This window comes from Thalassophryne amazonica, chromosome 15 (genome assembly GCF_902500255.1).
Source record: "Thalassophryne amazonica chromosome 15, fThaAma1.1, whole genome shotgun sequence".
Taxonomy (NCBI): Eukaryota; Metazoa; Chordata; class Actinopteri; order Batrachoidiformes; family Batrachoididae; genus Thalassophryne; species Thalassophryne amazonica.
The window spans coordinates 62,549,291-62,693,469 of record NC_047117.1 but is presented as its reverse complement, the minus strand read 5'-3'; the positions used below and the strand labels follow the sequence as shown (position 1 = coordinate 62,693,469).

Genomic DNA, 144,179 nt, shown 5'->3' with positions numbered 1-144,179 from the left:
GGTTTAAAATCCTGCAGGGCAGCAAGGTCCCCTGCTCAAGCCAGCACATGTCCAGGCCCGTTTGAAGTTCACCAGTGACCGTCCGGATGATCCAGAGGAGCCATGGGAGAAGGTCATGTGGTCAGATAAAACCAGAATAGACCTTTTTGGAATAAACTCCACTTACCATGTTTAGAGGATGAGAACAACCCCAAGAAAACCATCCCAACCGTGAAGCATGGGGGTGTAAACATCATACTCTGGGGGTGCTCTTCTGCAAAGGGGACAGGACGACTGCACCGTATTGAAGGGAGGATGGATGGGGTCATGTATTGCGAGATTTTGGCAAACAACCTCCTTCCCTCAGTAAGAGCATTGAAGATGGGTCATGGCTGGGTCTTCCAGCATGGCTATGACCCCAAACACACAGCCAGGGCAACTAAGGAGGGGCTCCGTAAGAAGCATTTCAAGGTCCTGGAGTGGCCTAGCCAGTCTCCAGACCTGAACTCAAACTGAAAATCTTTGGAGGGAGCTGACACTCCAAACCTGAAACATTTGGAGAAAATCTGTATGGAGGAGTGGACCAAAATCCCTGCTGCAGTGTGTGCAAGCCTGGTGAAAAACTACAGGAAACGTGTGACCTCTGTAATTGCAAACAAAGGCTACTGTACCAAATATTAACATTGATTTTCACAGGTGTTCAAATACTTATTTGCAGCAGTAACATACAAATAAATTATTTAAAAAATCATATATTGTGATTTCCGGATTTTTTTTTTTTTTTAGATTATGTCTCTCACAGTGGACATGCACCTAAGATGAAAATTTCAGACCCCTCCATGATTTCTAAGTGGGAGAACTTGCAAAATTGCAGGGTGTTCAAATACTTATTTTCCTCACTGTATCTGAGCACTAAGACTCAAGAAGGGGACCAGGTTCCATCTGTGTAAATCTGTTTTAATGCTGAAAGAGAGTGGTTCATAGTTTGCCTGGAAGAGCCCTGAGAGGTCCCCAGTCAGATGTATCCCTAAATATTTAATATTTGCATGATACCAATTTTATACTGTCACCACAATAAAGCTTTTGTACTGTTGGAACTCCATTCTAGAATAGAGTTTCAACAGTACAAAGGCTTTATTGTTACTGTCTGTAATTGATTTCTTCATCAGCTTTCACTTTTTGGTAGTGGATAACAATAATTTGTTTTATCCTGATGCAGATATTGTGTTTATTCACAAAATAGTTGTAATAAATTTTTCATGAGCAAATTCAGCAAACTTTGACCATTTAGCTTCCACTAAATTTAGGACAGCTAAATTTAAAGCCTTGGTCCCACCAAATAATAAAGCCATCAGTAATGAGCCACGTATGGATTTGTCAGTGATTATTCAAATAATGAGCCACGTATAAAGCCTGGGTCCCACCAAATAAAGAAGGACGAATAATGAGCATGTTTTTTTTTGCTACGAGAGGGTTTCTTCAACTATCGTGGGAGAATTGTGGCTCTTAGAGGCATTACCTTCAGTTAACGAGGCTCCTCTCTGAGCGTGGCACTAATTTCAAGATGTTCAAAATTTAGCAACAACAGCGTGGAGCAGTTTGTGTACGAGTTACTACGATGATTTAAAGGCATGTGCATGGTGCTTACAACTGGGCACAGTGATCAGTAGATGAGCTGTAATCACGTGCGCACAAGTGATAAATTATTTAACGGGGTCATACTGTATACATTTTCAGCAGACTAATATAGGTCACATTATGGTTTATTAACATAATACATATCATGTACAAAAACCCCTACAGCTTTTTTGTTTTTAACTTTAAATAGAGAGAACCTGCAGCTCACAATGCCCCTTCACTCTTTATAAATGTTTCTGTGTGAATGTGGTGTGTCACACAAAGTGCAAACCAGCTCAGATGCCTCACAGAGCAAGCAGAAGTACAGATATGGGTGCTAGTGGTATGTACCATAGAAGTCACAGACGTCTTAATTATTTAACTTTGATCATTTACACTGTCTGCTTGGCGACAGTGGAGTCAGTGCTCATTTCGAATCTTGAGAGCAGACGTGATCAAGAATGAATGCTTCGAATGTACTATCATGCCAATTCCAGCCCTGAAGAATTTGGGGTAACGTCCCTCATTGTGGTTCTCTGCGTTGGAGTCCATTGCCAAATCATTCCAAATAACGGAAATGTATCAGACATAATTATTACATTCTAGTTGTCTCGCAAGTGTTAGCCCCGTCCGACCGCCTCCGTGTGTTGAGCTCAGGGGCTGTCAGACACGTTCGTAGCTGAACCATGTTCATGGACGTGCATTGGAAACAGAACTCATTCAGCTGACTAAGACAGCCACGTCAGCTGCACGCGAGCTGATTTAGGTCTTCAGCTGAAACACGTTTTCTGTTTAACACATTTACTCACAGATGCTCATTATAAATAGAATCACCTCTGTTTCCACTCGCAGCCATGCTGCTGCCAACACTCCTGAAGCTCCAAGAAGCGCCATGAAGCTCCACAAAGCAAGTGGAATGAATGTTGCAGAACCACTTAGCCACTGGTGTTATGTGTAATATTTTATTTCAAAGGCGATTCAGCATCTTTTGTGCTCTATTCATATTTTAATCATGTGACAGTAATTTCACAGCTCACCAGCACAAAAAATTGAATGTATTCGACCTGGTGCATTATTAAAATGGATATTCAGGGCCATATATATTACCATTATAAAATTTTTGACACATTAAAGGACAAGTGCACTTTTTTACAACCTTTCGTCAAAGTACAACATTCCAGGCAGCTTGTACGCTTGCTTCCTAAAGAGAAGTTCAAGAGCACCTCTGCCACATTGTCCACATACATATGAAGTTTGCATTCACCATAAAACTTGCGCCAAATCAACGTAGATCCTCATGGACCCCCCAAGTAATTGCAATTTAATGACCCAATTATCTTGTTCATGTGCTGTGTTAGTCTGCTGGCATCCAAATGCAAGTTTTCAGTAATTCATTGAATATGCCATTATTTTGAAGCATTTTAGTTTGAAAAATCTAAGATAAAATACACCTCAATCACACATTCTGCAGTTTGAATTGCAATATAATTCTAAATTCATTTGTGTATCCTAATGATTTCATTAATTTAAATTAATCTTCAAGTCTGCCATATGAGTGCAAAATCAATATGAACACCGCAAAGTCCAAATCTGATTATGACACGTTTTCTTTGGTCCATCTCCGTCATGGAAACCTCCACTTGATAAATATGTAATGAACCCTTCATTTATTCATTTTTAAAGTCATTTTCATGTTGAACCACTTCTTCTTTCCTTCAGTGGCGTTGCACTTCTTGTGTGACATTGTATTAATAACTTTGTCCCTTTCCCTGGCTCTTGCAGTTCCCTTCATTCCACTGTATGTTGTTAATAATTACAGCGTTTCTATTGTGGATCTCTGATGGCAGGAGTTCAGTTTAAGAAGCTATAAAGTTTTTCTTACGGCGCAGGGCGTTTGGCCTTATATGGTATTATTGTTACTGTGTAACTTAACAATCTTCATTATTGTGCGCTGATTTAAGCACAGCTGGTATTTATCACATTTATGTAAGTAAGTAAAATGCTGCCGATCTGCTCTGTGTAAGCCTGATCCCGTCAGATCTCAGAAGCTAAGCAGTGCGAGACCTGGCTAGTACTTGGATGAGAGACCTCTTTGGAACACCAGTGGCTGTGTGTGTTTCTCCAGGTAACACTGGAGTTGCGTCAGGAAGGGCATCCAGCGTAAAACTTGTGCCAAATATCAATGCGGATCTGGCTGTATCCGCTGTGGCAACCCCGAACACAAAAACGGGAGCAGCTGAATGGACAACAACAACATGTAAGTAAGTAAAATCTGTTTATATAGCCCTTATCACAGATAAAACTCACAAAGTGCTTCACAAAAAAAAAACAGTAAAAATAAAATCATAACACAAATTATATAAAGCACAGAAAACAGCATAAAAAAAACACATCTAGCTAAAAGCTTGTCTGTGCAAAAGTGTGTTCAGCTACTTTTTAAGAGAATCAGTGGAGTCTATGCAGCGTTAAAACAGAGGAAGAGCATTCCAGAGTCTTGGTGCGATTGCTTGAAATGACTGATCCCCACAAGATTTAAAACCACTGTTTGGGATGATCAGCAACCTCTGACCTGATGACCTGGTGCATTTTTCAGAACTCACAAGTGTTTGCCGAATCTCAAGTGGCACATTCATAAAAGACCCTCATAAGAAAAAAGTAAGAAAAATTTAAGACAAGATTAAAATTCATGGGCATAAGGCCCATTGCTTGCAATCAAGCATCCAAGTGTTTTATTTGCTGTGGTGATACAAAAAGGGATGTTGGTCAGCAAAAGAGATGCTGGATCCACTCGCTCAATGTATCAATAGGCCAAACACTATCGGAACACAAAGAACAAGCACAAACTGCCCCTCTCCCAAAGAGCGCTGACAGTAGATGGTCAGGCTGAAGCGCTCTCGCACAGAAGGCATGTTTGTGTCAGGCTCATGGAGCACTCGCCACCCAACTCTCCACAACTTGCTCCAAACATATCAGACACTGCCAGGGTGTCGGGAGAGCTTTGGTCATGTTCAAAACACTCAGCACTCACCTGACGTGCGGTCGCTTCTGACATGCCACTAACACATTGTGCACATTTGTGTGAAAGGCTGCAAATCACCAGATTGTTCAAAACCTCCAAATCAATGATAAAATGGGGAAAAAAGTAGGTAAAACACTAGCCAGGAAGCATCAGACGACACCTGGGTTTTACACACCGGGAACCAGAAGCAGACTCAAGATGCTGCAAGGCAAGTGTTATAGAAAAACGGTTTATTATAATAAACGGACTGCTCCGGACCGGCTGCAGGTGGGAGACATGGAACACGGAGAGATCATGGCAGGCGCAAGCGAACCATCACCAGATTGATGATATGTCCACCATGAATGGTTCCAGGAGCCGTGGAATGCAGCAGAATGTAATGTACGAGGTCTATTAGAAAAACCGACCCTTTTATTTTTTTTTAAACTTTATTGATCTGAGTCACGTGAGATTGCATCAGCCAACCTTGATCCTTAGTGCGCATGCGTGAGTTTTTTCCCGCCTGTCGGCTGCGTCATTCGCCTGTGAGCAGCCTTTGTGTGGGGAGTGGTCCTGTGCGCTCGGCGGATTTTCTTGGAAGGAAAATGGCGGAACGATTGGAGCAGCTACTGCATCAAATTTTGCCAGAAACTTGGCGACAGCCAAGTGGAAACCATCAGAAAAATAAAGACGGCTTCGGGGATGACGCTATGGGCACCACACAGATTAAGGAGTGGTACAACCGGTTTAAAGACGGACGCGTAACGGTGGAGAGCGCGCCGCGCTCCGGCCGACCATCGACGTGCCGAAATGACGAGATCATTTCCAAAGTGAACGCTGTGGTGATGCGGGACCGTCGAGTGACCATCCAAGAAATTGCGGACGAAGTGGACATCAGTACTTTTTCGGCACATTCAATTCTTACAGAAGATTTGGGCATGAAGAGAGTGGCTGCGAAGTTCGTGCCGAGGTTGCTGACGGCGGAGCAAAAGCACCTCCATGTGGAAGTCTCACAGGACATGCTGGACTCCAATCACACTGATCCCAGCTTTATGGACAGTATTATCACCGGCGATGAGTCCTGGGTGTATGGGTACGACCCGGAAACAAAATTCCAGTCGTCACAGTGGAAGCATTCCACGTCGCCACGACCGAAGAAGGCGCGCCAAGTGCGCAGCAACGTGAAGGTAATGCTGACTGTTTTTTTTTACTCCTGCGGTGTGGTACACCACGAGTACGCACCACAGGGTCAAACAGTAATGAAGGAGTATTACAGGGATGTCCTCCGTCGCCTCCGTGAAGCTGTACGGCGCAAGAGACCGGAGTTGTGGGCCACAGGAAATTGGCGCCTCCACCACGACAACGCGCCAGCTCATTCCTCCAACTTGATTCGGACTTATTTGTCTAAAAACCAAACTCCTGTGGTTCCACAGGCTCCATACTCTCCTGACATGGCCCCTTGTGACTTCTGGCTGTTCCCAAAAATTAAAAGACCATTAAAAGGAACACGTTTTGAGACGAGGGAGGACATCATGGCTGCAACGACGGCGGAGCTGCGCGCCATCCCGCAAGAGGCGTTTTGGAATGCTTCCAACAGTGGCGACACCGCTGGGAGAAGTGTGTGGAGTCCCAAGGAGTGTACTTCGAGGGTGATTAGGTTTCCAACCCTCCAGGTAAGCCAGTTATTTTTCCCGGCCAAAGGTCGGATACTTTTATAATAGACCTCGTAAACTGGGGTCCATGGTCCAAGACCACGTCCAATGAGATGCAATGCAGACAGAAGACATGGTGGACCAGTAGGACAGCAGTTTCATGAGCCGTAGGGAGCTTGGCGAGGGGGACAAAATGGGCAGTCTTGTAGAATCATTCTACGATGGTGAGGATGACAGTCTGGCCATGGGAGGCTGGAAGACCCGTAACAAAGTCCAGACATATGCATAACCAGGGATGATGCGGGATGGGAAGTGGACGGCCATAACCAGTGGTGGGTTGATGTGATGATTTTCCTCTTGAACAAACAGAAGAGGATAACACAAAGGCCCTGCAGTCCGCAGCCATGGAAGGCCACCAAAAAATTTAGCTATGTCCTGTGTATGGTTTATTCCAGGGTGACAGGTGAGTTTGGTAGAGTGGCAGAATTGGAGCACCTAACAGATGACGGGTGGTGGAATGAATAGATGATCCGGGGGTCCCCCACCTGGGTCCGGGTGTTGCCTCTGTGTGTCGCAGTTTTTCAACCTCTCAGTTAAGGGTTCCTATGATGACTGAGAAGGGGAGGATGTTTTCTGCAGTACCTGAGTCTGAGTCCAGGGTGAACTGTCGAGATAAGGTGTCTGGTTTGGTGTTTTGATCCGGGTCTGTAGGTGACAACAAAATTAAACTACCAAAAAATAGGGGCCATCTGGCTTGTTGGGGATTGAGTCTCTTGGCACTTTGGATGTAGGCGATATTTTATGATCAGTCCAGACAATGAACGGATGTTTGGACCCCTCCAAACAGTGTCTCCACTTCTCCAGGGCATCCTTAATAGCTAGGGCACCAGACTGTGGCTGCCCACTGCTCCTTGTGGTTGGATTGTGTCTAACTGTAATTAGGATGGGGTAAATGCAGAGGACAAATTTTGTTTATGACCGTAAATATGTACAATGACAATAAAGGCTCTATTCTAGTAGTTCGCGGTTACCAAAATTGTAGTTAACCTCAGCTGGAGACAGGTGACGAGAAAAGAATTCACAAGGAGATAATCTGTTGTTGGACCCCCTCTGAGAAAGTACAGCCCAACTTCGCTATCAGAGGCATTGACTCCACCATGAACTGGCAGCTAGGATCCAACTGAATGAGGACTGGTGCGGAGGTGAACCGGTGTTTAAAGTGGGTGAAGGCCTGGTCAGCTGTGTATGTCCAGCTGAATGGGGTTTTCAGAGACGCAAGAGTGGTAAGTGGCTGACGGTCAGCAATTGGCGCAGCTAGAAGAGAAGGTAACGGCTATGTGTTCGGGACTCAGTCAGTTGGCCAAACGCCAGGACGAACTGGTGGGCATGAGCAGAGAACGCCATCATCCACACTGCCTGAACCCTCCTCCCGTCGGGAGCCAGGAACCACCGGGATTGGAACACCTCCCATGGCGGACAGTTCTTTTTGCACTCAGCCTTCCCGATTGGAACATTCTTCCTGAGAGTCTGGTGATGTTCGGCCATTCATTACGCAATGTGAACTTCATTTTGAAAGGCCTTCCCGTCAGATCGATCAAAAATCGCCTTTATGATTTCATATTTGTCGGGTCGAGGGAGCGCATGGGCCTCCATGGAATGGAGCAGCAGGGCCACGTCCTGTGAGACGCTTGATCGTTAAAAAGGTGTTTAAACACAGCTCTCCTGGGAGTGACGCAGCGAGGTCTCTGATTCGGCTGAGGCAGGGCTCGTGGACAGTGTGTGATTATACAATCAACTTCCGTGTTCTCGCAGCACAGAGCGACTGGAATACGGGAGTGCTCACTGACATGTTTTTCCAAGGACTCTCTGACAAGATCAAGGATCAGATGATCGCCGTAGATTTACCTAATGACTGAGACTCTCAGCGCTTTATCCATCAAGATTGACAAGCACTGTTTTTCCTTCTCGCCTTCTTCAATCTACTCCTCCTGGCAGCGGGGCACCTAGAGATGAGGGTGACGAACCCATGCAGCTGGGACACACACGTCTTTCCATCGATGAACGTCAGCGGTGTCAGCTGGAGTGCTTATGTTTTACTGCAGTGATCAGGGTCACGTGATCACCCAGCTGTTAGCTCAGGAATGGCAAGCTCCAGTCCAAGTAGCATCACAGGGTGAGTCTTAACCACATGACTCTAAATCCCTCCCACAAGACTGTCAAAGCTAAGGTCACCACAGAGAATACTTTTTTGGCTGTACCTTTTTGTAGACTCTAGATCTAACTTGGTGCATCCCTCTCTTGTCAGGGAACTACATTGTCTTCATCGTCCTCTGGAGGTCAATGCTGTAGACAGCAGTTCTCGGGGGGAAAATTACACGCCTAACAGAATCTGTGAGATTAACCTTCTCTAACCAACACACTGAGACCATCAGCTTTCGTATTTTTGAGAACATGACACACCAGGTTATTTTAGGACAACCCTAGTTACACCAACACAATCCCAATTTTGATTGGGTCAGCAGACAAATAAGCTGTCTGCTGACCCAATCAAAATTCACACACAGCACCTGCTTTCTGAAAAAAAATGTATTTGAGAAATGCTTACCATCTGGTTAGAATTAGGGAAGGCAATGAGTGGAAAACGGTGTTTAACATGTCTTCAGTTCATTATGATATTTGGTCACGCCCTTCGGGTTAACAAATACACCTGCAGTATGCCGGGGCCTGGTTAACAATGTTCTACATGATATGTTAAATAAGTTTATTTTTGTCTACCTAGATGACATCCCTATTTTCTCTCCTGAAACCCACATTCAGCAGAATGGTTCTGTAGCGATTGCTGAAAAATGACCTGTATGTCAAGGCTGAAAAGTGTGAATTCCACAAACCTTCAGTATCTTTTCTGGGGTTTGTGTTGGCTGAGGGGAAGATCAGCACCCTGACACCCTCATGGGATGATTAAAACCCTTACAGAGTTCAGTGCATAACACTTCATACATTTCTAGGATCAGGGACTTGGCATTCCATAGAGCAGTAATCTATGTCAGCACCCTGGAGCAAGCTTGTAAGGTAGGAGACTTTACTGTTATCTGCACTAAATCTGGAGGGTCTCTGAGAAAAAAAAAACACAGTAGAGCACTGAAGTGGGTCAGTTTCCAGGTTGCAAACTAATGAATCATGTGACTGGTGTGTTGGTGGTCGTTAACTGCAGCGGAGTCAAGATGTTGGTCGGGGTTGGGTCGGTACTAGATGTAGGAATCATATTTATGAGTCGTTTGGAGAGTGCGGTGAACTGTTGCACAGAGTTGCAATACCTGAGCTAGATGTTGGTTGCTATCACGGAGTTCCTGAATCTGTTGTTGTTGTGTTGACCAAGAAAGCTGCCCTGAGAGGAGAGCATGTGGTGGATCGGGGCTGCCCGAGCTAAGTCCATGTTGGCCAGATAATTCTGTTGTCGTGGCACCAGGAACTAGAAGCAGACTCAAGATACTGCAAGGCAGTTGTTAAAGAAAAACATTTATGAAAATACTACTGGACAACCAAATAGTACCACTGCAAATGATGGAGACCAGGAGGCTGAGACACTGGAGGACAGGCTACAGGTGCAGGAAGACCAGGCCGGCCAGTGGAACTGGTGGTGGCTGTGGACTGCACAAAAACAAAAACACAATTATAATTCACTCCAAAGTCTAGAAAAAATGACAGGTCAAGTATTCCTTCAAAAAGACACAGATTGTAATTAGCGGACAGTATTACCACTCCATGAAATGGAATTGTCTGGCAGCATCCTTCTGTTTAGCCGAAGCTTAAGTAGGTGCCGCTAATTTGATGCAGGTGTGCCACAGGTGCTGGTGCTGATCAACTCCAATGGCAGGGAAAGACATGGAGTGAAAAAAAACAAACAAAACAGGAGCCAGACCAGTTCCCCAGACCACAAATCATTAAACACCACTGAACATGCTCACGCAACGCTCACACAGGGCACACTCTCCACCAATGCTGACAAGTATAGCACGCCAGTGTTTCCCACTAACATGCCACAACACACACATTGTGAGAGCGGTTTATGGAATGAAATGCAGCACAATGTTTGCTTCTTGGATTGCAGGATCCATCCAACATACCTATGTGATTTAAAGATGCTAAAAAAAACTTAGTGTCACGAAGCATCTCACACCAAAACATTCAACTACCCCTTGGCCACTCCCCTACATCAAGGAGAAGCATCTTGAAAGGCTCTCCATCTGTAAAGTCAAACCTTTGATTTTATAAAAGGCTCTCCATCTGTAAAGTCAAACTTTTGATTTTAATCTAATTAAAATCTCTCAATTTTTAGCCTCTGAACATGATGTCTTTGGAAGGGGTGGAGGTGGGGAGATTCTGGAAAGCTCTTACTGTGCACCACCTTCAATACACAGTGTTGAGTTGGCCAGTCACTTTAAAAATGTGAGAAGGGGCAACAGTTTCACAGGGCAAGACTCACGTACATGCACAGCCGATGCAGCAAGGAAAACAAAGAATAGAAAAACTCTGATTACAACCAGGGTTGGGTAGGATTACTTTGAAATGTAATCCAAAAGTAATCAGATTATAAGTAATCCAAATGTATGTACATACATACATGTAATCCACATGTATTCTTTCAAAGTAATCCTCCCCAACCCTGATTACAGCACACACAGATGGAGTGCTACATTGTCTGTGTCAGATGCCATTACGCCACTACATCTCTACACAGGAAACAGCTTTTGGCTACAGTTTTAAATTACATTTATAGCACCACTGAATTATCTTCCACAAGTCACACACGCAGCAGCATGTAGGCAGACAGGCAGAGTCATAAACAGGCAGGGTCGGTGAGTAGCAGGCAATCTGCAACACAGAGCGAGACTGCTCAGAGTGAGGCAAAAAAACGAACACACAGGCAGCGAGTGTGAGAGAGTGTGCAGGTTAAATAGTGATACTGATGAGAGGAACCAGGTGTGAACTGTGCAATCCTAGGAGTGGAGAGCAGCCCAGGTGTGAGTCGTCATGGTAACACTGAAAGCAGGAAGAGCCTGCTGAGAAAGTGGTGAAAGCATCTTCTGAAACAAAACGACGAGAAGCGAGACAAACTAACAAAACAAAATAATGTTCGGCAGACATGAAGTAGACATTAATTCACGGCTTCTTTCTCTCTCCTTTCTGAGTGTCCACAGCTGCCACTCACAGCTGAGACTGAGGTGCAAAAATGAGGAAAAACACCCCGTTCCCACTTTATTACACCTGCGTGTAGTAGCACATTCAAAGGTATTACTTTTGGTCCTGTGCGTCCACTTGTGCAAAAAATTAAATAAATAAAAATAAAATCTTTTTGACCCCATTTGGATGCTGATTGATACCTTGCTTTGCTAGTGATGCAGGTGAGAATGTATTGACATTGTGGTTGTGGTATTACATCATCGTTTCCTGTTTTTGATCAATTGAAACGTGTCCTCAAACCATAACTTGTTCTGCGTTATTGTTTGTCTTCTTCAGACTTCATTCAATCAACTCGTGGCACAGCACAACCGAAAGCGTGTTTGCAGATCTGAATGAGATTTCATCATCCCGACTCCCGAGGGCTTTACAGTTGTCAAAGTATCAAAATCTGACAAAAGCTAATTATTGGCTGTTCTTATTTATAGCACAGCCAGCAGAAACATCACAGTACCACACCAAGAAAGGTCCTTCCAGATATTCGTGCAACAGACCTCAAGGTCAAGGTTCATTTATTGTTATTCCAGCATGTAAGCAATGAAATTCCGTACTCAAAGCCCTGTGAAGGCACGAAAGTAAAGATTGGCCTTGAATGAGTTACACGTAGAAGAACTTGACTTCAAAGCGTAGAATAAAGCCTCACTGCCAAATTTAAAAAGGAACTGCTGCAAAATCTCTCTACAACTTCAGGGTTGTGTTCTTATCATTGTTTTTAAATTTTGTTTTTGAAGAGAACAAACAGTGTCAAATTAAAACATTAGATTTTCAATTTTTTTCAGAACATAACAGAATGTACAAAACTGTGAACAGCATCTCTGCACAAAACAGACAAATGAATAGAAAGAAAATATATAAAAAGGAGGGAATTTTTTTAAGTGCGAAATTACAAACATATTACATTGAGTATAGGAATAAAACAAATGGGAGTTAAACTGAACTCTGAGATGTGAATGACTTGAAGTATTCAATGAAAGGATTCCAATTATGAAAAACTAAACAGAACGACCTTCAATAGTTAAAGAAATCTTTTCTACACAAACAAATAACATAAGATCCTTAAATCATAAAGAAATAGGTGGAGCATTGGGTGACTTCCAGAGGAGTAGGATACAACATCTTGCCAAAAGAGAAGTAAAAGAAAGTATTTCATACTGCAAGGAAGGTATTTTGAAGGGAAGAAATGGAACCCAAAATATAGAAATGAGAGGGTCCAATTGTATCTGAGTGCCTAAAACCTTAGATAAAATCAAAAAGAAATCACTACAGAACTTAGAAAGTCTTGGACAAAAGAGTTACATGGCTCAAACTGCAAGGAGAGGCATGACATACGACGTCTATTAGAAAAGTATCCGACCTTATTATTTTTTTCAAAAACCATATGGATTTGAATCACGTGTGATTACATCAGACATGCTTGAACCCTCGTGGGCATGCGAGAGTTTTTTCACGCCTGTCGGTTACGTCATTCGCCTGTGGGCAGTCTTTGAGTGAGGAGTCGCCCACCCTCTCGTCAATTTTTTCATTGTTTAGGAATGGCTCAGACTGCTGCTTTGTTTGATCAAAATTTTTTCAAAACTGTAAGGCACAACTGAGTGGACACCATTCGATAAATTCAGCTGGTTTTCGGTAAAAATTTAATGGCTGATGAGAGATTTTGGTCTGGTAGTGTCGCTTTAAGGACGGCCCACGGCGCCTGACGGCGATCTGCGCTTCAAGGTGGCAGCGTCTTGCCGTTTCAAGTTGAAAACTTCCACATTTCAGGCTCTGTTGACCCAGGAAGTTGTCAGAGAACAGAGAACTTTCAGAAGAAGTCGGCATGAGGAGTTTATTCGGACATTCCATTGTTAACGTACTTTTGTAATGAATGAACGTGCGGGCAGAGTCGCATGTCGGGCCGGACCTGACCGCGGGGGGGTCGCGACAGGAAAAACACCTCCGTTGGAAACCTTAACGGGCAAGTTGGAACATGCCCAAGCTGTTAAACAATTTCTCAGTTACTCACTTGTTGAAAGCCATCAAAAGCCGCCTGAATTTTACAAATGGTTTTCAACACGGAGGTGTTTTTCCTGTCGCGGCGCACACAGATTTGCCGAGTCGTCACGGAAATGACTCGGCGAATTTGCGCGCATGTCTTTCATTAAAAAATGTCCTTAAACAGTGGAATGTCCGCATAAAGTCCTCATGCCGGCCTCTTCTGAATCTTGTCTGTTCTCTCACGACGTCCTGGGTGAATTAAGCCTTAAATTAGGATGTTTTCAGGTCGAAACAGGCCAACGATGGCGCCTGGAAACGCTGCGCGACGTCCCGCTCCGTGGGAAGATGGAGCAGTTCTGTGTGTTCACCCAGCTCTCTATGACCAAAAGAAAAAAATAACACCACACTGGGGTGGCCATTTTAATTATATACACCCACAACTGTATGGATCACTCCCCCACCCTCCAAAAAAACACAACACAAAACACATCCATAGACCAACTACTGTTGGGAAAGTGTCGTGACACAGACCCACAACAGGGGGCGTAAATGAACGGACAATGAAAGAGTCAAATATGAACACTTTTACTGTTGTGAATGAGCACAACCAAGTACAGCAGATTACAGAATGTCAGATAATAGTCAATCAACAAAGGGGACGTGTGGGCAGGCTCGAGGATAGAAGACGTCTGTCCTGAGAAGAACCGGAACCACACAATTTCCTCCGCCACCGAACCAGGAGAATACTGGAGCCGCCAAGTCCCGAATCCCCAGGTGGCCACCGTCTCCGAGCGTTGGATCTGGTACTGCTGGCGAGGAGCAGAAACAATCAGAGGTGGGTGTGTACACCCAGTAACAACGCTGGTGGAGATCCCACCTCCACCTCCTATCCAGAAAACAGGTAAGTGCAGCAGTTGAGAGTACTTATCACAGAATAGCGTGGGGAGCGAAGACGTCAGCTCTCCACGTCTCTCACACTCAGCCTCCGGCTGCGAGCACTCACGGAACTGACTGCAAACACTGTGTAACAAACACTTGTCGGAAAAGACAAAAGCAACGGCTGAGAGTTTTACCTTTACTGGTAGATGATATCTCGGCAACAAGGTGGAGATGACGTCCGGTATTTATGGTGTGGACTGATGAAGTGTAGATGGGTGACAGCTGTCCTGAGATAATGAGTGACAGGTGTCACCCCGGCTGTGTCCTTGGCGGCAGCGCCCTCTGGTGCCTGAAGCCCGCACTTCAGGCAGGGCGTCCTCTGGTGGTGGGCCAGCAGTACCTCCTCTTCTGGCGGCCCACACAACAGGACCCTCCCTCAACGGGCGCCTCCGCCCGACCAGGTTTGTCCGGGTGGCGGCGGTAGAAATCGGCCAGAAGGGCCGGGTCCAGGATGAAGCTCCTTTTTACCCAGGAGCGTTCTTCGGGTCCATACCCCTCCCAGTCCACCAGATACTGGAACCCCCGGCCCATCCGGCGGACGTCCAGGAGCCGGCGCACGGTCCAAGCCGGCTCCCCGTCAATGATGCAGGCAGGAGGCGGCGCCGGACCGGGAGCACAGAGGGGTGAGGTGTGGTACGGTTTCAGTCTGGAGACGTGGAAAACGGGGTGGATCCGCAGCGAAGTCGGGAGTTGGAGCTTCGCTGTGGCAGGACTGAGGATCTTGAGGATCTTGAATGGTCCTATGTATCGGTCCTTTAACTTGGGTGAGTCCACTTGGAGGGGGATGTCGTTTGTGGATAGCCACACCTCCTGCTTGGGCTGGTATGCAGGGGCCGGGGACCGCCGGCGGTCTGCATGGGCCTTAGCCTTCGTCCGGGCCTTCAACAAGGCAGAACGGGCGGTGCGCCACACCCGACGGCACCTCTGCAGGTGGGCCTGGACCGAGGGCACACTGACCTCCCCCTCTACTACTGGAAACAATGGGGGCTGCTACCCCAGACATACCTCAAACGGGGAGAGGCCTGTGGCAGAAGACACCTGGCTGTTATGGGCATACTCGATCCAGGCCAGATGGTGACTCCAGGCCGTCGGATGCGTGGATGTCACACAGCAAAGGGTCTGTTCCAGCTCTTGGTTGGCCCGTTCTACCTGTCCGTTCGTCTGTGGGTGGTACCCGGACGAGAGGCTCCCGGTGGCCCCCAGTTCTCTGCAGAAACTCCTCCAGACTTGAGAGGAAAACTTTGGACCACGATCTGAGACAATGTCTGTTGGTATCCCATGCAGACGGACGACGTGGTGGACCAGGAGGTCAGCGGTCTCCTGGGCTGTAGGGAGCTTCGGGAGGGCCACGAAGTGGGCCGCCTTGGAGAACCGGTTGACTATCGTGAGGATGGTGGTGTTGCCCTGAGACGGCGGGAGGCCCGTGACGAAATCCAGGCCGATGTGGGACCAGGGGCGATGAGGCACAGGCAGTGGCTGGAGAAGCCCTTGGGTCTTCTTATGGTCAGCCTTTCCCCTGGCACAGGTGGTGCAGGCCTGGATGTACTCCCGGACGTCGGCCTCCATAGACGCCCACCAGAAGCGCTGCCGGACCACTGCCACGGTCCTTCGCACCCCTGGATGGCAGGAGAGCTTGGACCCGTGACAGAAGTCCAAAACCGCAGCTCTGGCTTCTGGTGGGACGTAGAGTCTGTTCCTCGGCCCGGTTCCGGGGTCCGGGCTCCGTTCCAGGGCCTCCTGGATGGTCTTCTCCACGTCCCAGGTGAGGGTTGCCACGATAGTGGACTCTGGAATGATGGGCTCCGGTGGATCCGACAGCTCTGTTTTGACTTCATCTTCGTGCACCCGGGACAAGGCATCCGATCTCTGGTTTTTGGTCCTGGGGCGATAGGTGATCCGGAAGTCAAAACGGCCGAAGAACAGTGACCAGCAGGCTTGCCTGGGGTTCAGCCGCTTGGCGGTCCTGATATAGTCCAGGTTTCGATGGTCAGTGAAAACCGTGAATGGCACAGACGCTCCCTCCAACAGGTGTCTCCACTCCTCAAGAGCCTCTTTCACCGCAAGGAGTTCTCGATTGCCGACGTCATAGTTCCGTTCGGCCGGGGTCAACTTGCGGGAAAAATAGGCACACGGGTGAAGAACCTTATCGGTCTCTCCGCTCTGGGAAAGCACGGCTCCTATCCCTGAGTCCGAGGCATCCACTTCAACCACGAACTGGCGACTAGGGTCGGGCTGCACCAGAACTGGTGCAGTCGAGAACCGTCATTTCAACTCCTTGAACGCGGCTTCACACCGATCCGACCAGGTGAAGGGGACTTTTGGAGAGGTCAGGGCTGTCAGGGGGCTAACTACCTGACTGTAGCCCTTAATGAACCTCCTGTAGAAATTTGCAAAGCCGAGGAACTGTTGCAGCTTCCTGCGGCTTGTTAGTTGGGACCAATCTCTCACCGCCGCAACCTTGGCCGGATCAGGGGCGACGGAGTTGGAGGAGATGATAAACCCCAGGAAGGACAAAGAGGTGCGGTGGAACTCGCACTTCTCGCCCTTCACAAATAGTCGGTTCTCCAACAACCGCTGCAGGACCTGACGTACATGCTGGACATGAGTCTCAGGGTCCGGAGAAAAGATGAGTATATCGTCCAGATATACGAAGACGAATCGGTGCAGGAAGTCCCGTAAGACGTCATTTACCAAAGCTTGGAACGTCGCGGGGGCGTTAGTGAGGCCGAACGGCATGACCAGGTACTCGAAGTGACCTAATGGGGTGTTAAATGCCGTCTTCCACTCGTCTCCCTTCCGGACCCGGACCAGGTGCTACGCATTCCTAAGATCCAACTTTGTAAAAATTTTGGCTCCATGCAGGGGGGTGAACACGGAATCTAACAATGGCAACGGGTATCGGTGGCGAACCGTAATCTCATTCAGCCCCCTGTGATCAATGCATAGACGGAGTCCGCCATCTTTCTTGCCCACAAAAAAGAAACCTGCACCCATCGGGGAGGTGGAATTCCGGATCAGCCCAGCAGCTAATGAGTCCCGGATGTAGGTCTCCATTGATTCGCGCTCAGGTCGTGAGAGGTTGTACAGCCTGCTGGACGGGAACTCCACGCCTGGAATCAAATCAATGGCACAATCGTACGGACGGTGCGGGGGAAGGGTGAGTGCCAGATCCTTGCTGAAGACGTCAGCAAGATCGTGGTACTCAACTGGCACCGCTGTCAGATTGGGAGGGACTTTGACCTCCTCCTTAGCATGTAAACCGGGAGGAACCGAGGATCCTAAACACACCCGATGGCAGGTTTCGCTCCACTGGACCACCACCCCAGACGGCCAATCAATCCGGGGATTGTGCTTCAACATTCACGGGAAGCCCAAAATCACGCGGGAGGTAGAAAGAGTCACAAAAAACTCGATCTCCTCCCGATGATTTCCAGACACCACCAGAGTTACTGGTTGTGTCTTGTGCGTGATTAAAGGGAGAAGGGTGCCATCTAGTGCCCGCACCAGCAATGGTGAAGGGAGCGCCACCAGAGGGAGCCCTACCTCCCTAGCCCATCTGCTGTCTAGCAGATTCCCTTCTGACCCCGTGTCCACCAATGCTGGGGCTTGAAGGGTTAAATCCCCGCTCAGGATTGTAACTGGGAGTCGTGTGGCAATACGTGTGTGTCCCACGTGAATGTTATGACCCCCCCTTAGCCCAGTCTCTAAGGGCGAGTGTTGTTGTTTTGGCCGTTTGGGGCAGTTTTTCTGTATGTGCTCTTTTGAGCTGCAGAGAAAACACTCCCCGCGGACCAGCCTCCTCATTCTGTCATCTGTTCTCGTTTTGGCCCTGTGCGTTTCCTTAGCAACGTCAGCAGGGGGAGCTGTGACCCCACGGAACGTTGAGGCCGTGGAGCGTGGGGAGGGCGGAATCCGTTCGGAACCGGAAGGGAGAGGGACGGCGCGTGCCCGGCCACGTCCTTCGTCTCGCTCCCGACGGCGTTCCTCTAAGCGATTGTCTAACCGTATGAGATCAATAAGCCCATCTACATCTCGCGGTTTGTCCTTAGCTACCAGGTGCTCCTTCAGGACCGACGACAGTCTGTTTACGAAGGCGGCGCGGAGCGCAGCGTTATTCCAGCCGGACCTCGCAGCCGCGATGCGGAAGTCGACTGCATAAGCGGCTGTGCTCCGGCACCCCTGTCTCATTGACAGCAGCACTGTTGAAGCGGTCTCTCCTCTATTAGGGTGATCAAAAACCATTTTGAATTCCCTCACAAACCCAGCATACGTGAGAAGGAGCCGTGAATTTTGCTCCCAAAGCGCCGTAGCGCTTACCACGAAGCAAGTTAATGACATAAGCCACCTTACTGGCGTCAGACGCGTACATTACGGGACGTTGTGCAAAGACGAGCGAACACTGCATAAGAAAGTCTGCGCACATCTCCACACAACCCCCGTACGGCTCTGGGGGGCTTATGTATGCTTCAGGGGAAGGTGGGGGGGGTCGTTGAACGACCAGTGGAACGTCTATATTCTGCACTGGGTCGGCAGGAGGAGGAGCTGCAGCAGCGCCCTGAGCGCGCGCTTCCACCTGAGCGGTGAGAGCCTCCATCCTGCGATTGAGGATGACGTTTTGCTCAGTCACCTGATCCAACCGAGCAGTAAAGGCGGTGAGGATTTGCTGCAACCCCCCAATCACGCCTCCTGCAGACGCCTGTGCACCCTGCTCTCCCATTGGCTGTCCAACAGATGGGTGACGCCCCTCGGGATCCATGACTTGGCCGAGATATCCTGTTGGGAAAGTGTCGTGACACGGACCCACAACAGGGGGCGTAAATGAACGGACAATGAAAGAGTCAAATATGAACACTTTTACTGTTGTGAATGAGCACAACCAAGTACAGCAGATTACAGAATGTCAGATAATAGTCAATCAACAAAGGGGACGTGTGGGCAGGCTCGAGGATAGAAGACGTCTGTCCTGAGAAGAACCGGAACCACACGATTTCCTCCGCCACCGAACCAGGAGAATACTGGAGCCGCCAAGTCCCGAATCCCCAGGTGGCCACCGTCTCCGAGCGTTGGATCTGGTACTGCTGGCGAGGAGCAGAAACAATCAGAGGTGGGTGTGTGTACACCCAGTAACAACGCTGGTGGAGATCCCACCTCCACCTCCTATCCAGAAAACAGGTACGTGCAGCAGTTGAGAGTACTTATCACAGAATAGCGTGGGGAGCGAAGACGTCAGCTCTCCACGTCTCTCACACTCAGCCTCCGGCTGCGAGCAGTCACGGAACTGACTGCAAACACTGTGTAACAAACACTTGTCAGAAAAGACAAAAGCAACGGCTGAGAGTTTTACCTTTACTGGTAGATGATATCTCAGCAACGAGGTGGAGATGACGTCCGGTATTTATGGTGTGGACTGATGAAGTGTAGATGGGTGACAGCTGTCCTGAGATGAGTGACAGCTGTCACCCCGGCTGTGTCCTTGGCGGCAGCGCCCTCTGGTGCCTGAAGCCCGCACTTCAGGCAGGGCGCCCTCTGGTGGTGGGCCAGCAGTACCTCCTCTTCTGGCGGCCCACACAACAACTACAACTGAACAGAAGGCTGACAAGAGTCTGCACAAAGTTGACACCTGCAAGATGAATGAAAAGATACTGAAGGCTGCAGGGTTCACCCAGCTCTCTGTGACCACAATGAGGTGGCCACTTTAAATATATACACCCGCTGCCACAACTGTGTGGATCACTCCCCCCCCAAAAAAACAACAACAAAAAAAAAACTTTCCAACTGATCCAACTTTTAACTTTGTGTTGTTGTATTGTCTGCAAAATCGCTCTGTGTGCTCGTGTTCTGTGTAAATGCTCGTCTTGAGTGCAAGTTATTGCGTCAGCGTGCACATCTGATCCAGTGTAACAAGATGTTAAATCTATCATAAACATACTTTTACAACTGCTTATAAAGAAGGAATGAACATGCAACTGTTTTTACCAAGCTATTAAACCTTACAAATAATTACCTTTTAGGCTGTTCAAAATATGTTCTCCACCTCAGCGCATGACAGAGAGAGGAAAAAAGCTGCAAATGAAATGGTCCTTTGTGATTCCAGAAAAGATTAACAGGTGTTTTCAACATCCAAACTGACAGAAAATGATTAATCCGCTACAAAATAATATACAGTGTTCGGTGCACAAAGCAGGTGGGATTGTAGTGCGCAAGAGGGCTGAGCCAAAATAGCCTGTCCTGACCACGTAGCCACCAATGGGCTTTGAACTGCCTCGTCCATCACTACAAACATGCCTCTAAAATCCTTGTTTGTCCTCGTAGTAACTCGTACACAAACTGCCCCACACTGTAACTCATACACACTCCGCCTCCCCAGAACACCCCCTCCTACTTTTTTATGAATTTTTCTTTTTTGCCTACAATATGGCCAAATTATCGTATTGCAATATTGTCATATTAATATGATATACAATATGACTATGATTTCACACAAAGTGCAGCAACAGTGAAAATTAAACATTCTTAAACAAAACAGTAATAATACCGCACTCATTTTGCACTCATCATAAGTTTAGGATACATGCCCTCCAAAAGTATTGGAACACTTGGTATTTCACACACATTATGTTAGATTAAAAAAAGAAAATAAGATTATAAAATCACACCTTCACTGTGCCTTTTGATGAATCATTACGATGACCACTCCAAGATGGTGCCCGCATTTCTTGCCTCTCAGAAACCAATGCGGCATCTGCTCCTCTTTATGGTTCATGTTCATCTACCGTCGATTTGTGGCTTTTTACGACAACGGTTTGTGGCTTTTTCCACTACTGCGGAGATTTTTTTGTGCCATTTCCATTTTTTGTTTTTTTTTGTGCCATTTCCGGCGCTCCGCGGTGCTCGGCTTGTATAATTCACTCTATTTGGACTGGGATCAAATGCTGTCCCAGCAGTCAGTTTTACTCATCAAAAATTTCCTGTGCATTCTCATCGCTCCCCCATCTTTTTGTTGTGAAATACTGCTGAATTTATGTGGAAATGATTTAGGCCGTGAGCCAGTAGGGTTGGTCGGTACCAGTTCAGCCGGAAAATCACCGTTATTATTTTCTGTTAGTGGGTTGTCTCAGAAGGAAAAAAAAGTTGGCTGGACTTGCGGGACTCACAGCTTAAGGCTGTGGCGGCCATTTTAGTCGGCCATTACTGAAAAAGCTGTTTTTTGTCATGGGATGAAAAGTAACAAATGTAGGGGCATAAATGATGTGTCTATACCCATGTTTTCCATGGTCAGAGAACCCAATGGCAATGCCTAGAACTGATTTAGGTGGTCATTTGGGTAGTAAAGTGGCCATTTTGGGTCGGCCATTAGCCGAAATCATATTTTACCATCTACCATCAAAACTATTGGACATAGGATAATGAATGATGTGTCTAGACCTATGTTTTGAGGGGCAAAGAATACAATAAAGGTATTACAAAAGGTATTACAATAAAGGTAGTACTAAAATGGTATGTGGTGGTGTTTTAATGTAATTCACATAGTTTTCCCTTGCAAAATACCTATATGGCAGCAACATGTAAGTACATGTATATGGGGTCTAACCATATGCATGTAATATTAACACCTATGCCATGGGGCCTAATATGTAGAAGCAAGACAGTCAATATTGAATGTGACAAACTTCAATATTGACTAACAGTTGGCGGTTTAGCAATATACATGGTTTGAGTTGGATAAATGCTTGCAAAACTATTATAAGCATGAGTTTTCCTAGAATTGTGTAATTGCTGTTGTAAAAAAGGTATATTGTATGATGCATGATGTTATTTAAGTTCAAATGTATTTCATCTATACACACAGTGATCCATATAATGCAAAATATGTATTTTATCTTCCTTACAGGTGCATGGAGAATAGATATGGATGAAAATAGTGGTGGTAGTGCTTCTAGTGCATGTACTAACACACAATCTGCTGACGGACCAGGTCCTTCAAAGCGTGTGAAACGAACTACAACCTGTATAATCCATACTACAGATGATCAGTCAGAGTTAATTTCAGTAAAGGACATGGAATCATGGTAGCGTCTACTTCATGCAGCTGAAGTTAGAAATCATACACCTATCCTGGAAGTGGCTAAAAGCCTTGCTGAAGGTGAAGTTCCAGATGAATGCATATCTTATCACAAGAAATGTCGCAACAACTTTGTCCACCTGAAATCTCTGAAGAAAATTGAGAGGGAGAGGTCTAAAGAATGTGATGATGATGATGTTAGTGATGATGAACAAGGGGGACAACGTGTATCACAGAGACGGTCTAGCTCCATTTATGATCAAACATCTAGAGTGTATGGGTCAGTTTGCATCTTCTGCATGAACAACTGACTGACTAATAGTGAAAAATATTTCTTTAATTATACAATATGTATAATTACATGCATTTATGTTGCAGAAGTCCAATTTAGTTCAGTTGTTGCCTTTTGATAGTGATATATACGTATTATGTACTGATAGTAATATGTGTTATGTACTAATTAGTTATTCACCTGGAATAATGTGCTTTTGTATTGATTTAAGCTTTATGATAGTGGGTTGTGGTGGGAACACAATTAGAATTCTATTGGGTTTATATCAAAAATATTGTATATGAACATGGAAATGTCAATGTTATGTGCTCTTTGCAATAACTTTGAAAGATATATGACTCGAGATTACTCTGTAATGGGTGGTAACTTAATACTTCAAAGTAGAAATAACAGTCACCATTTGCCAAATTTAGGCATATTTTCCAGTAAAATATTTGATTCATAAACTATTGACTCTATTTATTATTAATAATGATAAATAGAGCCATTCTACTGGTATGAGGACATATTCCAAAAGAATAAGTCATTATTGTTATGGTCAGGTTTGTTGTGTGGGCCACCAGAAGAGGAGGTACTGCTGGCCCATCACCAGAGGGCGCCCTGCCTGAAGTGCGGGCTTCAGGCATGAGAGGGCGCTGCCGCCACGGACACAGCCGGGGGTGACAGCTGTCACTCATCATCTCTTGACAGCTGTCACCCATCTAAACTACATCATCTCACTCCATAAAGACCGGACATCATCTCCACTTCGTTGCCGAGATATCATCTACCTGTGAAGGTAATATTCTCTCTCTAAGCTCTCCTGTCATCCGGGGGTGCGAAGGACCGTGGCAGTGGTCCGGCAGCGCTTTTGGTGGGCGTCCCTGGAGGCCGATGTCCGGGATATATCCAGGCCTGCACCACCTGTGCCAGGGGCAAGGCAGACCATCAGAAGGCACAGGGACTTCTTCAGCCACTTCTGTGCCTCATCGCCCCTGGTCCCACATCGGTCTGGATTTTGTCATGGGCCTCCCGCCGTCCCAGGGCATGACGACCATCTTCACAATAGTGGACCGGTTCTCCAAGGTGGCCCACTTCGTGGCCCTCCCGAAGCTCCCCACGGCCCAGGAGACTGCAGACCTCCTGGTCCACCACGTCCGTCTGCATGGGATACCTACCGACATCGTCTCTGATCGTGGTCCCCAGTCTCCTCACACGTCTGGAGAGCTTCTGCCAGGAAACTGGGGGCCACTGTGAGCCTCTCGTCGGGTATCAACCCGCAGACCAATGGACAGGCAGAACGGCCAATCAGGAATTGGAGCCAGCCCTGCGCTGTGTGACGTCCGTACACCCGACGGCCCTGGAACGTGAACATCTGGCCTGGATCGAGTATGCGCATAACGCCAGGTGTCCTCTGCCACCGGCCTCCTCCCCATGTGAGGTGTGTTTGTGGTATCAGCCCCATTGTTCCCGTGGTGGAGGGACAGCTGTCACTCATCATCTCTTGACAGCTGTCGCCCATCTACACTACATCATCTCACTCCATAAAGACCGGACGTCATCTCCACCTCGTTGCTGAGATATCATCTACCTGTGAAGGTAATATTCTCTGCTGTATCTAAAACTGTCATAGTCTGAACCTCTTTTTGCGAGCCGTTTTCCTGTGGTGTTCCTTATCTGCTGATTGGCGTTTGGTGGTGAACAGCGACGGCTTCGCTTCACACCAGCACCAGTATAAGTGGTGTAACAGGAGCTGCACAAGTGTGTGATTAGAGGTGGAGGTGACTTTCCACCTTCTGACTGTTTTTGTTACTGGGTGTGCACACACCCACATCTCACTGTTTGTGCTCCTCGCCAGCAGTACCAGATCCGACAGTCGGGGACGGTGATCACCTGGGAATTCGGGACTTGGCGGCTCCAGTATTCACCAGGTTCTGTGGCGGTGGAAATCGTGTGGTCCCGGCTCTTCTCAGGACAGACGTCTTCTATCCTCGACCCTGCCCACACGTCACCTTGGTGTATTGACTGCTATCAGATTCTGTGATTGTCTGTATCATTGTTGTGCACATTCACAACATTAAATTGTTACCTCTTGGCTCATCTATTGACCGTTCATTTGCGCCCCCTGTTGTGGGTCCGTGTCACTACACTTTCCCCAACAAGGTTCTTATGAACACCATTTCTGAATATGGGGTACCTATGGAAAATGGCATTTTTTTGGTAGAAAGCTGTGAGTCTCAAAAGTCCGCCAGGCAAAAATGTAAACTAGGGATATTGTCCTAAACAAAAATGCATATTAGAATTTGCCATACCCAGGTGGTACCGATAGCTGAAATTTTGAGGTTCAGAATCACAGTCTAATTGTTGTCCGTAGGCTTCAGATATCTGTCGCTGAGATATAGTGAGGAAAATAAGTATTTGAACACCCTGTGATTTGCAGGTTCTCCCACTTAGAAATCATGGAGGGGTCTGAAAATTTTCCTCCTAGGTGCATGTCCACTGTGAGAGACATAATCTAAAAAAAAAAAATCAAGAAATCACAATGTATGATTTTTTAAAATAATTTATTTGTATGTTACTGCTGCAAATAAGTATTTGAAACACTGTGAAAATCAATGTTATATTTGCACACGTAGCCTTTGTTTGCAATTACAGAGGTCAAACGTTTCCTGTAGTTTTTTCACCAGGTTTGCACACACTGCATCAGGGATTTGGTCCACTCCTCCATACAGATCTTCTCCAATCTTTCAGGTTTGGAGTTTCAGCTCCCTCCAAAGATTTTCTATTGAGTTCAGGTCTGGAGGACTGGCAGGCCACTCCAGGACGTTGAAATGCTTCTTACGGAGCCCCTCCTTAGTTGCCTGGCTGTGTGTTTGGGGTCATTGTCATGCTGGAAGACCCAGCCATGACCATCTTCAATGCTCTTACTGAGGGGAGGAGATTATTTGCCAAATCTCGAAATACATGACCCCATCCATCCTCCCTTCAATACGGTGCAGTCGTCCTGTCTCCCGTTTGCAGAAGAGCATCCCCAGAGTAGATGTTTCCACCCCATGCTTCACGGTTGGGATGGTTTTCTTGGGGTTGTTTCATTCCTCTAAACATGGTAAGTGGCGTTGATTCCAAAAAGCTCTATTCTGATTCATCTGACCAGATGACCTTCGCCCATGCCTCCTCTGGATCATCCAGATGGTCACTGTGTGAACTTCAAACGGCCTGGACATGTGCTGGCTTGAGCAGGGGGACCTTGCTGCCCTGCAGGATTTTAACCATGACAGCATCATGTGTTATTAATGTAATCTTTGTGACTGTGGTCCCAGCTCTCTTCAGGTCATTGACCAGGTCCTTCTGTGTAGTTCTGAGCTTTACAGCACTGAGAGGATGTAAACAGCTACTAAAACGCTACAGTAAACTGATAAAGCAAATAATGAAGTTGCGATTTAATTGGTAAAAGTTTTACGACTACTGTGCAGGTATTGTTGGACACAGTATGAACACAACAGGTCCATCTATTGTCTCTTGCTTATTATCTTGTGTTTCTCTTCTTGGCTTTGAAATTAACAATCAAGTGCATGTTGTAACAAAATGAGCACAACCCCAGACCTCAGAGCAGAGAACAGCAACAGAACTAAAAACTTAAAAGTTATAAGGGCCGCCCAAATTTCACTGAACTGACAACATTTAGTTTCAACTGAAATCCAAGTATTATAATGTAAGTTTATTTTTGAAACATCTTGTAAAATTATAGCTAATTTTAATGAAGAGAACATATTTATTTGAGGGAATTCCATAATGATTATTTTCTTTTTTTTAATGGTGGATAGGAAACTTTAAAAAGTCCATAGGTGTGCGTGCAGGTGTGAATGTTTCTTTGTCTATGTACAAACAAACTGGCGTCAGACTGTGATGCCTCATGCTTCACGCCCTATGACTGCTGGGATCGGATCCAGTCCTCGCGACCCTTATTTGGCGTAAGCGGTTGAAGAGGTGTGAGTGAGTGGTAATGTCATATTATGAATCCCCTATTTAACGGCTAATACATAAAATTTTATGGTGCTAAAGATAATGCCTCCTGGCAGTACCACACAGATGGGTTAACTGTTGAAATGGGTGATGGGTCAGAATACTTCAGGATATCAGTCTGTGTTACAGTGTCCATGAGGAAATAAGCAATCAGACAAACACGTAAATTAGACAGAAGGTCAAACCACAGGAGGTAATCATACAGGGCAGGAAGTTCAAAAGATGACAAGTTGAACTCCAGGAACACAGGATGGCAGCGTGTGTCAGTAAATTAGGGAATAACAAAGTCAAAGTCAGCTTTATTGTCAATTCTTCAAATGTACCAGACATAGAAAGCAATCGAAATTACGTTTCCCACCATCCCACTGTGACATATTCCTGACAGTAAGGTAGTCAACAAGACAGACATAACTAGCATTCAAGTAAACAATAAATAAGAGGTGATGAAGACACACACAAAAAGTTTTTTTTTTTTGCAATGAAGAACTACAAGCACACTGTTCACTGTGATAAGTGGCAGGGAAAATTAAAATGGTGCAGAGACAGTCAAGGCAAATAGTGACAGCTGAGGTATTTCTGTTGACTTAAGTGTGCAAGTGGCAAAGTCGTGTAAGTACAGTCAGATAATAGCAGCAGAAGTGTTTACTGTTTTTAACAGTGCCGAAGTGGCTAATAGTGCAAGACAGTCATTGTGTGGGTCAGAGGGTTTAAAAGTCCAGGATGTTATGTAACTGGAGGTAGAGAGGGGAATGAGCTTCACTGCTCAGCTTTCACATCCAAGCAGCGTGGAAACAACATGGCATCTCCAGCTGCCACTACCAGTATCGCCAACCGAAAGGTCCCCCCTGATGATGCGGTTCATGACACGATTCATGGATTAACACCTCGATTCTGTTTCAAACTGCACTCCAGTCATCATCTATCTCAGTGACAGATATCTGAAGCTTTTGTACAACAATTTCCACATAAATTCAGCATTATTCATCATAAAAGGCCGCGGAAGCGATCAGAGTGCGACGGCTAACGGGCTGCTAGCTGATTCGTTCACCACGTGTCTACATTCAGTGTGTCATGGAATTCACCGAGTTTCTGCTTAAAACGGCCTGGTTTCTGCTTAAAACTGACTTTAGAATGATTCAGAGGTTTTACCTTTATCATCTGATGGTTAATAATCCCATTAATTCATTTGATTGCTTTGGGTGAAGAGACTCCGTCTCAGACGTGCTGCTGTGGTGCAAAATGACGCATGCGCTGATGCAAAAGGCGGACTGATTTTTGTCTGCGACACTGGCTTGCTGGCTAGAGAAGTGGAAATTGAATGCTTTTTCCACCTTTCATCTGTAAATAATTAAAAATCTATCCCAATTACAGCAGTGAGGTGGATTAAGGTTGTCGATTGCTGTAAATCCTGGCAAAATGGAGGGAAGTCCTTCTATGATGTCCTGGAACACCCCGACCTCAGGTTTCATCCAGCATGTTATCATCAATTCACGATATAAATTAGATCTTCGAGGCACATTAGTGGAATATTTTGTGATATTTTAGGGCTCATTGTTGACAAAGTACTTGAAAGGCCCTGTTTACCTGTTTAAAGGATTCTTCCTTTACATGTACATGGATGCTTGCGGTCACTGTACAGAGCAGAGAACATACATACATGTACACTTAGTATGTTTTTAATTGAATACAATTGTAGCCAGTAATTAAATGTGATCCTCTTCACTCCTCAGGCTGAAAAGAGCCAAAGATCAAGATGCTGCTCCACTGAATGAACCACCAGGCAAAAATCCGTACAAGTGGATAACCACCGGTGTGTTTGTTTCAGGTCATGAATTACATGTATTCCCTAAGTTTGTCTTGATAAGAGGAGGTGATGGTCGAGTGGTTAAGCGTTGGGCTTCAGACCAGAGGATCCTCAGTTCAAAACTCAGCAAGACTGGAAAATCACTAAGGTCCTTAATCCCAGAGTTGCTCCCAGTGTGTAGTGAGCGCCTTGCGTGGCAGCACCCTGACATCGATGTATGAGTGTGACCGTGTGAATGGATGAATGTGAGGCATAACTGTAAAGTGCTTTGAGCTTCTAATGCACATGGAAAAGCGTTATATAAATTCAGTCCATTTACCGTTTATAAGAGTTAGGCCCAGTGCCGACACTGAGCCTGCTGTTAACATCAAATATTTTTGAAGCTTAGGTGTAAAATCAAAACACTCTGCAAGCTTTTATTTCTAACGTCTGCAAGTCGCGCCAAGAAAACTTTTCATTTTCAACAAAATTAGCTTAATGTGTTAATGTTTGTATCCTTGTACATGAATGAACATAAAAGGCAAAATTATTTTGCATTCACCAATTTCTCAACATTATGACGTCTCTCTGTATTTTTCCAAGGATTCTGACATTGAAAGTTATCCTTTTTTAGTTTGCAGGTTTTCCTAAATTCAAAGTAAATTATTGTTCTTCCACAGCACAAGAGAACATGTTACAGTCTTTGAGGTGATTCAGTTGATGAGCTCCATCTAATCATTATTGTTCTCATCACAATTCATTTAAATTCCCTTTTGGAAGATCACTTTGTAAGGAGTGATGGAAGCTGGCAGGGAAGCAACAGATGGACAACATGCATGGAGACAACTTATTTTAAATTATGTGCTCTACATCTGTCCTATAGACAAGAAAAGCATGGAAAGCTTGATGATGATTATTATTATTGCTTTGCGTGCTTGCTATAACAGCAGAAAAGGAAAACAGGAATTTAGAAATTAATGTGAATTGCAGTAACATTTATGATATGTAATATACTTTTGGGGGGGGGGGGTATTCTTCATCTATCAACATGTAAAAAGTTGATATTTAAAAAAAATAAAAGTTATAAGTCTTAATCTACAGTCTACACAAGTAACCTGCATGAAAAATACATAGATCCAGATAATCAAGAATAATTTACAACATGTAAAATGGATCAACACAATTCTTGTCCTTGTTTGAGTCAAACATATATGTAATTGTTATCTGATCCAGATCACCTTCAAAATTCAGTGGAGTCTTTCATGTCCTAATCTCAATCTGTGGTGTAAATTAGCTGAGAATCTATGATGAAGTTTTTAATCCTTCAAAGCCTATATGAAGTGAAATCTTGATCCAGAATCTAGATTCAGATCCAGATGACCTCCAAAATTTCATGGAGTCTTCCATGGCCTAATATGTATCCATGGTTAAAATTTGGTGAGACTCTGTGAAGTAGTTTTGACGTAATCCTTTGAAGCATATAAAGTGAAACTTGATTCAGAATCCGGATCTCAATCCAGATCACCTCAAAATTTATGGAGTCTTCCGTGGCCGAATATGTATTTGTGGTGAAAATGTCATCAAAATCCGTGCATTAGTTTTGATTAATCCTGCTAACAGTAATCCCTTCAAAGCCTATATGAAGTGAAACTTGATCCAGAATCTAAATCCAGATCACCTCCAAAATTCAATGGGTTCTTCCATGGCCTAATATCTCTCTATTGTGAAATTTCGTCAAAATCTGTGCAGTAGTTTTTAACGTAATCCTGCTAACTGTCAGACAGACAGACAAATAAATAAACACCGATGTTTTGGTTTTTTTACATCCTTGGCAGACGTAAAAACAAGTCAGACATGAACATAAAATTAAAAACAGCATCGGAAAAAACACACATATTGAAAGCTAAAAAGCCTTATTCATCCCTCAATGGGGAAATTTCAGTGTCACATCGCAGCATAGAACAGTAGGAATAGAAGGGCATGCAATAAAACAGACAAGTATCTCTTAAAAAACAAGAACTAAAAAAAGCACTGAGTGCCGGGTAACGCTAAGGCTACCATATATAAAAATGAAATGCAGTTTTTGGCCTTCTATTATCATTTAAATCATATATATTTGGTATCATTGGAAAGGTATTTGAATAAGCTTTTGGATGCTGGTATACAAATTATGATGACATCACTGATGACGTCATCAGAGGTCAAAAGGTCATCAATTTCATGGCAAAGTGAAAATCTGGCAGTGCCTGAAAGGAAAAAGGGTTAATCTACAATTTGCACAAAGTAAACAATTAAAAGGGAAGGTGAACAATTAGAGAACATCACTAGAAAGGTTTTGATACCAATAAATGGTGTATACACACACTGAAACATGGATTTAACCCCATATGTCCCACCAACGTTTTTCCCAATTTCAGGCAAAACATGAAAATAGGTGCATATTTTTGTGTTACAGTAATTTGAATTTTATCACACATAATGGTTCAAAAATCATGTTCACATGGAACTTTTGAATACTGGCCAAGTAGCACCATCTACTGATTTAGTCGCAGCCAAAGAGAAGGGACTGGAAGCATTGAAACGCGCAGAGGACAATAATTTATCATCTATTGAACCAATCTCTCTGAAATAATTTGCAGAGAAAGCCAAGGGCACGACAACAACATTGAAATTGAAGAAACTTCATGAAGATAAACGATCAGTTGCAAGATCTCTGTGCTTTGCTAGCAATTTGGACGAGGATCAAAAAGTTGAGTCCTTTTCACATGAATGGACGAGCTACCCGAGCTCATTATTTGACCAAGCTGACACCCACCCAAGTGGTCATTCGATGTGCAAGGGCAACAAAGCAGACTTCACTGGTGCCCTCAAGGAGTCCATGGGCAAAGATTGGCTGGAGCTGGATGACCTGCCTTCTCTGGAACTGGATGAGAATAGCAATACATGCATGATAGTGGACATGATGGCATTCGTCCAACATCATCAGGCCATGGTTGCACTGACTTTGCCCAGCTCCAGAGAGATATCTTGAGAAGATTTCGTATCTGAACCAAGAGGATGCAACATTGTTTCATGTGGTTGGAGATCGGTATGATGTAAGTCCCAAGCAGAGCTTGAAACATGAGAAAGATGTCAATGAGAAAAAGAGCACCCGCTCCTTGAAGACTTCATCCCTCATCCATCATTACCCATTCCAAAGTGGAAGGACTACATAGCTAAGTGTGAAAACAAGGAAAATCTCTTGAATTTCTTGTTCCAAGCATGGTGTGGGGAAACAAGTCTGATTCCAGAGGGTTGTGAGATTGTCATCGGTGGGTTTACTGAAAAGACAGTCATGCTTACTAGGCACCAGGTCCAAACTGTTCCAGCACTCTCCAATGGAAATCATGAGGAGGCCGACACTTTTATTTTTGCTCATGCAGCATATGCAGTTAAGAATCAATGTGCCAAACGAACTGTCATTGAGGCAAATAACACTGGCATCTGTTGTGAAAGTGTCGTGACACGGACCCACAACAGGGGGCGTTAATGAACGGACAATGGATAAGCCAAAAGTAACAATTTAATGTTGTGAATCGCACAACGACGTACAGACAATAACAATATGGTGACTGTCAATCATACACCAGGTGACGTGTGGGCAGGCTCGACGATAGAAGACGCCTGGCGAGAGAAGAGCCGGATCCCACACAGCTTCCACCACCAACGGAGCTGAAGAACACCGGAGCCGCCAAGCCCTGCGCCCCAGGTGGCCGCTGTCTTCAGCAGTCAGACCCGGTATTGCTGTCAGAGAACAGAGACAGTCCTGATGAGTGTGAGTTCGCAGTAATCCCACAGTCTGTATATAATTAGGAGGGAGAACTTCCACCTCCAGCAACAATTTCACCTGTGCAGCTCCTGTTGGTCTCTTTCCTGGATGGAGTGAGAGGCGAAGAACGTCGTCCTCTCACTGTCCGCCAATCCAGCCTCCGACAGAGCCCGCAGGAACACGGCTGCACACAGAACAATGTTTTGGACAACAATAATTACAGCAGAGAAGGTTACCTGAATGGTAGCTGATTTCTCGGCGGGAGGTGGAGTTGCAGTCCGGCCTTTATGGTGGTGGTGATGAGTAGTGGATGAGTGACAGCTGGTACGGATGATGAGTGACAGCTGTCACTCCTGGTCGCTCCAACGCCCTCTCGTGCTTGAAGCCCTCACTTCAAGCAGGGCGCCATCTTGTGGTGGTGGGCCAGCAGTACCTCCTCTTCAGCGGCCCACACAACAGCATCATTGTGATGGCTATCTACCACCATGACCGCTTGCCGGGATTGCTGGAGCTCTGGGTGCACAAGCACACGGTTTCTGCTGTGTTATATCTGCCCTGCCATATGATATCAACATATCTGAAAACAGCACATCCGAACACTCCAAATATCACTGGCGCGTTACCTGCCACATACATCACAACTGGTTGTGATACTGTGAGTTATCCCTTCAGAATTGGTAAAAAGCAAATGCTGAATGTACTAAAATGTCTTGACTGTTTAGGGCTTTGGAAGATGACTTGGAAACCAAGCCTGTCATGGATTCTGCTCGAGCGCACTTCTGCTCTTTGTATGGAAGCAAAGGATTCAAAGGCACCCTCAATGAGCTAAGGTGCCACCTTTTTCTGAACAGGAAAGGTGACATCCATTCACTGCCAGCAACAGAAGATGCATTCAAGTTTCATGTGCTGAGAGCCCTTCATCAGCTAGCAATCTGTAAAAGTGCATTGGAAGTGAGACCTCTCCTACCAGACCCAACAAAATTTGGGAGAAAAGTTGAAAAAGGTGCATTGTTTGCTGTAAGAATGTCCAAAGATCCAAACCAAAGCACATTGCCAGAACATCCTGAAAATGCCAAAAAGGTCACTGCCGAATAAGATGCCCGTGTCGTGCAGCTGATGTAAAGTGCACTATTGCCTGTTGTTGCCTTGGTAGCCCAGAAGTTTGTGATCTTGCAACATCTCAAACCTAAATCACTGCAGAAAGAATAGAAGTATGTTTCATTGATTGCGTGAAATTCACGAAAAAAAAATGGACTTCATGAGGGAACAACTATGAGCCTGAAGGGGTTAATGTAATGGGGTTAACGTGCCATCTACTTCTGTAGATGGTAAATTGGGTTAATGATGGGTTCCACCACTGAATAAACCAACCAGAACATGAAATCCACTGGTTTCTGTGAAGCTTATGCAACAGAAGGTCACATCAAAGAAACATTAGTATATGTTTGTACCAATTTTCATGTTTTGGCCTGAAATGAAAAAAAAAAAATGCTGCTTAAAGAGATGGGGTTAATTTCATGTTATTGATGTTTATACAACATTTATTGGTATCAAAACCTTTCTAGTGATGTTCTCTAATTGTTCTGACATAGTTGTATGTGGCATTAATCATAGGGATCAAATAGTCTTTTATTTCCTTGTACCACTCCGATGGGAAACGTTCGGGCCCCGGTGGCTTATTGGGTTTTAAATGTAATATTGCCTTTTTAAAAAATCTGTTCATATTTTTAATATAATTTTTTTTATATGTAATTATTAGCATTTTAGCTCAATAGCTTCCAGGTCATGTGATCAATTGACTCAAAATCAGTGTGAAATCATTGTACTCCACTGGCCGCATGAGATACACCTCTTGTTTTTACATTTTAAATCTATTCATATTTTTTATTCATTTTTATATGTTAATATTAGCATTTTAACTCAATAACTTCCAGGTCATGTGATCAATTGACTCAAAATCCATGTGGAATCACAGTACTCCACTGGCTGCATGAAATACACCTCTTGTTTTTACATTTTAAATCTGTTCATATTTTTTTTATTAATTTTTATATGTAAATATTAGCATTTTAAATTAGCAATTTTAAACTTCGCAATTTTAGCCTTTTAGAATACTGTTGGAGAAGTACAGAGAAGGCCAGAAAGAGTTACATTCTATTGTTTGAGGAAGTCTGGAGTGGCAGAGAAGTATTGTAGCGACCCTTCAAATATGTTCAGGTTGAAAATGTTATGAGATGTTCTGTGTTACTGACTGTTTGTAAATGCATTGTTGTTTGTGGGGTAAAAGACAGGTATGTGACTGGACCACATGGGGAGGGGGCCAGGCTAGAGAGCAGGAGTATAATGTGTTGGTGTGTACGTGCAGATTTGCCACCGTGTGTTCAGCCTGTGTAGTAGCAGCTCGTTCAGAGACACCTGTATTGGCGTGGTTGCGGCTGACAGTAACCATTAAGTTTCCATAAAGAGACAGTTGTTCACGTCTATCTCGTCCATCCTTTCGTCACGTCCAGCAGGACGCGACACTGGTGTCAGAAGTAAAAGACCGGAGTTTCTGTTGTTTATCTCTGTTAGCTGCTCGTAGCCTGGACCGGCAGGATGGCCAAACAGCGGGGCAAGACCGACCACCGATGTGTGAAGGAGGAGGTGATGGACAGTGATTATGGAGGCGCTTCATGGTATATGATGGACTCTGGCCCTGCTTCTGAGCACGTTGCTTGCTTAAAACAGACCGCTAGGAAGCTAGCTGCTGATGCTGGGTTCGGATCGGTTGTGGGGGACCGCGCCGGCGCCAAATCTCCAGCCGGTGACGTGCGGCCGAATGTAAACAAAGATGGCGGCGCCCTTCTACTCGAAGTGAAAACAACGAAATACTCCGGTAAGGCGGACTGGGAGGCTTTCCATGCCCAATTTGAACTGTTAGCACGGGCTGCGGGCTGGTCTGAGGACATTAAAGCACTTCAACTTGCTCTTTGCCTTACCGAAGAGGCCCTAACGTGCTTGCTGCTGCTAAGCCCACCTGAGAGGGACAATTATGGAGCTTTAGTGGGGGCCCTGAAGAGGCGTTTTGGACAGTGTAACCAACCCGGTGTCCTGCGTTCAGAGCAGGCAAGCAAGCAGAGACTGAATGGGGAGCCACTACGTGCTCTAGCCAATGACATTGAAACCTTAACTAGAAGGGCATATTCCCACATGTCTGCTGATGTGCAAAGTGAAATAGCCAGAGACCAGTTTATCCGAGCAATCACTCCCAGAGAGCTACGCATGCAGACACAGCTGGCACATCCCCACACTCTGCAGGAGGCGCTGGAGCTGGCCCTAGAGAGAGAGGCCGTGGGAGCAGCTGCAGAGAACATCCACGTCGGAGCTGGCCCTGTTGTGAGGAGTGTGATGCAGGAGACCCCAGGCCAAGAGAAACCGGCATAAGCTGCTGAGTTAACTGAACTGATTCGTGCGGTGTCGCTGCAGCCACCTCGCGGCGGTGCTCGTCCTCACTCCTGCCGGGGCCCCCCTGTGTGCTGGTTGTGCGGTCAGGCTGGCCATGTCAGCGTGCGGTGCCCCAGGCAAGTGGTGGGGCAGGGAAACGATCCGGGGTCTGTGTAAATGGGACAACACAGGCCCTTGCTCCTGTGTCCCACTTGCCCCTGGTGAACGGAGCCCAACCGAAGGGTTGGGGGAGCGGGGCTCCTCTTCCCCCAGAAGCAGATGACGTCACAGAGTCTGCACGCGTGGTGGGCTGGACGCACGCGGGAATTTTTGCCATGTTCCCATTGCTCTGGCGGGTGCTCCATGTGTGGCGCTTGTCGACACGGGCTCCACTGCTACTTTGATGCACCCTGATCTAGTTCCAGTTGAAACTTGTTTGGAATCTACTGTAGTAAAACTCCGGACAGTGAATGGTGAGCTGGCCCCTATGCTTGGTAGATGGATGGTCACTATTTGGGTGGGGAATATGTCTGTGAACTTTGAGGTGTGGGTTGCAGCTGTCCAAGATCCATGCATATTAGGACTGGACTTTCTCCGGGCTGCTCGCTGTGTGTTGGATCTGGGAAAGAACACACTGACTTTTCCCGAGGGCCCCACAGTTGAAATGGTGCACCCAACACAGACCCCATGCCCTCACCCAGCAACCTCGAGAGCTGCAGAGGCTTTTGACTCCCCTTTTCATGTTACTTCCCCAACTACCTTGCCCACCGCACCCCAGTCCCCAACCCATGTAATTCCCCCTGCCCTTGTCCAGCAACCTGTGGGGGGAGGGGTAGACACACTGGCAGCAGTGAGGGAGATATGGGGGCAGAACAGAGAGAACTTGGAACCCCAACAGCAGGAGGAGCTGTGGGAGTTACTGTGCAAGTTTAAAGACATTTTTGCACTGACAGAGGATGAAGTGGGCCTGACACACCTGGTGCAGCACGAAATTGACACTGGGGACCCACGGCCAATCATAACGTGCCCTCGCCGCCTCCCTCTCGCCCATCAGGCGGCTGCAGATAGTGCAATTGACGAAATGCTTAAGACTGGGATTATTGAGCCCTCTGACAGCCCCTGGGTCTCAGGGGTTGTGATGGTGAACAAGAAAAAGAGCCAAAAAAATGCGATTTTGTGCGGCCTATAGGCCTTTAAATAGCGTCACAAAAAAAGACTCGTGCCTGCTGCCTCGCATTGACGAGTCTCTGGACTTGGTGTCCGGCTCGTCCTGGTTTTCGTCATTGGACTTATGCAGCGGGTACTGGCAGGTGCCTCTTAGCCCTGACGCTAAACCAAAGAATGCTTTCTGTACCGGTAGAGGGCTGTGGCAGTTTCATGTCCTCTGCTTCGGACTGTGCAACGCTCCAGCCACATTTGAACGGCTGATGGAAAAGGTGCTGGCCGAAATCCCACGACAGGAATGTCTTATATACTTGGATGACATACTTGTCCACGGGAGCTCCTTCAAGGCCGTTTTAATGTCCCTGTGCCGGGTTTTACAAAAGATAGCAGCTGCAGGTCTAAAACTCCACCCTGACAAGTGCTGCTTTATGAGAAAAGAACTGAAGTTTTTGGAGCATAAGATTCGAGGAGAGGACATAAGCACCATGGAGGAGAAAGTGCAAGTTGTAAAGAACTGGCCGGCCCCCTCTAATCTGCGAGAGCTAAAGAGCTTCATTGGACTGGCATCCTACTACAGGCGGTTTGTGTGTGGCTTTTCTTGTATAGCTGCGCTCCTGTTTCACCTGCAGTGTAAGGACAATGACTTTGCCTGGACACCAGAGTGCGAGCAGGCCTTCAGCTGCTTGAAGAAGGACTTAACGGAATCTCCCATTCTCACCCCTCCAGACCCCAACCGGCCATTCGTTTTGGACACAGACGCCAGCGATGTGGGAATGGGAGCAGTGCTAAGCCAAGTGGGGCAAGAGGGAGAGAAAGTGGTGGCTTACTTTAGTAAGACTTTCAATAAAGCTGAAAAGCGCTACTGTGTCACACGCAGAGAGCTTCTTGCCATTGTGAGAGCTATAGGCCACTTCAAGTACTACCTCTGCGGCCTGCCCTTCACTGTGTGAACTGATCATGCAGCCCTCCAGTGGTTAATGTCCTTCAAAGAGCCGGAGGGGCAAATCGCACACTGGCTGGAAGAACTGGCCCCGTATGTCTTCCAGGTGGAGCACAGAGCGGGAACTCGTCATGCCAATGCAGACGCCATGTCCAGGCATCCCTGTGCACCTGATGGCTGTCGTCACTGTGAAAAGAGAAAGGCCCGGGAAACTGAGCTCTGCTTTGAGGAGGAGCAGGGCCCCACACAGCACAGTGATGTGCTGCTCTGCAGAGGGACACAGGTGGTTGACCCCCTGGAGTGGAGAGCACAACAAGAACAGGATCTGGACTTACAACCAGTGTTGCAGGGGGTGGAGTCAGGACAAAAACCACAGTGGGGTGAAATTGCAGGTTGTTCTCTCGCTACTAAAGGACTGTTTGAAAAGTTTGGGGCTCTCCGGGTGAAGGACGGGGTGCTCCAGAGGGCCTGGAAAGAGCCAGCCACTGGGGAGGACAGGTGGCAGGTAGTAGTCCCAAGGGCACTAAGAGAGTCAGTGCTAAAGGCCTGTCATGGATCTGCTGGAGCAGGTCACTTTGGAGTCTCAAAAACTGTTCGCCGTCTCCGGCAGAGTTTCTACTGGGGCCAGCTCAAGAGGGATGTTGAGGACTTTTGCCGCTGGTGTGACCTTTGTACTGCTCACAAGGGTCCCCCAGACCAGTCCCATGCCCAGCTCCAACAGCTGGCAGTAGGTGCCCCTATGGAAAGAGTTGCAGTGGACATAATGGGCCCATTTCCCCGTACTGACAAGGGTAACCGCTATGTCCTAGTTGCTATGGACTACTTTACTAAATGGCCGGAGGCCTACGCCATACCAGATCAAGAGGCCGGGACTGTTGCAGATGCCCTGGTCAAGGGCATGTTTTCCAGGTTTGGTGCAGCAGAGGTCATCCATAGTGACCAAGGGCGAAACTTTGAGTCTGGTGTTTTCTCTGCTATGTGTGAGCGACTAGGCATGCAAAAGACTAGGACTACCCCACTACATCCTCAGAGTGACGACCTAGTCGAGCGATTTAACAGGACACTTGCAAAACAGCTCGCCATACTCAATGCCGAGCACCAGCGTGACTGGGACATGCACCTCCCACTTGTCCTCATGGCATACAGATCTGCTGTGCAGGACTCCACCCTATGCACACCTGCCCTTCTCGTGTTAGGGCGAGAGCTGCGGATACCAGCAGAAATTGTTTTCGGCAAACCCCCGGACACACCAGCTGTTCCCCCAGGACCAGAATACGCAAGGAGGCTCCAGGACCGAATGGAGTAGTAGCCCATGCTTTTGCTCGTGACCAGCCACAGAAAGCGGGCATAAGGCAGAAGAGAAACTATGACATTAGGGCCAAAGGAAAGGATTTCAGGGCTGGGGACCTGGTGTGAGTGTTCAGCCCAAAAAGAAAGAAGGGACGATGCCCTAAGTTGGACTGTCATTGGGTGGAGCCTTGTGAAGTATTAGAAAAACAGTGAGGTGGCGTATAGAGTTCAGTTGTCCCCTAGGGGTAGACGGGTGGCCCTTCACAGGGACAGGTTGGCCCCGTACAGAGGTGATGCACGCTCCCAACACCGCCCTGCTCCCTCAAGCCCTTCCCAAAGGAGCCGGGATGGCACACCCCCAGATTCACCCACTGTTTCCCCTCCCAACTACCCGCAACCTTCCCCAACCCCACACTCACCCCCGCCCAGCAGCAGGTTCAGCCCTTTATGTTCAATGCCACTAGGCCCCAGAGACAGATAAAGCCCCCTAGTCACCTCAGAGACTTCCTATGTGATCCCTCGGGGCGAGGGACTTAGTGGGGGGGGGGCAGTGTAGCGACCCTTCAAATATGTTCAGGTTGAAAATGTTATGAGAGGTTCTTATTGACTGTTTGTAAATGCATTGTTGTGTGTGGGGTAAAAGACAGGTATGTGATTGGACCACATGGGGAGGGGGCCGGGCTAGAGAGCAGGAGTATAATGTGTTGGTGTGTACGTGCAGATTTGCCACCGTGTGTTCAGCCTGTGTAGTAGCAGCTCGTTCAGGCGTGGTTGCGGCCGACAGTAACCATTAAGTTTCCATAAAGAGACGGTTGTTCACGTCTATCTCGTCCATCCTTTCGTCACGTCCAGCAGGAGGCGACAGTGCAGGACATATACAAGAATAGTGTGACAGCGGTGAGATGCGCAGTAGGAATCCGGTTGTTAAGTGTGACGTAACGCATCATGTGATTTCAACTTCCGTCTCCAAACGAGAAAGGCGCGCTGTCATTAACATTGAGATCTTTTTTTTTTCCAAAACTTTATTTCAACAAATGCAATAACAAACAGTAAACGAACAAAAACAAGGTCACAATAACGTTCTCAGTATTATCATGAGAAATAGAAAGAGATAAAAAAAACAAAAAAAACATGCAGATACCAGCCAGGGCAGCCATGGCTTTCCACCGGGGGGCGTGCCTGTTCTGAAACCTGCGCTATATGTTCCCAACCAGGGTCGCCTTGGTCTGTTCAGAGTACAGGTTGGAGGTGTTTTTTTTTTTTCTTAACTAATTAAGAAGAAATTGAATTACAACATCTCGTAGAGGAGACAAATTTTCAAACAAAAACAGACAAAAATAAAAACAAACAAACAAGAACAAATTCAAAAGGGGCATTACCCAGTGACAGATAAGGAGCAAGGAGCAAGGTAATTTCCTAAAAGTAACATAGAGTTTATAACCTTGTGGATTTTACACGCCAGCTTAGATTTCACTTTTTGGAGAGACAAGAAAAATAATTTAAAGTCATTAACAAAACCTACAAAGGAGGGGTTATTGTTTCTCCATTTACAACAGTGAATATAATATTTAACCATGAGTATGACAATATTTACCACATCAGAAATAGAAGACCTTAGATTGTCCATATAAAAAAGAATGTGAGAGATGACAAAAGGTAACATATCAGTTATTTTCACAGATAACCACTCATTGATATCCAGCTAAAACTTCCTAGATACAGGGCATAAATAAAACATATGTTCTAAGGTTTCCTCAGCTACATTACAGAAGGCACAAGGCTCTACTTCAAACCCAAATCTTCTTTTAAGGAAATCAGCAACTGGATAGATTTTATTTATTATTTTTAAGTGAGTTTCTTTTACCTTAGGTGAAACAGGCCACTTCACAAATTTTGTGTGAGCCTTTTCCGTAACTGACAAAGACACTTCATCAGTTATTCTGAACAAGGCTCTGTTGAAGTTATGGAATAGCTCTACTTTAAAGGCTACACTAACAAATCTGTTATCACATTTCTGAATGTTTATGTGAATTTCATCTATAATTAACTGAGGTAAATGAGATCTAGCATTAGAATTCTTCTTCATATTTTGTATCAATCTAATCAAAGGCAGCCTTGCAGATTTTGTTATATTCATACTGAGAACATTTTAACATATTTAGATGAAAAGACACTATGATTCAAAATTTCACCATCCCCATCCATTTTATCAGTAACAAACCAAATGTCTCTCTCATACCAATCCTTCTTAAAAAGTAATTTTCTATTGATGTTAATAACTCTGTTATTCCATAAGGTTGCTCCGTGAGGCAAAAAATTATGGGTAAATATCATTTTCCAAAAGTGAAGAATCTGTTTATGAAATTTTGAAAGTTTCAAAGGAATCTTAGTGATATCAAAATCACATTTTAAAAGAAAATCAAATCCTCCAACTTTATTGAACAGTGATCTAGGTATGTGGAACCACATAGAATCAGACTGGGCCAAAAGGTTTTAATCCATTTAACCTTCAGAGTCCCAACCATTGTTTCAAAATCTGGAGCTCCGATACCACCTTCTTTTATACTCTTTAATAAGCTGTGATCTTTTAATGTAATGTGTTTTATTCTTCCACAGAAACTGAAAAATAATAGAGTTGTTTTTTTAATATTGTTGGGAGAAATATAAAGTGAATGACAAGGGTAGATCAAATTTGAAATGCCATCTGCTTTGGAAAGAATCACTCTGCCAAAAATGGTTAGGTCTCTGGATAACCATTGGCTAAATTTTCTTTTCATATCTGATATTCGGACAGCGATATTGGTGTCCTCTTCTGAGTATGTTTTTGGACATTGTTAGTCCAAGGTATTTAACTTCAGATTCGACTCTAATTGAAGCAATAGAAGAATCTGTGCATGTATGTAAAGGAAGCAATTCACACTTTTTAGTATTAAGGAGTAGCCCTGATGCATTAGAAAAAATATTAATTATGCTTAAAGCTTTTTCAACCATACATTTATCTTTGAGGAAGATGGCTGTATCATCAGCAAACTGGCTAATTTTGAATTCTTTGTCAAATCTTTGTCATCGTAATACCAATTAATTCCTGACTATTATTAATGAGCAGTGCTAATAGTTGAGTAGTCAAAATAAATAATTTAGGAGAGATAGGGCATCCTTGTCGGATGCCCCGCAACACCTTAAACGTAGGACTCATTCCTGGATTCAGGGCAACAGAACTGTATATATCAGTATAGAACATCTGTACTATATTGCAGAAACTTTCTCCAAAACCTAGGAAATTAAGTGCTTTTAATAGGAAGGAATGCTCAACTGTATCAAAAGCCTTGTAAAAGTCAAGGAATAGTATAAGACTCTCATTGAATATAAATTCATTGAAGTCCAACATATCTAATATTAGTCTTGTGTGGTTATGGATATTCCTGCCTTTAATGAATGCTGATTGGGATTCATCAATTAGAGTCATTAAGCCCTCATTTAGTCGATTCGCATAGACATGTGCCAACAACTTGTAATCGTTACATAGAAGTGTTATTGGTCGTCAATTGTCTAACAGGAGTGAATCTTTATTAGGTTTTGGAATTAATGTTATGAGACCATGTTTCATAGTGGCAGACAAGTTTCTGATATACATTCTTTAAAGGCTTTATGCAATAATACTCTAATTTCGCTCCAAAAGAACAAATAAAACTCAGTAGTTAGCCCATCAACTTCTGGCGACTTTCCTTTTGCCATGTTTGTTATTGCCCTATCTAATTCTTCGATTTTAAGATCATTTTCCATGTTGTTATTAAAGTCATCGTCCATCTTTTTTTTTAATCGGCCAATTTTCTCTAAAAGTAAAGAGCAACCTGACTCTGAGAACTGAGAGTTATACAAGTTGCTATAAAACATACTTATTTCCTCATCAATATTCATTTGATTATCACTCACTTTACCATTATATTCAATTTTTGAATTTTCTTTTTGACTTGTCAACGGGCTCTTGAACGTACAAAAGCAGCCTTGGCTTTTTCCAGATAAAGAGTATCAAGTTGTTCAAATTAGTTTTTTCATCTTCAGCTAAATTTGATTTGCTGCACAACTGATTAATGTTCTTTATAATATCTTGTTGTTTTATTTTTTTAAGCTTACATATCTGTTTACTGGTATTAATTGCCATCTTCTTTACCTGAAATTTAAACCATTCCCATTTGCTTAGATTTGACATATCCAAGCCCTCAATTTCTTCAAGTAGTTGTTTAACTTTAGAACAGAAAGGAACATTTTGTAGTAACACAAATTTCCAGATATAGTTTGGCACAGGCTCATATCCATACAAGAACAGAGATAAAGCTACAACACAATGATTCGTTAAAGGAGAAGCAGAAATTTCACATTTAGACACACGTTAATCAAATTGTCTGAGATTAGCCAATAATCTAATCTAGAGCACTGACCATTATTTGCGGCATTAAACCAAGTATACTACTGCGTACTGGGATTCTGCATTCTCCAATAATCTGTCAACTCTAAATTTGTGACTAATTGTAGAATAGTTACATCATAATTGTGACAATTTGTTTTAGTAGCATACGATCTAACCAGAGATCCGGGACTGTATTAAAATCCCCTCCAATAATAACTTTATCAGTTGTTAATGTGTCTTCCATCCTTCCACCCTATTACTCAACGATGAATAAAACAATTTATTCTGTACTTTTCTGTTAAACCCGTAGACACACAGTAAGATGTAGTTTACTCCATTAATTTCAGCAACCACCATTACCCAATGGCCCATATCATCACTTTTATAGTCAATTACATTACCAGGAAATCTGTTCAACAAAATCATCACGCCTGCTGATTGTCATGTACCATGACTAAGAAAAAGACTGTCCCCCCATTGACTTTTCCAAAATGTTGAGTCATCTTTGACTGAATGAGTCTATTGAAGAAAAACACAATTAACCTTTTGCTCCTTACAAAAAAGAATAATAGCCTTTCGCTTTACATTGTCCCTTAGCCCCCTAGTGTTTAAGGAAATAAATAATAGCATTGAACGATTAATTTTGAAGGAAAACACAAGGTTTAGCTGATGTGCAGGAATGAGTAACTAAATTAGTCTTTATAAAAAATTACCTCATATGTGCGCTATAACCCTCAAAAACTTTAGGGCAGCATGCTAAACAATCAACCTCACATTAGACCTTAGAGCCGTTAACTTGCCTAAGTTGAGTCTATTCTTTGGTTATCAATCATCGCATATCCCTCCTTCAAGAAAGCTTGTTTCCCCTTTCTTCTTGCTTCTTCCACCAGCGGCCACAGCTTGCTACGAGCCTCACGATCCTCTTTTGAGAAATCTTCTTTAAACCGTATTTCTAGTTCCTTGCACACTTTGGCATCCTTCGATCTCCTCCATACATCATCTCGCATGGTTCTCATGGCAAACTGGATGATGACTGATCTTGCTATGTTGTTAGACGTAGCAGCATTCCCTTTTTTACCCATGCGATGCACTGTATGCACCACATCCCACAATCGTTCGACAGAAATAGGTACCACTCTCGTTAGAATGCCAATGTCTTCTCCATCTTTCTCTGGCAGACCAGTCAACCTCAGGTTCCATCTTCTCTTGTATCGGGCTTGCTCCTCCAATGCACGCCTCATGGATTGGTTTTGTTTCTGCAAAGCATGTATTTCATTTTGCACTTTGATAATTTCCCTTTTGTTTTCTTTAGCTGCAGCTGTGCTGTCTTCGATGCGTTTTTCAAAACATTTTAAAAGTTCAGTTTGTTCTTCCATCTTTTTAGTCAAGGCTTGGACAGCATGAAGAATCGCTGCTCCGGTGCTTTCTTCTAATTCATTTTGCTTCCTTTGTTTGGGAGGGGATGTGGGCTTTTACTTGGTGTGTGGCTGAGGTTGACTTTCTGTTGTTTCGAAGATTGATCCACTTCTATTTCTTCGATATCACAGTCATCACACGCCTCGTGTAGCCCTGCCAGAACATAGTTATGGTCACTCATGCTAGCAGTAATCTTAGCAGATCTCTCCAACGATAATAATAGAGTTTCAAAGTAAAATTCAAGGCTTGGAGCTTATCGGCAGTCAGCTTAAGAGTTCCGTTTTTACTTCAGTCTTTGTATTTAAGGAGTTACAGCATGACGATGTCACATTTCAAGGACTATATAAACTTTTACTAAGAGAGCCTGCAAAAAGTCTGCCACTCACTCCGCCATCTTAGCTCCTCCCCCTAACATTGAGAACTGCACTGAGACGATCTGATCAGGCTGCACTTACACCGTTGTACACGGACAACAGCATTAACATCGCAACATAAAACTTTTTGTATATTGTGCCTTAAACTCTCCTGGATACATTAACTGGGTTTTTAGACGTTGGTACTGCGTTGTTTTATGTAAAAATGTCAGACGCTCAGGTTGTTTCTCCGTTATTTTCAATGGGAGTTGCTGCGAGCTGCGATCGCTTCCTGTTCATGTCGTTCGGGGAGAAAGTGAAGTTTGCACTTTAACATCCTGTTTATTGTAATAAATAATTTTTTATTAACAAGACATGTATATTTTACGTGTGCATAATAAAATATGTAAAGTAAAAGAAAAAAAATTATTAAGTGTTCCGACCATAGAGCCAGACAAATGCGTTAATGGAGGTGGAGGCGGAGAAGAGAGGGACGGAGGTTTGCGCACAATGTAAACACAAACTAAACTTAAAGTGTAAATCTTTAAAAGGATCATACAGACGTAATTTTAATTGTAAACTTGGAGGTCTTTGGATCCGGAAACAGATTTATCACGTGATGCGTTACGTCAGGGCTTAACAACCGGATGACAGACTCATTCAAGGTGGAGGTGGGATTACACCAAGGATCAGCTCTGAGTCCTTTCTTGTTTGCAGTGGTGATGGACAGGTTGACGGATGAGATCAGACAGGAGTCCCCATGGACTATGATGTTTGCAGATGACATTGTGATTTGTAGTGAGAGTAGAGAGCAAGTTGAGTCTAGTCTGGAGAGGTGGAGATATGCTTTGGAGAGAAGCTGAATGAAAGTCAGTAGAAGCAAGACTGAGTACATGTGTGTGAATGGGAGGGAGCCCAGTGGAATAGTGCAGTTACAAGGAGTAGAAGTGGTGAAAGTAGATGAATTTAAATATTTGGGGTCAACTGTTCAAAGTAATGGAGAGTGTGGTAAAGAGGTGAAGAAGAGAGTGCAGGCAGGGTGGAGTGGGTGGAGAAAGGTGGCAGGAGTAATTTGTAACAGAAGAATATCAGTAAGAGTGAAGGGGAAATTTTACAAGACAGTAGTGAGACCAGCTATGTTGTATGGTTTAGAGACAGTGGCTAACAAAAAGACAGGAGGCAGAGCTGGAGGTGGCAGAGCTGAGATGTTGAGATTCTCTTTGGGAGTGACAAGAATGGACAAGATTAGGAATGAACATATCAGAGGAACAGCTCAGGTGGGACGGTTTGGAGACAAAGTCAGAGAGGCGAGATTGAGATGGTTTGGACATGTGCAGAGGAGGGACCCAGGGTATATAGGGAGAAGGATGCTGAGGATGGAGCCACCAGGCAGGAGGAGAAGAGGGAGACCAAAGAGGAGGTTTATGGATGTGCTGAGGGAGGACATGCAGGTGGTTGGTGTGACAGAGGAAGATACAGAGGACAGGGTGAGATGGAAACGATTGATCTGCTGTGGCGACCCCTAACGGGAACAGCCGAAGAAAAGAAGAAATATTAGCATTTTAGCTCAATAGCTTCCAGGTGATATGATCAATTGACTCAACATCAGTGCGGAATCATTGTGCTTCACTGGCTGCATGAGACACCTCTTGTTTTTACATTTTAAATCTATTCATATTTTTTATAATTTTTATATGTAAATATTATCATTTTAGCTCAATAGCTTCCAGGTCATGTGATCAATTGACTCAAAATCCATGTGGAATCACCATGGGCGCAATTTGGTGGGGGATAGGGGGACCTGTCCCCAGCCACCTTTTCAACCGGGGGGGCAGAATATGGTATGTTCCCCCCCCACCTTCTGACATATATGTGTGTACTTGAAACATGCTATGCCAGTCTTATGTGCAAACCATGTCAGTCTTATGTGCAAAACCATGTCAGAATAGTATCTTTGTTTCTGCAAGTTTGTATTTTTAGCAGCATTGTCTTGTTTACAACACCTGTTTCTTGTTTGTCACATTCGGAATTTTCTGGGATTGCATTTGCCCAGGTTTGAAACCAAAAATAGTTGCCTCTAGGGATTACTGTCTACACATAAGTATCAATGGACCATATGCTAATTTACTAAATTCTGAAAGTTAGAAAAGGAAATCAGAAAAGCTATCTGGGACCTCAGAAAGCCCATCTGCAATTATTGCTTGATCTCCAAAAGCAAAATTATGTTCAGTATGAGTGTTGTCATGAGTGCCACTTCGAAAATTAAATTCATGATAAGTAATTTATCCTAAACTTATGATCTGTTGTTTTTTCAAACTTATGCAAAAACAAATCTTGAGAAAAAAAATACAGTATGCGATAGTTAATAATTATTAAGAGCCTGTTCTTTCATATTTATGAATACATTTTACCACATTGCAGTTGTTTTTTTTAAGGAAAACTCAACTTATCATTCTTTTTGAGTTCTACACATGTGGTGATACCTTATTTACACCAGGATGTTAATAAAATCAGTGCTGGCTATTCTCAGAATAAAGTACTTATATCCACAGTTTCAAATTGCATAAGTCAAATGGTGTCCAATTTATGGTCTTCTCAAAACATTAAAATTACTGTTCTGGATGCTGAGAATGCATCTGAGCTCATCTAGAAACCGATGGCTTCTGGGGGCCTAAAGCGGCATATGGGCTTCGGCCCTGCGGGCCTCGCACTTTGTCCCCCCCCCCCCAATTTCTAGTTCTAAATTGCGCCCTTGGGAATCACAATACTCCACTGGCTGCATGAGATACACCTCTTGTTTTTACATTTTGAATCTGTTCATATTTTTAATTAATTTTTAGATGTAAATATTAACATTTTAGCTCAAGAGCTTGCAGGTCATGTGATCAATTGACTCAAAAATCAGTGTGGAATCGTGCTCCACTGGCTGCATGAGATACACCTCTTTGTTTTACATTTTGAATCTGTTCATATTTTTAATTAATTTTTATATGTAAATATTAGCATTTTAGCTCAATAGCTTCCAGGTCATGTGATCAGTTGACTCTTAATCAGTGTGGAATCACAGTACTCCACTGGCTGCATGAGATACAACTCTTGTTTTTACATTTTGAATCTGTTGATATTTTTAATGAATTTGTATATCTATATATTTGCATTTTAGCACAATAGCTTCCAGGTCATGTGATCAACTGACTCACAAATCAGTGTGGAATCATTGTGCTCCACTGGCTGCATGAGATACACCTCTTGTTTTTACATTTTGAAACTGTTCATATTTTTAATTAATTTTTAGATGTAAATATTAACATTTTAGCTCAAGAGCTTGCAGGTCATGTGATCAATTGACTCAAAAATCAGTGTGGAATCATTGTGCTCCACTGGCTGCATGAGATACACCTCTTTTTTTACATTTTGAATCTGTTCATATTTTTAATTAATTTTTATATGTAAATATTAGCAATTTAGCTCAATAGCTTCCAGGTCATGTGATCAGTTGACTCTTAATCAGTGTGGAATCATTGTGCTCCACTGGCTGCATGAGATACACCTCTTGTTTTTACATTTTGAATCTGTTCATATTTTTAATTAATTTTTAGATGTAAATATTAGCATTTAAGCTCAATTGCTTCCAGGTCATGTGATCAATTGACTCAGAATCAGTGTGGAATCATTGTGCTCCACTGTCCGCATGAGACACACCTCTTGTTTTTACATTTTACACCTACATATTTTTTAATAAATTTTTATATGTAAATATTAGCAATTTACCTCAATAGCGTCCAGGTCATGTGATCAGTTGACTGAAAATCAGTGTGGAATCATTGTGCTCCACTGGCTGCATGAGATACACCTCTTGTTTTTATATTTTGAATCTGTTCATATTTTTAATTTTTATATGTAAATATTAGCATTTTAGCTCAATAGCTTCCAGGTCATGTGATCAGTTGACTCAAAATCAGTGTGAAATCATTGTGCTCAACAGGCTGCATGAGATACACCTCTTGTTTTTACATTTTAAATCTTTTTATAATTTTTTTATATGTAAATCTTAGCATTTTAGCTCAATAGCTTCCAGGTCATGTGATCAATTGACACAAAATCAGCACGGAATCATTGTGCGCCACTGGCTGCATGAGATACACCTCTTGTTTTTATATTTTAAATCTATTCATATTTTTAATTAATTTTTATATGTAAATATTAGTATTTTTGCTCAGTAGCTTCCAGGTCATGTGATCAACTGACTCAAAAATCAGTGTCTCTTGTGGGTGGAGCTGACGAAGCTGAGCTTTGTATGGAGAAAATCGTTCAGTTTGGGGAACTACTTTGACTTGATTGATTACATCATAATACAAATTATGTTTAAAGTTAAAAATAAATCTTTTTACCACAATATGTCCTGTTTATGACCTGTTTAAAATGAGGGAGTCCAGTTATAATTTGCGAGGTGCATTATTATTTGTGAAATCAAAGATTCAAACTACTGTAAAAAGTCATTGTGTTTCTGTGAAGGGTGTTAACATTTGGAATGTGTCCTGATAACATCAAATTATGTGGTGTGCACATGTAACCTGTAACGTGTGTAACACTTTATCTGAACAGGGAACATGGAAAATATACATGAAAAGTTTAAAATGACAAAATAAGATGTAACAATCAGTTTAACCACATAACTGTCTTAAATCTGAATGCAAAAATAAACATATTTTACTTGCAAATACTCGAAGTGAAAACTTCGTCTATTTTCCATACATGCTATATTGTTAGCAACTGCTAGCTTGTTAGCCAAACCACCGATTGCAACATGAACTTCATGTCGCTGAAAACCAGAATGAGACTGGATGTAAAATGTGGCTCAGTCCTTGACTTAAATCAAGTTTGAGACAATGATCCAGATCTGAAGTTAATACAAAGTATTTTATTCAGATTAATAATAAAATAAACAGAAGTAGCAGCAGAGAGGTGATCCAGGTCTGCTGCTACTGTGACATTAAAACCTTCTTCACTGATTCAACCTGGTCTTTTGAAAAGGTCAGACCACAGCTGCTGCTTGGGGATCTGCCTCTCCTGTGGGACACTCGGTTCCTTCCTGAACATCTGCCTCTCTTGTGGGACTCTCATCTCCTTCTTGTAGGTCTGCCTCTCCTGTGGGACTCTCACATCCTTTGGTTTCGGGATGGAGGAGATGCAGACCCCAGACTGTGGCTGAGGACCTCTGGAGTCATGCTCTGGTCTCTTAAAAAGATCAGACCACACCTTCTGCTGGTGGTCTGGTTTGCTGGCAGGCTGATGAGGTCTCTTCTCGTCCTTGTGAACTTGCACCTCTACATGCTGCTGAACTTCAGCTGCCTTCTTCTCTATCACCTCTTCTTTTTGAGAGGGACCCACCACTGTTTTAGGCTGTGGAATGGGGTCCCTTTTTACGAAGTCTGAGGCCAGGAAGTGGACTGGTCTCCCTAAAGGGACATGAGGAGTCTCTGTCTCAAAGTCCTCGTCACCTCGGCGGAGAGCATCAAAGACCATATCGGCCTCTTGAATGCTCTGCCAGTTCAGGCCTCCCATTCCACCTCCATTCTTCTTCTTCTTCTTTCGTCTCCTGTTCTTACTGCTGGTTGCTGGTTGCTGGGTCCACACATCATCCAGCCGAAATTGCGGTTCAGGCTCCACTTCTCCTTTTGCCTCCAGGAAAGTCCGATGGAGCCTCAGAGTTTGTCTCTGAGCTTTACCGAGCCGTTCCTCCCCGACGTACTCTAGATGCACAGCCATCTGCAGATAAAACAAAGAAACAAGTTAAAGGATTAACCAAATATAATCAAACGATTTGAGCTCAGGCTGTGTTGGTGGTTATTATACAAAGTTAAAGTCAGGTCCAAAATATTTGTACCTTTGAAATGTAAAAAAAATGTTAAAACTGAAAATTATTTTTTGTTTTTTAGCTTAAGGAAATATTTAAAATGTGGCCATCTGCTTACCTCTAAATGTGTGGCTGTTGATTTCCTCACAAAAAACTGGAGTTTGTCGGATATTTAAGAAGTTCTCCCAAAAGCTGCAGTGTGATGAAGGCCATACTGAACAACTGATCTGCTTTGCTTTCGTGAGTTTTTAGCGCTTTGTGACTTTTTTTTGCTGATACATATTTGCTTTGTGGCTCATTTGCATTTCTTTGTGACTCATCAGCGCGTGTGACGGGGGGGTGGGGGGAAGGGAAAAAAAACTGACGGAAGCACACGTCACTCGTATAGTTCATTGCGATTGGCTGAAATACTTCGCTCAACGTGAAATGCATGATGGGAAATGTAGTTTACCTAGCTTTTTTTTATTTTCTGTTATTTTGTTTTAAGCCTCGTTACCTCACAGTTGTTGGTCGCCACAAGAGACGAACATCAGTGTTACTGGAGTTTTATAAACGGTTCTTAACAAGATCCAGTTGTCTCATATCTATTTATATAACAAGCTAGCTGGCGAGTTAACTGTGTAACTGTGTCCCTCCAAGCTAACTCGCTGTTAATTTCTCTGTGTAAATCAGTATTATTTTAGTTTTTTTGGTCCATATGATTTTAAAATGGTAACAATGTAAGTGGAAATACATAGAGTCAACACTATTTTATTTTTTCAGCTAACGCTAACATAAGTCAATCAGCTAAGGAAAGAGGAACTCGACCCTTTTGTTTAAAATGTGATCTTTAGTCCAAAAGACTAGCTTGTTTTCTAGTCCAACTCTCAGTGCTAAATTTGCTAAATATGTTGTCTACACTTCTATAGGGATACAGTTTCTATTTATTTCAATTTATTAAGATCTTATTGTTCTGTTCGTTTTACTTACTTATTTTATTGGTATCCCAGTGTAAATGATATATATATATAATTAACTATACATTTATTCAGGTTTCATTATTTAACAGGTTTCTTCCTGTTAAAAGGAAGTTTTTCCTTCCCACTGTCGCCAAGTGCTTGCTCATAGGGGGTCGTTTGACCGTTGGGGTTTTTCTGTAATTATTGTATGGCTTTTGGGGTGCGGTTGGGCAGGGTTTGGTGGCCAAGTGGTTAATGCGCTTGGTTTCAGTTCAGAAGGTTCCGGGTTCAACTCCCACCCCTGCCACATTTCTCTATGTAATGTGGAGTTGCGTCAGGAGTGGGGCATCCGGCGTAAAACTTGTGCCAATTCAACATGCAGATCCACCTTGGATTTGCTGTGGCGACCCCAAGTGCAAACAAGGGAGCAGCCGAAGGGACTTACTATTGTATGGCTTTTGCCTCACAATATAAAGCGCCTTGGGGCAACTGTTTGTTGTGATTTGGCACTATATAAATAAAATTGATTTGATTTGATTTATTGCTACTTGCATGAATTAATGAGATTCTGGTGTCACACTTGCGTTGTGTACATGTTCAATTGAGCTCCTCAATGTTGTCAGCTGTTAGCCTCACAAGGACAGCAATGGAAATAAGCGTTTATGCTTTACTGTGTCCTCCATGTATCATTGATATAGTCCCCTTTCTGTGTTTATATTTATTTTACAAAATGAACTCAATCGGTCAACATGAAGGTGCTGGGCACTTGTGCACAGAGTACAGTAATAAACAACATATCTGGCCTGGTATTCAGTAGGGATGGAACGATAGTCTTAATAGTCGACTACGACTAACATCCGACTAATCGACTTTTCTTTATTAGTCGACTCGTCGAAAGTCATTTATTAAGTTTGTTTAACCCTTGAAAGAACCTGCTGGAGCTGCCATCACTGCATTCATTCAGTGAAGAAAATGTGTGAACCTTGGCGGGTGAATTAGTCAGCTCAAACGGGTAGTCTATGCCTCGTAAATTAATGCAGTTGTCTTCATGCTAATGCTGCTTTGTGTATTTGTGATTTTGTGCTTATATTTGTTAAAATAAATGTCACACTTGAGTTTCACCATGAAGATTTAAAATTGGCTTAATTCATTCAATGTCAAATTTAGTCGCAGACTAGTCGACTAGTCGATGACTAATACTACCCAAAGTCAATGAATAATTTTCATGAGTCATCCCAACCCTAGTGTTCAGTAAGTGACAGACCAACCACCTGTAAACTGAATGATAGCTGTTCCTAATAATCAGTAATCCTTGTAGCATCCACAAATCACCCACCAGGTGGCAGACTCGTATGGGATATGCCTAGGGAAAAACAAAGCTGCATTTTCAAATTATTGCACCAAAGCTCACCACAAAGTAATTAGTTCATCCTCATGATTTGATCTTTTAGCCTCGTGACCTACAGGATGGTCGTGTTTATTGTCTGGCTGTGCTGGACTGATGAACCTGTCCACTCGTCTACAATTAATCACAATATTGTTTTGGAGAAGCATTTCGACTCAACTTCATATTAGGGGCTCTTAAAGGCCGGACAATAAGCATTTATATCAAATAGCAAGGTTTGTGAAACTTTAATTACAAATAAAATGTTGGCTTTTAAGTAAGATGTAAAGCAGATTTTACCTATAAACAGAAAACAAAGATCGACTTGCTTTGGTGAAGAAGTGACAGAGCAGAACATCTAGTGGAAGGAATCTGAAGGAGAACCAGAACAGAGGCCGTGTTCGACATTAAGTTTACGTTTTGGAAGCTGAAGGTCTAAAAGCATCTACAATTAATATAGTGTTTTATTTAAAGTGTTAAAACCAACAGTATTAAGATAATAGGGGACCAGAGTGTCGTTTGAAGCCCCAGTGATATTGCGAGATTGGACCACTTACAGGGACCACCATTTAACAGATACACAGCATAACTTCACATGGATAAATAGTGTACTGTTTTCTTTTCTGCTGCAATCACCGAAGCAATTGCAAAAACATTTTTTTTCAGTTCCCAGTGGAGAAGAAAAGACGAAGCGAGTGGGAGATGTGTCGTTAAGTGTTAGCCTACACAGCTAACCAGAGTAGCTCCGTTCTCTCACCTGCAAAACCGCCTTGACACGTTTGAGCTCCGGATCATAAACAAACTGCAACATATGTCCACTTTCCTACCGTATTGTTGCTTTTTCTTTGCATTTTCACTTTGTTTGTGTGTAATTTGCCCAAAAACCCATTGAAAATGCTGTGGTTGGTCCCCGGGAAGTAGAGAAATTACATCATATGCTTCATATTTACCCCTTTATCCCTTTTACCCCAAACGAGACTGCGGTCTCCGATTCATATTAGTTTGTCTATCTATATGTGGTCCTGTGATAGACTAGCGTCCTGTCCACCACAGGTATAGAAAATGAATGAATGAGTGGTCCACATATATTTATCCTGATCTGATACCCAACATATCAAAAGTGGGATAAATATCTTTCAGTTTATGTGCAAAATTAGGGAAATTTTCAACACCTGAGTGTAGAAATTTACTGACTCCTAGTGGATTTACGAATATAAACATGCCAGATTGTTAGATTTACTGTTTATCGTAAAATATTCTCATATTAAATGGTGCCCTAGATGAACTGAAATATCAGAAAATACAGATCAAAACACATATGTTGTGGAGTTTAATCCCCCTTTTTTTTTTTTTTTGAGTAATGCATCATTAAAGATTTATTTCTTCAAATAAATATTAAGAAATACACAGGTGTGGAAATCTATGGTATCATACAATAAGAATTAAATGCAGTAATGTGCAGTAATTCACCCCTATTTTACATCCTGTTAAAGTTAAGTTTAATTTTGCTAAAAACCAAAGTGAAGCTTAAACCTGTGGAGCTTTTAGAATCTGTGAGGAAAACAGCGGCAGTGTGGATTTTGTGATGTCAACTCATGGATATCACCACATTGGTGAACTAATTTGCCTTTTTTATTTCTGATTGTTATGAACAGTGATGTGTTGAAACAGTTATGTAATTTTGAGATCTGTTGTACAGTACAATATGTTGAAAAGTGTTCCTCATATTTATGTTTTTATATGTTGGTGTGGTGGGGATAACTAGAGCAGCACTCAGGGGAGTGATCTGACCTTTTTTCTTTTTTTTATAACTGTATCTTTATTTGGAACGAACATGAAAAAAGTCAACAAGCCATCATTACAAAAGAAAAACATGGCCTTCCATTTTCGTGTGTTTTGAGTCCAGAAAATAAGTGACACCATCCTCCAGGGTATATGAGTCCACTAAATGTACATTCACAGATCACAAATCAAACTTTGCCCATCCCTTATGATGCCCACCACCCTCTAGTAACCCAGACTTCATCAAACCAAAAAGGGCGGCACCTGCAGAAACACAACTGTCCTCCACCAGCCCACACCACCAATTTGTCTGGATAAACCCGAGCCATATGGGCTCACAATTCACTTTGAGGGAGCTCTGGTCCAGCTTAGTGATAGATGGAACATGTTACACACAACTATGTACATAAACCGATGGGGGTAATGGGGGGGCTCCCCTGCCGCTGCTGTTATAGAGATAATTATCAGTCCATCAAAAATTAAATCAGTAGGTTACAGAGCAATATCACCAGTGAGATCAGATAAAGTCTGCTCTCATGGGGGCTATAAATGAAATCCAATTATTCAAAATGTTATAAAATTTGTCCTTTTGGATCCTTATTTGATAGGTAAATTTTTTCCATCCTAAATATCTCCAGAGTGATTCCAATCCAGTCATCGAGGGTAGGCTGGACTGGACTTAACCGTCTTCTTGTAATTGGTTTCTTCCTAGCCATCAAGAGTATTTGTAACAACTTCATCTCTCTCCTTCATTCTGAAAAATGAACATGACAATACAGAAAATCAAACTCCAAGGTATTTGAGTGTTAAAAACTGTGCTTAATGAGGCCTGGATAGCCCCAGAAGATGTTCGTGGTTTGCGATGGTCAAGCCACATTACCTCCACATGATGTCGTTGCATCTTTATACTTCTCTTGATACAGCATCGTGAAATGTCCTATTATATTCTTCCACATGATCCTCTCCAGTCCATGGAGTTGGATGGTTGCCCCTGGAAGGACCAGATTTTGCCCCAAGTCTCTTCAGAAATCTCAATCCCTGATTCACTTTCTCAATTTACCTTTTAATATGTAGAGTGTTGTTTATTATTTGGAGTGGAAAGAACGAGCACAGGTTTGAGATGGCCTTAGAAAGGGTCACGGTCAGACATTTTCAGAGTGAGGTAGAATTCTGATTCAGCATCAGAGAAATCATTCAGTTTACATTTGTGACTGTATAAGAACATATCTGCATGTTTCTGTGGAATTCATTTTGTGCCAGATCATGTTTATCCCTCAAGGCCTCAAAAGCTGCACACAGTGTTTCTCTGAGTAAGTGACAGGAATGTTGTGAAACCACACACTGTTCTTGATTTAAAAGCTGGAATCATGTCTATTGGGAATAAATCCATCAGAACACTCTCAACATTCTATGTATCATTCAGGTGTTAATCACCTTCTGCCAAACTTGAACTGTGTGGATTCCCCAGCTTTTCCAATTGGCAAATTAAACCCTTATCCGCTTTTAACCGCTTGGATGGGAACTTGAGTTGACAGGATGGACTCTATCTCCTTCCATTTAGCTATATATGTTTTCATTACAACAGTGTAGAAGGAGGATTAGTTGTGCTGCATAATAGTAGTTCCTTAGGCAACAGAGGCCCAACCCTTTCTTTCCCTTGGTGAGTTGAAGGGTGCCAGATTTAATCCATTGTTTTCAGCCCTGACAAATAAGTCTGGAGATCCATTGTTTATCGCTCACTTCTATAGGCAAATTCCTAAAAACATAAAGCAGACAGGGTAGCATATTCATTTAACTGCACTTACAGTGAGGAAAATAAGTATTGAACACCCTGCGATTTTGCAAGTTCTCCCACTTAGAAATCATGGAGGGGTCCTGAAATGTTCATATTAGGTGCATGTCCACTGTGAGAGACATAATCTAAAAAAAAAAAACGGAAATCACAATGTATGATTTTTTAAATAATTTATTTGTATGTTACTGCTGCAAATAAGTATTTGATATCCCCTACCAACCAGCAAGAATTCTGGCTCTCACGGACCTGTTAGTTTTTCTTTAAGAAGCCCTCTTATTCTGCACTCTTTACCTGTATTAATTGCACCTGTTTGAACTTGTAACCTGTATAAAAGACATCTGTTCACACACTCAGTCATCACACTCCAACCTGTCCACCATAGCCAAGACCAAAGAGCTATCTAAGGATTCCAGGGACAAAATTGTAGACCTGCACAAGGCTGGGATGGACTACAGGACAACAGGCAAGCAGCTTGGTAGAAGACACCTGTTAGATTAGTTTATTAGAAAGTGGAAGAAACAACAGATGACTGTCAATCTCCCTCGGTCTGGGATTCCCATGCAAATCTCACTTTGTGGGGTAAGGATGATTCTGAGAAAGCTCAGAACTACACAGGACGACCTGGTCAATGACCTGAAGAGAGCTGGGACCACAGTCACAAAGATTACATTAATAACACATGATGCTGTCATGGTTTAAAATCCTGCAGGGCAGCAAGGTCCCCCCTGCTCAAGCCAGCACATGTCCAGGCCCGTTTGAAGTTCACCAGTGACCGTCCGGATGATCCAGAGGAGCCATGGGAGAAGGTCATGTGGTCAGATAAAACCAGATAGACCTTTTTGGAATAAACTCCACTTACCATGTTTAGAGGATGAGAAACAACCCAAGAAAACCATCCCAACCGTGAAGCATGGGGGTGTAAACATCATACTCTGGGGGTGCTCTTCTGCAAAGGGGACAGGACGACTGCACCGTATTGAAGGGAGGATGGATGGGGTCATGTATTGCGAGATTTTGGCAAACAACCTCCTTCCCTCAGTAAGAGCATTGAAGATGGGTCATGGCTGGGTCTTCCAGCATGGCTATGACCCCAAACACACAGCCAGGGCAACTAAGGAGGGGCTCCGTAAGAAGCATTTCAAGGTCCTGGAGTGGCCTAGCCAGTCTCCAGACCTGAACTCAAACTGAAAATCTTTGGAGGGAGCTGACACTCCAAACCTGAAACATTTGGAGAAAATCTGTATGGAGGAGTGGACCAAAATCCCTGCTGCAGTGTGTGCAAGCCTGGTGAAAAACTACAGGAAACGTGTGACCTCTGTAATTGCAAACAAAGGCTACTGTACCAAATATTAACATTGATTTTCACAGGTGTTCAAATACTTATTTGCAGCAGTAACATACAATAAATTATTTAAAAAATCATATATTGTGATTTCCGGATTTTTTTTTTTTTTTAGATTATGTCCTCGCACAGTGGACATGCACCTAAGATGAAACTTTCAGACCCCTCCATGATTTCTAAGTGGGAGAACTTGCAAAATTGCAGGGTGTTCAAATACTTATTTTCCTCACTGTATCTGAGCACTAAGACTCAAGAAAGGGGACCAGGTTCCATCTGTGTAAATCTGTTTTAATGCTGAAAGAGAGTGGTTCATAGTTTGCCTGGAAGAGCCCTGAGAGGTCCCCAGTCAGATGTATCCCTAAATATTTAATATTTGCATGATACCAATTTTATACTGTCACACAATAAAGCTTTTGTACTGTTGGAACTCCATTCTAGAATAGAGTTCAACAGTACAAAGGCTTATGTTACTGTCTGTAATTGATTTCTTCATCAGCTTTCACTTTTTGGTAGTGGATAACAATAATTTGTTTTATCCTGAGCAGATATTGTGTTTATTCACAAAATAGTTGTAATAAATTTTTCATGAGCAAATTCAGCAAACTTTGACCATTTAGCTTCCACTAATTTAGGACAGCTAAATTTAAAGCCTTGGTCCCACCAAATAATAAAGCCATCAGTAATGAGCCACGTATGGATTTGTCAGTGATTATTCAAATAATGAGCCACGTATAAAGCCTGGGTCCCACCAAATAAAGAAGGACGAATAATGAGCATGTTTTTTTTTTGCTACGAGAGGGTTTCTTCAACTATCGTGGGAGAATTGTGGCTCTTAGAGGCATTACCTTCAGTTAACGAGGCTCCTCTCTGAGCGTGGCACTAATTTCAAGATGTTCAAAATTTAGCAACACAGCGTGGAGCAGTTTGTGTACGAGTTACTACGATGATTTAAAGGCATGTGCATGGTGCTTACAACTGGGCACAGTGATCAGTAGATGAGCTGTAATCACGTGCGCACAAGTGATAAATTATTTAACGGGGTCATACTGTATACATTTGCAGCAGACTAATATAGGTCACATTATGGTTTATTAACATAATACATATCATGTACAAAAACCCCTACCGCTTTTTTGTTTTTAACTTTAAATAGAGAGAACCTGCAGCTCACAATGCCCCTTCCACTCTTTATAAATGTTTCTGTGTGAATGTGGTGTGTCACACAAAGTGCAAACCAGCTCAGATGCCTCACAGAGCAAGCAGAAGTACAGATATGGGGTGCTAGTGGTATGTACCATAGAAGTCACAGACGTCGTAATTATTTAACTTTGATCATTTACACTGTCTGCTTGGCGACAGTGGAGTCAGTGCTCATTTCGAATCTTGAGAGCAGACGTGATCAAGAATGAATGCTTCGAATGTACTATCATGCCAATTCCAGCCCTGAAGAATTTGGGGTAAGTCCCTCATTGTGGTTCTCTGCGTTGGAGTCCATTGCCAAATCATTCCAAATAACGGAAATGTATCAGACATAATTATTACATTCTAGTTGTCTCGCAAGTGTTAGCCCCGTCCGACCGCCTCCGTGTGTTGAGCTCAGGGGCTGTCAGACACGTTCGTAGCTGAACCATGTTCATGGACGTGCATTGGAAACAGAAACTCATTCAGCTGACTAAGACAGCCACGTCAGCTGCAACAGCGAGCTGATTTAGGTCTTCAGCTGAAACACGTTTTCTGTTTAACACATTTACTCACAGATGCTCATTATAAATAGAATCACCTCTGTTTCCACTCGCAGCCATGCTGCTGCCAACACTCCTGAAGCTCCAAGAAGCGCCATGAAGCTCCACAAAGCAAGTGGAATGAATGTTGCAGAACCACTTAGCCACTGGTGTTATGTGTAATATTTTATTTCAAAGGCGATTCAGCATCTTTTGTGCTCTATTCATATTTTAATCATGTGACAGTAATTTCACAGCTCACCAGCACAAAAAATTGAATGTATTCGACCTGGTGCATTATTAAAATGGATATTCAGGGCCATATATATTACCATTATAAAATTTTTGACACATTAAAGGACAAGTGCACTTTTTTACAACCTTTCGTCAAAGTACAACATTCCAGGCAGCTTGTACGCTTGCTTCCTAAAGAGAAGTTCAAGAGCACCTCTGCCACATTGTCCACATACATATGAAGTTTGCATTCACCATAAAACTTGCGCCAAATCAACGTAGATCCTCATGGACCCCCCAAGTAATTGCAATTTAATGACCCAATTATCTTGTTCATGTGCTGTGTTAGTCTGCTGGCATCCAAATGCAAGTTTCAGTAATTCATTGAATATGCCATTATTTGAGCATTTTTAGTTTGAAAAATCTAAGATAAAATACACCTCAATCACACATTCTGCAGTTTGAATGCAATATAATTCTAAATTCATTTGTGATCCTAATGATTTCATTAATTTAAATTAATCTTCAAGTCTGCCATATGAGTGCAAAATCAATATGAACACCGCAAAGTCCCAAATCTGATTATGACACGTTTTCTTTGGTCCATCTCCGTCATGGAAACCTCCACTTGATAATATGTAATGAACCCTTCATTTATTCATTTTAAAGTCATTTTCATGTTGAACCACTTCTTCTTTCCTTCAGTGGCGTTGCACTTCTTGTGTGACATTGTATTATAACTTTGTCCCTTTCCCTGGCTCTTGCAGTTCCCTTCATTCCACTGTATGTTGTTAATAATTACAGCGTTTCTATTGTGGATCTCTGATGGCAGGAGTTCAGTTTAAGAAGCTATAAAGTTTTTCTTACGGCGCAGGGCGTTTGGCCTTATATGGTATTATTGTTACTGTGTAACTTAACAATCTTCATTATTGTGCGCTGATTTAAGCACAAGCTGGTATTTATCACATTTATGTAAGTAAGTAAATGCTGCCGATCTGCTCTGTGTAAGCCTGATCCCGTCAGATCTCAGAAGCTAGCAGTGCGAGACCTGGCTAGTACCTTGATGAGAGACCTCTTTGGAACACCAGTGGCTGTGTGTGTTTCTCCAGGTAACCACTGGAGTTGCGTCAGGAAGGGCATCCAGCGTAAAACTTGTGCCAATATCAATGCGGATCTGGCTGTATCCGCTGTGGCACCCCGAACACAAAACGGGAGCAGCTGAATGGACAACAACAACATGTAAGTAAGTAAAATCTGTTTATATAGCCTTATCACAGATAAAACTCACAAAGTGCTTCACAAAAAAAAAACAGTAAAAATAAAATCATAACACAAATTATATAAAGCACAGAAAACAGCATAAAAAAAACACATCTAGCTAAAGCTTGTCTGTGCAAAAGTGTGTTCAGCTACTTTTTAAGAGAATCAGTGGAGTCTATGCAGCGTTAAAACAGAGGAAGAGCATTCCAGAGTCTTGGTGCGATTGCTTGAAATGACTGATCCCCACAAGATTTAAAACCACTGTTGGGATGATCAGCAACCTCTGACCTGATGACCTGGTGCATTTTTCAGAACTCACAGTGTTTGCCGAATCTCAAGTGGCACATTCATAAAAGACCCTCATAAGAAAAAAGTAAGAAAAATTTAAGACAAGATTAAAATTCATGGGCATAAGGCCCATTGCTTGCAATCAAGCATCCAAGTGTTTTATTTGCTGTGGTGATACAAAAAGGATGTTGGTCAGCAAAAGAGATGCTGGATCCACTCGCTCAATGTATCATAGGCCAAACACTATCGGAACACAAAGAACAAGCACAAAACTGCCCCTCTCCCAAAGAGCGCTGACAGTAGATGGTCAGGCTGAAGCGCTCTCGCACAGAAGGCATGTTTGTGTCAGGCTCATGGAGCACTCGCCACCCAACTCTCCACAACTTGCTCCAAACATATCAGACACTGCCAGGGTGTCGGGAGAGCTTTGGTCATGTTCAAAACACTCAGCACTCACCTGACGTGCGGTCGCTTCTGACATGCCACTAACACATTGTGCACATTTGTGTGAAAGGCTGCAAATCACCAGATTGTTCAAAACCTCCAAATCAATGATAAAATGGGGAAAAAAGTAGGTAAAACACTAGCCAGGAAGCATCAGACGACACCTGGGTTTTACACACCGGGAACCAGAAGCAGACTCAAGATGCTGCAAGGCAAGTGTTATAGAAAAACGGTTTATTATAATAAACGGACTGCTCCGGACCGGCTGCAGGTGGGAGACATGGAACACGGAGAGATCATGGCAGGCGCAAGCGAACCATCACCAGATTGATGATATGTCCACCATGAATGGTTCCAGGAGCCGTGGAATGCAGCAGAATGTAATGTACGAGGTCTATTAGATAATAAACCGACCCTTTTATTTTTTTTTAAACTTTATTGATCTGAGTCACGTGAGATTGCATCAGCCAACCTTGATCCTTAGTGCGCATGCGTGAGTTTTTTCCCGCCTGTCGGCTGCGTCATTCGCCTGTGAGCAGCCTTTGTGTGGGGAGTGGTCCTGTGCGCTCGGCGGATTTTTCTTGGAAGGAAAATGGCGGAACGATTGGAGCAGCGCTACTGCATCAAATTTTGCCAGAAACTTGGCGACAGCCAAGTGGAAACCATCAGAAAATAAAGACGGCTTTCGGGGATGACGCTATGGCACCACACAGATTAAGGAGTGGTACAACCGGTTTTAAGACGGACGCGTAACGGTGGAGAGCGCGCCGCGCTCCGGCCGACCATCGACGTGCCGAAATGACGAGATCATTTCCAAAGTGAACGCTGTGGTGATGCGGGACCGTCGAGTGACCATCCAAGAAATTGCGGACGAAGTGGACATCAGTACTTTTTCGGCACATTCAATTCTTACAGAAGAGTTTGGGCATGAAGAGAGTGGCTGCGAAGTTCGTGCCGAGGTTGCTGACGGCGGAGCAAAAGCACCTCCATGTGGAAGTCTCACAGGACATGCTGGACTCCAATCACACTGATCCAGCTTTATGGACAGTATTATCACCGGCGATGAGTCCTGGGTGTATGGTACGACCCGGAAACAAAATTCCGTCGTCACAGTGGAAGCATTCCACGTCGCCACGACCGAAGAAGGCGCGCCAAGTGCGCAGCACGTGAAGGTAATGCTGACTGTTTTTTTTTACTCCTGCGGTGTGGTACACCACGAGTACGCACCACAGGGTCAAACAGTAATGAAGGAGTATTACAGGGATGTCCTCCGTCGCCTCCGTGAAGCTGTACGGCGCAAGAGACCGGAGTTGTGGGCCACAGGAAATTGGCGCCTCCACCACGACAACGCGCCAGCTCATTCCTCCAACTTGATTCGGACTTATTTGTCTAAAAACCAAACTCCTGTGGTTCCACAGGCTCCATACTCTCCTGACATGGCCCCTGTGACTTCTGGCTGTTCCCAAAATTAAAAGACCATTAAAAGGAACACGTTTTGAGACGAGGGAGGACATCATGGCTGCAACGACGGCGGAGCTGCGCGCCATCCCGAAAGAGGCGTTTTTGGAATGCTTCCAACAGTGGCGACACCGCTGGGAGAAGTGTGTGGAGTCCCAAGGAGTGTACTTCGAGGGTGATTAGGTTTCCACCCTCCAGGTAAGCCAGTTATTTTCCCGGCCAAAGGTCGGATACTTTTATAATAGACCTCGTAAACTGGGGTCCATGGTCCAAGACCACGTCCAATGAGATGCAATGCAGACAGAAGACATGGTGGACCAGTAGGACAGCAGTTTCATGAGCCGTAGGGAGCTTGGCGAGGGGGACAAAATGGGCAGTCTTGTAGAATCATTCTACGATGGTGAGGATGACAGTCTGGCCATGGGAGGCTGGAAGACCCGTAACAAAGTCCAGACATATGCATAACCAGGGATGATGCGGGATGGGAAGTGGACGGCCATAACCAGTGGTGGGTTGATGTGATGATTTTCCTCTTGAACAAACAGAAGAGGATAACACAAAGGCCCTGCAGTCCGCAGCCATGGAAGGCCACCAAAAAATTTAGCTATGTCCTGTGTATGGTTTATTCCAGGGTGACAGGTGAGTTTGGTAGAGTGGCAGAATTGGAGCACCTAACAGATGACGGGTGGTGGAATGAATAGATGATCCGGGGGTCCCCCACCTGGGTCCGGGTGTTGCCTCTGTGTGTCGCAGTTTTTCAACCTCTCAGTTAAGGGTTCCTATGATGACTGAGAAGGGGAGGATGTTTTCTGCAGTACCTGAGTCTGAGTCCAGGGTGAACTGTCGAGATAAGGTGTCTGGTTTGGTGTTTTTGATCCGGGTCTGTAGGTGACAACAAAATTAAACTACCAAAAAATAGGGGCCATCTGGCTTGTTGGGGATTGAGTCTCTTGGCACTTTGGATGTAGGCGATATTTTTATGATCAGTCCAGACAATGAACGGATGTTTGGACCCCTCCAAACAGTGTCTCCACTTCTCCAGGGCATCCTTAATAGCTAGGGCACCAGACTGTGGCTGCCCACTGCTCCTTGTGGTTGGATTGTGTCTAACTGTAATTAGGATGGGGTAAATGCAGAGGACAAATTTTGTTTTATGACCGTAAATATGTACAATGACAATAAAGGCTCTATTCTAGTAGTTCGCGGTTACCAAAATTGTAGTTAACCTCAGCTGGAGACAGGTGACGAGAAAAGAATTCACAAGGAGATAATCTGTTGTTGGACCCCCTCTGAGAAAGTACAGCCCAACTTCGCTATCAGAGGCATTGACCTCCACCATGAACTGGCAGCTAGGATCCAACTGAATGAGGACTGGTGCGGAGGTGAACCGGTGTTTAAAGTGGGTGAAGGCCTGGTCAGCTGTGTATGTCCAGCTGAATGGGGTTTTCAGAGACGCAAGAGTGGTAAGTGGCTGACGGTCAGCAATTGGCGCAGCTAGAAGAGAAGGTAACGGCTATGTGTTCGGGACTCAGTCAGTTGGCCAAACGCCAGGACGAACTGGTGGGCATGAGCAGAGAACGCCATCATCCACACTGCCTGAACCCTCCTCCCGTCGGGAGCCAGGAACCACCGGGATTGGAACACCTCCCATGGCGGACAGTTCTTTTTGCACTCAGCCTTCCCGATTGGAACATTCTTCCTGAGAGTCTGGTGATGTTCGGCCATTCATTACGCAATGTGAACTTCATTTTGAAAGGCCTTCCCGTCAGATCGATCAAAAATCGCCTTTATGATTTCATATTTGTCGGGTCGAGGGAGCGCATGGGCCTCCATGGAATGGAGCAGCAGGGCCACGTCCTGTGAGACGCTTGATCGTTAAAACAGGTGTTTAAACACAGCTCTCCTGGGAGTGACGCAGCGAGGTCTCTGATTCGGCTGAGGCAGGGCTCGTGGACAGTGTGTGATTATACAATCAACTTCCGTGTTCTCGCAGCACAGAGCGACTGGAATACGGGAGTGCTCACTGACATGTTTTTCCAAGGACTCTCTGACAAGATCAAGGATCAGATGATCGCCGTAGATTTACCTAATGACTGAGACTCTCAGCGCTTTATCCATCAAGATTGACAAGCACTGTTTTTCCTTCTCGCCTTCTTCAATCTACTCCTCCTGGCAGCGGGGCACCTAGAGATGAGGGTGACGAACCCATGCAGCTGGGACACACACGTCTTTCCATCGATGAACGTCAGCGGTGTCAGCTGGAGTGCTTATGTTTTTACTGCAGTGATCAGGGTCACGTGATCACCCAGCTGTTAGCTCAGGAATGGCAAGCTCCAGTCCAAGTAGCATCACAGGGTGAGTCTTAACCACATGACTCTAAATCCCTCCCACAAGACTGTCAAAGCTAAGGTCACCACAGAGAATACTTTTTTGGCTGTACCTGTTTTTGTAGACTCTAGATCTAACTTGGTGCATCCCTCTCTTGTCAGGGAACTACATTGTCTTCATCGTCCTCTGGAGGTCAATGCTGTAGACAGCAGTTCTCGGGGGGAAAATTACACGCCTAACAGAATCTGTGAGATTAACCTTCTCTAACCAACACACTGAGACCATCAGCTTTCGTATTTTTGAGAACATGACACACCAGGTTATTTTAGGACAACCCTAGTTACACCAACACAATCCCAATTTTGATTGGGTCAGCAGACAAATAAGCTGTCTGCTGACCCAATCAAAATTCACACACAGCACCTGCTTTCTGAAAAAAAATGTATTTGAGAAATGCTTACCATCTGGTTAGAATTAGGGAAGGCAATGAGTGGAAAACGGTGTTTAACATGTCTTCAGTTCATTATGAATATTTGGTCACGCCCTTCGGGTTAACAAATACACCTGCAGTATGCCGGGGCCTGGTTAACAATGTTCTACATGATATGTTAAATAAGTTTATTTTTGTCTACCTAGATGACATCCCTATTTTCTCTCCTGAAACCCACATTCAGCAGAATGGTTCTGTAGCGATTGCTGAAAAATGACCTGTATGTCAAGGCTGAAAAGTGTGAATTCCACAAACCTTCAGTATCTTTTCTGGGGTTTGTGTTGGCTGAGGGGAAGATCAGCACCCTGACACCCTCATGGGATGATTAAAACCCTTACAGAGTTCAGTGCATAACACTTCATACATTTCTAGGATCAGGGACTTGGCATTCCATAGAGCAGTAATCTATGTCAGCACCTCCCCTGGAGCAAGCTTGTAAGGTAGGAGACTTTACTGTTATCTGCACTAAATCTGGAGGGTCTCTGAGAAAAAAAAAAACACAGTAGAGCACTGAAGTGGGTCAGTTTCCAGGTTGCAAACTAATGAATCATGTGACTGGTGTGTTGGTGGTCGTTAACTGCAGCGGAGTCAAGATGTTGGTCGGGGTTGGGTCGGTACTAGATGTAGGAATCATATTTATGAGTCGTTTGGAGAGTGCGGTGAACTGTTGCACAGAGTTGCAATACCTGAGCTAGATGTTGGTTGCTATCACGGAGTTCCTGAATCTGTTGTTGTTGTGTTGACCAAGAAAGCTGCCCTGAGAGGAGAGCATGTGGTGGATCGGGCTGCCCGAGCTAAGTCCATGTGGCCAGATAATTCTGTTGTCGTGGCACCAGGAACTAGAAGCAGACTCAAGATACTGCAAGGCAGTTGTTAAAGAAAAACATTTATGAAAATACTACTGGACAACCAAATAGTACCACTGCAAATGATGGAGACCAGGAGGCTGAGACACTGGAGGACAGGCTACAGGTGCAGGAAGACCAGGCCGGCCAGTGGAACTGGTGGTGGCTGTGGACTGCACAAAAACAAAAACACAATTATAATTCACTCCAAAGTCTAGAAAAAATGACAGGTCAAGTATTCCTTCAAAAAGACACAGATTGTAATTAGCGGACAGTATTACCACTCCATGAAATGGAATTGTCTGGCAGCATCCTTCTGTTTAGCCGAAGCTTAAGTAGGTGCCGCTAATTTGATGCAGGTGTGCCACAGGTGCTGGTGCTGATCAACTCCAATGGCAGGGAAAGACATGGAGTGAAAAAAAACAAACAAAACAGGAGCCAGACCAGTTCCCCAGACCACAAAATCATTAAACACCACTGAACATGCTCACGCAACGCTCACACAGGGCACACTCTCCACCAATGCTGACAAGTATAGCACGCCAGTGTTTCCCACTAACATGCCACACACACACACCTTGTGAGAGCGGTTTATGGAATGAAATGCAGCACAATGTTTGCTTCTTGGATTGCAGGATCCATCCAACATACCTATGTGATTTAAAGATGCTAAAAAAAACTTAGTGTCACGAAGCATCTCACACCAAAAACATTCAACTACCCCTTGGCCACTCCCCCTACATCAAGGAGAAGCATCTTGAAAGGCTCTCCATCTGTAAAGTCAAACCTTTGATTTTATAAAAGGCTCTCCATCTGTAAAGTCAAACTTTTGATTTTAATCTAATTAAAATCTCTCAATTTTTAGCCTCTGAACATGATGTCTTTGGAAGGGGTGGAGGTGGGGAGATTCTGGAAAGCTCTTACTGTGCACCACCTTCAATACACAGTGTTGAGTTGGCCAGTCACTTTAAAAATGTGAGAAGGGGCAACAGTTTCACAGGGCAAGACTCACGTACATGCACAGCCGATGCAGCAAGGAAAACAAAGAATAGAAAAACTCTGATTACAACCAGGGTTGGGTAGGATTACTTTGAAATGTAATCCAAAAGTAATCAGATTATAAGTAATCCAAATGTATGTACATACATACATGTAATCCACATGTATTCTTTCAAAGTAATCCTCCCCAACCCTGATTACAGCACACACAGATGGAGTGCTACATTGTCTGTGTCAGATGCCATTACGCCACTACATCTCTACACAGGAAACAGCTTTTGGCTACAGTTTTAAATTACATTTATAGCACCACTGAATTATCTTCCACAAGTCACACACGCAGCAGCATGTAGGCAGACAGGCAGAGTCATAAACAGGCAGGGGTCGGTGAGTAGCAGGCAATCTGCAACACAGAGCGAGACTGCTCAGAGTGAGGCAAAAACAACGAACACACAGGCAGCGAGTGTGAGAGAGTGTGCAGGTTAAATAGTGATACTGATGAGAGGAACCAGGTGTGAACTGTGCAATCCTAGGAGTGGAGAGCAGCCCAGGTGTGAGTCGTCATGGTAACACTGAAAGCAGGAAGAGCCTGCTGAGAAAGTGGTGAAAGCATCTTCTGAAACAAAACGACGAGAAGCGAGACAAACTAACAAAACAAAATAATGTTCGGCAGACATGAAGTAGACATTAATTCACGGCTTCTTTCTCTCTCCTTTCTGAGTGTCCACAGCTGCCACTCACAGCTGAGACTGAGGTGCAAAAATGAGGAAAAACACCCCGTTCCCACTTTATTACACCTGCGTGTAGTAGCACATTCAAAGGTATTACTTTTGGTCCTGTGCGTCCACTTGTGCAAAAAATTAAATAAATAAAAATAAAATCTTTTTGACCCCATTTGGATGCTGATTGATACCTTGCTTTGCTAGTGATGCAGGTGAGAATGTATTGACATTGTGGTTGTGGTATTACATCATCGTTTCCTGTTTTTGATCAATTGAAACGTGTCCTCAAACCATAACTTGTTCTGCGTTATTGTTTGTCTTCTTCAGACTTCATTCAATCAACTCGTGGCACAGCACAACCGAAAGCGTGTTTGCAGATCTGAATGAGATTTCATCATCCCGACTCCCGAGGGCTTTACAGTTGTCAAAGTATCAAAATCTGACAAAAGCTAATTATTGGCTGTTCTTATTTATAGCACAGCCAGCAGAAACATCACAGTACCACACCAAGAAAGGTCCTTCCAGATATTCGTGCAACAGACCTCAAGGTCAAGGTTCATTTATTGTTATTCCAGCATGTAAGCAATGAAATTCCGTACTCAAAGCCCTGTGAAGGCACGAAAGTAAAGATTGGCCTTGAATGAGTTACACGTAGAAGAACTTGACTTCAAAGCGTAGAATAAAGCCTCACTGCCAAATTTAAAAAGGAACTGCTGCAAAATCTCTCTACAACTTCAGGGTTGTGTTCTTATCATTGTTTTTAAATTTTGTTTTTGAAGAGAACAAACAGTGTCAAATTAAAACATTAGATTTTCAATTTTTTTCAGAACATAACAGAATGTACAAAACTGTGAACAGCATCTCTGCACAAAACAGACAAATGAATAGAAAGAAAATATATAAAAAGGAGGGAATTTTTTTAAGTGCGAAATTACAAACATATTACATTGAGTATAGGAATAAACAAATGGGAGTTAAACTGAACTCTGAGATGTGAATGACTTGAAGTATTCAATGAAAGGATTCCAATTATGAAAAACTAAACAGAACGACCTTCAATAGTTAAAGAAATCTTTTCTACACAAACAAATAACATAAGATCCTTAATCATAAAGAAATAGGTGGAGCATTGGGTGACTTCCAGAGGAGTAGGATACAACATCTTGCCAAAGAGAAGTAAAAGAAAGTATTTCATACTGCAAGGAAGGTATTTTGAAGGGAAGAAATGGAACCCAAAATATAGAAATGAGAGGGTCCAATTGTATCTGAGTGCCTAAACCTTAGATAAAATCAAAAAGAAATCACTACAGAACTTAGAAAGTCTTGGACAAAGAGTTACATGGCTCAAACTGCAAGGAGAGGCATGACATACGACGTCTATTAGAAAAGTATCCGACCTTATTATTTTTTTTCAAAAACCATATGGATTTGAATCACGTGTGATTACATCAGACATGCTTGAACCCTCGTGGGCATGCGAGAGTTTTTTCACGCCTGTCGGTTACGTCATTCGCCTGTGGGCAGTCTTTGAGTGAGGAGTCGCCCACCCTCTCGTCAATTTTTTCATTGTTTAGGAATGGCTCAGACTGCTGCTTTGTTTGATCAAAATTTTTTCAAAACTGTAAGGCACAACTGAGTGGACACCATTCGATAAATTCAGCTGGTTTTCGGTAAAAATTTTAATGGCTGATGAGAGATTTTGGTCTGGTAGTGTCGCTTTAAGGACGGCCCACGGCGCCTGACGGCGATCTGCGCTTCAAGGTGGCAGCGTCTTGCCGTTTCAAGTTGAAAACTTCCACATTTCAGGCTCTGTTGACCCAGGAAGTTGTCAGAGAACAGAGAACTTTCAGAAGAAGTCGGCATGAGGAGTTTATTCGGACATTCCATTGTTAACGTACTTTTGTAATGAATGAACGTGCGGGCAGAGTCGCATGTCGGGCCGGACCTGACCGCGGGGGGTCGCGACAGGAAAAACACCTCCGTTGGAAACCTTAACGGGCAAGTTGGAACATGCCCAAGCTGTTAAACAATTTCTCAGTTACTCACTTGTTGAAAGCCATCAAAAGCCGCCTGAATTTTACAAATGGTTTTCAACACGGAGGTGTTTTTCCTGTCGCGGCGCACACAGATTTGCCGAGTCGTCACGGAAATGACTCGGCGAATTTGCGCGCATGTCTTTCATTAAAAAATGTCCTTAAACAGTGGAATGTCCGCATAAAGTCCTCATGCCGGCCTCTTCTGAATCTTGTCTGTTCTCTCACGACGTCCTGGGTGAATTAAGCCTTAAATTAGGATGTTTTCAGGTCGAAACAGGCCAACGATGGCGCCTGGAAACGCTGCGCGACGTCCCGCTCCGTGGGAAGTCCTTACAGCGACAGAAACACCCCATAATCTCTCATCAGCCATTAAACTTTTCACCGAAAACCAGCTTAATTTCTCGAATAGTGTCCACTCGGATATTCCTCACAGGTCCAGAAAAAATGTTGATAAAGCAACGCGCGCCGTCTCGAGCAGCGTGTGAAACAAAGGAATTCAGCCGAGAGGGCTGAACCAAATCTCACTCAAGGCCTGCCCTCAGGGAAATGACGTCACCGACACGCGTGAAAAAACTCACGCATGCGCACGAGGGTTCAAGCATGATTAGTGTAATCGCACGTCATTTAAATCCATATAGTTTTTTTTTTTAATAAAAAGGTAGGATACTTTTCTGATAGACCTCGTACTATTATCATTTTTATATACAACACAGAAAGCTTTCTTTTGTGGCAATTAAAGCAATTCTAAACTGACATTTTTTGGAGATTTTGTGCAAAAAGAGGATTTCAGTGCTCAGAATAAGTTGATATCTGATTGTAAGTCTCTGAAGCTGGATTTTTTTTTTCTTTAATATTTATTTCATTCATTTAAAAGAAAAACAGAAAAGCAAAAAACAAAAGCACCACAATACCAGAATGAAAAGGAGCAGAAAGAAGAACAAGTCTTATGATTTCTGCCCCTTTTAACAATACAATCTTTCAATATACAGCATCATAGTCAACATTATTTAACAGATTGCATTTCTTTAACTTGTCACATACCACTGACCCATTTCATAATTATGACCATTAATTAATAGATTACATCACTGACAGGTTACATTTAAACTTAAGACACTCCAAACATTATTAACAGTTTACTTTTTTTTTTTTTTTTACTTTCTTGCAGCCCACTGACTTACTTCATAGTTTCATACTTACTTAATACATCTAATTTAATATGTTTTTTAAATAATTTAAGCGACCTTAATTCTTTAATTTCTTTATTAAGATTGTTCCATAATTTGACACCATTTACTGCAATACTCCTTTCCTTTACTTTGGTTCTAAATCTTGTTTTTTTAAAGACTTCTATTCCTTTCAATTTATAACTACTTACTCTTTTTTCAAACATATTTTGAATGTTTGTTGGTAAAGTATTTTTATTAACTTGGTACATCGTTTGTAATATTTTCAAATCGACTAAATCATGAAATTTAAGTATCCTATACTTAATAAACAATGGATTAGATGGATCTCTAAAACCACTGTTACTAATCACTTTTAAAGCTCTTTTCTGCAAATAAATAAAGGTTGTATATAGGTTGTATATGTTGATCCCCAGATTTCTACACAGTAAGTTAAATATGGGACAATCAATGAATTGTACAATGTTAATAAACCATAACTATTTAATGAATATTTTACTTTATGCAAAACAGCAATGGCTTTCGCTATTTTTCCTTTTATGTAATTTATGTGTGACTTCCATGTAAGATCTTCATCAATCATGACTCCTAAAAATTTCATTTCTTTTACCCTTTGTATATCCATTCCATCTATTTGTAATGACACATTATTTTTTTTCGCTCTATCATTAAACAATATGAAATTTGTCTTATTAATATTTAGTGACAATCTGTTTATATCAAACCAATGTTTAACTTTTTCCAACTCTGTATTTATCACTTGTGCTACTTCCTGTATATCTGATCCAGAGTAAAACAGCGTTGTATCATCAGCAAATAAAATGCTGCCAAGCACATTGGATACATTCACAAAATCATTGATATACAAAATAAACAGTTTGGGTCCAAGTACCGATCCTTGTGGTACTCCATAAATAATGTTACACAATTCTGATTTGGTATTATTTATCTGAACAAACTGTTTTCTATTTTCTAAGTAGCTTTTTACCCACTGATGTGCAACACCTCTTATTCCATATTGTTGTAACTTGTGGAGCAATCTTGAGTGGTCTATAACATCAAAAGCCTTTTTCAGGTCAATAAAAATACTTACAAAATAATCCTTATTATCTATTGTTGATATTTTCTCTATTAGTTCCATAATTTCATTTCTTGGGTCAAGACTTTGAGGAAATGTAATCCCACAAAAACTTGAAACACCCTCAGTTAGAACAGAAGCAGAACAATAAATTCATAACAAAAGTCATTTATAGCTTCAGGAATCAGCAACATCCTACAAGAACCCAAAGGGATATGGAATATGGATTTAACTTCTAATCCACCAAACTCATTTGGACAGAATGGATGTAAAATGAACCAAAAGCTCAACCAAATTTAAATTCCTTGATTCATCTGTTATGCTCCTTGGAGTTAATTTAAAACAGACGACTTAAAGCCATATGAGTGTAAATTTGTCTTGTGTCTGGTGTTTGGCCTTTGAGACTTTGAGACACCTGGGAAAAGATTGTGAAGTGATGAGGTCATTGGGCAGAGGAGTTTGGGGATGCTGTTATCATTGCAGAATGAAGGTCCAAGTCTGAGGGTCCTGGTGCTTCCTGTACAGGTGTGAGAATTGAACACTAACCACTGATGTACATCGATGACTGGATCCCTTTGGTACTACGTCTTTTTGTCAAACAAATGGCCTTATGATAACATGTCCTTTTACTTTGGTGAGTTACATGGCAACATTTGCTGTTTTTCGAGTGATTGTGTTAACAAAGTGGACAGGACCACATACCGAGGCTTTTCCACAGCCTAGGAATTAGAAAGTGATGAAGCACAAAGAGGAAAGCAGAGTTTAGGTTTTTGTTCTCTCAGTCCTGGGATGAGCAGATGGTGGCTCTGGCTGGCACTTTGGCGGCACAGGAAAAATCCACAGGAAGGCGAAAACACAAGAGCCATTTTCACCATCTCCATCTTCTCTCAATCCCTCCTTCTCGCTCCCTCTCTGTGCCCCCTCTGTGAGATCAGATGAGCTGTACCTGGCAGCTTCTTAGTGTGAAACAGTTAATCACAGATTCATATGAAATAACTGATGTAAAGGGTGGACAGCGGCAACCACACTGACTCACAGCTGATAGCTTTAATTATGCTAAACTGAGAAACAAATTACAAGCTGTCCAAAATCAACCCTGAAGGAACTGAATCATAGTAGTTATTTTTCTCCTGCGAGACACTGCTGATAACTCATACATAACAAAGAATATCTGACAAATCAAAAACACATTGCCATATCTTCTTGAACAGAAATTTGGGACAAAAGAAGAGCCCATGCCTTGGATTTTCCAAAGCTTAGGAACATACCGGTCTGCCACCTGCTGGACATGTCTGGGCTTGTCGCAGGGAAGAATCTTATTAATTCAATTTCAATTTAATGATAGCCGCAAATCACACACAAGTCACCCCAAGGCACTTTACACACGAGTCAGCACTAAACCTTCCCCAGTATGAGCAAGCACTCTGGGCACTACATTTTTTGTCTTACAGGAAAAAACCTCAAGCAGACCAGACTCAGTGGGTTGATCATGCGTTATAGAAATTAGGTGTAGGAGTGACTAAATTTGATCTGTAGCTTCAAATAAACTTGTCTGTCAGTTTCTTTTGTTTTCAAAGCCTAAGTCTGGTGGCCACTACTGCCTGATGAAGTTCCCAAATGTGAAAATGTGGATGTTTAGTAGGGTTGGGGAAACCAGCGGCTCAGGTGCTTTTTCTGGTGAGGACAGATTTACCAACCACGTCTTTCTGGATGATAACTATTAGATGTCTTTGGTACCAGATTTATTTTGAGGATCCTTTTGTACCACTGGAATGACTTTGTGTCAACTGAGCGGTTACTTAGGGAGACTGAAATGGAGAATATCAGTTGGATTGTGAGGGAACATCAATAACAGTTTTTCCATGTGGTGCATTTTCTGGGCATGATCTCAGTGTTTTGGACACAAGCAGTTGGAGAAGGCCAAGGACATGCAAAAATGTCACCTGTTGATGGTTACTTCTGAGAGGTGGAGACGGATCAGTTGTCTCTCTGGGTGGTTGTCATCCACAACCCAGGGCAGTTCTGTAGTGTGGTGGATTCAGCAACACGTGGCACCAGCACATGCTCCCAGACATCACCTGATCCCTGATGCAGGGGAGGGGTGTTTAAAAAAGAGAGGAAAGCAAGAAAAATGTTATGAACCTCTAAATGGATATTTTTATTTATTTTTTGACCGCGGGCAGAATCGGACACTCAAAATAAGTTCAAGTTGTTCTTCTGTGCTTCCTCCTACAGCACTGCAGCCTCCCCCACAGTCCCAGGATGTGACAATGTTAGTGCATGAAGGAGGAGAGCAAACTGAGTCAGCTACATGAGCATTTGAAAAATGACTTTTTCTTGTCCCTTTCATGAAAGCTCCAAGCAGGAAGCGAAGCTCTGAGCACTGCCAGAACCTGGAAAACAGAACTGTGATGTTGATGCAGAAGATCTAAGGCTTAACATAAAGGCTGCACTTAGCGCATTTTTCATCAGCTCAGATGCTTGATTGTATAAACAACCATCCCATTTTGTGCACAGCACTGCAATCTGCTTTCAGTGTAAAGATGGTCACCCATTGCAATATTTTCACACCCAATTGCATACCTAATCGGGGCCTGAAAACAGATGTAGTCTGTGGTAAAAGTAGCGTTGCAGAATTGGGAGTTTTATGCATGTTTAAAAAAGTTGTGACGACGAAACACATTGTGAGCAACAAAAACATGAATAACCAAATGTAATTTTTGCAGATGGCGTAATGTATGTATTTAACTGTAATTTTATACAGTTTTATTTAATAAGTGCATCTTGAAATAAATCATTTCTAGTTAAATTTGGATTTGGCTGCTCACTTATTTTAATGCCAGGCTACAGTGTAATATTCATTGCACTGGGGTTGAAATGACTGAACTGGGCTGCAAGTGCTACGGTTAGTGTGTGTGTCTCTGGGTGTGGGTGTGTGTGTGTGCAGTGATGCATTTAGAGACTCACTGTTCGCTGACTTCTTTAAATCTCCTCTAGAAATACAACAGGTAAAATAAGTATTTAACACATCACCATTTTTCAGTAAATATCAGGGATGGCACCACGTCATGATGGAAAAAGCTAGAATGGCCCAAAGGGCCATGATGCCACCAACAGTGTCATGCGGGGAAGGTGCAGAGGGGGCTGCCTTTTTCCCTGTGATTCCATTTTATTACACATAACTTAATTTCTGTACTTATTTGTTTTGGTTTCTTTGCATGTGTGGATTACTTTGGTCCTTACTGACATTTGATGTAAATTTCATGTCAGTAGGACCTTTAGAAATATATTTACTGAGAAAAATGGTGACATGTTCAACACTTATTTAACCACTGTATAACATACAGTGATAATCCCATGAAAGGCATGCAGCACTCTTCAGCAGAAGACAGTTTTCAGATGTTAACAGATGTGTTTTAGCTTTGTTTAAAAGTATGGAGCATATTTAGCACATAGACTGCACACAGCACCATTGTCAGCTTTCACAGAAGTTCTTGTGTGATGGTGCTGCATTCAATATCACTTGTACACTGCACTAACTTGCTATATACTGACATGATACACAAATTTAGAGTGTTACTGAATTACATCCAGCCTGATCTCATTTTTGTAATCAGGAAGGCAACTGGGGCCAAAAATCTGCAGAGAGACCGGCACAAGTGAGGGAAAATAAAAGACAAACGGAAGCAAACAGCTTTCAACATGCTGTATCTTTATTATCATTGTTATTATCATTTATACAATCACTGTTTTGGGTAGGGGAACCTCCATGTCAGTATGGCTCCATCGATGCTTGTTGTGACCACAGTATGGTGGTGGATCTTGACACCGGTGATGGCACCACCGGGAGCGATCCCGACATGTGTTACCTCACCACGCATGTAATCCCACACCTTCACCAGCCCGTCACCTCCCCCTGGTGTGGAAAGCAAAAAAAAAAGTTTTAAATTTAAAGAAAATCCCTTGGTTTTGGCCAACAATATAATTCCATTCATTTTGAGTTTTTTCCCACAGAGACCATTAAAAAAAAATCAGCAGCTTCGCCATCATTCATTTATACGTATTCTATAAGCGCTTATTCCAGTTAAGAGTCAAGGGGAAGCTGGAGCCTATTGCAACAGTCATTGAGCGAGTGGAAGGTTACAGCGTGGACAGGCCACATATAGACAAACACATTCACTCACACCTACATCAAAATTGAAGTTTCAAGTCACCTAACCTGCATGTCTTTGGATGTGGGAGAAAGCCGGAGCAGCTAGAGAGAAACCCACGCACGCACAGGACAAGCAAACTCCACACACAAAGGCTGGAGTCAAAATATAAGCTTGAGTGTTGCCGCTTGGTTTGCCTGGAGTGCCTGCATACTGAGAGTTCAATGTTCCAGGGTTTCGATTGATAGGTGCCATATTGTGTCCAACTCCAGAGCCATTGTGTATTTATCACATTGTAAATCACACACATCTCAACACAGCAGGTTGTTGGATTAATGGTTTCACTGTCCAAAAAGTTTTAAAATAACAGGATGTCGTGGATCAAAACACAATCTGAAAAAGGATATAAAATGCACAGATTTCCTGCAGAATTGTAAAGAAAAAAAATTGGGAAAATAAAGCAAGGTCCAGCTCACATGTTGCCGTCAGGCAAATTCATGTTCAAGTGTATATGTTTTATGATTCAGATTTTTATGTTGTAATTACTGAATTTTGAATTTATTTATTTCACTATAAACAGCTACTTAAGCTCTCTTTATTTACCATCTTTATGTGGGGTATTTATTCTTTATTTATTTGTTAGGATCTATATATGATTGATTGAATGTGTGGGACTGATTAAATCAGGACTGAATGTGTGGAAGATGTTTTTTGTTGTTGTTTGTTTGTTTTAACTTGTGGTACATCATAGGAGTAGCACTCGAAATTTTGCTGTACGGTTTTTAACGAATGACAATAAAGGCATTCGGATTCTGATTTACAGTACAGATTAAAAAGAAACACAATAACATAAAATGAGCAAGTTTAAAAAACAATAAAACTAAAATAAATAAAATGTTTGTATATTAAACAGTGAAACAGTAAAAGGTTATCAAAAGAATGTGACATACTTATTTCCTTACGGAAATAAAAACAACAGGTTAATTTAATTATACAGCCCGTAACAATAATAAATAAAATTAAAAAACAAGGAACGCCCCCCCCGCCCAATTAAAGATTTATCTCATCGGTGAAAGCCCTGAATTATGTATATTTTAAATAGCACCAAAGAAAATTACCAGCAAGCATCATTATTCTGGAAGTCAGTAATGGTTTCAGTGCATCAGTAGAAAGGTGAGACACAATGAGTCAGACTTGTTAATTACTTATTTTATAGAATTAATGTGTTTTAATAACGGTCATGGAATTATATCAAATGTGTGTGTGTTAAGTGGCGGAGGTTTGCACTAAAATGCTCCTAAAACCTTTAAATGATAATTAAACACAGTCACGGACCTCTGAAACATGCCCCCCCCAACAACTTAAAAGTCAAATTATGCAAGTGAGTTTTCATATGTGTTTTCCATATCTAAATAAACCCTACTGGGTGACAATAAGACAAATATGACTCTGGAGCTGCCATTTTAGAGATCTAAAATGAAATGGGCATCTTTTAGTGGTAGTCCATTTGTTTTGTACAAAACACCTGAATTAATCTCCACTTGAAGACACTACACCAGAATTTTTTTCCCATGCTTATAATATGCTTGTTTATATGTTGTGCTACAATTGTGTGACGTTTCAATGAAATCCAGCAAACGTACATTATTTTAGAATTATTAATGGGAATCAGGGGGGCACAATAACTGTGGTTAGCACTATTACCTCACAAGAGAACACTGCCCACCTGGTCCTTTATGTGTGGAGTTTGTATATTCTGTTTGTGTTTGTGTGGGTTCCCCTCCGGGTGTTCCGGTGTCCTCCCACTTCCAAAGACATTGTTATGTGTCGGACGCGGTCGGACCACCGACCCAGCGTTTGACAGGACCCAGCATGAAATAAGCAGAGCACGGTTCAAAAGATAACAGAATTTAATAATCATAATGAGTGCAGTGATAAACAACCAAAAATGTCCGCGGTCTGGTGAGGTGAAAACACGGCGCGCTCTCAGCAGCGCAAACGGTCCGGAGCCACAGCAGTTCGGACCCAGGGACCCCGCCGACACCCCCCAGGTACCCGCGACAAACCGAGTCTGTGAAGAAAGAAAACATGAGGTGAGTCCAACACGCTCCACCCAGAGAGACACAGCTCAAAGGTGCACACAATCAGCAAACACTTCCTGGCTTAAATATATATCAGCTTCTCACCCTGCAGGCACGGAACAACTCAGTTCAAATCTCCACTGCAGCAGAAGCTGATTAGACAATTAGCATAACGTGACAGCTCAATACAACAAGGTGTGAGGGACACCAAATCCACTGTCATTACTTCATAAAAATCACCAAAACCAAATTACCTCAGGAAGTGTGCTGAAAAGCGTGAGACCTCACCCAATCCTCCTTCACAGACTGTGGCGTCAAACCTGGAGCGGTCTCTGCGTCCGTAATGGTGAGATTGTTCTCCTGACGTCGATCTCACACGTCTGCTCACAAGGTCGAGTCTCTGGCAATCACACACTGTGCATTCAAGGTTTAAATGCAGCAATCGCTGATCAAGACAGAATACACCACAGCTGTGAGCCCTGATGACCTGCACGTGAAAACAAGCCTCAGGTGTTCAGGGTGAGGTCCTAATGCTCAGCCACTCAGTCCTGAATGCATACCACCTGGTGGGAGAAACAGAAAACAAAAACAAAGCCAGCCAAACACCCCAGCCCACAACAGACATGCAGGTATAGGTGTGCGTACGTGTGTGAATGAGTTTGTTTGTCTATCTCTATGTGACCCTGTGATAGAGTGGCATCCCATCCAGGGTGTACCCTCATGTCTCATGAAAGAAATGGGTTCTTCATCTTTTAACAACAAATATTCCAATTATATTTTGAAGAAACTGATTCATAACCTTTCAGTAACTGCTTAATAACACAGGACGCAAACCTTTGTGTTGGAGACAATATAATATCTTTTAGAATTTTTAAAAGGAGATTGTACAGACGTGTAATTGTTCAGACCTGTCACAAAGTGTTGGCCATCCTGTGTGATGTCCATGCTGTAGATTGTTTCAGACAGTGAACCCTGCAGCACTCTGATGATCGAGCCATCGAGCACATCCCAGTAGGTAATCTGAGGGCGGACAGATACACAATTAAAAAACAACAACAACAACAAAAAAGAAAAGAAAACAAAAGAAAACTCAAATGTAGTTGGAGCTGATACATATCGCAAATATTTTTTCACTTGTGTTCAAGTACGTTTCAAGCATCCAGTGAAGAAACAGCAAAGTTATTCAAAGACACCATTAACACTTGAGGCCAAGCATAAAGCAAATACTTCCACAAACCCCAACAGTACTGTTTATCCATTCTAAACTGTTCCACTGGGGTGTTGATCACAAGTGAAATGGAAATCAACAGAGATATTAAAGATATATCAATGTAAAATGATGCTGGATGCACATCCACTTTAAAAAATAATCAACACTTTGTTGATCAAAGGCCTACCCATCCACCAGTTGAATCAGTTAAATCCATTCATGACATCTGGAGATATAGTTCCAACAAGGAAAAAGACAATAAATAAATAAACAAGAGCAATCAGAGATTTCTGACATCTGCCAATCCGGATCACTTCCAACACTGAGTGGAGTCTTCCATGCCCCAATATCTATCTACTTTGTCAGGCGATGGTGAGTGCCAGCCTGCACCTCACTTTCAGATATGAGAGTGATTGGGGCATGTTTATTTAAGATATAATGGGAAAAAAAAATACATTCAATGGAGTTTTGAATGTTAAATTTAAATGGCGACAAAATCTGTAATCTGAATCAGATCTGGATCAAACTTTGTCAGCTGATAAAGATTACCATCCTACATAATGGTCTCAAATATGAAAGAAACTTGATCTTTTTTGACAGAGTTATGATTTTTTGAAAATTCATTCAATGTTAAAGATAGGGATTTTTTTTTTCAATTTTCCAGGATTTTTCCTGACTCTGACCTTGAGAATTGAAACAGTTCTTGCTTATCAGGATATGAATCTTCAGTAAAAATTTCATAATGTATGTAAAATTGTGGGCTCCAGGCTGTTCACAGACAGACAAACAAACAGGCGAAAACACCAGGTAATTGACACCTTTTACAGGAAGTTCCATGAATGGGAAAGAAAAAAAATATAAAAACAAACAAACAAACAAAAAACATTAGAGCAACTGAAAAAAGTCACATGACTACTGTTGGTCTCCTTTCAGCTTTTGTATATTTATCAAGCGCTCCTCTACTACACAGAGCTCTGTGATCTGGATTACACCAAAGGAACATCTGACAATAAGGTTCTTAAGCTTATACACTATCAAACGTTTGAAATACGGTTTAGCTGATAGTCATATGGACAAATCTCACCACCATCATGTGCGTCAGTGCCCTTCACAGAAGAGTTTGCACAGCTTTTTATCTACACAAAGTCTATGACTGTAATCCTTACAGAGTGGCGACACAGACTGTTGGCGACTCTCCTAAATCGCAATCTCATCTCTCTGTGACTGTGGTTTAAGTAAATGACTTCCCAGCAAACGCTTCAACACACATAATGTCATGTGACAAAGTGTCACCGTGAAACCTACTTCAGTAAGCAGACACACACACACACCTGTCTGTCAGTGCCACTAGTAACGATGTGAAACTCCTCTGGGTGGTAGACCACCGTCTTGAACAGCGTGTTGGCGAGCACTATTTGGCACCTTTCAAATCGCCTACAGCAACAAAAGAGACCAAAAGAAAAGAGAAAGGAGGTAAAAATGAGTTTTATTTCTCTGGCAATTAACTGGTGGAGAGGAAAAGATCACAGCAAGTGTGCTCTGGTAACACAAATTACCCAGTATGATTTACTGTGAAGACTAGGGTGTAGTTATATTTGGGCTCTGATTGTCTAACATCCTCAGTCTTAAGCTCGTATCTCACTGGGCTATGACAGCCTGTGAATGCAATCCATGAGGAAATTCGCAGTTTGGCGTGAGGTTCACAGCCGCACACCGTCTCCTTGCCTCAGTCACGTGGCAGTGCACGCACGTCACTTAAGTTTTGAACAGACAAAAACAATTTGCGCGATAAACCTCTTCAAATCAACAGGTGGGCACCTCGTACCCTCATCATGTACTCTCTGTGATTCAGAACATGCACAACACGTGGGACAACTTGTGAGGGGTTGACATACACTTTTCCTTTTATATGATCGGACAGGAACAGCGATTCTGGAACTGACCGAATGGGTCCAGCAGTCTCCAGTCACCCGGCTCTGCAGTCAACCACCCGCCGCGCACACATGTCAGCGGGCTGGATGCGTCCTGTCCGGCCATGGATGAGCTGCAGGAACCAGATTCATTGTGTTTACCTCTATTTATTTCTTTATTTTTCTGAGAACAGAAGTTGAAATACATTTAAGGCCCATTTCCATTATACAGGTCTCGCACTACTCAGCTTGGCTCTACTCAGTTTTGGTATGAAACATGTCGTTTTCCATTACAACCAAGAACCTCCTCAATGTGAGCAAGGTCATCACAGCCATGATGTCGATTTATACACGACACAAACAATGGAGGACATCAAGGTGATGGTGTGCTTGTTCTGTGGGTTTTTAAGAGAAGGCTGCAGGCGGCGAGACGAAACACGCTTGAAAAGTACAGGAGACTTTCGGAAGCCATACAACAGTATGAACCCAAAAACGAGAGGTTAAAAGCTGCAAGGAGATGATGCATGAGGGTTAGTTCCTCGGTAGCTCATAAATAATAAGTCCAGTGTACAAGGTTATAATGACTGCAAGCTGTCACTATTAAGTATTAAAATTGTGGCTGTCAAACTAAAGTGTTAATTATATGAATTAATTACAGCACCTATAACACCTTTAGTCCTAGAAATTGATACACTCACATAAGTCAAATTATTTATTACAACCAAAGAAGCAAATAAAATCTGTGCAACACAGCAAACTATATACAAAGGTTGCATGTCCCATGTGTCGATAGAGGGTCCAGTCCTGGGATGGAGGAAGGGTCACACGGCCATGTGCCTGTCTTTCCATGGACGAGCCGTATGAACTGGATTTATTGTGGGTTTTTATTTATTTATTTAATATTTTTCTGAGGAGAGCAGTGCAATACTTTTAATGCTGCTGGCCAGTGACCACCTGCTGTGCATGTATGGAGAGCGTGCCTGACACCACCTGTGCAGGGAATGAGGACAGCGCCAGGACTCTGGCTTTAGCACTTCCAGAGGATCATGGTGCTCGGCCAGTGGAGGATTGTATGGTCATTCGTAGGAGGAGAGGTAGTCACCAGCGGGGACAATAATACTGACATGTAACTTTTCATCTGTTTTATTGTTTGCTTGATAGATTATATCAAATCAGACGTGTCATTTCAAGCCTACTTCCAACTTTGTATCTTCTTTTGTTTCATATTTTATAATCTTCTCACAGTTCATAATAACCTGTATTGGGCATGCGATCACAAAACTCATCGTTTGGATCAGATCATGGATTTTATGACATTCATCAGGAAAAAAATGGGAAGGGAGTGGATATAACTTTGCTTTGAAGCTAGTTTGATAAAGTTGAAAGTTTTGCAAATCTTGTGTCTGAGTTTCACGCGTTTCAAATGGGATGCCATCAACTCAACAGCAACTTAGTTTCAGCTGCAGTAAGTTTGTAGTATCTAAGGTAGTTTGAAAGTTCCACTGTGTGAAGTTAGCCTTGCACACTGTGTGTTGTTGCTTACTCACTCTAAGTCCCAGATGATACAGGACCCATCAGAGCTGGCAGACACACACTGCCTGTCATCACTTGTGATCTTGATACAGTTGACTGCGGCTCGGTGCTGCTTCATGCTCTCTAGCAGTCGGTGGCCTTTGGTCAGCAGCTCCCAAACACATACCTGAAATACAAAGAAATGGTTTAATTAAAACTCAGTTAACTTCCCAACTTCACACAGAAGGTGTTATGTGGGCCGCTGAAGAGGAGGTACTGCTGGCCCACCACCACCAGAGGGCGCCCTGCTTGGAGTGCGGGCTCCAAGCAAGAGGGCGCCAGACCCAGAAGAAGTGACAGCTGTCACTCATCGCACCAGCTGTCACTCATCTACACCACTATATAAGCCGGACTGCAACTCCACCTCCCCGCCGAGAAATCAACTACTGAAGAGGTAATTTTCTCTGCTGACTCATATTGTTGAGTGATAATTTGGACTTCTTTTGCAGCCGTTATCCTGTGGTGTTCGTCCTTATCTGTGGGATTGGCGTTTGGTGTGACAGCGACGGCTTCGCCTCACACCCCAAACCAAGATAAGTGGTTAAACAGGAGCTGCACAAGTGTGTGATTGGAGGTGGAGGTGCTCCCTCCTAACTGAGTGCAGACTGTGGATTACTGAGTGTGCGGATTCACACTCATTCATCTTGTCTTTGTTTTCTGCCAGCAGTACCAGGGTCGACAGCCGAAGACAGAGGCCACCTGGGGATTCGGGACTTGGCGGCTCCGATGTTCTTCAGACCGTTGGTGGTGGAAGCCGTGTGGGACGCGGCTCCTCTCTGGTCGGGGGTCTCCTATCTTCGAGCCTGCCCACACGTCACCTGGTGTTAATTAACTTTACTGATTTTGTGTGTTTAGTTGTGTGTTGTCACAACATTAAATTGTTACTTTTTGGCTTATTCATTGTCCGTTCTTTAGCGCCCCCTGTTGTGGGTCCGTGCTACGACACCTTCCCAACAGAAGGCCTAAGTTATATCAGAATTTCATAACCATGAACACACTGATGAATAAATGGTCTGCTTGAGATTTCTTTCCATAGTCAGTTCCATAGTTTTTTATTTCATCCACATCAGCGGTGTGATGTGGGTCCACAGGTATCAGCTGGTTTTTATTTATTCCACAACGGTGCAATGTTGTGCACCTCGCCCTGTGTTCCTGCTCGAAAGACACCGTCATGTGCACGAACCCTCGCACCGGGATTGTGCACGCCTGCCCATCGGCGTGTTTTGTGGTGCACTAATTCGAACTGTTTTGCCTTATTTGACCAAACTTCATACTATGTGTGAAGGGGCCTTTATAGTTATGACATCAACATTCTGGACCTCTGAGGCTGCAGCAACATTTTGAATGCAGTTAAACACTTGTAGATGAAAATAAAGATGAAAAATGATTTTTAAAGTTTTATTTCTTGTAAAACATTTCTCATAGTCTCGTCTTTTATCGTCAACAATAATGCACATTAATAGCATCTTCATCAGTGTTTCACAACAGTGACGCAATCCTGTCATTGTCTCGTGTTCGTCATGAAAAAATGGCCTTTGACCAATATATTTCATTTCATCTCATCTCATCTGACGAAATTAACACCTTTAAGTTGTTGGGCTCACCACTAGGACTCTATTTTTAAGGCGTTAATTCATATTAAATTGAATTTGACAAAAAATTCACTGCATAACTTCACTTAATTTAGGATGGATCTAGAATGCTGGATCTGCATGGAAACTTATATAGTGGCATACTAATTAACCATATTATGTATGCAGATGACCTGATGCTAATGGCACCCTCAGTGGCAGGGCTCAACAAACTGCTGAAAGTATATGGGCAGTTTGGTGACAACCACTGTGTACTATACAACCCCAAGAACAATGTCCTTTAGGACCAGCTATCTAAAAGTGGTGGATTTGCTAGTGTTTAATCTAAACACTGAAGTACTGAAACAAGCTGATTTATGTAGATACCTTGGACTCATAATGAGTACTGACCTAAGTAATGACCTTGATATAGCCAGACAATGCAGGCAGCTATATGCTCAAGGGAATATGATCCTATGCAAATTTGATATGTGTAATCTTGATGTTAAATTAACCTTGTTTCTGTAGAAGAATTTTTAGGTCCATATTTGAACTGTGATGAACTATCAAGTGTCCTGATCCGAACTGTATGTCCTCTGGTTGAACTAGCAGGTGTTCAACCCAAAAAAAGGGCTCTATTAGTCATTCAGTCTGTCAGGGGCTTTCCAAGGCCTTTTAGGTGCTTTCCCGCAGGCCACGTGCAGGGGCCTCAGGCCAGCTGCACGTGTGGCTGAGGCCACGTGCGGAGGGGGCCTCAGGCCAGCTGCACCTGTGGCTGAAGGTCTTTTAAAAAAAATCAGTTGTAAATCCTTCATGTTTTAATGGGAGCGTTTGTCACATTGAAATAATGGCCTAACACCTGCTTAGGGTTCACTAGAGGACGCTTCCAATAGAAAACCATGTCTTGGGAATGAAATAAATAAAAAAGTCGAAGGAGGAGCGATGCCCGCGGGTCTCCAATAAATAGATGAGCGCGGTTGTCATATTCAGTCTCTCTAGAGGACTCAGTTTGTCTAAGCTTTGTGTCGAAGGCTTAAATAAACTTAAAAACTCTGTGCATTTTATCTTGCTTAAGGCTGAATTATTCTAAAGTGTTGTGTCATTTTCTAGCATATCACTTGCAATTAGTTTGTGTTATCTAAAAGACGACATCCTGAGAAGACTAAAGACGAGCCGCGACAGAACTTGGCGAGCCAGCTTCAGGAGGGTCCAGGGGCATTCCGGCAGCCTGGGGCAGTCCAGCTCATCCCTCCAGACCGTAAATAACAGTGATCACGACTAAAAGGTAAGCAGAAACCTTTTATAACTTCTGCACGATCTGGAGGAGTGAGTCGGGATTTCCGCCCAAGTTGACAGGTGATATTTTTTAATTGCCTCTTACCCAAAAGAACCTGGACTAAGAAAATTGATAAGAGACTAAAAAAAGATAAGATTGAAAATTATCAGGCCTTGTAGATAAAATGCTCAGAAGGTGTGTGTGTTCCCGGGAAAAAGAATGTCTGTGTGAGTGAAAGGTCAGGAATGTTCATGAACTCTGGTGCGGAAAGAGTGCGTGGAGAACTAACCTGGATGCTTGGGGAATAATTGGTGTTGAAATTCGTTACTAACGTGCCGGCTGATAGCATGCGCTGTAGGGGTTAATTTAGGGGAGTATACTGACAAATAGATACAAGGTAATACAAGGTTGTTTAAAGAGTTTAACAGAGACTGAAGTGAAATAAGTGAGAAAAAGAGTTTAACAGAGAATACGTGCAGAGGAAGCACAAGATAAGCGCCTGAGGGGGCGCAGTAGAAATACCGTATGTGATAAAGAGATTTAAAAGTGCAAAGTGGCACAGCTGACAGTAAGTAAAAGAGCTCAATAAAGGACGTCATTTTTTAAGAAAAGAGAAAAACTATAAAAAAAAAATAAAATGAATGAAGAGTTAGTGCAGAATACATGAGAATTAATGAAGCAGAAAATACTGCAGTAAGGCACCAGATACACGCTTGTGGGGCGTGGGAGAAGAATAAGTAATTAAGTACACAGTAATATGAGTTTTTTATAAGACAAGAAAAAGAGTATTTTCAGTGCAAAGGCACCTTAAGCTCACGAGGAGCTCAGTAAGTGAAAAAAAAAAAAGGTAGAAGAAAGTGCAGAAAGGCACAGGATACGCACGCGAGGCGCGGTAAGGCGTAGAAATAAATGAAATATTGTATGCTCAGAAAGGAGCTTGTGAAAATAATATAGTAAGCACAGGATACGCACGCGAGGCGCGGTAAGGCGTAGAAGTAAATGAAATATTGTATGCTCAGAAAGGAGCTGGTGAAAAACAATATATTAAGCACAGGATACGCACGCGAGGCGCGGTAAGGCGTAGAAGTAATGAAATATTGTACGCTCAAAGAGGGCTTGAAAAAAGTAATATATGAAGTTGCTGACAGCGCCGGAGAAGCTGTCTAACGTGAAGAAGAGATACATGCTTAAACAGAACACATTGGTGTTAAGTGAATAAAAAGGTTGTTTAAAGCCGCGGAGTGAAAAGTGGCAGAAGTCTAGATAGAGATATATAGAAAGTTGTTTTTAATAATTTTTGTGTATAAAGCTGTTGAAAATTGTGTGTGGGAGAGTGGAGAGTAAGCGGGGAGGTGCAAGCAAAGCTGTGAGGGCTTGCAAGCTGGCTGACATACAAGATTAATGTGAAAGAGTACGAGGGGGAGGTATTTAGACCCAACAGGAGGACTTGGGAGGTGCATGACAGGCAGAGAGGAAAGTGTGAAACAGAGACAGTGAAGAAAAAGACAGGAGAAGAGTGCTATGTAAATACAGAGAAGGTAGATATTATTTCAAAGAGAGAAAACTAATAAACAAATATAGCAGAAAAAGACTAGAAGCAGAAAGTTAAAAAAATTAGAAGGAAAATAGAAAGTCGGGAGCAAAGACATTAGGAAGTGTTAGGGTTGTAAGAGGATTAAATAAATAAAATTGGTTATAAATCAAAAGAGATAAAGCTTAGATTATAGTGAAAAAGCTGACAGACTGATCAATGCTTGGGACAGTCATTGATGGGAGACTTAAGTGATGATGAAATAATACTCCCAGAACATTACTTGACTGACGGAGACATCGAAACCCAGGGAATCAGGACACATTTTTGGCTGGAAAGGACCTATTTTGACAGGGTAGGAGCAGAACATTGGCAGGACGAACAAGAGATCAATCAGAAATTATGGCAGATTACTAAGGTAATCAATCTGAAGCAAAAGAAAGAACAATTCCCTCTAATTAATTGGGAGCTGCTGATAAGACGTCTGTGGCATCAGGGTTTAACCCCGTGGCTGGAGCTGCTTTGTGCTGACCCTAATAAAGAACTTAGCATACCATTAAGTGGGTATGCTAAGGTGGGCTTCATAGATAATTGGCAAAGCTTCTGGGGAAAACCTGGTCTTGTTAGGAGAGACGGCATCCATCCCACTTTGGATGGAGCAGCTCTCATTTCTAGAAATCTGGCCAATTTTCTTAAATCCTCCAAACCGTGACTATCCAGGGTTGGGACCAGGAAGCAGAGTTGTAGTCTTACACACCTCTCTGCAGCTTCTCTCCCCCTGCCATCCCCTCATTTCCCCATCCCCGTAGAGACGGTGCCTGCTCCCAGACTACCAATAACCAGCAAAAATCTATTTAAGCATAAAAATTCAAAAAGAAAAAATAATATAGCACCTTCAACTGCACCACAGACTAAAACAGTTAAATGTGGTCTATTAAACATTAGGTCTCTCTCTTCTAAGTCCCTGTTGGTAAATGATATAATAATTGATCAACATATTGATTTATTCTGCCTAACAGAAACCTGGTTACAGCAGGATGAATATGTTAGTTTAAATGAGTCAACACCCCCAAGTCACACTAACTGTCAGAATGCTCGTAGCACGGGCCGGGGTGGAGGATTAGCAGCAATCTTCCATTCCAGCTTATTAATTAATCCAAAACCCAGACAGAGCTTTAATTCATTTGAAAGCTTGTCTCTTAGTCTTGTCCATCCAAATTGGAAGTCCCAAAAACCAGTTTTATTTGTTATTATCAATCGTCCACCTGGTCGTTACTGTGAGTTTCTCTGTGAATTTTCAGACCTTTTGTCTGACTTAGTGCTTAGCTCAGATAAGATAATTATAGTGGGCGATTTTAACATCCACACAGATGCTGAGAATGACAGCCTCAACACTGCATTTAATCTATTATTAGACTCTATTGGCTTTGCTCAAAAAGTAAATGAGTCCACCCACCACTTTAATCATATCTTAGATCTTGTTCTGACTTATGGTATGGAAATAGAAGACTTAACAGTATTCCCTGAAAACTCCCTTCTGTCTGATCATTTCTTAATACATTTGCATTTACTCTGATGGACTACCCAGCAGTGGGGAATAAGTTTCATTACACTAGAAGTCTTTCAGAAAGCGCTGTAACTAGGTTTAAGGATATGATTCCTTCTTTATGTTCTCTAATGCCATATACCAACACAGTGCAGAGTAGCTACCTAAACTCTGTAAGGGAGATAGAGTATCTCGTCAATAGTTTTACATCCTCATTGAAGACAACTTTGGATGCTGTAGCTCCTCTGAAAAAGAGAGCTTTAAATCAGAAGTGTCTGACTCCGTGGTATAACTCACAACTCGTAGCTTAAAGCAGATAACCCGTAAGTTGGAGAGGAAATGGCGTCTCACTAATTTAGAAGATCTTCACTTAGCCTGGAAAAAGAGTCTGTTGCTCTATAAAAAAGCCCTCCGTAAAGCTAGGACATCTTTCTACTCATCACTAATTGAAGAAAATAAGAACAACCCCAGGTTACTTTTCAGCACTGTAGCCAGGCTGACAAAGAGTCAGAGCTCTATTGAGCTGAGTATTCCATTAACTTTAACTAGTAATGACTTCATGACTTTCTTTGCTAACAAAATTTTAACTATTAGAGATAAAATTACTCATAACCATCCCAAAGACGTATCGTTATCTTTGGCTGCTTTCAGTGATGCCGGTATTTGGTTAGACTCTTTCTCTCCGATTGTTCTGTCTGAGTTATTCTCATTAGTTACTTCATCCAAACCATCAACATGTTTATTAGACCCCATTCCTACCAGGCTGCTCAAGGAAGCCCTACCATTATTTAATGCTTCGATCTTAAATATGATCAATCTATCTTTGTTAGTTGGCTATGTACCACAGGCTTTTAAGGTGGCAGTAATTAAACCATTACTTAAAAAGCCATCACTTGACCCAGCTATCTTAGCTAATTATAGGCCAATCTCCAACCTTCCTTTTCTCTCAAAAATTCTTGAAAGGGTAGTTGTAAAACAGCTAACTGATCATCTGCAGAGGAATGGTCTATTTGAAGAGTTTCAGTCAGGTTTTAGAATTCATCATAGTACAGAAACAGCATTAGTGAAGGTTACAATGATCTTCTTATGGCCTCGGACAGTGGACTCATCTCTGTGCTTGTTCTGTTAGACCTCAGTGCTGCTTTTGATACTGTTGACCATAAAATTTTATTACAGAGATTAGAGCATGCCATAGGTATTAAAGGCACTGCGCTGCGGTGGTTTGAATCATATTTGTCTAATAGATTACAATTTGTTCATGTAAATGGGGAATCTTCTTCACAGACTAAAGTTAATTATGGAGTTCCACAAGGTTCTGTGCTAGGACCAATTTTATTCACTTTATACATGCTTCCCTTAGGCAGTATTATTAGACGGTATTGCTTAAATTTTCATTGTTACGCAGATGATACCCAGCTTTATCTATCCATGAAGCCAGAGGACACACACCAATTAGCTAAACTGCAGGATTGTCTTACAGACATAAAGACATGGATGACCTCTAATTTCCTGCTTTTAAACTCAGATAAAACTGAAGTTATTGTACTTGGCCCCACAAATCTTAGAAACATGGTGTCTAACCAGATCCTTACTCTGGATGGCATTACCCTGACCTCTAGTAATACTGTGAGAAATCTTGGAGTCATTTTTGATCAGGATATGTCATTCAAAGCGCATATTAAACAAATATGTAGGACTGCCTTTTGCATTTACGCAATATCTCTAAAATCAGAAAGGTCTTGTCTCAGAGTGATGCTGAAAAACTAATTCATGCATTTATTTCCTCTAGGCTGGACTATTGTAATTCATTATTATCAGGTTGTCCTAAAAGTTCCCTAAAAAGCCTTCAGTTAATTCAAAATGCTGCAGCTAGAGTACTGACGGGGACTAGAAGGAGAGAGCATATCTCACCCATATTGGCCTCTCTTCATTGGCTTCCTGTTAATTCTAGAATAGAATTTAAAATTCTTCTTCTTACTTATAAGGTTTTGAATAATCAGGTCCCATCTTATCTTAGGGACCTCGTAGTACCATATCACCCCAATAGAGCGCTTCGCTCTCAGACTGCAGGCTTACTTGTAGTTCCTAGGGTTTGTAAGAGTAGAATGGGAGGCAGAGCCTTCAGCTTTCAGGCTCCTCTCCTGTGGAACCAGCTCCCAATTCAGATCAGGGAGACAGACACCCTCTCTACTTTTAAGATTAGGCTTAAAACTTTCCTTTTTGCTAAAGCTTATAGTTAGGGCTGGATCAGGTGACCCTGAACCATCCCTTAGTTATGCTGCTATAGACGTAGACTGCTGGGGGGTTCCCATGATGCACTGTTTCTTTCTCTTTTTGCTCTGTATGCACCACTCTGCATTAATCATTAGTGATCGATCTCTGCTGCCCTCCACAGCATGTCTTTTTCCTGGTTCTCTCCCTCAGCCCCAACCAGTCCCAGCAGAAGACTGCCCCTCCCTGAGCCTGGTTCTGCTGGAGGTTTCTTCCTGTTAAAAGGGAGTTTTTTCCTTCCCACTGTAGCCAAGTGCTTGCTCACAGGGGGTCGTTTTGACCGTTGGGGTTTTACATAATTATTGTATGGCCTTGCCTTACAATATAAAGCGCCTTGGGGCAACTGTTTGTTGTGATTTGGCGCTATATAAAAAAATTGATTGAATTGATTGATTGATTAAATCATTTAGTAACACTACCAACCGATCCAGGTGAAGAACTGTTTCCTAGGTTGACTGTGACTGTGGTCCCAAGGAAGGTTCGGTGGGAAGCAGGTAAATTTTCATATTTAGTTAAAGAGAAAGAAGACGGGCATAGCAGTTGGAAATTTAATCCTTTTAAGGGTTTAAAATACAAAATAGGTGTTACAGCCAGCAAGTTATTGGTCTGGATCAGGACAGCCCCTGAGGGACTACCAGAACACCATAGAAACACCTCACATAGCGGTTGTCAGGGTTACATGGGTAACTCTCAAGGTCAAGGTCGGGAAAGTACCCCGCTAGACTTAGTACTAAGAAAATATCCAGGAAAACGCACTAAGGCCAACCAATGTATGAGAAAGTGGCACAAAAGGTCACATGGGGGCAGGCAATGGCCTTTGGAGGGATCATTTGATCCGGTGATGTGTGAAGCAGTTGCGGTAGAAATACAGAAAAAAGAAATTAAAGATCAGCAGAAGAACGTAAATAACAACAAAAAACGCACTGAAGAAAAAGAAGTTTTGGCCTTGTTCAAGCAGGAAGCACAGAGGCTACAGCAGAAAAGAGAAAAAATGACAGAGGAAAGATCCAAAGAGACTAAAGCCAGTGCACCGAGCTGGGAATCAGAGCCACCCCCATATAAACGTCATGATATGGGAAAGACAGCTGGACAATTTGTATTAGGAACTCGTGAAGAGGACCAAGGCATGGATGTGGAGGGCAAATTCACACTGACACTAAAAGCTCGAGAGCCACAAGGAGACAGGTCCTCAGTCTGTCAAATGGATCATACAAGGTCTCCAAGTCCGAAAGTAAGTGGTCGCTCACCACGACCAGCAGGGGGGGCCACAAATAACAGTGACACGGAGGCAGACGAGGATAAAGAGAGAGACCTGAAGGCTCCGCCTGCACATCGAGGTCCACTGAAAACCGTCCCCTCCCACCATAAGTCAGCCGACTGGACCTTCACAGGCTATAGAGGCTCCGAAGAGTGGCACAAGAGCTTCTGTGACACACTGGATCTGGCCAGAAGAGATAATGAAGAACTAGCAGAGCAACTTCGGCTAGCGAAGGAAAGAATACAAAGACATAGGGACGCCGAGGAAAGAAGAATATTACAACAATCGAAGCCCAATCAAGGGAATCACATTATACAGCCACCCACCCGAAAAATTTCTGGTGAGATCATCATTGAGACTGCAAAAGAGGCCCGACTCAGGCAAAGACAACAATGTGTAGCCAAAGACATAGCGGCTTTAGAACAGAATATAACCGACTGGATGGACTGCCTGGAACCAGTCAGTCGCACTCGATCTGGAAGACAGTATGGAGTCCGCACAGAAGAAGAGGAGGACGAAGACCTCATATGCCCATTGGTGGTTAGAAATGGTCATCATGTGTATACCCCATGGAGCTGGACAGACATGGTGGGGCTGGCCAACAGACTGCCAGACATCACCCAAGGAGCTGGGAGATGGATAACTGCCTTAGAAGAAGGCACTGCAGGGGTAACCTTGTCTTTAGGTGACATAAAAGCCTTGCTAATGCATGTCATGGGAAAACATGACACTGAAGAATTAGCAGGAAAGGTTGGACTAACACAAATGATGGGCACTAATCAACATGATGAAGTCCCCTTTAATCGCTATAGAAACTCCATGTGGGAAGGACTGAGAAGAAAGTACCCTGAGGTCTTGGATCCCTCTAAATTGGATGATGAGGAGTGGACACCTGAAGAGTGCCCAAAGAAGTTCCTGCACCGATTCCAGAAAAGATGGGCGGAGGAAACAGGAAATGCATGGAACCATTCTCCAGCAACTGAAATCCTGTTTAAAATAACTGTAAAAAAGGCTCTACCAGATGAGGTTCAGAAAGCCCTAGATGGAGTTGTGGGACTATCGAAAATGAATTGGGCTTTATACTCTGAGCATATTTGTCACCATCTTGAAATCTACAAGAAAGAAAAACAAAAAGAAGAAGATGCAGCAAAATCCCTGACGAAAAAATTGGTGCAGATGCAGTTGGGAGAGCTAACCAAAGTCAAGAAAGAAAAAACAAAGACCCAGGCACCAATGATGACCCCTGTTCCTTCTGAGTCGGCAAGCACAGGCCCTACGACAAACACTGCTGCCACCATACAGGCACCTGTGGTAACAGCCACACAGAGCCCCCAAGGAGCAGCAGGGAGCACTGCTGCAGGAGAAGTCTCGGCACCAGTGGAGCATCACTATCACTACCATAGCACTGGCACACCCGGAAATGGACCCACCTACAGTCATGGGTGGAGAGGAGAGTCACGGAACTTTCAAGGTCAAAGAGGAGGGTGGCGAAGAGGATCTCGCCAACCTTCATTTGGAAGCAGATTCCAAAACTCAGCTCCCAGGAACAGTCAAGCGGGACCGCCTATGGGACCAACACCCCCATAGGGGATCAACCCTCTAATGAGTGTTGGAGCTGTGGACAACCTGGACATCGAATGAGAAATTGTCCGGCCCGACCTTGGGTTGGACCCTCTGCCTATTGGCAATAGGGAGGCCTAGAGAAGACAGAGGGGGAAACGGTGGCATTGGCTATTTCGATGATACCTAAGGAAGAGCCAACCGTCACTGTTAATATACAAAACAGAGATTTCCCTTTCATGGTGGATACAGGGGCAACATACTCTTGCATAGGGAAAATGGGCGCTCATCTCCCCCTCTCTGGGTCTGTAATTAAGACCATCGGCTTCTCTGGGAAGACTCAAATAATACCGTTTACACGCCCACTTCCTGTAACGATTGCAGGAAAAACAATTGAAGCACCCCTGTTATACTCACAAAATACACCTGTGAATTTGCTGGGAAGAGACATTTTATGTAAGCTACAAACCTAGATAGTGTGTACCCATCAAGGACTGCAAATACACTTTCCTGACGAAGCACTCACCAACATTATGGTGCTTATGGACATGGAAAACAAGGTCCGACCTGTGCAACCCATGGTATACTGGCTGAAGTTACAACCAGAAAATTCAAATCTTCAACTGGAATGGGAAAAATGGAAGCCCTGGGCAGAACAACACTATGAAGCAGTATGTACATCTAGTTTACCTTTACATGTCACCCTGATGTTCGATGCCAAACAAGAACAAACTGACTATGCATGCTGCTGGGATGCATTGATGAATCAACGGCTGTTTCACATAACCACCACAGAAATTTATTTAGGCCCCCAAGGGGCCGCAGCTTCTGTCAAGCTAACTTCAGCTGAACAACAATGGTATCAAGTGCCGAATGCCACACCTCATGTGACCCTTTTAGTCTCAGAAAAGTACGAATCCCATGACCTAGGTCCAATGGTAAAGACAGCCTCAGAAGTTGAAGAATGGCAAAACATGGAAAGTCCACAAGTACATCTGTCAAAAGACCAGCAGTTTATACGAATTAATTTAAAAGTAAATGATGAGGCTATAGCTCAAAAAGTGGAGCTCAATCCTAGACCAGAGGGACAGATGGTGTTATCGGCCCAACAAGAGAAATTGTTAGAGCAAATACCACCAGTGGTGTGGTCCAAAAGCAAAACGGATGTAGGACTAGTAAAAACAGCCTTACCAGTAAAATAAAAGTAAAACCGGGAGCAAAACTGCCTCACCAAAGGCAGTATCCATTAAAACCTCAGGCTATTGAAGGCATAAAACCAGTAATTAAGGGACTAATGGCAGCTGGAGTTCTAATAAAAACTGCAAGCCCATGCAATACTCCTATCTATCCTATCCCTAAAAACAATACCAAAGAGTATCGGCTGGTACATGATCTGCGTCCTATCAATGCAATAATAGAAATGGATGCACCTATAGTACCTGATCCACATACTATACTATCAAGCATCCCTGCTGGAGCAAAATGGTACACAGTAATCGATCTGTGTTCAGCCTATTTCAGTGTGCCTGTGCACCCAGACTCACAACATTTGTTTGCATTCACATTTCTGGGACAACAGCTAACGTATACACGGCTACCTCAGGGACTGAACCTGTCCCCAGCCATCTTTAACAAAGTCCTGGCTGAAGATTTACAACACCTTGACATACCCAGTACATTGGTGCAATATATGGATGATCTCCTTATTGCATCAGAGACTCAAGAACAGTGTGAAAAAGATTCATTAATTGTATTGCATGCATTGGCAGATGGAGGTCATAAAGTAAGTAAGGACAAATTGCAGTTCTGCAAACAACAAGTAGAATACTTGGGAAGACAGTTGTGTGGGACCACGCGATGTATAGCCCCAAGCCAAGTGGAGGCTATAATCAAGGCTCCCAAACCCAAACAGTGGGACAGATGCTTTCATTCCTTGGGATGGCAGGGTACAGTCGGCCGTGGATTTGTGATTATGCTATAAAAACTGCACCTTTGCGTGCCATAATTAGAGCAGTGGGGAAAACAAGCAATGCAGCTCTCCTCGTCTGGACAGATCAGGCAACGGGAGCTTTTGAGGCCCTAAAAACAGACATGCAATCTGCTCCCACGTTAGGTAACCCAGATTATGGGAAACCTTTCCATTTGTATGTTACTGAAAAAGCTGGATATGCTTGTGCTGTACTAATGCAGGAAACAAATGAAGGAAAACAACCATTGGCCTATTATAGTACAAAGCTTGACAACATTGAAACAGGATTGCCACCATGCTATCAGGGTCTAGCAGCAGCTGCCTTTGCATTTCAAAAAGCATCATCCATAATCATGGGACATGCAGTAACGTTGTACACGTCGCATCAGTTACATGCCCTGCTAACCAGTCAACGTTTTGTCTTAACACAAGCTAGACGCACTGGATATGAAGTTGTGTTGTCCGCCCCAGAAATAACAATACAACGTTGTCACACGGTGAATCCTGCCACCAAATTGACCACACCGTTAGATGGTACTCCACATAACTGTGTGGCAGAGACAGAGAAATTTTTGAGAGCCAGAGAACATTTGTATAATCACGCCATAGATGCAGATCTAACCCTGTTCGTGGATGGCTCATGCTTTCGGGATGCCGCGGGATTGCATGCGGGTATGGGGATAGTTAAACTAAACACGGATGGCGAGACCTTTGAATTACTGGAGTCCCAAGGAATTGATCAGCCTTGTTCAGCCCAACTGGCAGAAATCAAAGCCTTAACTATGGCTTGCCAGATAGCTAAAGATCAACGTGTTAATATCTACACAGACTCAGCCTACGCTTATGGCGTATGTCATGTACATGCAAACATTTGGAAACAAAGGGGATTCCTGAGAGCAGATGGCACCCCTGTCACTCATGGAGAAGCGATTTCCCAACTGTTACAAGCTCTCCAATTACCGTCTGAGGTAGCCATCATTAAATGTGCAGGTCATCAAAAGAATAATAACATCATAGCTCAAGGTAACAACTTAGCAGATGACGCAGCTCGCAAAGGAGCACAAGGAGAAAATATGTTTCCCCTGCTAACCATCCAAGATTGTGCCCCACTGGTTTCACTTGACGCACTGATAGTGGCTCAAAGTAGGGCCAGTGGAGAAGAAAAACGAATGTGGGTTAAACGAGGCGCTATTGAGACACGCAGTCAGGGGCCAGCGGACAAGCTGTGGCGCAGTAGTCATGGACATTTTGTGTTACCCACCAATTTATTACGACATGCAATCATTTGGGCCCACGGACCCGATCATTGTTCGCGAGTCCAAATTATGAACAAACTAAAAGCTGTCTGGTGGTCACCATATATGGCAGCAACAGTGGACCGTTTGTTGAATGAGTGTGAGGTATGTGCACAGTACAATGTCCGGAAATCATTCACAGCCCCTTTAGCCCACATTCCGGTCCCTGATGGGCCATTCAGACATCTTATGATGGATTTCATAGACATGGGAGCTGAAAACCGAGTTAAACGAATGAGATATGTTTTGGTAGTGATATGCAGATTCAGCCGATGGATTGAGGCAGTAGCCTCTGCAAATCAAGACCATAAAACGGTAGCCAAATTCTTGTGCCGAGACGTCTTTCCAAGATTTGGCATTCCAGATACTATCTCATCTGACAACGGTAGGGCTTTTGTAGCCAAGGTTACACAAGAAACATTCAAACAATTGGGTATCAACAGAAGTTTGGGTGTGTTTATCACCCTCAATCAAATGGGGCAGTGGAACGGGCTAATGGCATTTTAAAGAACAAACTAGCAAAAATCATAGCAGACAGCAATGGCAAACTAACCTGGCTGGATGCGTTGCCGCTTGCTTTATTGTCAATGCGCTCACAAACTAACCGACTAACCCATTTGACACCATTTGAAGCTCTTACAGGTCGGCCGATGCCTATTCCATACCTGAGAGGACCCTACGAAGGACCATCGCTGGAGCAGCTACAAGACGAATGGCATACTTATCTGAGACAGTTAACACAAATACACAAAACTATCTTTTTGCAGGTCAAAGGTGCTACAGAAGACAGAGAAGCAGAGATTCCACTCGAAAATCAGAGCATCCAGCCTGGTGATCTGGTTTACGTCAAGGTGTTCAAAAAGAAGTGGGACAGGCCCCGCCGAGAAGGTCCTTTTAAAGTTATTCTTGCCTCACGTACAGCAGTCAAAGTAGACGGTAAGGACACTTGGTTTCATTTAAACCACTGCTGTAGGGTTGGTGGCCCAGCGCCCCTGCGGCCTCGGCAAGCTCGTCTTGGCAGAGCCGCCGGGCCAAGGGGGGAAGCAGGAGAAGCCAGAGACCCTACAGCAGCACCGAGGGACGGCCACGCCTCCCTGCAGCCAGAAGAAGCACCGAGGGAAGGCCACGCCTCCCTGCAGCCAGGCGAACACTGGCCAAGGCGCTCACAGAGACTGATTGAACAAAGACGATGCACAGCTTCAGAGAGTAGTGGATCCCTGCCAGACAGAGCAGCGACAGACTCAGATGCAGACTCAGAGACAAATGGAGACGCAGGCCAACAGACAGACAGAAATACAGACCGACAGATAGACAGGCCACAGGAGACATCAGACTCGGACAGCAACTCAGTAGATTTACCGACAGAAGAACCGCAGGAAGTACAACCCAGACAAAGCACAGATACACCACACATCCCTAGTGACAGCTCATCTAGTGACGGCTCACTTAGTAGCACATCTAGTAGCACATCTCAACAGTCATCAGAGCAATGATTAAGGAATTATTCAAGGGATTGACAATACTACTGGTGGTCAGTATGGGAGAAAATAGACATCCAAAACATACAACGGACTGTGCCGTGGCCATGGCCGCAATAGCAGCTAAACAAGGCATTCTAAACACAGGAAAAACATATAATTTGGTATACATTAAATCAAAAGCCTACAAGAACATAGGAATACAGGGAAAGCTGGGGGATTACATATTAGGCGAAGCCATTAGCATCAAATGTGAAGAGGAGGGAACACTCAACATAGAGGTAATTTGTGATAAAAGAGGATGCAGGGAAACCAAGCAAGACGTAACTGTTACAGTACATGAAGCCACAAAATGGGTAAAAATCAAACCAAGGAAAAAGAGGACAATTAGAAGCCTAGAAACAAGCAGTCACTTAGGGAGATGGGATCCCAGTACAGACCTAGCCCGCACACAAGGGTTGAAGACCAATTTATTTTACCAATGGTTGAAATTTTCGGCTAGGCAGGTCAGTGAAAAGCCTTGCATAGCCTGTCACCGGAAAGGTGTGATACCTCAGGCTAAACCCCTACCTGATATCAACAACTGTTATAGGAGTCCCCAACATAACTCAGACCAAGCAGAATGCTATACACAATGTGTTATGAAAATGGCAGTAGGTGATGAAAAATATGCTGCCGACAGTAAACTTTGTCCAGTGCCCCTAAGTACAGAAGGAACCGTTCCACCTATGATTAAATAGAGAAAGGGATGATACACCCATTCTGTATAGCTAAAGGCTTAGTAGCACAATACATAAGCGATTGGCAGGTAGGGACGACCCAGCCAAAACACCACATACAGTGTATGCAAAAGCAGCAAGAATACAAACCGGCCAAAACAGCATGGAACATTACCGTCTGTCACACCCTGCCAGCAGCAGGCATACAGTGTGAACAAATAGTACCGGCCACAGGGGGGTCTGTAATTGGACTGAATCTCACCCATGCTTCATGGGTATCTACTCCAAATTTAGCTAAGGGAACGGTACCCTTAGCTGACATCTTTTGGATATGCGGACAAAGAAGGAAACTCCTGTCATCGCTGTCCCCTAATTGGAAGGGCCTTTGTGCTCCTGTGATGCTCACAGGAGCTATAACAGTAACTGAAATGCCAAATTCAATGCAACCCATGCCACAGAAACTTCGTAAGAAAAGAGGAATAATGACGTTTAAAACAGACTACAACATCACAGTAAGAAACGGGATACCAGAAGGGATACCCCGACAGTTAGAAGCCATAGACAGTAGCAGAGTTAAAGCAGATGAAGATGCGGATAAATGGGGATGGGCATTGGCTCTGTTCGGGGTTACTCCAAAAATCCGTTCTAGGTTCCAGGAGGTGCAGTGGATTAATTACTTGTGGTATAATCAGCAAAGATACCTGAACTGGACATTGGCAGCAGTAGGAGCCTTAACCGAACAACTGCACGCCACCTCGCTAATGACAATGCAAAATAGATTAGCTATCGAGATGATGATGGCTGATGAACAAGGAGTTTGTATTATGATCAAAGCCACCGAATGTTGCACAGCTATTCCCATGCGTACAGGGGAAGACGGAAATTTGACAGAGCTCTTAATCACACTTGAGGAGATGCAACAGGAACTGTTAAGTAACTCCATAGGAGGGAGAAATGAAACTGACGATTCTGGATACATTGTAGGGAATGGAATGAATATTGGCCCACTATTTTCACTGTTTGGGACTCTAAGGAGAGGGTGGATATCATGGAAAGACTGGTTATACCAGATAGGTGTAATCTTGGCACTAACAGGGGTGGCGGTCTTGCTGGTAATATGTTGTGGTATTCCCTTGATAAAATTTCTGGTCAATAAATTGATTTCATCCACAGTAGGACAGCTCCCACTGTTAGCCATCCGAGCCCTGGAAGAAAGCACAAACGAACAGACAGAGAACCAGAATATATGGAAATGGATGAAATACCAATTATCCTCCCCGACAGCCCCCAGCTCCCTAATATTGTGGCGTACACCCCAGATAGGGAGGACTGGGATGGACCATGCTTGGTGATATTGTAGACAAGGAAGAAGACATGCACGCACATTTACATTCACACACATGCACCCACAAAAATGAGGGATAGGATAGACAATATCTGAAAGAATGACATGGAGCTGTAATAATGAACGTATATGTATATTACTAGGACACAGGAGTATGGCTGAGAGACCAGACTCCCCTGATCAGGGACTTATGCCTGATCTGCCTCTATCAAGTCTGATTGGACTCTCAGAACTGTTTGGAGAAGAGGAGATACAGGAGGGATGGTCGAGACATGATTGGTCGCCACAGCCGCCCTCCATCCAGCAGCTAAACCAGTTGGCAACAGAAGGATCTTCATCGTTCCAGCACCTAGCGATGACAGCTTCACAGAATCTGCCTGCAGCAAGAGTCGGCCCGAGGACTCCACCATCACCTGAAGGACCCTTTGGACTCAGGAACACACCCCTTCCGCAGATGCCATGGAGACAGTCACATGTGCCAGTGGCAACGATACCCTCCAGGGGAGGCAGCCAAGGTCGGCCATATGCAGCAACTGCCCGAGTGCATCCTAGACCCAATTCACTGCTAGGACCTGTCCCCAGCTTTCCACCCCCAAGGCAGGAGAGATATTCTGATCAGCCCAGTACCTCTGGAGGAGGATCAGCAGGGGTAGACCTTAGCCGAACTCACCCACCAGGACAGAGGGGAGCTTTGTACAGGCTGCTAAATGCCCAGAGTGTCCCACCCACTTGCCTGTGCGACATCAACAATACTCCCCCCACACACGAAATGCCTTCCCCCTTGTACTTCCTGTCCCCTGGACTGCACAACCTTAATCTGGTCATGGTCACCCCACAGGACATGGCAATCTTGGTTCGAGAGCTTCGTCTTCCACAATAGTCTGTTCCAAAAACCTTGGAGCAGCTCCTGCCCCTCACAAATCACATTCCCCATGAGCTATTTGAGGAAATCATGCCACAACTAAGTCAGACAGCTGCATACCTGTTCAGGATACACCGTGACAATGCCAACATCTCTTGTGCTCAGGAGGGCCTCCATACTCAACTGTGTGGTCTTCAGTCTAGTATGGACATGCTAGCCTGCATGATGGAGCATATGGAAAGGGAACAGCTAGGGCTGGCCATCACCACCCTGAATGTGGGCAAGAATTCTCTGGGGGCCCTGTACAACCTGGCCAAGCAGCACAAGGAGCTGGAAAGATCCATCAGAGAACTGCACGACTGTCTGAAAGCCAGAATTCCTGATCCTCCCCCCACTACCCCTGAAAGGCCAACCTCCCCATGTTCCCCAACTTCTCCCAAAACTTCAGATGCTGAGTAAATGCTGAGGAGCGCGGACTGACGTAATGGCACTGAACACGGACTATGATCTTGGTTCTTGAGTTTGAATTGCGGACTGGTTTCAGAAATCTGAGTGTAAATAAAAACAAAGAAGGATATATGTTAGTAACGAAGGTTGGGTAAATGTCTGTCCTTACCATCATCTGCGTAACACAGATAAAGCTAAATGCATACACATAGATATCACATTGCAAAGTTATAAAAAGGGGACCCTTACACGGCGTGTTTGTAGATTTAGTAGTACAGATGCACCATAGGGACCCCTTTTTCTTAAATTATAGCATGCCTCAAGAGACATGCATCGCCTAAATTTGGCGTCTGGCCAAAAAGGGCATTGGAAAACAAGCTGAAAAAGAAGAAAAACAAAGTGGAGAATGTTGAGAAATGGCCTATAATGAAAACCATTATATGATTGACTAAGGCAAATGACTTAAGGACGGACATGAAGGGAAACCATTTATTGAGTTTATCATTTAACTAGACATAGCTGCGCTAACCTTAGAATAGTTTCTTGATTGGTTGACTAAATAGTGGTAACGTAGGGGTTATTTGATGCATTTAAATAATAAATGTGTGACTCTTTAACAAAATAATATGTAGAACCAAGTATAATGGGTTGGAACCTCTGGTCGAGTGAGACAATAGATGCCAGAAGATGATTGGTTGCACTGATGTCAATGTAAAGCCTTTACTTTGCCATGATTAAGAGGTTGCTGTAACTTGTTTTATGTGGCCATTTTAAGTGCCTTGAATTACACCAAAACTCAATGTTTGAATGTCACCTTGCGTTGATATAATCCAGCTAATTGACCTTGTGCCTTAGTATGTAGGTTCACCTGCACTTCAATATATTTACCGTGTGACGTATCACTGATATTCATATCCGCACCAGAGTTATCAGTAAGTCGAGTGATGTGTTTTTCTTTTTTATTGCAATGCACAAATGAGGATGTCTTGTCAGTAAACAACCCAAGAGTATAGTTGATGTAATGGGACTCTTTCGAGTCCCAGAGGAGGGACTGTAGAAGAATTTTTAGGTCCATATTTGAACTGTGATGAACTATCAAGTGTCCTGATCCGAACTGTATGTCCTCTGGTTGAACTAGCAGGTGTTCAACCCAAAAAAAGGGCTCTATTAGTCATTCAGTCTGTCAGGGGCTTTCCAAGGCCTTTTAGGTGCTTTCCCGCAGGCCACGTGCAGGGGCCTCAGGCCAGCTGCACGTGTGGCTGAGGCCACGTGCGGAGGGGGCCTCAGGCCAGCTGCACCTGTGGCTGAAGGTCTTTTAAAAAAATCAGTTGTAAATCCTTCATGTTTTAATGGGAGCGTTTGTCACATTGAAATAATGGCCTAACACCTGCTTAGGGTTCACTAGAGGACGCTTCCAATAGAAAACTATGTCTTGGGAATGAAATAAATAAAAAAGTCGAAGGAGGAGCGATGCCCGCGGGTCTCCAATAAATAGACGAGCGCGGTTGTCATATTCAGTCTCTCTAGAGGACTCAGTTTGTCTAAGCTTTGTGTCGAAGGCTTAAATAAACTTAAAAACTCTGTGCATTTTATCTTGCTTAAGGCTGAATTATTCTAAAGTGTTGTGTCATTTTCTAGCATATCACTTGCAATTAGTTTGTGTTATCTAAAAGACGACATCCTGAGAAGACTAAAGACGAGCCGCGACATTTCGTTCATACTGCTCTCCAGTGTCCACAGCTCAACTTTGGTGGAGCTTCAAGAAATCATCTATAAACAAACTGTACGTGTCCCGTCATAACATTTTTAAATTATTCAATGGATTTTCCAAATATGAGCGTACAAGTACACTCTGCACAGTCTTTGATATACAGTGTTGTCAGGCTGTGATCAGGAATTTGGTATATCAGTTCATGCAGCGTTTAGACAAGTCTGTGAATCCCATCATATGTGCTATTCTTGACACCATCTTAAAATATAGGTCCAGGATTAGGACCCATTGGTTACGGATGTTACATACGAACTTCTCTGTAATAGTTTGTAACTGCCCAGATATGGACCCATGTACATATCATGTATCTATGTACTCATGAGTCTGGAATAAAGTCATTATTATTATTATTATTACTGCTCCTGAATTGCATCATAGCATATGGTATCATTCTGAAAGGGAGAAAGGCACACCCTAAATGACGTTATGAGCTTGCTTGTTTATCTCATTTGGAGAGTCAGACCACAACACACCTGCACAGATTTCATATCAATTTGCTTGCATTCCAGGGCGAAACTTCACGCACAATATTATGCATGAATATTGTATGAACAAATTAGGAATATACATGGTGCAACTGGAAAGTATTCACAGCGCATCACTTTTTCCTCATTTTGTTATATTAAGCCTTATTCTGAAATGGAGTAAATTATTTTTTTCCCTAAAAATTCTACACACAGTAAATGTGACAAAAAGGTGTTTTTTTTTATTTTTGCAAATTTATTAAAAATTATAATAATCATAAAAAAAACCCTAAGAAATCACGTGTACACAAGTATTCACAGCCTTTGCCATGAAGCTCAAAATTGAGCTCAGGTGCATCCTGTTTCCACTGATCATCCTTGAGATGTTTCTACAGCTTTATTGGAGTCCACCTGGGGTCAATTCAGTTGATTGGACTTGAATTGGAAAGATGAACACCTATCTACATATAAGGTCCCACAGTTGACAGTGCATGTGAGAGCACAATTCAGATGGCCAGATGGAAGCCACTCCACCATACATACAAAAGGCAAATTGCAGCCCATGTGCCTTTGGAATTTACCTAAAGGCACCTGAAGGACTCTCGGACCATGAGAAACAAAATTCACTGGTCTGATGAGACAAAGGCTGAACTCTTTGGCATGACTGCCAGGCATCACGTTTGGAGAAAACCAGGCACCATCCCTACAGTGAAGCATGGTGGTGGCAACATCTTGCTGTGGGGATGTTTTTCAGCGGCAGGAACTGGGAGACTAGTCAGGATTGAGGGAAAGATGAATGCAGCAATGTACAGAGACATCCTGGATGAAAACCTGCTCCAGAGCGCTCTTGACCTCAGACTGGGGTGACAGTTCATCATTCAGCAGGACAATAACCCTAAACACACAGCCAAGATATCAAAGGAGTGGCTTCAGGACAACTCTGTGAATGTCCTTGAGTGGACCAGCCAGAGCTCAGACCTGAATCCAATTGAACATCTCTGTGACGCTCCCCACCCAAACTGCCCAAAGATAAGTGCACCAAGGTTGTGGCATTATATTCAAGAAGACTTGAGGCTGTAATTGCTGCCAAAGGTGCATCAACAAAGTACTGAGCAAAGGGTGTGAATTCCTTGTTTGAATGACAATTTGATTATGTAGGTCTCATCACATACATCCCAGCTTTAAGGTGTATTAGCGTTAAAACTAACCTGTCCTTCTTCTCCTCCACTGACAATCCTCTTGTTGTCCCTCATGCCAGCAATAGCTGTTACACCATTGATGTGTGCACAGTCAATAGTCCGCATGAGGTGACCACTGACCGAGTTAAAAGTACGTATCTTACCATCATTCCATCCTAGAAAAAAGAGAAATCCAAAGTTCACTGCATGTTTTTATTTTATACAGAACCTGAATGAATATCATTTTTAATCAAATGTATATATAAATGCAATGTGCTTTTGGTTGGTCTACCATTACAATTCAAAAATATCTTGGTTAACATGGAGCTAAAAAAAAAAGAAACAACAACAACCTAAAACTCAAATATTCCCTCTAGTTATCACTCCTGATGAGATATTTGGGATTCTCACCGGTAATGATGCTTTGGCCATCAAACATGATGTCTACAGTGTTGCAGGTCATATTAGGTATAGTCATACGCAGGATGTCTTTGGGTTTGTGTTTGAGCCACAGCCTGATGTCATCCTTGGACCATGTGAGAAACAAATCAGATGTGAAACTGGCAGGAAAACAAAAACACAAGTCATATAGATGGAACGGTGTAATCATGTCATAATGTTGTTAAACGAATGAGCACAGAGCTAAGTTGAGTACAGACATGCATGGGGTATGTGTGTGATGCCATCTAGTGCATATAATGTGGAAGTGAACTCTAAGAAAACAGGATTTAAGCAGCTTACCTGTGGCAAATCTTTACCAAACAACAGGGAGTTTTTTTTTTTTATTGTAGCTCTTAGTTGCCACTCATATGGAATCTAAGAATAACCGACCATCATCATAAGATGAGTTTTGGGAATAAAGATTAAATCAGCTTGTCATCTGTCAGGGTGCACTGGAACTGTGTGTCTTGAACTGACCTAGGTAAGATATATGAATGTTGCACCCCATAAATAGCATTAAAAAAATTTACAACGGACATACAATTGCACATTAATTTTTAATGTTGTAATTTTATAGGGCTTTTGAATTCATGGGTTAAAGTAATAGGGTTTGTAAATTATTTTTTATCAATCTCCTGCTGTTTTCGGGAGGTTTTTGTTGTGCTGCCTAAGTGTTTGCTCTGCTCTCCCTTTTTTCCCCAGGCATTGTGTAATGGAGCTGATTAACCGCACCTGTTAGCAATCATCCACACCTGTATATAAAGCCTGATTTATCCACTCGACCTTCACCAGAAACTCAGTTTTCACTCTGTGGTAACTTGGCATTGCTACCTCAGTGACTGTGTTTTCATGTGGCTTTTGACCTTGCATATTCGTTTTCTGATTTGCCTTTTTGCTCTTTTGTTCCAGCGTTCCTGCCTCCCATCAGCTCTGTTTGCCATCACCTGGTTCTGGTTCCCTGCCACTCCACATGTTCTGGTCCAGCTTGTGTCTCTGTGCTTCAGTGTCTCTATCAACTTTCTGGCATCATTCCTACTGGTTGTTCAATAAATTGTCATCTTGTTTTTTCACTACAGCTTCCTGGCATTTTCAGTTTTCTTTAGTTAGAACATAACAGCTTTATACCTCACGTTTAATTATTTTATCTGTGTATTTTAATGTCTTTTGTGCTGTCTCTGCTCTGCAACGCTGTCGCACTTCTGCCCAAGAAAAATTCCCCTGTGGGTGAATAAAGAACCTGGGTGCTGGGCAAAAAAAAGGATAATTGTGTCAACTGAAAACTATCAACTACTTTGCACTGGGTTGAAGACAGAGTCCTACATGTCCCATGTGGCCTCAGAATACTTGTAGGTCTATCACTTGCAGCTTAAGAACATAGTGGAAGAGACTAAGGTATGGCACATAACCTGGCATCATGACCAGGACCATGATGAAAAAACTTGCAATTATTTAAGGGTTTTATATCCTAGCGACCGAGATGAGTTCCCTCCGCAGGGTGGCTGGGCGCTCCCTTAGAGATAGGGTGAGGAGCTCGGTCACTTGGGAGGAGCTCGGAGTCGAGCCGCTGCTCCTCCACGTCGAAAGGAGTCAGTTGAGGTGGCTCGGGCATCTTTTCCGGATGCCCCCAGGACACCTCGCTGGAGAGGTGTTCCGGGCACGTCCCACTGGGAGGAGGCCCCGGGAAAGACCCAGGACACACTGGAGGGACTACATCTCTCGGCTGGCTTGGGAATGCCTTGGGGTTCCCCCGGAGGAGCTGGGAGAGGTGTGTGTGGATCGGGAGGTCTGGGCGACTTTGCTTGAGCTGCTGCCCCCGCGACCCGACTCCGGATAAAGCGGAAGAAAATGGATGGATGGATGTTAAAAACAAAGTGATATTTGATGGCTATAGCTGATCAGACACTTTAACACCATGTAAATACAAACAAATTTTTTTCATTAAATGTATGTGTTTGAATTCAGATTGATTTACTCTGCAGCACATTTTTATTTTTTGACTAGTGACGTGTAATTATTGCTGTTATCTTCTTAAAAGCGCAGCCATTAAACACAAACATTTTGACTTTTAGGTTCCTAATTTGTAAGGAACATGTAAGCTAAATTTCTGGAGGCTGGTGTCCACTCTAGTCGTCTTTACAGATACTGTATATGCTCAAACACACGGCAGGATGATCCCCTGCAGACAGGACACAGAGGAGCTGAGAGCCGCGAGGAGAAACAAAAAGTTATTTTTAAAAAATAAAAACATTTTTTTGAAAGTGAGGACACACTGCACCTGCACCTTCTCAAATGTGCCCGTGGTACATTTTATATATTGTGTCCAGCCTTGATAATTTTGCGTCAGGATGTCGTCAGCGTGAACTCCACTGAATGAGGCACATTTTGGAAACATTCTCAAAGCGTAAGAGCTTGTAGAAAACGGAGAGAGATTTTATTTCACGCAAGACATAGTCTTGTCTTTTATCGTCAACAATAATGCATGTTAATTTCGTCTTCATAAATGTTGTAGAATACTGACAAAGTATTGTTGTCATCATAAAAAAATGGTCATTGACAAAGGTATTTCATCTCATCTGATTAAATTAACACTACCGTCAACATAAAAAAAAAACAAGCACATTTTTCAGTTTTCTGCCACTCACACAGGGATGGTGACACCATTGATAGTGCTGTTATGACAGGTGGATGAGAGTTCAGACTTGAAGTTCTCAAAGTTGACGCAGTAGATCTCAGCAGCATCTGTACCTACAAAGAACTGCTGACCTTCTCCTATTGCTGTAACGGAGGTCACACAATTCTGCAGCTGAACTTGTCTAATGGAGAGAAAAAAAGAAGAAAATATATAATTAGCACTGTTTTATATACTGTATATTTATTTATTAGGGGCGTCATGCTGCACAGAAGTCACAGTTCAGTACGAGTTGGGTTTTTACATACAGTAGCTTTAACCTTTAAGCTTTAATCACATCAATCTGGGAGGAGACACTGGGGAAGACCCAGGACTAGGTGGAGAGATTATATCTCCACACTGGCCTGGGATCACCTCTGGATCCTGCAGTCAGAAGTGATGAATGTAGCCCGGGAAAGGAAGTCTGAGGTCCCCTGCTAGGTCCCAGATCCTGATCCTGGATAAGCGGTTGAAGATGAATGAGTGAGCAGCATTAATCTGTGAGCAGCAGAGAGCTGCCATCAGACACTTTAGCACTGTGAGACAAAGTGTAAATGTAAACTTTTTTCCAAGAGATGCCGGGGAAGAGCTTATACAGGCATGAGCTCAATGCACAGAGGAAATGCCCATATCTCTGCAGGAGAATGAACTGTCCAAGTCTTGAACAATAGCCAGTTACCCAAGGTGACAACTAGATGTTTATGGTACTAGGTCCCTTCAGAGGATCTTTGGGTACTACAAGAATGACTTTTTGTTACTTACAGAAAGAGAAGTATCACTACAAGGGAGCATCAGCTAAGACATTTTGTAAATGTAGCACGTTTCTCTGTACATGATGCAGTGTGCCTCAGTAGTGAGGACCCCAGCAGCTGGAGAAAGCCAAGGGGATGCTTATGTTTCTCATGGCTGTGGCAGATGCATAGTTACTTTCAAGAGGTGGGAATGGATCTGTTGTCTGCCTGGGTGGTTCTATGGTGAGGAGGATGCAGTGATGTGTGGTGTCAGCGCATGTTCCCAGACTAGACTTCACTATATAGATTGTAAAACTCACTTAAGAATTTTAAAGTTGCTCCCAGAATTGAGAAAGACTATTCCCGCTCCAGTGCCAACAAGAAAGTCCCCAGACGTTAGCATCTTCAGGGCCTGGACACCCTGCACAAAAGAAGCATGAGGACAGAGTTAACATTTGCTCCTAAAAACGCACTTGTTTATCTGTGTGGAAAGTGTCATGCAGAGGCTTTGCAAGCACTTTTGCTTGTATGCTTGTGGTGTGATATTAAGTGATGAGAGAATATGACTCAACATGACCTTAATGTTGCAATATAGAGACATCTTAAAAAGAAAAACAAAACAAAAACTCCCCATTACATAGAGAAAGGACAGGGAAACAAGTGCACTGCTTGGCCATTATCAACTTATATGTTTCTAAAATTGTAAACTCTTGTTAGTTCCACCAATCATATAAAAGTGGAAAGTATGGGATTTACTGTCCATTAGTAAAGCATTGGCCGCTGTCTCCAAGTGGCCTGATTTTATTTTTTTAACTTTTAAATTGTTTGATACCAGAAGTAAAGGAAGACTGCCTTCAGAACAGACACAGTTGCATGCAAAGGTTTGGGCACCCCTGATAATTTTCATGATTTTCCTTTATAAATCATTGGTTGTCTGGATCAGAAATTTCAGGTAAATGTATCATATATGAGACAAACACACAGATATTTGAGAAATGAAATGAAGTTTCTAGTATTTACAGAAAGTGTGCAATAATTATTTAAACAAAATTGGGCAGGTGCATAAATTTGGGCACCCTTGTCATTTTATTGATTTGAATACATTTAGCACTAATTATTGGAACACAAAATTGGTTTGGTAAGCTCTTTGACCCTTGACCTCCTTACAAAGGTGAATCCAATCATGAGAAAGGTTATTTAAGGTGGCCATTTGCAAATGTTTCCTCTCTTTGCATTTCTTCTAATGAATGGCAACATGGGAGCCTCTAAACAACTCTCAAATGACATAAAAACAAAGATTGTTCCTCAGTTTCCACTGTGAGGAACATAGTGAGGAAATGGAAGACCACAGGAACAGTACTAGTTAAAGCCGATGTGGCAGGCCAAGAAAAATCTCAGATAAGCTGAAGTGAAGGATGGTGGGAACAGTCATAGTTAACCCACAGACCTGCTCCAAAGACCTACAACATGATCTTGCTGCAGATAGTGTCTCTGTGCATCGTTCAACTATACAGCACACTTTGCACAAAGAGATGCTGTATGATGCTGTAATGCAGAGGAAGCCTCTTCTGTGTACACAGGACAAACATAGTTGCTTGAGGTATGCTAAAGCACATTTGGACAAGCCAGCTTCATTTGGAATAAGGCGCTGTGGACTGATGAAACTAAAATTTAGTTATTTGGACATAACAAGGGGCAGTATGCATGGTTGAAAAAAAAACACAGCATTCCAAGAAAAACGCTTGCTACCTACAGTAAAATTTGGAGGTGGTTCCATCATGCTGTGGGACTGTGTGGCCAGTGCAGGTACTGGCAATCTTGTTAAAGTTGAGGGCGACATGGATTCTAGTCAATATCAGTAGATTCTTGAGAACAATGTTCATGAATCAGTGACAAAATTGAAGTTGTGCCGGGGCTGGATCTTACAACAAGACAACACTGCTCAAAATCTACTAAGGCACTCATGCAGATTAACAAGTACAATGTTCTGGAATGGCCATATCAGTCCCCAGACCTGAATATTATTTAAAATCTGTGGTGTGATTTTAAACAGGCTGTCCATGCTTGGAAACCAACAAACCTGAGATGTTTTGTAAAGAAGAATGGTCGAAAATAACTTCAACCACAATCCAGTGTTGTATGGCTGGGGGGGCCTGGCTGCCTTTTTGTTTCTGTCTTTTGTCCTGTCTTTTGTTTTTCCTTCCAGGTGGCTTGCATTTGGGACTGAGTGGCTGTGTAGCTGAGTTTATCAGGACCTCACCCTGATCACCTGAGGCTGATCACCTGCGGCTCGTCAGGACTCACAGCTGTGGTGCATCTACAATGGATTGGAACATGGTGGCATTTAAGACTGGAGTACACAGTGTGTATTTGCCAGAGACTCGACCTTGTGACCAGACCGGTGAGATCGTCGTCTCAAGAGCCATCTCATCATCAGTGGATGCAGAGAATGTCCAGGTTTGATGCATGGTCTGTGAAAGGAGGGGGTGAGGTCTCATGCTCTTCAGCACACTTCCTGAGGTACGTTAGATTTTGTGACTAACATTTATACAGTCAGTAAATGTGGTGTCCCTCACACCTTATTATATTGAGCTGTATGTTGGTCGTTTAAATCAGCTTCCACTGCAGTGGAGTTTTGTGAACAGGGTGTTTGTTCTATGCCTGCAGGGTGGGAAGCTGATTTGCAATTAAGCCAGGAAGTGTTTGCTGTTTGTACACCTTTGAGTGGTCTCTCTCTGTGTGTTGAGTGTGGACTCACATAATGATTCCTTCTTTCACAGACTCGGTTTGTCGCGGCCACCTGGGGGGTGTCGGCGGGGTCCTTGGGTCCGAATTGGTTCTGGCTCCGGACCGTTGGCGCTGCTGGGAGCGCACCGCAAAAACCACCACGCCAGACCGCGCGCACTTTTATATTTTTTCACAGCACTGTTATGTTCATTAAACTCTGTTATCCTTTGTACGTGCTCTGCTTATTTTATACTGGGTCCTTCAAACGCTGGTCGGTTCTCCGGGCTGCGTCCGACACATAACAGTAGTCTCTGGCCAAACATCACGGACCCAGTGGTAGCAGAGACGGTAACGCGTCGGGAAGGCGGCAGCAGACGTTCAGAAGTTATCCGGATCAGTTGCGGGTGCTCTCCGCCCGGATGGTGCGCGTTGGAGAACCCATTACTGAATACTGATTTGAGCGCTCATGCAGCTGTGTTTCCTGTGTTTGTGCCTTATCCGTGGGTCGTGGTGGAGTGTGACTGGCGACGGCTTCGTGTCACACTTCGACCGGATAAGAGGTTTAAACGGGAGCTGCAGGAGTGGGTCTGTAATGGGTGAATGCGCACGGCGGAGCTCTGTGGCACGGGTCGCGGTGCTTCCTGTGTTACAGTCGTAGCCCCGTTTCCCCGGGTAATGATAGCTACTGCGTCTGTTGTGTCAGCTCCGGTGTTATTTAGTTGAATCACATTTTTGGTTGTGTGTTGCACTCAGCTGCGCACAGAAAAGCAGCTCGTTTGTTTTCTCTGTCACCAAAGGGGGTTTTTCATTTTTAGCACTCTGGCTCCCTCTGTTGGTGACTGAGTCACATTACCGTCAAGCTCTTAAGTTGGAACAGGTGTGTTCCATTTGTTTGAGCTTGACGGTATAAATCACTTATTTGTTTTGTGTTAGTTCATTTTGTGTGGGTGTTTTTTGAGTTGGTTTTTGTGTGGGATTTTATTTTTTGTTTTCCACTATTAGTGTCTGGGGTTGTGACCCTGCAGCCTGTTTGGAGCAACAAAAAAGGACCCAAGCAACTTTATGTTAGTCTGTTAGTCTTTCTTTTAATTTCTTGTAGTTTCACCTCCCCAGGGTTTGATGGGACGGTCCCCTGGGGGGTGATGGGGGTAATTGGGTTGTTTTTTCTTTTTTCTTTTTTTTTTGTTTTGTTTTTTGTTATGCCCTCTCTTCTCCTCTGGCTCCAGCCGTGTGAGCCGTAGTGTCGGCGTTGCTGGAGTGGTGCAGTTTGGTTATGCTGGGCGTTTCCCAGGTAACCTCTGCACCTGGGGGGGGGGGGGGTGTTTTGTTTGTTGATTCCCTGTTCCACCTCCGGCTTCAGCGCGCCTTTGAGCCGTCTGCCATCGGCGTGGCTGAGGTTTGGGGCAGTGGGATATACCCGCAGCTGGTGGCTGGTTTGGAAGTTGGAGGAGTGGCGCCGTTTTGTGCCGTCTGCCATAACCGCTGTTCCACTCCTCCCGGTTGGCTTCTGGGGTATAGTCACGGTTGGTGACACTGGACGTGCTTCCAGTTTCCACTGCGCCAAGGGGGTGGGGTTGGGGTTGTTTTCTTTGTATGCTTTTTTTTCTCCTTTTGTTTTTCCCCCCAGTTTCCGCCCTCAGGGTTTGACTGTGGTGTCCTCTGGGGGGGAAAGGGCTGTGGGTCCATCTAGCCATAGACGGCCGGGGCTGGGTCCGTTGGTCATGAGGGGAGGCGTCTCCTGGGGTTGATGGAATGGTCCTCTGGGAGGCGCTGGGAGTCCCCGTGGGTGACATTGGATCCCAGAGGGACCTCGGCTGTGGTTATTACTCCTGGAGCTGGCAGGATGTCCTCTGGGGGGTGTTGGTCCCTACATGTCGTTAGGGGGGGGTGTTAGTGTTTTTATTTGTTAGCTTAAGTTTGGGTTGTTTTTCTTTTCTCCCCTTCCCGGGGTTTGATGGAACGGTCCTCTGGGGAGGGGGGGGGGGGGGGGTGTTAGTGTTTTTATTTGTTAGCTTAAGTTTGGGTTGTTTTTCTTTTCTCCCCTTCCCGGGGTTTGATGGAACGGTCCTCTGGGGAGGGGGGGGGGGGGGTGTTAGCATTTTTATTTGCAAGCTTAAGTTTGGGTTTTTCTTTTCTCCCCTACCCGGGGTTTGATGGAACGGTCCCCTGGGGAGGGAGGGGTGGTTTGGTTGTTTATGTTTGTCTTTTTTGTTTTATGACTAATCAGACTGAACATGGTTGGACAAAGGCTGACCGCACAGGTTTAAGAACTCCTGGCCACACCTGTGCTAAGTGACTGACAGAAACAAAGGCAAAGATGCAGCCAGAGGAGAAGACATCAACCATTCTGTTGGAAGACGAAGGCGGATACGGTTTCCAGCCATGGTCCCTGGAGGGGGGTGTTTCTCCTGGGCCAGGTATGTGTGGTCGCCGGGAGGCTTCCCGTGAGGGTGGGGTACTGTTGTATGGCTGGGGGGGCCTGGCTGCCTTTTTGTTTCTGTCTTTTGTCCTGTCTTTTGTTTTTCCTTCCAGGTGGCGTGCATTTGGGACTGAGTGGCTGTGTAGCTGAGTTTATCAGGACCTCACCCTGATCACCTGAGGCTGATCACCTGCGGCTCGTCAGGACTCACAGCTGTGGTGCATCTACAATGGATTGGAACATGGTGGCATTTAAGACTGGAGTACACAGTGTGTATTTGCCAGAGACTCGACCTTGTGACCAGACAGGTGAGATCGTCGTCTCAAGAGCCATCTCATCATCAGTGGATGCAGAGAACGTCCAGGTTTGATGCATGGTCTGTGAAAGGAGGGGGTGAGGTCTCACGCTCGTCAGCACACTTCCTGAGGTACGTTAGATTTTGTGACTAACATTTATACAGTCAGTAAATGTGGTGTCCCTCACACCTTATTATATTGAGCTGTATGTTGGTCGTTTAAATCAGCTTCCACTGCAGTGGAGTTTTGTGAACAGGGTGTTCTATGCCTGCAGGGTGGGAAGCTGATTTGCAATTAAGCCAGGAAGTGTTTGCTGTTTGTACACCTTTGAGTGGTCTCTCTCTGTGTGTTGAGTGTGGACTCACATAATGATTCCTTCTTTCACAGACTCGGTTTGTCGCGGCCACCTGGGGGGTGTCGGCGGGGTCCTTGGGTCTGAATTGGTTCTGGCTCCGGACCGTTGGCGCTGCTGGGAGCGCACCGCAAAAACCACCACGCCAGACCGCGCGCACTTTTATATTTTTTCACAGCACTGTTATGTTCATTAAACTCTGTTATCCTTTGTACCGTGCTCTGCTTATTTTATACTGGGTCCTTCAAACGCTGGTCGGTTCTCCGGGCTGCGTCCGACACATAACATCCAGACTCTCATTGGAAGCTATAGGAAGCGTTTAGAGGCTGTTATTTATGGAAAAGGGGGCTCTACTAAATATTGAGTTTTTTTTTCTGTTGGGATGCCCAAATTTATGCACCTGCCTAATTTTGTTTAAAGAATTATTGCACACTTTCTATAAATCTGAGAAAACTTCACTTCACTTCTCAAATATTACTGTATTTGTCTTCTATATGATATATTTAACTGAAATTGCTGATCCAAACAACCAATGATTTATAAAGGAAAATCATGGAAATTATCAGGGGTGCCCAAACTTTTACATGCAACTGAAGGCTGGAATGAACCCTCAAATAAATAAATCATCATGGCTGCACATTGCTGAACCATCCACCTTTTCATGCAGACTCCAGGATAATGTTTGAAAAACAGGTATTTCAAAGAATTTGGCATCTGTCTAAGCCATGTTTTCAGTTAACAGCAACAATTTGTTGTATCGACAAAAATTTTGCACCCCATACCCAGCCACACAGTCTACATATTCTTTTCCATAATTCTCGTTTTAATTTCCTATTCTATTGTGTTTGTTCTTTCATAATTGCCCATATAGTGGGCATTAAGTTCTCCCCAGAGTTGCTTGCTTAAATCACTTTGTTAGCTGATGTTGACATGAACTATGCATGAGAAACATCTAAATGGTAAATGGACTGCATTTATATAGCGCTTTTCCATCTGCATCAGACGCTCAAACTGCTTTACAATAATGCCTTACATTCACCCCGATGTCAGGCTGCTGCCATGCAAGGCGCCCACTACACACCAGGAGCAACTAGAGGATTAAGGACCTTGCCCAAGGGCCCTTAGTGATTTTCTGGTCAGGCTAGGATTTGAACTGAGGATCTTCTGGTCTCAAGCCCAATGCTTAACCACTAGACCATCACCTCCCAGATGTGGGTTTTTACAGCGGCAAAACAAGGTTGTTTTTGGTATTGATCTGCTGCACCATGATCTTAATTATGTGCCCTTTTAATTTAGTGAGTTTCAAGACGAAAGCATTTACTGTTTTAGAGTTATTGTCTATACAAGATAGCTGGGACTGACAAATGCTCTCACTCACTATTACCATGACATGCAGATAAAATGAGATGCGACTTGATATAGGTTATTACAAGTACTTCAAAGTATACTCCACTAAGTATATTGCTGATGTACCTGGGAGCATTTCTTTTTATTTGGCCAAAAGGTATTCAGGAGACCGGTCTTCAGGTTGAATTTGATTATGTCTCCACTGGTGGTGCCACAGAACATGAATTCATCATCTTCTGTGATCTGTATATAATATGAACAAGCAACCCATTAACAGGATTTTTCTTGGACAAGTTGATGTAAATCACAATCACTGACTATAACCAATAAATCACTGAAATAAAGCTAAATAAACAGATTGCTGTGTCTCAGTAGCAGAGTCAATTCAAACTCCAAGATGCAGAGCAGCAAAAACACATGAAGGTATATCAATCAGAGTTTATTGTGACAAGACGTTAAAAAAGTGCAGAGGTTAATCAGCAATTCCAGAGAAGAACAAATAAACTACAACCCCAATTCCAATGAAGTTGGGATGGTGTGTAAAATGTAAATAAAAACAGAATACAATGATTTGCAAATCCTCTTTGACTAATATTCAATTGAATAAACCACAAAGACAAGATATTTAATGTTCAAACTGATAAGCTTTGTTGTTTTTGTGCAAATACTTGCTTATTTTGAAATGGATGCCAGCAAGACGTTTCAAAAAAGTTGGGACAGGGCAACAAAAGACTGGGAAAGTTGATGAATGTTCAAAGAACACCTAATTGGTGTTAGTGCCCATGGCATGGTCAACTTACACATCTGTGATGGCTCCAACAATTCTGAAAAGTACATCCAGGTTTTGGAGCAACACATGCTGCCATCCAAGCAACGTCTTTTTAAGGGACATCCTTGCTTATTTCAGCAAGACAATGCCAAGCCACATGGCTTCATAGTAAAAGAGTGCGGGTACTCGACTGGCCTGCCTGCAGTCCAGACCTGTGGCCAATTGAAAATGAGTGGCGCATTATGAAGCGCAAAATACGACAATGGAGACCACGGACTGTTGAACAACTGAAGTCGTACATCAAGCAAGAATGGGAAAGAATTCCACCTACAAAGCTTCAACAATTCATGTCCTCAGTTCCCAAATGCTTATTGGGTGTTGTCAGAAGGAAAGGTGATGTAACACAGTGGTAAACATGCCACTGTCCCAACTTTTTTGAAACATGTTGCAGGCATCTATTTCAAAATGAGCAAATATTTGCACAAAACAATAAAGTTTATCAGTTTGGACATTAAATAGCTTGTCTTTGTGGTGTATTCAATTGAATATAGGTTGAACAGGATTTGTAAATCATTGTATTCTGTTTTTATTTACATTTTTCACAACATCCCAACTTCACTGGAATTGGGGTTGTACAATAATCAACCATAACTGAAGAGGAGGAGAAATCACAGAACGATATAAATCTTTAAAGTGCAAGACTGAAAAAACAACATAAAAATATAAGGAAGTGAACAGAACACAAAGACTAATAATAACTAACAAAGAAAAGCAATGTGGAAACTAAAACGTGAAGGAGTGCAACTGAAAGACAAACAGTACTGACAGGGGAAGATGCAAGGGTGGAACACAAGTACCAGACCACCGGGACACAGACAGGGATGAACAGATGAACCAAAACAGAAAATAAGATTAAATGAACACATACACAAAATTATAATACGTAAGGAAAGAAACAACTGAATATATACAGAATATAATAATACTTAAAGAATTAACCATCAGATGAAAACCCAAAAATAAGACAAACCCTAAAACCCCGGCCAAACGGGCTGCAGGGCAGAACTACAAAACAGATCTGTTTTATCCATTCTTCTTCAGGTATCACTTTATTAACCCCCCGAGACACAAATCAAGTTACAGTGCATCTGGAAAGCATTCACAATTCTTTTTGCAAAAAAGAATTTGCAATGTGCAAGAATTCTTTTTGCAAAAAATTTTTTGCACATTTTGTTATTTCAAAATGGAGTCAATTGATTTTTTTCCCCTTCAAAATTCTTTCAACACCCCATAATGACAATGAAAAAAGTTTATTTTTAATGTTTTGCAAATTTATCAAAAATAAAAAACTAAGAAATCACATGTACATAAGTATTCATAGCTCTGACACTTTGTCAGCCTGGCTACAGTGCTGAAAAGAAACCTGGGGTTGTTCTTATTTTCAATTAGTGATGAGTAGTAAGATGTCCTAGCTTTACGGAGGGCTTTTTTATAGAGCAACAGACTCTTTTTCCAGGCTAAGTGAAGATCTTCTAAATTAGTGAGACGCCATTTCCTCTCTAACTTACGGGTTATCTGCTTTAAGCTGCGAGTTTGTGAGTTATACCACGGAGTCAGGCACTTCTGATTTAAGGCTCTCTTTTTCAGAGGAGCTACGGCATCCAAAGTTGTCTTCAATGAGGATGTAAAACTACTGACAAGATACTCTATCTCGCTCACAGAGTTTAGGTAGCTACTCTGCACTGTGTTGGTATATGGCATTAGAGAACATAAAGAAGGAATCATATCCTTAAACCTAGTTACAGCGCTTTCTGAAAGACTTCTAGTGTAATGAAACTTATTCCCCACTGCTGGGTAGTCCATCAGAGTAAATGTAAATGTTATTAAGAAATGATCAGACAGAAGGGAGTTTTCAGGGAATACTGTTAAGTCTTCAATTTCCATACCATAAGTCAGAACAAGATCTAAGATATGATTAAAGTGGTGGGTGGACTCATTTACATTTTGAGCAAAGCCAATTGAGTCTAATAATAGATTAAATGCAGTGTTGAGGCTGTCATTCTCAGCATCTGTGTGGATGTTAAAATCGCCCACTATAATTATCTTATCTGACCTAAGCACTAAGTCAGACAAAAGGTCTGAAAATTCACAGAGAAACTCACAGTAACGACCAGGTGGACGATAGATAATAACAAATAAAACTGGTTTTTGGGACTTCCAATTTGGATGGACAAGACTAAGAGTCAAGCTTTCAAATGAATTAAAGCTCTGTCTGGGTTTTGGATTAATTAATAAGCTGGAATGGAAGATTGCTGCTAATCCTCTGCCTCAGCCCGTGCTACGAGCGTTCTGGCAGTTAGTGTGACTCGGGGGTGTTGACTCATTTAAACTAACATATTCATCCTGCTGTAACCAGGTTTCTGTAAGGCAGAATAAATCAATATGTTGATCAATTATTATATCATTTACTAAAAGGGACTTAGAAGAGAGAGACCTAATGTTTAATAGGCCACATTTAACTGTTTTAGTCTGTGGTGCAGTTGAAGGTGCTATATTATTTTTTCTTTTTGAATTTTTATGCTTAAATAGATTTTTACTGGTTATTGGTGGTCTGGGAGCAGGCACCGTCTCTACGGGGATGGGGTAATGAGGGGATGGCAGGGGGAGAGAAGCTGCAGAGAGGTGTGTAAGACAATCTTGATCTTGTTCTGACATATGGCATAGAAATTGAAGACTTAGCAGTATTCCCAGATAACCCCTTTTTGTCTGATCATTTCTTAATAACATTTACATTTACTTTAATGGACTACCCAGCAGTGGGGAATACGTTTCACTGCAGTAGAAGTCTTTCTGAAAGCGCTGTAACTAGGTTTAAGGATGAGAAAGAGTCAGAGCTCTATTGAGCCGAGTATTCCTTTAACTTTAACTAGTAATGACTTCATGACTATCTTTGCAAATAAAACTTTAACTATTAGAGAAAAAATTATTCATAACCATCCTAAAGACATATCTTTATGTTCGGCTGCTTTCAGTAATGCTGGTATTTGGTTAGACTCTTTCTCTCCGATTGTTCTGTCTGAGTTACTTTCTTTAGTCACTTCCTCCAAACCATCAACATGTCTATTAGACCCCATTCCTACCAGGCTGCTCAAGGAAGCCCTACCATTAATTAATGCTTTGATCTTAAATATGATCTATCTTTATTAGTTGGCTATGTACCACAGGCTTTTAAGGTGGCAGTAATTAAACCATTACTTAAAAAGCCATCACTTGACCCAGCTATCTTAGCTAATTATAGGCCAATCTCCAACCTTCCTTTTCTCTCAAAAATTCTTGAAAGGGTAGTTGTAAAACAGCTAACTGATCATCTGCACAGGAATGGTCTATTTGAAGAGTTTCAGTCAGGTTTCAGAATTCATCATAGTACAGAAACAGCATTAGTGAAGGTTACAAATGATCTTCTTATGGCCTCAGACAGTGGACTCATCTCTGTGCTCGTCCTGTTAGACCTCAGTGCAGCTTTTGATACTGTTGACCATAAAATTTTATTACAGAGATTAAAGGTATTAAAGGCACTGCGCTGCAGTGGTTTGAATCATATTTATTTAATAGATTACAATTTGTTCATGTAAATGGGGAGTCTTCTTCGCGGACTAAGGTTAATTATGGAGTTCCACAAGGTTCTGTGCTAGGACCGATTTTATTCACTTTATACATGCTTCCCTTGGGCAGTATTATTAGAAAGCATTGCTTCAATTTTCATTGTTACGCAGATGATACCCAGCTTTATCTATCCATGAGGCCAGAGGACACACACCAATTAGTTAAACTGCAGGAATGTCTTTCAGACATAAAGACATGGATGACTTCTAATTTCCTGCTTTTAAATTCAGATAAAACTGAAGTTATTGTACTTGGCCCCACAAATCTTAGAAACATGGTGTCTAACCAGATCCTTACTCTGGATGGCATTACCCTGACCTCCAGTAATACTGTGAGAAATCTTGAGTCATTTTTGATCAGGGTATGTCCTTCAATGCGCATATTAAGCAAATATGTAGGAGTGCTTTTTTGCATTTGCGCAATATCTCTAAAATTAGTAAGGTCTTGTCTCAGAGTGATGCTGAAAAGCTAATTCATGCATTTATTTTTTCTAGGCTGGACTATTGTAATTCATTTTTATCAGGTTGTCCTAAAAGTTCCCTGAAAAGCCTTCAGTTAATTCAAAATGCTGCAGCTAGAGTACTGACGGGGACTAGAAGGAGAGAGCATATTTCACCCATATTGGCTTCTCTTCATTGGCTCCCTGTTAATTCCAGAATAGAATTTAAAATTATTCTTCTTACTTATAAGGTTTTGAATAATCAGGTCCCATCTTATCTTAAGGACCTCATAGTATCATATCTGTTATGTGGGCCGCTGAAGAGGAGGTACTGCTGGCCCACTACCACCAGAGGGCGCCGTGCTTGGAGTCCGCACTCCAAGCAGGGCGCCCTGCTTGGAGTGCGGGCTCCAAGCACGAGAGGGCGCCAGACCTAGAAGAAGTGACAGCTGTCATTCATCCCCTGCACCAGCTGTCACTCGTTCATCATCATCATCACCATCATAAAAGCCGGACTGCAACTCCACCTCCTCGCCGAGAAATCGACTACCGAGAGGTAATTTCTCTGCTGACTGACACATTGTGTAACCAACTGAACTTCTGTTGCAGCCGTTTTCCTGAAGTGTTGCCTTGTCTGGAGGATTGGCGTTTGGTGTGAGAGTGACGGCTTCACCTCGCACCCCATCCCAGATAAGTGGTAGATCAGGAGCTGCACGAGTGTGTGTGATTTGGAGGTGGAGGTGCTCCCTCCTAACTGTGTACAGACTGTAGACCACTGAGTGTACGGATTTACACTCATTCATCCTGTCTCTGCTTTTTGCCAGCAGTACCAGGGTCGACAGCCGAAGACAGAGGTCACCTGGGGATTCGGGACTTGGCGGCTCCGGTGTTCTTCAGACCGTTGGTGGTGGAGGCCGTGTGGGACGCGGCCTCTCTCTCGTCGGGGTCTTCTATCTTCGAGCCTGCCCACACGTCACCTGGTGTTAATTGACTTTGCAATTTCTGTGTATTTAGTTGTGTATTGTCACAACAGTAAATTGTTACCTTTTGGCTTACTCATTGTCCGTTCATTTGCGCCCCCTGTTGTGGGTCCGTGCTACGACACCTTCCCAACAATATCACCCCAATAGAGCGCTTCGCTCTCAGACTGCAGGCTTACTTGTAGTTCCTAGGGTTTGTAAGAGTAGAATGGGCGGCAGAGCCTTCAGCTTTCAGGCTCCTCTCCTGTGGAACCAGCTCCCAATTCGGATTAGGGAGACAGACACCCTCTCTACTTTTAAGATTAAGTTTAAAACTTTCCTTTTTGCTAAAGCTTATAGTTAGGGTTGGATCAGGTGACCCGGAACCATCCCTTAGTTATGCTGCTATAGACTTAGACTGCTGGGGGGTTCCCATGATGCACTGAGTGTTTCTTTTTATTCACCTATTTTCCTCTGTATGCATTGATCTCTGCTCTCTTCCACAGCATGTCTTTTTCCTGATTCTCTCCCCTCAGCCCCAACTAGTCCCAGCAGAAGAGTGCCTCTCCCTGAGCCTGGTTCTGCTGGAGGTTCCTTCCTGTTAAAAGGGAGTTTTTCCTTCCCACTGTCGCCAAGTGCTTGCTCATAGTGGGTCGTTTTGACCGTTGGGGTTTTTCTGTAATTATTGTATGGCTTTTGCCTTACAATATAAAGCACCTTGGGGCAACTGTTTGTTGTGATTTGGCGCTATATAAATAAAATTGATTTGATTTGATTTGACCCTTTCCACACAGGTCCCCCTAAAGATAATGGGTTGGATATCTGTTTTGTTTCTCCGGTATGTGGACTTATCTCCTCCAGTGATACAGCCTACCACTATTGTTGTCATCCGTATACTTAATGAAGGTGTTGCTGGTGTGGGTAGGGGTGCAGTCAGAAGTGTAGAGGGTGAAGAGCTACGGGCTCAGCACATAGCCATGAGGGGAACTGGTGCTGAGTGTGAGAGCTTATGTGGGGGCCTATCCTGACTCTCTGTGAGTGATCTGACAGAAATGCCTTAATCTAAAGACATGTGGAATGAGGTAAACCAAGGTTCAGCAGTTTCCTCACAAGACCATTGGGGAGGATGGTGAACTACAATCCATGAAGAGAAGACGGGCGTAGTTACCTTGTTGCGCAAGGTGGTTCAGCATGGTGTGGAAGGCAGCGGTCACAGCATCCTCTGTTGACCTGTTGGCCTTGTAAGTGAACTGGTATGGATGCAACAGGCCGGTAGTGATTGAGGCTGGTTATGGGGACTTCTTGGGTAGGGGGACTATGGTGGAGGTCTTAAGGCATGAAGGAACAGCAAACTGTGTCAGGGACCGGTTGAAGATTTTGGTGAAAATCCCAGCAAGCTGGTCTGCAAGTCTTTCAGCACCATCCAGTGGTACCGTTGGAGCCTGTTGCTTTGTGTTGGTTGAAACCCCTCAGCATGTGCCTCACCTTGTGCTCCCCATACGTTGTGGTTGCACCTTTGGCTCTGGTTGTTTGAGAGTCCTTCAGGTGCCTTTTGGTAAAATCTAGGCAGGCTGCCATATGCCTTTTACTAAGGAGTGGCTTCTGTCTGTCCACTCCACCATACAGGCCTGATTGGTGGGTTGCTGCAGAGACGGTTGTCCTTCTGGAAGGAATTCCTCTCTCCATAGAGGAATGCTGAAGCTCTGACAGAGTGACTATTGGGTTCTTGGTCACTTCACTGACTAAGGCCCTTCTTCCCAATTGCTCAGTTTCGATGGGCAGCCAGCTTTAGGAAGAGTCCTGGTGGATATGAACTTCTTCCATTTACAGATGATGGAGGCCACTGTGTTCAATGGGACCTTCAAAGCAGCAGAAATGTGTCTGTACCCTTTCTAGATTTGTGCCTCAAGACAATCCTCTCTTGGAGGTCTACAGACAATTCCTTTGACTTCAAGCTTGTTTTGTGCCCTGACATGCACTGTCAACTGTGGAACCTTACATTTAGACAGGTGTGTGCCTTTCTAAATCATGTCCAATCAACTGAATTTACCCCAGGTGGACTCCAATTTAGTTGGAGAAACATCTCAAGGATGATCAGTGGAAACAGGATGCACCTGAGTTCAATTTTGAACTTCATGGCAAAGGCTGTGAATATTTATGTACATGTGACTCCTTAGTTTTTTAAAACAATTTAATAAATTTGCACAAACCTGGAAAAAATGTCTAAAGAAAAAAATGCTTTTCACATTGTCATTATGGGATATTGTGTGTAGAATTTTGAGGAGAAACAAAATGAATTCTATCCATTTTGAAATAAGGTTGTAACATAATGAAATGTGGAAAAACTGAAGTGCTGTAAATACCTTCCTGATACACTGAATTTTATTGTCAAGAAAGTTATGTGATCACCAGTATTCATTTACGTGATCTAGGATAATGTAAAAACGAATCATCAGAGAAGGAACAACCAGTCAGATGTCAGCAATCAGGATAAAATGTCAGCAATCAAGATCAAAGGTCAGCAAACAGGATCAAAAGACAGCAATCAAAATCAAAGGTCAGCAATTACGATCATAGGTCAATAACAAGGATTAAATTTCAGTCATTAGGATCAAAGATTCATCTTTAAATATCAGCAAGCAAGATGAAATTTAAGGTATAAGGATCACAGGTCAGGAATGTGATCAATACTTACACTGAAAAAAGAGAATAGTTTAACCAACTATAAAAGCATTACAATTGCTAAAACCTGAATGAATTAAGTTGTTTCAACTTATGTTGGTTAGAGTTGATCTAACTTGATAACTTAAGTTCAAACAACTTAGTTCATTCAGGTTTAACCAAATGCAATGTTTTTTTTCAGAGTATGATTAAAGATGAGAGATAAGAGCACACAACAGTAATCAGATACAAAGGTGAGAGATTAAGAGGCCAGAAATATCTATTCATATGTAGATTTTGGTCCAGGTAATTGATCAGATCTGGTGGACAAAAATATATTTTCGAGGAAAGATGGCCCACTTTAGTGGATAAAGGATTGGAAACTGGTTTGGACTGTGGGGTCTTGGAAGAAATATATGCTCAATGGAGCACCCTTCTAAATTAGTCTGTGCCATTTCAGTGTCTACTGGCAGTCCAGTCTCACGTGTTTTCTTGTCCTCCCGTCACGAAATGAGTCACATTTTCGTGACGGGTTTTTTTTTTAAATCAAATCAAATCAATTTTATTTATATAGCGCCAAATCACAACAAACAGTCGCCCCAAGGTGCTTTATATTGTAAGGCAAAAGCCATACAATAATTACAGAAAAATCCAAATGGTCAAAACGACCCCCTATGAGCAAGCACTTGGCGACAGTGGGAAGGAAAACTCCCTTTTAACAGGAAGGAACCTCCAGCAGAACCAGGCTCAGGGAGGGGCAGTCTTCTGCTGGGACTGGTTGGGGCTGAGGGGAGAGAATCAGGAAAAAGACATGCTGTGGAAGAGAGCAGAGATCAATCACTAATGATTAAATGCAGAGGGGTGCATTTAGAGCAAAAAGAGGTGAACAAAAAGAAACACTGGGTGCATCATGGGAAACCCCCAGCAGTCTAAGTCTATAGCAGCATAACTAAGGGATGGTTCCGGGTCACCTGATCCAACCCTAACTATAAGCTTTTTCAAAAAGGAAAGTTTTTTTTTTTTTTTTTTTTATTCATTTTCAATTATTTCACAGCCAATACAAAAGATGTCATCTTACAATGTTGAAAATGACAGCAGAAATAATACAAGGTGTACATAAAAAAGTATTGAACTGATATGAAAAAATAACACCCAGGTAGAGAATATCAAATCAGTATTGCCATTATCCAATCAACATTGCTGTATATGCTATTAGTGGTAGAAGCAAATTAAAAAGTTAAAGGTGGTGTATGGGGATTTCGGGAAGGAGGGGGTGGAGCCAGGTTACTTTTATGTTACCTTATTTGTTACTTTATTTTTCTCATTACATGTTGTTATTACTATATTTTATGTTATCTTATGTTTTCTTGCACTAAGACTTCCCCTGATTTTTTTTCAAAATATTTCAGAAAAGGATCCCAAATTAAGTGAAAAGTGTTTAGTTTCCCGCTTAGCTCAAACTTGATCCTTTCTAATTGAATATGTTTCATAACGTCCAATAGTAGATTGTAATAGGTTGGAGGATTCTTTTGTTTCCAGTTCAATAGAATTAGCCTTCTGGCCAGCAAAGTTATAAATTTGATAAGTGTTTTGTGTTTATTCAAAAGACCAAGAGTGGGTGAGGGTACACCAAACAGCACAAGTACAGGATCTAGACAAATTCGTATTTGACAGATTTCTGACAATATAGTAAATATTTTTATCCAGTATGTGGATATATTTGGACATCCCCAAAAGGTATGAGCAAGTGAAGCTTGATCTTGGCCACAACGATCACATGTTGCATTTACACCAGGAAACAGTTTGGAAAGTCGCATCTTGGAGTAGTGTAACCTGTGTAGAATCTTGAATTGAATCAGGCCATGTCGGGCGCAGATTGAGGACGAGTGGACGTTGTCTTGAGCCTTGGTCCATTGAGAGCCAGTGATGGTAATTCCAATGTCTTGTTGCCACTTTTCCTTTAAATGGCCCGATGTGGGCATATTTTCAATATCAAACAACATGTTACATATTTTTGAAATTGAACCTTTTTTCAAAGGTTCTTTCGGGAATACTGTATTCAATTCGTACTCAGGAGGCTGATATGGGAAAGATGGGAACACTGATTTCACAAAACTACAAATTTGTAAGTATTTGAAAAAATCTGTTTTCGGTATTTTATATTTTTCACAAAGTTGATTAAATGTGGCACAGATATTTTGAATAAACAGATCCTGTATAGAATTTATACCAGCCTTAATCCACTGATCGAAGGACACTCCTGACAGAGTTGGAATAAATTCATGATTATGCATGATCGGAGCCAACAGTGAAATGTCTTTCCACTTGAAATGTTTTCTGATTTGGTGGAGAATTTTTATTGAATGGGAAACTACAAGATTCTTAATTTTGGGGATGGTCGCTTCAGAAGCACAAATTGCCTGTAAAGAAGATGGTCGAGTACACATCTCCTCTATCTTGACCCAATCAGCCTCCTCAGCATTACACCACAAAGACATAATTCGTAAATTACAAGACCAATAATAAAATCTGAAGCTAGGAAGACCCATCCCCCCGAGCCCTTTAGGTCTTTGTAAAAATGATTTTTTTAATACGGGGGTCTTTTTGTTCCAAATGAATTGTGAGATTAAGTTATCTAGTTTAGAGAAGAATGCTTTGGTAATGAAATATGGTATACATTGAAACAGAAATAAAAACTTTGGCAACACATTCATTTTTATAATATTAATCCTCCCTGCCAGAGAGATTGGAAGGTTAGTCCACCTATCCAAGTTCTGTTTTATTTGTTCAAACAGAGATAAATAATTGTGTTTAAAAATACCAGAAAACTGTTGTGTCACTTGAATACCCAAATATTTAAATCTATCAGTGACTGTAAAGGGATATAACCAAAGAGAGGGATCAGGTGGACCAATCCTGGATCCTACTGGGAAGAGAGTACTTTCGAGGAAATTTGTTTTATATCCTGAAATTGTGCCGAAAACCTTCAATATTGACATTATAATTGGCAGGGAGTCCTTTGCATTTGACACGTATAGCAGTAGGTCATCAGCGTAAAGTGATACCTTATTTTCAATTCCACCTCTAATGATACCCAAAAAATTTGTATTTGTTCTCAGTTTAATGGCCAGGGGCTCGATAGCAATTGCAAATAATAAAGGAGATAAAGGACAGCCCCGTCTAGTAGAACGACCTAAGGAGAAGTAACTTGAATATGTATTATTTGTTCTGGCCGATGCTTTAGAATTAACATATAATATAATTTAATCAAAGCAACAAATATGGGGCCAAATCCAAACCTTGACAGGGTCGAGAATAGGAAATCCCACTCGACCATGTCAAAGGCTTTCTCTGCGTCCAGACAGAGCAACTCCTGACAGTTTTTTGTTCATTAGTGTAAATTATATTCAATAACCTCCTTATATTAAAGAACAGATGTCGGTCTCTCATGAAGCCAGTTTGATCTAAAGACACCACTGTGGGAAGTATATCTTCTAGGCATATTGCCAATATTTCTGCTAATATCTTACATCAATGTTTAATAAGCTTATGGGTCTATATGAGCCAGGTTCTAAAGGATCCTTACCAGGCTTGTGTATTAGAGAAATACTGGCTTCGTAGAATGACTGAGGTAGTGAACCTCTCTCTAGTGATTCATGAAAGACCGCCAATAATACCGGAGCTATTTTATCTATAAAGGCTTTGTAGAACGCCACTGTATAACGGTCTGGTCCAGGGGACTTTGAATTCTGCATTTTAAGTATTGCCTGTTTTATCTCTTCCAGTGTTATAGGTTTTTCCAAAATGGCTTTAGGGTCCGATTTAATTTGTGGGATACTCAAATCTTTAAAAAAAATTAGCAATTAATTCAGAGTCACCTTTTGATTCAGACTTATAAAGTGTAGAGTAAAATTGTTTAAACACCTCATTTATCTCCTTAGGATCTGTTACAACTTGTCCCAGTCCAGTCCTAATTTCAGAGATTGACCTTGATGCCTCTTGTGCCTTTATTTGGGATGCTAGGAGTCGGCCAACTTTTTCTCCATGTTCATAATAATTGTGCCTCAATTGTGTAAGCAATTTAGTTGTTTCTGAGCTGTACAGTAGATTAAGTTCAGTTTGGAGACATTGCCTTTTATTAAATAAGTCAGGTGAAGGAGAAGTTACATACAATTTGTCTATTTTACCAATTTTGTCTATGATAGTAGTTTCTTTCTCTCGCTTTTTCTTATTAGTGAAACTGCACCACGATATAAGATGGCCGCGTAAATAAGCTTTTTGAGTCTCCCATAATATACCTCTAGATACTGCAGGTGTGTCGTTGAAAGAGTGGAACAGATCTAACTGCTTTTGAATCTCATTCTTACCGGTCTGGTCAGACAGTACTAAATTATTAAATCTCCATATTTTTCTTGTAGACTGTCCAATTACAATTTGTAGGACTACGGGGCTGTGATCTGATAGGACAATAGTTTTGTATTCACAACTATGAACTTTTGATAATAGGCCTTAATCAATCAAAAAGAAATCGATCCTAGAATAAGTACGGTGGACTGGTGAGAAGTATGAATATTCATGTCTATTAGGGAATAAAGCTCTCCAAGGGTCTACTATCTTATAAGTGCTCATGAAGGAGAGGACAGCTTTTGCAGATTTTGAAAGGGGCACTGCTCTCTGTGATGATCTATCTTGCGATTGAAGGACTAAATTAAAGTCCCCAGCAATATTGACTTTGTGTGTGTTCATATTAGGTATTGCTGAAAGGAACGATGACATAAATTGAAAATCATCAGTATTAGGGGCATATATACTGATTAGAGAGATTAGATCATTATATAGTTTCCCTGTCACAATGATATATCTGCCTCTAGTGTCTGGTATTATTTTATCCACAATAAATGGTAGTGACTTTTTAATAATTATAGCAGCACCTCTACTTTTGACATTGAAATAAGAGTGATATATTTGTCCTACCCATCTTCTACACAATTTGTTGTGGTCTCTGTCTTTGAGGTGTGTCTCCTGAAGGAATCCAATATCTGTGCCTAGTTTTTTGAGGTGAGAAAGAATATTGCCCCGTTTCACTGTTCCATTTAAACCCTTACAGTTCCAGGATATGATATTAATCCTGTTAGTGCACAAACTTGTCATTATTAATCCTATTTTTTTTTTTAAATTATGTAAACTGGCTCCACCAAGGGGGAAGGAGGGAGTGGGGAGGGGTAACACAAACCTAACACACAAAAACAAAACAAAAAAAAACACCCAACAAAACCCTCCCTGTCTTTTCACGAACCTAAGACACATTGCTCGCATTTTGTGCAAACAAAGTGCCTCCTGACTTGAGAGGAAACTAATCAAAAAGGAAAGTTTTAAGCTTAATCTTAAAAGTAGAGAGGGTGTCTGCCTCCCTAATCCGAATTGGGAGCTGGTTCCACAGGAGAGGAGCCTGAAAGCTGAAGGCTCTGCCTCCCATTCTACTCTTACAAACCCTAGGAACTACAAGTAAGCCTGCAGTCTGAGAGCGAAGCGCTCTATTGGGGTGATATGGTACTATGAGGTCCCTAAGATAAGATGGGACCTGATTATTCAAAACCTTATAAGTAAGAAGAAGAATTTTAAATTCTATTCTGGAATTAACAGGGAGCCAATGAAGAGAAGCCAATATGGGTGAAATATACTCTCTCCTTCTAGTCCCTGTCAGTACTCTAGCTGCAGCATTTTGAATTAACTGAAGGCTTTTCAGGGAACTTTTAGGACAACCTGATAATAATGAATTACAATAGTCCAGCCTAGAAGAAATACAAGGTCTGTCCAAAAGGTATCGGACCTTTTTATTTTTTGCAAAAACCATATGGATTTGAATCACGTGTGATTGCATCAGCCAAGCTTGAACCTTCGTGCACATGCGTGAGTTTTTTCACGCCTGTCGGTTGCGTCATTCGCCTGTGAGCAGGCTTTGTGTGAGCAGTGGTCCACCCCTCTCGTCGGATTTTTATTGCGAATAAATGTCTGAACGATTTGGAGCTTTGCTGCATCAAATTTTTCCAGAAACTGTGAGAGACCTCCAGGTGGACACCATTCGGAAAATTTAGATGGCTTTCAGCGACGATTTTATGGGGATTACACAGATTAAGGAGTGCTCCAGCCGGTTTAAAGACCGCCCACAGCGTCTGAGGGCGCGGCGCACTCCGAGCGCCGATCAACAGGCTGAAACCCCGCTGACACAACCAGATCATTTCCAACATGAAGGCTTTGTTGATCCGGGACATCGTCTGACTTTCACAAAAAAGGCAGAAGACGTGGACATCAGCACTTTTTCGGCACATTCTACTGTTACAGGAGTTTTTTTCATGGAAAGAGAAGTGGAGGATTGCGCCACCGTGCCGCTCATGGCGCGGGATAAAACCACCTCCGTGTTGGTCTCACAGGACGGCTTTCAGGTGGCTTTGAGTGGCTGTGAGACCAACACGGAGGTGATTTTGTGCCGCGCCATGAGCGGCACGGTGGCGCATCCGTCCGCTTTTCTTTCCATGAAAAAAAACTCCTGTAACAGTGGAATGTGCCGAAAAAGTACTGATGTCCATGTCTCCTGCCATTTTTGTGTAAGTCAGACGACGTCCCGGATCAACAAAGCCTTCACCTTGGAAATGATCTGGTTGTTTCAGCGGGGTTTCAGCCTGTCGATTGGCGCTCGGAGCGCGGCGCGCTCTCAGACGCTGTGGGCGGTCTTGAAACCGGCTGGAGCACTCCTTAATCTGTGTAATCCCCATAAAATCATTGCTGGAGGTCTCTCACAGTTTCTGGAAAAATTTGATGCAGCAAAGCTCCAAATCGTTCATTCATTTATTCGCAATAAAAATCCGATGAGAAGGGTGGACCACTGCTCACACAAAGCCTGCTCACAGGCGAATGATGCAACCGACAGGCGTGAAAAAACTCACGCATGCGCACGTGATTCAAATCCATATGGTTTTTGCAAAAAATAAAAAGGTCCGATACTTTTTGGACAGACCTCGTAAATGCATGAATTAGCTTTTCAGCATCACTCTGAGACAAGACCTTTCTAATTTTAGAGATATTGCGCAATAACTTCAGTTTTATCTGAATTTAAAAGCAGGAAATTAGAGGTCATCCATGTCTTTATGTCTGAAAGACATTCCTGCAGTTCAAGTAATTGGTGTGTGTCCTCTGGCTTCATGGATAGATAAAGCTGGGTATCATCTGCGTAACAATGAAAATTTAAGCAATGCTTTCTAATAATACTGCCTAAGGGAAGCATGTATAAAGTGAATAAAATCGGTCCTAGCACAGAACCTTGTGGAACTCCATAATTAACCTTAGTCCGTGAAGAAGACTCCCCATTTACATGAACAAATTGTAATCTATTAGATAAGTATGATTCAAACCACTGCAGCGCAGTGCCTTTAATACCTATGGCATGCTCTAATCTCTGTAATAAAATTTTATGGTCAACAGTATCAAAAGCTGCATTGAGGTCTAACAGGACGAGCAAAGAGATGAGTCACTGTCTGAGGCCATAAGAAGATCATTTGTAACCTTCACTAATGCTGTTTCTGTACTATGATGAATTCTGAAACCTGACTGAAACTCTTCAAATAGATCATTCCTCTGCAGATGATCAGTTAGCTGTTTTACAACTACCCTTTCAAGAATTTTTGAGAGAAAAGGAAGGTTGGAGATTGGCCTATAATTACCTTTAACTCACTGTTACTAACCCTACTCCTACCCCTAAACCTAACCTTAACCATAACCTAATCCTACTCCTTCCCCCCACCCTCACCATAACCACCCCCCCACTCCCCCCCCACTTCACTTTTCATTTTGTGCAGCCATCACGAAATGATTTAGAATGAATTCGTGCTGCAGTGACGAAAATGAGGCGCTTTTCGGCACAATATCACAAACCAATAGATTAATGTATATTTGCTGCTGAATCAAGACTTGCCGTGAGACTGGGTTGCTACTGGATATTTTTGGCTGGAAACATTAATATCTGTTGATCAGACACCTGGTGACCTGTATACGTTTGCTGAAAATGTGTATAATATTACCCATTTAAAACAAACAGAAAGTCAAAGTGATGTGATTGAAAGCCACTCATGACCTCTGACCTCAATACATTTGACTTTCCTCTTCAGCTTCCCTGCATGACATGGTGTTGGCCTGATCCTTCTGTTGGGAAGGTCTATCTCCCAGATGATTATAGGTCCACTGGCCAAAAACACAATAAATTAAGTTACTCTGACAGAACATCACAATCAGAGCATTAATTGTGAAGGCAACTGCAGTTTTCTAACCTATTAAAAGCAAAACAAAAAACTTTATTCATTCAATTAGTCACTCACTTTCCAGCAGAAACAAACATGTTGTCATTTGTGTTGGAGTATTTTAGGGTGAGGCAGATGACATCACTGAAAGCTGATGATGAGCAAGCACAAATGGCTTGCTGAGACTCAATATCCCAAACAATGATCCTGCAAACACAGAGGGAAGACAACACCACAACCCCTCAACAAGTAAGTGCTTTGCTTTGAATTTAAGATCTGGACAGCATATATTCAGTTTATATGTACAGCTAAGGTGAACATGCCCTATTAAATTCTAGTAAAAGCAAAGTATTTTCTCTTTATTTTGAATTAAAACTCAGTGTTTCTGAATTATTCGTTGCTTCCAAATTTATAGATGTGAGCATATGCTGCTTTTCTCTGTTTTATGGAATTTCAAATTATGGTTAAGGTATTTGGGGATGCGAACTGTTGTTTGAACAAATTCATATCTAAAACCCTCATGTTGGCTTCTTCAGAATTGCAAAAGGCATCTTTATTTTTTAAGACTGACACCGTGTTCAAAAACAAACTACCAAATGTAGTATTTGTAACTCTCATAATGAAAACTAGAAGCACACAGAGAGTTCAAACCTCTGCCAAGGCCATGGGGTCACTGATGCCATAACATCTACATGCCGTGGAATCATTGAACCTAAAAAGTCTAACAATGATGTTTGCTCAGTAGTAAAAAAGTTTCATCTGCTGTGACTGGATAGCATGTATCCTTAGCACTTGGCATCACGGTTTATTGCAACTTGCACCTTTCCCAGAAGCTACTGTCATCTGAGCACTGATATTGATATTGCATGTGCTTATAAACAAAAACAAATAGTAAGTCCCTTCGGCTGCTCCCTTGTTTGCACTCGGGGTCGCCACAGCAAATCCAAGGTGGATCTGCATGTTGATTTGGCACAGGTTTTACGCCGGATGCCCTTCCTGACGCAACTCCACATTACATGGAGAAATGTGGCAGGGGTGGGATTTGAACCCAGAACCTTCCGAACTGAAACTAAGCGCATTAACCACTTGGCCACCACCCCTGCTTATAGACAAAAACAAATAAGAGAAAAAATTCAATTTATTATTCAACTAAACTGCAAATATATGAATTTTTTAACATTTATGAAACACTTCTCTAAACAAGGCCATAGGGTCACTGACCCTAAAGAGATTCCCTCCTTGGCACAGTGATCTATTTCTTTTTGTCTCTTTCTCTAAAATTGTATATAATAATCATTAGATTATTAATATATAAACAAAAATAAATTTAAGAAATATTACAATTTGAAAACAAATGCACCCGAACGTGATGACAGCTGCAACTGCTTAATGCTAACTTTTAACGCTGAAAATGCCATAGACATGCTAACACATTAGCATCGGGATCCGGATCCGGATCACCACTAAAATTTAATCACTTGTTCCTCTTGTCATTTCCAACCACTCCACAAAATTTCAACAAAAATAAATTTAAGAAATATTACAATTTGAAAACAAATGAACCCGAACGTGATGACAGCTGCAACTGCTTAATGCTAACTTTTATCTTTGAAAATGCCATAGACATGCTAACGCGTTAGCATCGGGATCCAGATTGTGATCCAGATCACCACTAAAATTTAATCACTTGTTCCTCTTGTCATTTCCAACCACTCCACAAAATTTCATTAAAATCCGTTCAAAAAGTTTTGAGTTATCCTGCTGACAGACAGACAGACAGACAGACAAACAAACAAACGCGACCGAAAACATAACCTCCTTGGCGGAGGTAATAACCATGACTTTGTAGCCCTAAACATATATACTGTGGCTTCCACAACCAAACTAGGTATTTACCGGCCATCATCCAAACCTCCAAGTGACACCAGATACTTCTCACTGGGAGAGAAGCTCACAGACTCCACCTTGACTTTGTGGAGCTCAAGGTGGGTGTAGATCACTCTTTGTGCATAGTCCCATATAATGACAGGAGCCTAGGAAAACCACATGGAATTGATAGTGTTAAGGATTTGGATTTCAAGTTCACAGCCTTCATAAAAACCTTATGTAAGGAAAATGTATTTAACAAAGGCTACCTTAAAGCCCATAGAGTTGACTTGGCCAGAAGCAATGTATGAGCCACTTTTGGACACTGAGATACTGCACACATTCTTTGTGTGTCCCTGAAAAAACTCCTGCTTGCCATCTTTGATTCGTTTCAGGATGATTGTGGGTCCCAGAGGATAGATGAGGTGCTCTGTGTCTGGATGAACAATAAGTCCAGAATACACCTGTCCTAAAGAGACAAAGTCAACATAGCAGCTACCATAATATGTTAAAGGACATGTCACACAGAAATCATAACAAGTTAGATTTAGACTGTTAGTGACCATCCAATGATATATCGGGATTGCTTTGTGCACTTCCGTGACCGGTCTCAAAGTATATGGCATTCACAACAAACAGCTACAGAGACTGCCGAAAACAAAGTACCTGTGAGTACTCATTTTTCCAAGTGTTTCTGACAGCGTTTACGTAGCTTTCAGGAAACATCTCAGCACACTTGAATGGACTGTAGCTGGTAACGTTAAGAACAGAGCCGCTTATTAATTGCAAAGTTTACATAAGTGTGATGTTGTGACAGACAGACAGACAGAAATCAGCAGTATAGAGGGTGAAGAGAAGGGGCGAGAGCACCGTGCCCTGAGGAGCTCCATTGCTACAAATCAATGTTAAGGACCTACAGCCCCCAGCAGGAACAAACTGTGGCCTGTTGGTCAGATAGTCCGAAATCCAGTGTACAAGGTGAGGGAGGTGCGTCTTCAGAAACAAGATGCAGAGAGTCAGAATCAATTGAACAGTACGTCACAGACTTAAGATTAAAAAGTCAGTCGTGCAGCTTTGGTACATTATGTGACTTTATGATACGTGACCAAATAGTCATCGGTCTTCAAGATAATGGAGTCAGGATGCATCTGCTACAACCCAATTCCAATGAAGTTGGGACATTGTGAAAAATGTAAATAAAAACAGAATACAATGATTTCCAAATCCTCTTCAACCTATATTCAATTGAATACACCACAAAGACAAGATATTTAATTTTCAAACTGATAAACTTTATTGTTTTTGTGCAAATATTTGCTCATTTTGAAATGGATGCCTGCAACACATTTAAAAAAAAGCTGGGACAGTGGTATATTTACCACTGTCCCAGCTGTTTTTATTTACATTTTACACAACGTCCTAACTTCATTGGAATTAGGGTTGTACACCCATACTTTTTGAATCACTGAATTGGACTTTTAAATATGCTAAAATACCTCCATCAGCAGAAATGTTGGAGAGGATGTGGTCATGAGAATGCCAATCGCGCCACATCAGAACGCCATATCTTTTGGTCATGTGAAAAAATACAAACATTTTGGACCAATGTAATTCAGTTGAAGGAGGAACTTTTAAATTCTAAAATACCTAGGGATCCAAAGACTGTGTATCTGGGACTTATACCTGGTGAAATAATTAAAATAAAAAACATAACTTTTCAAAATTCTGTCAACTGCTACTAAAAAGGCATTGGCAAGGAACTGGCTGAAAAGCGACTCTCCAATGACAAGACAATGGCTGGATATTGTCAAGGAAATATATACTATGGAAAGATTAACTTTTCACTTGAGAATCAGAGAAGAGGACTTTAAAAAATGGCAGAAATGGACTGTGTTCACGACCAAATTCCAGCCACAATGGACTTAACAAAGAATATGACTGTGAAATTCTCCCCCAGTTTGCGTTTGTTTTTGTTATTATTTCCTGTGTTCTGATTATGTTACTATTGTTTTTGAAAAATTGGTTAAATAAAAAGTATTTTTAAAAAAGACTGTGAGAAGTGTGGAGGCAAACATGCACCCAAACAGTGTCCAGCATTTGGGGAAAAAACTGCAGGAAATGTAATGGAAAAAATCACTTTGCCAAATGCTGCTTTTCAAAGAAAAAAGTACAGGTTGTGAAGTAGTAGAAAGACAGCGCGGAAGAGTCACCAGTCTACGTGGGAACTGTAAAAGAAGATGACATCAGCGACACGGAAGTGGAATGGATCGCACATCTAGATGTGAACGTGACAGATGTGAGGCTGAAACTGGACACTGGGGCACAGACCAATATAATATAGGGTAAATTCCCTAGTAATTCTAGAAAAAACTGACAAACACTTGAGGTTGTGCATCGATCCTAAAGATCTAAACAGGGCCATACACCGTGAACACTACAAACTCCCAACCAAATCAGACATTACAAGTGCAATGAGCGGAGCTTGTTACTTCTCCAAATTAGATGCTTCATCAGGGTTTACCAGATAGTTCTGGATGAAGAAAGTGCAAAACGATGTACTTTCTACACACCATTTAGAAGACATTGCTTCTTGAGGCTTCTTTTTGGTATTAGCTCAGCACCTGAAGTTTTCCATAGAACTATACAGCAGTTGTTTGATGGAATAGAGGCTGTGGGTGTTTTCACTGATGATGTGGAAATTTGGGGAAGAACGAAGGAGGAACATGATTTGAGGCTGTGTTTAGTTCTAAACAAAGCACAGGAGTTAAAAATCACTGACAATATCCACAGATGCTTCAAAAGCAGGCCTTGGAACAGTACTATGCCAGAAACATGACATGGAGTGGTATCCAGTAGCGTATGCATTGTGTACTATGACAGCAGCAGAAAGAAACTATGCACAAATAGAAAAAAGAGACCTTAGGGGCAGTGTATGGATGTGAAAGGTTTCATGAGTATGTGTATGGAAGGTCAGTAACATTGGAAATGGATCACAGACCACTGACAGTGATATCCCAGAAACCAAGTGATACACCTCCACATATCACGAGGTTAATCCTGCGACTGCAGAAATATGACCTAACATTTGACTTTACGCTGGACAAACATTTAGTTGTTGCTGATGCACTCAGCAGGGCGAGTTTGCAAAACACCAGGAGTACCACTGAGGGAGAAGTGCAGATTCACTTTGACTCTATCAGAGCACACTTACCAATGTCAGACAAAATGGGCCAAAATAGCCAGAGACACACGGAAAGATGACAAGTTAAACAGAGTGATGGCAGATAAACTTACTTGGAGATGTCAGGTTAGAGAAGCCATATCAACAAAAAGGGGAACTAACAGTGTCTGATGGTGTTCTGTTAAAAGGTACCAGGATTACATTACCTGCATCCACGAGAAAGCAGATGTTGAACCAAGTGCATGAAGGACATTTAGGCATAGAACAATGCAAGAGAGACACTTTATTGGCCGAGTATGAACAGTGACAATGAGGCAATGGTGAAATGCTGTGAGATTTGACAACGTCACCAATACCAGCAGTCAGTGAAGTGGCACAGCAAACCACAGGATCCATGGAGAAAAGTGGGAATGGACTTATTTCAGCTGAAGGATAAAGATTACTTGCTGATTGTTGACTATCATTCCAACTGTCCAGAGTATGCACTGTTGACAGGAACTACAGCAGAGCATGCTGTGGCACACAAAAAAGCCATATTTGCATGCCATGGTATTCCAACGACTGTTGTGTCAATGGACCACAATTTAGCAGAGTTTTAAAGACTTCGCTGTGAGTTACAGATTTGATCATATCATGTCCAGTCCTCATTATCCGCAGTCCAATGGGTTAACAGAGAGTGCAAATAGTTAAAAGACTCTTGACCAAAGTAACAGAAGCAGGAGAAGATTCTTACCTAGCTATTCTGAACTACAGAGCAGCACCACTGGAAAATGGACTCTCACCTGCAGAGCTCCTCATGAACAGGAAGCTAAGGACCAGGCTTCCATCTGAGAAATATCAGAGAGAGCTGAGGATGCCACCTGTCCCACAGGTGGACTAACAGAAACTTACGACAGACGGCTAAACTTTTGAGTCCACTTGCACAAGAGAAGGTATTGCGTGTGAGATGTAAAGGACAATGGGGACCACTTGCAAAAGTAGTCAAGGAGACAACACCAAGGTTGTATGAGGTCATTACAGAATATGGAAACACAGGAGGCACCTGTTGAAAGTACCTCAACACAAACCTTTCCAAGTGAAGGACAGCTGATACACCTGACGTGCCTGTAACTGGAAAAAAAAAAGGTGGAAATGTAACACAAACAGAAAGGTCCAAAGAGATTAACGGAAGAGATGTAAAGGAAACAATGATAAGGAGAAAAGTGTTAAAAGTTATTGTACAAGGTTACAAGATAAAGGTTCTGTTAACAGAAGAAATGTTTAATGACACAGAATGTGTAATACCTGCATAAGCTGTGATTTTATGGTATGATGGAATAATTTATTTTTAACAGTTCAACATCGTGATAATGTTTATGTTCCTTTAGAAAACAGGGGAAATGTATTGAGTGATTCATGTTGAAACCATAAGTCTTATTCCAGAGAGGACTGGAAATAAAGCGGTTCTGACTACACAACTCGGTGTGGTATGTTCACAATGAAACGCAAGCAATTTAAGAACCATGTGCTTTTGTTGATATGCTGTTCTGGGCTTCATATTGTGATTTTAATCATCAGATAATTAATTTATTTATATTAACTGACTAACTTTATATTAACTTTCAGTTGATACACGTTTCACTGAAATATTCCAAATGTTAAGGAAGTTATGGGCATTGTTGTGTTTTTAATGTGCAATACTGATAATTAACTATAATTCATTAATTGAGTGATTAATTAAATAATGAGCATATTCTGATTTGAAATAATATTACTTTTCAATTGATACAAGTTTCACTGAAATATTCCAAGTATTATGAGTTATTTGCATTTTTGTGTTTTGAATGTGCTGTAATGAATTATAGTTAATTCATTACAATTTGATTAAATAGTTTAATTAGGCAGCATGGTGGATTAGTGGTTAGCACTATCATGGGTTTGATTCCCGCCTGTTGCCTGTCTGTGTGGAGTCGCCCCGTGTTTGTGCGGGTTTCCTCCGGGTGCTCCGGTTTCCTCCCACATCCAAAGACATGCAGGTTAGGTGGATTGGAAACTTTAAAAAAATGCCTGCAGGTGTGCGTTCGAGTGTGAATGTGTTTGTTTGTCTATACGAGGGCTGTCCATAAAGTATAGGTCCTTTTTATTTTTTCAAAAACTATATGGATTTCATTCATATGTTTTTACGTCAGACATGCATGAACCCTCGTGCGAATGCGTGAGTTTTTCCACGCCTGTCGGTGACGTCATTCGCCTGTGAGCACTCCTTGTGGGAGGAGTCGTCCAGCCCCTCGTCGGAATTCCTTTGTCTGAGAAGTTGCTGAGAGACTGGCGCTTTGTTTGATCAAAATTTTTTCTAAACCTGTGAGACACATCGAAGTGGACATGGTTCGAAAAATTAAGCTGGTTTTCAGTGAAAATTTTAACGGCTGATGAGAGATTTTGAGGTGACACTGTCGCTTTAAGGACTTCCCACGGTGCGAGACGTCGCGCTGCGCTCTCAGGCGCCGTCGTCAGCCTGTTTCAAGCTGAAAACCTCCACATTTCAGGCTCTATTGATCCAGGACGTCGTGAGAGAACAGAGAAGTTTCAGAAGAAGTCGGTTTCAGCATTTTATCCGGATATTCCACTGTTAAAGGAGATTTTTTAAATGAAAGACGTGTGGACGGGTCCGCGCGTCGGGACGCAGCCGGCGCGGAGCGGCGGCACAGGAAAAACACCTCCGTGTTGATAACCATTTGTAAAATCCAGGCGGCTTTTGATGGCTTTCAGTGGAGTGAGTATATGAGAAATTGTTTAACAGCTGGACATGTTCCAACTTGTCCTTAAGGCTTCCAACAGAGGTGTTCTTCCTGTGGTGGAGCGTCGCGGCGGCTGCGAGCCGACGCGCGGACCCGTCCGCACGTCTTTCATTAAAAAAATCTCCTTTAACAGTGGAATATCCGGATAAAACGCTGAAACCGACTTCTTCTGAAACTTCTCTGTTCTCTCACGACGTCCTGGATCAATAGAGCCTGAAATGTGGAGGTTTTCAGCTTGAAACAGGCTGATGACGCCGCCTGAGAGTGCTGTGCGACGTCTCGCACTGTGGAAAGTCCTTAAAGCGACAGTGTCACCTCAAAATCTCTCATCAGCCGTTAAAATTTTCACTGAAAACCAGCTTAATTTTTCGAACCATGTCCACTTCGATGTGTCTCACAGGTTTAGAAAAAATTCTGATCAAACAAAGAGCCAGTCTCTCAGCAACTTCTCAGACAAAGGAATTCCGACGAGGGGCTGGACGACTCCTCCCACAAGGAGTGCTCACAGGCGAATGACGTCACCGACAGGCGTGGAAAAACTCACGCATGCGCACGAGGGTTCAAGCATGTCTGACGTAAAAACATATGAATGAAATCCATATAGTTTTTGAAAAAAATAAAAGGACCTATACTTTATGGCCCTGTGATGGTCTGGCGTCCTGTCCAGGATGTACCCTGCCTCATGCCCTATGACTGCTGGGATAGGCTCCAGCCCCCTTGACCCTTAATTGGAGTAAGGGGTTGGAGATGAGTGTGTGTATGTGTGTAGTTGTAATTATACTTAATTACAACTAATTAATCAAATTAATTAATAAAATTTGATAGAGAATTCAATAGCCACAGGTCTCTCTTGCAAATGAGGATTTGAGTCTCAAGGGACTGCCTGTATAAATAAAAGATAAATAAAAAAAATCATGCTTACAGCTTATTGAAATACATTAAGGTTTGACAGAGGTAGTACCATCATTTTCAATTGGAAATTATGAGAACTGGTCACAGCTTTTATTGCAGCCTGATCTCACACGGTTTTTTTCGTGCCCCCGTCACGAAAAGCGCCCGATTTTTGTAACACGGGTTTTTATGTTGCCATTTATAATCTTCCCCTAACTCTAACCATAACCATAGCACAAATGTGTACATTCCCCAAATCGACGGTGAAAATACTTTCACTTCTGAATCATTTTTAAATGTCTTTTCAACGGAAAAAATGCTCGATGGGTAAATTTCTAAGACTATTACGGCCTCAACAAGCAGCGCTCGTACGTGCACAATGGCACCAAACAACGTCTTAAAAAAAAAAAAACACTTTCGGTACACTCACAAACTTCATCAAACTTACCATTAAAGCCGTTAACGGCCTCCAGTTCCAGCTTGTCCGTGTTTGAAGCTGAATCTGCCATGTCTTTCTTGTCTCATCACCTTCTGCACTCGCCGCAGTCCAACTCAAACATAAACGTTACCTAGCAACATCTGGGGAGGAAGAGGAGGGGGTTCTGTCGTCCAGTGTCATTGATCAATTTAACTCCGCGCTGCCTCCAAGTCTGTGGGATTTTTGTATTATTAAGCATAGCGTAGTCGGCGGTAAGTCTAGTTTATATATT

General features: G+C 42.8%; 1 protein-coding gene and 2 long non-coding RNA genes across 3 annotated transcripts; all 3 read right to left on the bottom strand.

Annotated features, from left to right (window-relative positions):
• Window positions 1-7,473: 7,473 nt before the first annotated feature.
• On the bottom strand, window positions 7,474-26,513 carry LOC117526869. The gene is made up of 3 exons (XR_004565373.1): window positions 26,398-26,513; window positions 20,679-20,682; window positions 7,474-7,485 (listed from the first exon to the last, which is right to left on the bottom strand). It is a non-coding gene; the product is annotated as an uncharacterized LOC117526869 (long non-coding RNA).
• A 22,243-nt stretch (window positions 26,514-48,756) lies between these two features.
• LOC117526330 lies at window positions 48,757-49,564 on the bottom strand. The gene is made up of 2 exons (XR_004565261.1): window positions 49,484-49,564; window positions 48,757-49,040 (listed from the first exon to the last, which is right to left on the bottom strand). It is a non-coding gene; the product is annotated as an uncharacterized LOC117526330 (long non-coding RNA).
• A 27,657-nt stretch (window positions 49,565-77,221) lies between these two features.
• Window positions 77,222-143,978, bottom strand: cfap52 (cilia and flagella associated protein 52). Its single transcript, XM_034188965.1, has 14 exons — window positions 143,918-143,978; window positions 136,890-137,089; window positions 136,651-136,787; window positions 134,833-134,961; window positions 134,599-134,698; window positions 118,099-118,215; window positions 111,152-111,252; window positions 110,075-110,245; window positions 107,403-107,551; window positions 107,022-107,167; window positions 84,426-84,577; window positions 82,300-82,402; window positions 80,667-80,778; window positions 77,222-77,442 (listed from the first exon to the last, which is right to left on the bottom strand). The coding sequence occupies exons 1-14, from the start codon at window positions 143,976-143,978 to the stop codon at window positions 77,270-77,272; spliced, it is 1,851 nt and encodes a 616-aa protein (XP_034044856.1). The 3' UTR covers window positions 77,222-77,269.
• Between the last annotated feature and the right edge of the window lie 201 nt (window positions 143,979-144,179).

Excerpts from the sequence above, each read along its gene's own strand:
- cfap52 (XM_034188965.1), bottom strand. The coding sequence starts at position 143,978 with ATGGCAGATTCAGCTTCAAACACGGACAAGCTGGAACTGGAGGCCGTT. Across the intron at positions 134,962-136,650 it reads GGAGGTTTGGATGATGGCCG|GATCATTGTTTGGGATATTG; the intron begins GTAAATACCTAG and ends CTGTGTTTGCAG. Across the intron at positions 82,403-84,425 it reads TGTATCATCTGGGACTTAGA|GCGATTTGAAAGGTGCCAAA; the intron begins GTGAGTAAGCAA and ends TTGTTGCTGTAG.